General features: G+C 38.8%; 2 protein-coding genes across 13 annotated transcripts; one reads left to right on the top strand and one right to left on the bottom strand.

Annotated features, from left to right (window-relative positions):
* The first annotated feature begins 865 nt into the window (after positions 1-865).
* HPS3 (HPS3 biogenesis of lysosomal organelles complex 2 subunit 1) lies at positions 866-40,186 on the top strand. 8 transcript variants are annotated; one of them, XM_045503326.1, is made up of 18 exons: positions 1,155-1,267; positions 5,871-6,112; positions 9,412-9,903; positions 10,546-10,717; positions 10,823-10,908; positions 12,874-13,066; positions 17,357-17,438; positions 20,585-20,739; positions 22,829-22,937; positions 24,748-24,929; positions 26,030-26,210; positions 27,602-27,835; positions 28,884-29,069; positions 29,417-29,605; positions 30,815-30,922; positions 34,461-34,667; positions 35,553-35,643; positions 39,339-40,186. In XM_045503326.1, exons 3-18 carry the CDS (start codon positions 9,516-9,518, stop codon positions 39,464-39,466), a joined length of 2,691 nt encoding a protein of 896 aa, XP_045359282.1. In that variant the 5' UTR covers positions 1,155-1,267; positions 5,871-6,112; positions 9,412-9,515; the 3' UTR covers positions 39,467-40,186. The 8 variants fall into 8 exon arrangements, 4 of the variants coding, with proteins under 4 accessions (XP_045359278.1, XP_045359279.1, XP_045359280.1 ...); XM_045503322.1 differs by lacking the exon at positions 5,871-6,112 and having other exon boundaries at positions 866-1,267; XR_006718659.1 differs by lacking the exon at positions 5,871-6,112 and having other exon boundaries at positions 870-1,267; positions 35,549-35,643; positions 39,339-39,451.
* LOC123611421 (ceruloplasmin) lies at positions 27,926-98,272 on the bottom strand. Of its 5 annotated transcripts, XM_045503317.1 has the most exons (20): positions 97,893-98,272; positions 90,264-90,511; positions 88,300-88,512; positions 87,231-87,404; positions 81,500-81,754; positions 80,237-80,408; positions 76,688-76,827; positions 75,382-75,534; positions 73,675-73,886; positions 60,262-60,412; positions 58,696-58,908; positions 57,316-57,523; positions 53,101-53,240; positions 51,667-51,795; positions 48,927-49,033; positions 47,221-47,437; positions 46,190-46,329; positions 44,868-45,030; positions 33,355-33,459; positions 29,140-29,602 (listed from the first exon to the last, which is right to left on the bottom strand). In XM_045503317.1, the coding sequence occupies exons 1-19, from the start codon at positions 98,036-98,038 to the stop codon at positions 33,356-33,358; spliced, it is 3,285 nt and encodes a 1,094-aa protein (XP_045359273.1). In that variant the 5' UTR covers positions 98,039-98,272; the 3' UTR covers positions 29,140-29,602; position 33,355. The 5 variants fall into 5 exon arrangements, with proteins under 5 accessions (XP_045359277.1, XP_045359273.1, XP_045359275.1 ...); XM_045503319.1 differs by lacking the exons at positions 29,140-29,602; positions 33,355-33,459 and adding an exon at positions 41,132-41,198 and having other exon boundaries at positions 97,893-98,266; XM_045503320.1 differs by lacking the exons at positions 29,140-29,602; positions 33,355-33,459 and adding an exon at positions 41,132-43,506 and having other exon boundaries at positions 97,893-98,231.
* Positions 98,273-101,817: the final 3,545 nt, after the last annotated feature.

Here is a 101,817-nt window from a genome sequence, read left to right as displayed (position 1 = left end):
CATACATTATTTTCTGGATAAATTGTAAACAGTAATTCCAACGCTCCCTTCATCTAAATGTGTGAGTTTTTTGTTTTGTTTTGTTTTTTAAGTAGGCTCCACGCCCTGCATGGAACCCAACGTGGGACCTGAACTTACCACCCTTAGATCAAGACCCTGAGATCAAGAACCGAGCTGAGATCAAGCGCTAGACTCTTAACTGACTTAGCCACTTCAGGAGCCCCATCTAAACGTGTTTTGTTTTGTTTTTTAAATTGGGATTGCAACCACGAGCTCCACGTTGAGACATCAGGAATAGATACAGGCCAGATTATGCTATAGTTGTAGGTGCACTGGACTGAGAGCTAGTGGATTTCACCCCTCGTCCTTCCATCCTCTGGGGCTCAAACTAATCTTTTGTCAAATATCTGGAGTTTACTAGGTGACGTCCACGATTCTTCAGCAAAATTTTTTTTTCTTTTGCTAAGCACATTCTAAGTGTTGCTCCTTCCAACAAACAACTCTTCAGTATATTTAGCCCGGAGTTGAGCCGTGTGCACTGCACTTCAGTTTTCCCAGCCCTATCCTCCAGAAGCTCACAGGCTATCAGGGAGACACGAGTGATGCCCCTGAATCAGGAACAAAATGGTACAAGATCCCAGATGATCAAATGTTTAAACGTACTCAAGGGCCTAAACATCTCGCCCAGCCCAAAACAGGACTGTAAAATGACGAATGAAGGGACACAGAGGTCTCTAGGCCCGTCAACCACGCAGCGCGGAGCAGTGCCAGCACAGGGCGGCCGGGTCCAAGTCCCAGGACTAGGGGCCTGTGGGGCGCGGGTGCGCCGGGCAGAGGCGACTCCTCCCCAGCCGGGCCTTGCCCCGTAACTAGCAGCCACTTTAAGAAGGGGAGCCGCAGGCGACCCGGGTGGAGCTCACGTGACTCGGCTCTGTGCAATCGCTGGCGGAAGTGGTCCAGCTCCGGTGACCGGCACGGGGTCTCCAGGCGCCCCGCGGGGCGTGCAGGAGGGAGCCGCCCCGCCGGGCTGCCCCGCAGTGGGTCGCCAGGATGGTGCAGCTGTACAATCTGCACCCGTTCGGGTCGCAGCAGGTGGTGCCCTGCAAGTTGGAGCCGGAGCGGTTCTGCGGCGGCGGACGCGACGCGCTCTTCGTGGCGGCAGGCTGTAAGGTGGAGGCATTCGCAGTGGCGGGACAGGAATTGTGCCAGCCGAGGTGCGCCTTTTCCACGCTGGGCAGGGTGCTGTGCCTGGCCTACAGCGAGGCCGGTGAGTAATGGCGAGGCCAAGGGGTGCCTGGACCCCAGCTTGGGGCCTCCTTCCTAGAGCACCGAGCGTCCTCGGCGGCACTCTGGGTGGGGAGAGGACTTCGTGCTTCCCGGAACTTGCCGGATGGTGTTGGGGGTCCGGCGGCTGATTGCTGAAGGTGCTCTGAGCTGCGCCCTGGTAGTCCTGGCAACAGCAGGTGAGCGCCTGCTTCTAGTGGGGGGTGGGGAGGGATTGCATCTGACTGCTCCTTATCTCGCATGCTCAGGAGAAAGGCCCGTGGTTGGGTGGCTGGGTTCCACTCAGCCGAGACACTTCAAAACAAACAATAAAACTCCAAACACCCAAACTCAAAAGTATAGAAAATTTCAAACACATACCGAAGTAGGGAGAATAGTATCCTGCGCCCCAGTACTTCCAGCTTCAATAAATATGCCAACTCGTGGCCATTCCTTTTACATCTATACCTTTATCGACTTCTTGTCGGTTTTTGAAAGCTCACATTATATGCTGGGTTTTAAATCTATGTAAGTGGAACTCAGGCCATAGACCCCGCCCCCGACAAAATGGTGTAATAACACCCATTACCCTTTTCCCACCGAAATGTGAAGCAGCACCAAGAGATATATCAGGTACTGTGTGAGTATATTCTATTTTAGAAAAATTCAATATTTAAAAATAGGTAGTATTTAGATTACAGAAGGATTTATCATAGGATTCTTTTAACTGCCTAATAATCCACTTAAAGTTGGATTTCTGGTTTTCAAGAGTGGTGTAAATGTGTAAGTGGCAGTATTTATGGTGGAAAAGCCTATGGCTTAGGGGCTTACTAATAAAGTAGGGAGCATGAACTTGGAGGACTGGAGATCTCATTCTAATTTCTACTGTGTCTGTAACTGGTTGGGTGTGAGTTTATAGAAACTTTAGGGTCTCAGTCTCTGTTTAAAAAAAAAAAGTTGAATTACTAGATCAGTGATTTCCAGACATTGGGATTTTGTGGATCAGTAAAAAACTATGGGGTATCATCCATAGTATGATGTATATGACTGGTCATTTTGTCAAGTAGAGATACATATTTTTAAAAATGAAAAGCCCGACTATTAATTGCAACCATAAGAGAAAAAACAGCCTCAAACATTGGATGTCTTTGCTTTATGAGCAACTTATTGTGCTGTTATTTTTGCTTTTTGACTAGCGAAGACAACAACAGAAGCCCCCACTGATCCACAGATATTTTTGAAAGCCACTCATTAGATCTCTGTGTTCTCTATCAGCAGAAGATTCTGATTTGGGTATTTCTACTGAAATCTTTCTTTTAATCATCTTTCAATATTGGTAGTTTTCCTCATCTGGCTCCCCTTTTAAGCATGGAGGTTCTCACCTTCAAGAGCTCTACTGAGGGGCGCCTGGGTGGCGCAGTCGGTTAAGCGTCCGACTTCAGCCAGGTCACGATCTCGCGGTCCGTGAGTTCGAGCCCCGCGTCGGGCTCTGGGCTGATGGCTCAGAGCCTGGAGCCTGTTTCCGATTCTGTGTCTCCCTCTCTCTCTGCCCCTCCCCCGTTCATGCTCTGTCTCTCTCTGTCCCAAAAATAAATAAACGTTGAAAAAAAAAAATTAAAAAAAAATAAATAAATAAAAAAAAAAAGAGCTCTACTGAGTGGCAAACTCCCCAGTTTCAAGGTGTGGGGTGTGTGTGTGTGTGAGAGAGAGAGAGAGAGAGAGAGAGAAAGAGAGAAAGGGGCAGAGACAGAGACAGAGCAGACATATTTACATGATTTGACCTATTCTTCCAAATCGATGTTTATTCTAGAATTGGAAGCGGCAGACATTATGTAAACTCTGGTCTTCTTGCCTGTCAGTAGTGGTGATTCTGGGGACCATTGGATGTCACTACTTGTGCATCAGAATCACCTGGGGGAACTTGAAAAAGTGCTGATGCCTGGACCACAACCTCACAGAAACTGTCAGTTTTTGGGGGTGTGGCCCAGCACGGGGGTGGGTCTAATATTTAGCCAAGATTGAGAACCACCTAGAGCCATACTGGCTGCTGTAAGCAGTGAGTAGCATGGTAACCTGATTAATGAGGCCTTGAAAAACAAAGACGTTTTTATAATCCAGTTGGCTGTCCTGAAGAAAGTTCAGGAGTCATGTGGTATGTGCCTTAGCATGGGTCAGATAGCTCAAGGGTAACTTTCAGTCCTCAACTTGAAGACTGGGTACAACCCCTGGGTACAGCTTCTATTATTCTACACAAAGATGACTCCTCGCTATGCTGATATCCAGATAACTTGTCTTCCACTTTCCAGCTTTTTCCTTTTGGTTTCTTTCTTCCCATTCACAGTAATTTAGACATGGGAATTCCTGCTCTAAGTGCCTAGGGTCTTTCTCTGTAGCAAATCTCCCCCTGTCAAACACAGAATGAATTTTACATCAGCCATTTATATTTACTATAAGTGCTTTGCAGCTCTCTTACCCAAGTAGAAAACATTTTCATTTTTTAATCTCTAATTAGCAGGATGCTATTCTTCCTTTATAAAATTTGGGGGTGGTAGGGAGAATGTAGATAGAAATTTGAAGGACAGGGGGCCCTAACATCATTGTCAGTAATGAAAACTTAATTGAGGCTTTGTGTGTGAACTGAGGAAGAGGAGATGTGAGAACTTATTGCTCTCAAAGGAGAAAGACCTGGTAGCCAGAGTTGAGTGTTGTGTGGGAGCTCTCATGCTGGACACTTGTTTATGGGGTGTCTGAAGGTGGTTGGGCAGGGAGGACAAGACCACATGGCCCTCATTGCCTGTTCTTTAGCACAAGTGTATTAAACGAGTCTGTCTATTACATCCTTCCCAAGCCCTGCGGTCTTTTAACTTTTCTGAAGCCATAAAACATATTTTGATGCATTGTATATTATTTCTGCCTTCTGATGTCAATTTTGTCACAGGAGTGCTGCCTTTTCCTTAATCTTGTATTAGTGTTAACCAGGAAGTTTCTTATTTTTAAAAGTCAGTGACTCTTAGCTTAAGAATAAATATGAGAGAGGCGCCTGGGTGGCTTAGTCGATTAAGCGTCCGACTTCAGCTCAGGTCATGATTTCACGGTCTGTGGGCTCGAGCCACATGTTGGACTCAGTGCTGACAGCTCAGAGCCCGGAGCCTGCTTCAGATTCTGCCTCCCTTTCTCTTGCCCCTCCCGGTTTCTGCACGCGCACGCACGCTCTCAAAAATAAACATTAAAAAAAGAATAAATATGAGAACATTTTTCTAATTTACTTAACGAAGACAGAAGCTGTTGTAAAATAAGTAGAATAAAGTCCTGACCATATAATGCTTAAAAAAGTTTATAAGTCAGACAGAGGAAGACAAATCCAATATGATTTTTTATGTGTAGAATCTAAAACTAGGAAGACAACAGAAGAAAACAAAGCTAATTGGTGGGGGCAGTGGGAGAAATAGGCGAACTGTTTTCGTCTGTTTAAATAAATTAAATTGAAAAAGAGTTTAGTTTCTGTCTTTCATAAAGAGCTATTAACCTCCACAGACTCCTTTAGACTTGTATCTCTTTTTTAACATTTTGAGAAATAGCATTATTGGGGAATGAGCATCGGCTTTTGAGCTAACCAGATCCAGGTTTGAGTCCCAGTTCTATCATTTGTTGGCTGTGTTGCTTAGGCAAGTTACCTAGTTTGTCTGAGTCCCAGATTCCTGATCTATAAAGTGGAGAATGAGATAGTTTCATGAAGGTTTGTTGTGAGGATTAACTGAGAGAACTCTAAATCTCTGATCATAATGTTCATCAGGTAAACACACTTAGCAAGTTCTAATTCATTATTATAAAACAAGTTATTAAGCTGAAAACAGTATGGGCACTATCTACAGTTTGGAGATTATATATAAAAGGTATATAGACTTTATCAGTGAAATAGGTGTATGTTTATAGATGCATCAATAAAACAATTTTATTTAACTAAACAAATATTCTTGGTTTTAAAATTCATTTACTAACTTGAATATGCAAAGCACAGGCAACAAAAGAATAAAGTAAATTGGATATCACCAAATTAAAACTTTCTTGCATCTATCAAAGACAGTAGGACACTAACAACAGATTGAAAAGGCAATCCACAGAATGGAAGAAAATACTTGCAAAGCATATATCTGACAAGGGATTAATATCCAGAATATATAAAGAACTCCTATAACTTAATGACAGCAACAAAAGCCAATTCAAAAATGGGCAAATAGGCATTTCTTCAGATGCCAACAAGCGCATGAAAAGATGCTTACCATTATTATCACCAGGGAAGTGCAAATGAAACCCATAATGAGATACCACTTCACACCCATTAGGATGGCTGTTATTTAAAAAAAGAAAGAAAAGAGCAAGTGTTGATATGAATGTGGAGAAATTGGAACCCCTGTGCAATGCAGGAATATAAAATGGTAGAGCTGCTGTGGAAAACAGTGTGGTGTTCCTCAAGAAATTAAATATAGGATTACCATATGATTCAGCAATTTCACTTCTGGAAGTATAGAAACAAAGTAATTGAAAGCAGGGACTTGTCCAGATACTTGCACACCAATGTTCATAGCAGCGTTTTTTTTTTTTTTGAGAGCCAAGAAGTGGAAGCAACCCAATGTCCATCAACTGAGGAAAAGATGAACAAAATGTGGCATATGGCAGATCTATGCCTGCATGTTCATTGTAATATTATTTCTAATAGCCAAGACATGGAAACAACCTAAGTGTCCTTAAACAGATGAGTAAACATAAAATTGAATATTAATCAGCCTTAAAAGGGAAGGAAATTCTGAACCTTGTATTCTGAACACAAATGAACCTTGAAGACATTATGGTAAGTGAAATGAGCCAGACACAAAAGGACAAATATTGTGCAATTCAGTTTACATGACGTACCTGGAGTGAGCAAATTCATAGGGACAGAAGGTAGAATGGTCAGTGCCAGAGTCTGGGGGGGTGGGGAGGATGGGGAGTTATTGTTTTAGGGATAGTTTTGAGGAAGATGAAAAAGTTCTGGAGAAGGATGATGGTGATTGGTGCACAACAATGTGAATGTACTTAATACCACTGAATCGTACACCCAAAACTGGTTAAAATGGTAACGTTTACATTATGTATATTTTACCACAATAAAATAAAAAAAAAATCACTTACTGAGGGGCTTCTGGGTGGCTCAGTCAGTTAAGCATCTGATTCTTGATTTCAGCTCAGGTCAAGATCTCACGGTTTTTGGGATGGAGCCCCATGGCAGGCTCTGCACTGACAGCACAGAGCCTGCTTTAGATTCTCTCTCTCTCTCTCTCTCTCTCTCTCTCTCTCTCTTTCTGCCCCTCCCCCACATTCTCTCTAGCTCTCTGTCTCTCTCTGTCTCTCTATTTTCCTCTCAAAATAAATAAACTTAAAAAAAATAAAATCAAAAATCATGTACTGAGGAAATTCTAGGAAGATGGAGGCTACAAGGCATCTTTGGACCCAACTCCATCCAAACTGCTTCTCTGGAATAGAGTGAGCAAATTTATGAAGCCTGCAGGGTACATTTAGGTATTCTGCCAAGATACCCAAGGAATGAAAGGTGTAGGTTCCATTTTTGTGGTATCAGAGGAACTAGCATCAGGAGAAGCCTTGCCCTTCTGGAAGGTTGGCTCATTTCAGACGAGGAGGGGACCTGGCCAGCCCAGTAAGTGTCTGCAGAAAGGGGCTGCTTGCTTGCTGTGTGTCAATGGGAAGTCATTATGCTAACAACAGCGTTTCAGTTTCAGTTCATTAGAAAAGGACTTATTTACCAAATACTGTTAGTAAATAGATTCTACATTTGGAAAAACCTTGATGTTTCTCCCCCTCAAAGTTCTAAAGATTAAAAATTTAAGAAGCTGCTAAAGTAGAACATGTAAGAATATAACTACGTAATTTGGAGGACATAGGAGACTGTTTAAGCAAATTAGGAAACTCAGAGGCCAAGCAGGAAATGATACATATCTGACTACATACATATCTGACTATTTTTACTATGGTAAAAGATGCCATAAGTGAAGTCAAATGTCAAAGAATAGACTACCAAAAACAATTTGCTATTCATGAGCAACAAAAGATTAATATCACTTTTACCCGGAGAGCTGCTATTTCTTAATAAGGAAAACAAATTAAACATCCTAATAAAGTAGATAACTTGCAGAAGAGAAATTATACATGGCTGATAAACATAGGAGAAGATGGCCAGCTTTAGAAATGGTCTGGAAAATATAACTTACAATAACCTTAAGAGTCCATGTTTCCCCATCACATTGAGTCAGTACTAGTGAGGATATGGGGAAACAGGCATGTTCAAACGATGCTGCTGGCAACATGAATTCCTGTTATTTAATTGTGATAGAATCTGGCAATATCTTTTTTTTTTGAGTTGGGTTTTTTTTTAAGTTTATTTATTTTGTGTGTCTGAGAGAGAGAGAGAGAGAGAGAGAGAGCACATGCACACACAAGTGCGGGAGGGGCAGAGAGAGAGGGAGAGAGAGAATCCAAGCAGGCTCTGTGCAGTCAACACAGAGCCCAATGCGGGTCTCAAACCCACGAACTGTGAGATCATGACCTGAGCCGAAATTGAGAGGCAGATGCTTAACTGACTGAGCCACCCAGATGCCCTGAATCTGGAAACATCTTAAAATTTAAAACGTACCTGCTCTTTGGCCCAATATTCTCACTTTTTGGAATTCATGCCATTGAAACAAACCCGTAGGAAATAAATGTAGGTATAGGCCTATTTATTACAGCATGAAGTAAAGTGGCAGAACAACTGGAAAAACTTGAATGTGTATCAATAGGGCATTGTTAAATAAATTATGGCACATGTATACATCTAATATGCAGATAATTTTAATAAAAGGATGTTAGGGGCGCCTGGGTGGCGCAGTCGGTTAAGCGTCCGACTTCAGCCAGGTCACGATCTCGCCGTCCGTGAGTTCGAGCCCCGCGTCGGGCTCTGGGCTGATGGCTCAGAGCCTGGAGCCTGTTTCCGATTCTGTGTCTCCCTCTCTCTCTGCCCCTCCCCCGTTCATGCTCTGTCTCTCTCTGTCCCAAAAATAAATAAACGTTGAAAAAAAAATTTTTATAAAAAAAAATAAAAGGATGTTAGATACCCATGTATTGACCTGGAGGCCAAGATTTATTGGTAATTTTTAGAAGTAGTAGATTGTTAAATATATTCGGTGTGATTCCATTTTGGTGAAAAAGAAGAAAGACAAAACACTACTCTGTGATCTATGTGTATTTGAGAAAGCTGTGTGTGTTAACATTGGCTTCTCACAGATTGGACTGCAGGGGAGGGTTTATGCTTTTCATTTTGCATCTCTTTACCACTTTGATTTCTCACAACAGAGAATAACTACAAAATTATAATTTAAAAAATATAAAATCAACAGTTGAGGGAAAATCAATTGGATTTAAGTTTTATTCAATATGTTCAGCTTTATCCTATTTCTCAGAGTTGATATGAAAGTGTGACTTGTGAGAAGCGGGGTTCAACCTACAGGAAACATTCAGAGCTAAGATAAGGAAAACTAAAATTTCTATGCAAGCAACATGAATCACTTAAGACATAATGGGGAGAGATTTATTTCAGAACCTAAATGCCTAATGTCAGTTAAAAATATACCTAAGATCCGGGGGGCACCTGGGTGGCTCAGTTAGTTAAGCATCTGACTTTGGCTCAGGTCATGATCTCACAGTTCATGAAATTGAGCCCCGGGTTGGGCTCTGTGCTGACAGCTCAGAGCCTGGAGCCTGCTTTGGATTCTATGCCTCCCTCTCTCTCTGATTCCCCCCCCCCCCCACTCGCACTCTGTCTCTGTCTCTCAAAAATAAAACACTTAAAAACATGTTTTAAATGTATATATACATATATATGTACGTATGTATATACATGTATACATATGTATACACATGTGTGTGTATATATATATATATATATGCGTACACACACACACACACATATACCTAAGATCCTATTGATTAAGGTTTTGTTTGAGTCAATGTTTAATTCAACCATTCACATTAGAATTCACTAATAGTTCCTTTTCATGGCACAAGGTAAGTGGTTGTTTCTAATTACACATTCTAAGTATAATCTTACTTTCTTCTCAGGAGACTATTTGGCAGCAATTGAAGAGAAAAACAAAGCTACGTTTCTACGTGCATATGTGAACTGGAGAAGTAAAAGGACTGAAAACTGTCGTGTGTGTATCCGAATGGTTGGACATAAAGTGGAGGCACCCTTCAGCGACACCTTCAGAGACCAGATGTCTATTATTGAAATGCCGCTTTCTGAGGCCCCCTTGTGCATTTCCTGTTGCCCGGTGAAAGGAGACCTTCTTGTTGGTTGCACAAATAAGTTAGTCTTATTTAGTTTGAAGTATCAGATCATTAGTGAAGAATTCTCAATATTAGACTTTGAACGGTCTTTAATTATACACATAGATAATATCGTTCCTGTTGAAATTTCATTTTGTGTTGGATATGTTGCTCTCATGTCAGACTTAGAAGTCTTAATCGTGAAACTGGAGTCAGACCCTAAAACTGGAGAGAGTGTTAACTACCAGCCACTTAAGATCAACAATCCAATGAAACAGACAGAAGGTAAATGAATTTAGCTTGCTTTCTTATTTTAGGTGTAGAGAAAACCCTTCTGGTAATATCTGAAGGGCTCTAGTATATGTGTGTGTGTGTGTGTGTGTGTGTGTGTGTGTGTGTATGTATATATATATATATATATGTATATATATATATATATATATATATATATATATATATATATACCACCAAGCCACATTATTTATAGATTCAGTTATTCCTAGTACATGGGATTTTGGTTTATGATCTGGCTGCCCATATCTTCCTCCATAGCATGTCAGTGTGTTTCAGCATATACCTGTGAATAGAAATAACGGAAGAGCTGAGGAGGAGTTTCTAGCCCCAGGTCTCATACTTACAAGTTGAATGGCCTTGGGTTAGGAATACCATCTCTGAGTTTCAATTTCCTCATGTATAAGATTGGGATGATAATATCCTGTTGTACTTTATCAGTTGTGAGGAATACATGAGGAAATGTTAGGCTTCTCAAAACCATAGTGCCTTGTAAACATATGAGATGTCCGTATGTATAAATAAATAAAGTTACTGTATGTCTATTTAATTGATATGAGGATGTTGTGAAATTTAATTTTCACTCAAGTAGTACTTGGAGTTATTAAACTCTTTTCTTAAATTTTATTTTTTAAGGCATCAGTAATGAAACTTTGCAGCTTGACTCAGATGATTTTGTTATCTGTCAAAAGCCCGTGGAACTTCTTGGTGAAAAAAGTAGCCAGTCTGGAGTATCTGTTACACTGGAGTCAACTGGATTAGATGATAAAACCATAAAATATTACCACGTTCAGCACCTGCTTTATAAGTATTAGAAAGCTTTTTATTCACCAGCATTTAATATGTATTTACGTGCTTAGAAGTACACGGAAATTAGATCTCTCCTTCTTTCTCTCTTTTTTTAAACTCACAGACGTTTTGCTCCTGATATTTCATCCCTTGTCTTATCTGATGACATCAAGTTGCACTCACTTCAGCTGCTACCCATTTACCAAACAGGTAAGTATGTCAGTGCAATGGCGTAATGAGGTGAAAAGGCTCTGGGCTGGGAGGAAAGACTGCTGTGGGTATTATGTTAGGTTCTTCTACTGAGTCTCCCTGGGACCTTACACAAGTTCTTTAGCAAATAATGCTAAGGAGTGCTCCTGTGAGCACTGAAAAGGGAAGTTGTATCTGCTAGGAGAAGCCATGGAGAAGACGTGACAGACAAAAGCCGTTTCAGTTTTTGAAATGATTACTTGGCCCAAAAAGGGAAATTGGAGCCTTTTTATAGCCGGGGTTTAGCTGAGTTTTAGCTGGGTATTTGGCGGAGCTTCTTAGGATGGCTTTATGAACAAGGTGGAAAATGTGGACCGAATGGAAATTCATTCAGAGTAGTGGTTTTCAGCCTTGCTGCACATGGGGTTTGCTTGGATGCTTTTAAGAATACTGATGCCCAGGCTCCACATGCTGGAGATCGTGACTTAATTGGTCAACTATGGTACCTGGGCATCAGTAGTTTTTAAAAGCTCCCTGGAACCTAATGGGCAGCCAAGACTGAGAATTACCATTGGGTTTTGTGCTTAGTTCCGGCCTGCTTAACATCTTTAGATCTTGCCTAGAGAACAAACGATATAAATATTATTCTGATTAAACATGTTCATCTTTTAGTTTTAGAAACATGTTCTTCCTTTAGTTTTTTCTTTCTTTTAGTAAACATGTATTGATTACCTACTGTGTTGGGTATTGGGCTGAGTACTAGGGAACAGTAATGAATAGTACTAGGCAAAGTTCTTGCACTCGTGGAGCTTATTGTCTTGGGAGTGGGGGGAAGCAGATGTTAACTGAATAATCACAAAAAGGAGTGTACAGTTACACACTGAAATGAATGCTCTGTGGGAAAAGAACCCTGCCTTGAGAGCCTATAGTAAAGATATTAATCTCATCTAGGGGTCAGGGAAGGCTTCCTGAGAAAGAGGATCTGAAGAATGAATCAAGGCTGATTTGGGGATAGGGTTGGTGCAGAGGAAGAACAAAGGTGTTGTGGTAGAGGGAAAATCTTATATTTGAGGAACTGAGAGAAGCAAGGGAGGAGAGCAAGGGAGAGGGGATTGTTAGACAAAGCTGGAGACCAGACAGGGCCCATAGCCTTGCTAGAGGGTCAACTTCTCCCTTTTCCTCTCTTTTCTTTGCAGTCGATTTAGCAAGAAGTTGGATTAATACCACAGAATTTCCCATAATCTGAATTTTGCTGATTGACTCCCCACAGTGTCATTTAACATGTTCCTGTATCTCCTATATTTCCTTGTGATTTGGTAGTTAGATATAAAACTATACTGTTCAGTATGGTAGCTGTTAGCCACCTGCTGCTGTTGGGCACTGAAATGTGACTATTCTAAATTGAGATATAGTGTTAGGTGTAAAATTCATACCATATCTTGAAGACTTAGTACAGAAATATATATATATAATATCTCATTGATTTTTTGTTGACTACTCATTGAAACGGTAATATGGATATGATGGGTGAATGCAATATATTATTAAAATTTTGCCTGTTTATTTTTACTTTTTAAAATGTGATTACTAGAAAACTTTAAATTACATATGTGGCTCATGTTATATTTCTTTTGACAATGCTGGTCTAGACCTAGTCTTGATTAGATGATGATGATGGTGATGTTTATGAAGATGATGATTGGGTAGCACAAGTCATGCTGACTTCTGTTGGAAGGTACCTGGTATCTGATTGACTCTTTTTGTGATGTTAATAGCACTGATGACTATTACCTAGATCTGTTGATTTATTAGGGGTTGCAAAATGGTGATATTTTAATTCTATCACTCCCTCTTCATTTCTTACTGGCATTCCCTAAACAACTCTTTAGTTATCCACTGATAGACTTTTTTACTTAGAAAAGTGAAGATATTGATTCCCTTTATTTACTGGTTTCGTGGTATTTCTCCCCCATTTTTTTCATGCAGGTTCTCCTACTTCTGATAGAAAAAAATTGTCTCAGGAAAAAGAATTGCTGAGTCTCTTTTGTTTTTTCTCATTACCTCATGTGGGCTATCTCTACATGGTTGTCAAATCTGTTGAATTAATGTCAGTTTACCAGTATCCTGAGAAGTCTCAGCAGGCAGTGCTCACACCACAATTTTTGCATGTCATTACAAGGTATGTTACAGTGTTACTTGCTAGCCTTCGAGTCACTTACTCTTCTGTAAATTCCTGACATGCTTCCTAAATCTTTAAATGGGAATTGTGTGAAATTATATATAGCACTATAAATTAATGATGTGTCTCTGTCTTTTGATGGCCCATATCTACATTTTCAATGCCAAATATTTAGATTCTGGTTTTGCCTTTGTTTTATTTTCTTAGTTTGGCTAGGGGTCTTTGTAAGGAAGTATACAGTTCTTTCTGAGGAAATATTTTCATAGAGAATTTCGATGAAAAGTCAGTGGAGCCAGTCAGGACATCTCTAGATTTCTTTTTAGATTTCCTAATTTTTTTTCTCTGCTGTCATATTCTTTCTGTATGAGTTGAGTTATCTCATAATGGCTTAGAACTGTGAAGGAGCTAGAAAGGCTACCTGATTCTACCCTCTGATTAGTACAAATGGGGAAATAATCCAGAGGTTGGGATGGACAAGGACATTTGGCTAATTGGTAGCAGATGCCTTTTCAGTTGCCTTACCCTAATATGCTGGCATGTTCCTGAGTTCCTGAGCTGGATTCCTGGGTTCCTGAGCAGGATTTTTATCTCATTTCTTTTAATCTCAGCAGTAACTAGTGCTTTGGGTTCTATTTCCTGTTTTTTGAGCTTAGATTATGTGCAAGCCACTGCATTGGGCCCTCTGGCCAAGCAACTGTGAATAAGGTACAGCATTTGCTGTGAATAAGGTACAGCAATAGCATAAGAGAAGGCCAGAGACACATACATGGGGCACAAATACTAGGGGATTTGTGAAAAATATCTTAAGCCTTTGTGAAAGTGGTGTAGGTACTGGAAGGAGGGAAATTACTTCTGGCTGAGTCATACCGAAAGTTTTTTGTTTGAAGTGAGAGAAGCTAGTTGGAATTTGACAGATGTAGATTAGAAGAGAAAGGCATTATAGATAGAGGGAAGACTATAAACAAAGGCTACATCTAGTTTTGCGGGAGCATCCACTAATTAATTGCATAGGACAGTGATTTTTAATTATTTTTTCAACTGAGTGGTAGTATCAGTAGCCACAGGAAGTATATTCTGACAGCATAGTACTCATCTGGAGATGCTGCTACTCACCCGTATTGTGGTTGCTGCCTTCTCGTCCCGTTGTCTGGTGTAAGGAGAAATGCTGTTGTGTGTTTCCTAAGTGAACATCCTGGAGGTAGCTAGTCTCCATTTCCAACGTGTTGTGCATAGTGATGTCCTTTAACTGTGAAGAAGCTGAAATGCAGAGAAGTGTTACAAATAATGCTTGAGAGAGAGCTCAGGGGTTTAAAAATTAAGGAAATGTTTTAGGGTTTTGATCAAGAAAGTGATATAGTAAGAGCATTGTTTTAGGAAAATTAGTGATGGCTGTTATGGGGGATGGATTGAACATAGATGAATCAGCTATTGAAATGGTTCAGGCAGGATAATGAGGGGCTGTATTTGGGCAGGGCAATAGCAGTGAGAGGACAAGGAAGAATGGATAGGAGAGGCCTTGGCGAGAGAATGACAAGAGTTGGTGTCTGATAGGATGGTGGGAATGGAGAGCCATGGAAAACCCCGCCAGAGTCTGCTTTTATGAAAGAATGGAGGCTGGTGTAAGGTGGGGCAAAAGAGAAGCTTAATTTAGGCATTTGAGTTGGAGGCACTTAGGGAATATTAAGGGGAAATGTTAAGTGGGCTTTTGGACACAGGACCGAAGATTAGAAAAGAGAGGAAAATGTATGTTTTATTATCATCAAAAAAGAGCTGATTATCAAAGCAGTGAGCATGGCCCCCAAGAGTGTGTAGAAGAGAAAAGTAGTTGGAAAACTAAACTCTGGTGAAGGTCATGCTTAGAAAGTGAGAGAAGGAATAGAAGGATCTTCAAGGATGCAAAAGAACCTAGGAAACAATACCATCTTAGAAACTAAAGAAAAATTAGAGGGAGAAAGAAGAAATAAAATATTAATTTCTGTCCCAAAATATTGATACAAAAACACTATCATCTTTATCTGATTACATAGATGTAAAGTCATACTTAACCAAATTGAGCCACCCAGATGCCCCTAAATTCACATTAGGTGCCCCTAAATAGGATCCCCACACCTATTTTTAAAATCCTATATTGTTGAACTCATTTTTACATACTGCTTTATCCAATAGGTATGTATTTTAGAAATATCTTGACCCATAAGTTTGTCTTGAAAAGTTTCTTGAAGACTGGTATATTTAAAAAAAAAAGCAATAGAAATTTTTTTTTAAAAGAACCTAAGAACATGGGGTGCCTGGTAGCTCAGTCGGTTAAGCATCCGACTTTGGCTCAGGTCATGAACTTGCCATTGGTGAGTTCGAGCCTGATATCGGGCTCTGTGCTGACAGCTCAGAGCATGGAGTTTGCTGCAGATTCTGTATCTCCCTCTCTCTTCTGCTTCTTCCCGACTCATGCTCTGTCTCTCTCTCTCTCTTTCGCAAATAAATAAACATTAAAAAAAATAAAAAAAAAAAGAAACTAAAAAAAGAGGGAGAGTGCCCTGACTGATATACAGTCTCCCAACTGTGAAAATGTCAGAAATGCCTTCCATATTGAAGAAGTATTTCTTCTATTATAAGATCAATGCTAGGTTTGCTTTAGTGCTCTATTTTTTTATTTCAACACAGTTCATTTTTAATTCTCCTACTTTTTGTTTCTAAAAATTATTTCTGTGAACTCACTACAAGATGGGTTTTGTAGCAGGGCGCCTGGGTGGCTCAATTGGTTAAGCATCCAACTTCAGCTCAGGTTATGATCTCGTGGTTCATGAGTTTGAGCCCCTTTTTGGGCTCTGTGCTAACAGCTCAGAGCCTGAAGCCTGCTTTGGATTCTGTGTCTCCCTCTTTCTCTGCCCCTTCCCCACTCATGCTCTGTCTGTCTGTCTCTCTCTCAAAAATAAATAAATTTTTAAAAAAGACTATAAAATAAGGGTTTTGTAGCAGTTTCTAAGTGAACTCTTAACGGTTTTTTTTTTTTTAATTTTTTTTTTTCAACGTTTATTTATTTTTGGGACAGAGAGAGACAGAGCATGAACGGGGGAGAGGCAGAGAGAGAGGGAGACACAGAATCGGAAACAGGCTCCAGGCTCTGAGCCATCAGCCCAGAGCCCGACGCGGGGCTCGAACTCACGGACCGCGAGATCATGACCTGGCTGAAGTCGGACGCTTAACCGACTGCGCCACCCAGGCGCCCCTCTTAACGGTTTTTAATGTCAGTATTGGAGGGTTGACTTACTCACCAGTCACCAGGCATCTATTATGTGCTGACTGTGGGGTCCCTGGGTCGTTTTACTGTGCAGAAGCAGCCTGGGCTTGTGGAAAGAACTAGAGGAGTGTGAGGAGTAGGGAGAACTGGGATCTAATTTGGCTCTGTCCTTCAGAGATGTCTTGGACCAGTCATGAACCTTCCATGCCTTCATCTTTAAAACAAGCTCCTGGAGTGATTAATTCCAAAGATTCCCTCAGAGAGTCTATGATTTTCAGTTCTACCATTGGATATGTATTTGCATAATCTAAGTGTGTTGTATAGCCCAATCCAGGCTCAATTTCATCCTGAGATGAGTAGGATAGAGGTAGTAGTCAGGAAACTGGAGTTCTAATTTTGGCTTTGATAGTCATCTCTTTGTACCTTGGGCAGATCCTGGGGGCATGATTTTTTTCTGTAAAATGAGATAGTGAGCCAGATCCATGGTTCTTAACTAGGAGCGCACAGCAGAGCCACACATGGAGCTTTGTAGATATGTACATGTTTAGATTCAGCTCTTAGAGATTATGACTTCTAGATGAGAGGTGGGAACCAGTTGTATATTTTTAAAAGCACTCAACGGGGGCGCCTGGGTGGCGCAGTCGGTTAAGTGTCCGACTTCAGCCAGGTCACGATCTCGCGGTCCGTGAGTTCGAGCCCCGCGTCGGGCTCTGGGCTGATGGCGCAGAGCCTGGAGCCTGTTTCCGATTCTGTGTCTCCCTCTCTCTCTGCCCCTCCCCCGTTCATGCTCTGTCTCTCTCTGTCCCAAAAATAAATAAACGTTGAAAAAAAAAAATTTTAAAAAATAAAAAAAAATAAAAAAATAAATAAATAAAAGCACTCAACGGTATTCTGAGGTTCTTAAGAAGTAGATTAATAATCAAGTTTGATGAACACTTGAGTCTTCCCTCACCCTCACTGTTGCTCTGTTCGCCTCTGTGATATCTTCCAAAGTACGGGCATGTTGGTTATTGGCCTCTGCTTTGCTCAGTGGTGTCTCTCCTCTTCCTTAGCAACAACTTGCAGTGTTTCACAGTGCGGTGCAGTGCGGCGGCAGCTCGTGAGGAAGACCCATATGTGGATACCACCCTGAAGGTTAGAATTGGTTTATGACCACAGCAAAACCTGAAGGTCAAAAAGGAATATATAAATCTTTGCAGATTTGCTCTTGGGTCAAAGTCAGTGAACATCCGAGGTCTTAAGCTACTTTTGCACATCAAATAATAAGCATTTTGTGATTCATGGTTTAAATGGCAATTTTTGAGATTACTTTGAAAACATTTCCTCGGAATTTAGGTATAGCGCATAGTTTTTAAAGTTGGGTAAAGAACATGTATCGTATAACTTCAGAGATAGTACTTCACAACTATGGTATACTACAATTTTATTCTTCTGTAATGGAAATATTGGTGGCAGTCGTACATAGCTATTAACAAAACAGTACGGGAATCAGTGTGTTTCAGAACACAAATGCATGAAAATGACTTACTTACACTATTATCAGATATGCCTATAATGTAATTATGTAGTCTTAATCTAAGAGTTAATAGATACGCTAGATCATTAACCTCATTTTTAGTGAGAAGTAATATGCTTAGTCTCTGAAAAGGTCTTTTTAGTGAGAAGTAATATGCTTAGTCTCTGAAAAGGTCTTGACTACAAAATAAATGTAGGCAGTTTTATGATAAAATTCTACATTTTCTGTTTTTTTCCCCCAGGTTTATTGATTTATTTTTTTTTTCAACGTTTATTTATTTTTGGGACAGAGAGAGACAGAGCATGAACGGGGGAGGGGCAGAGAGAGAGGGAGACACAGAATCGGAAACAGGCTCCAGGCTCTGAGCCATCAGCCCAGAGCCTGATGCGGGGCTCGAACTCACGGAGTGTGAGATCGTGACCTGGCTGAAGTCGGACGCTCAACCGACTGCGCCACCCAGGCGCCCCTGATTTATTTTGAGAGAGAGGGAGTGGGGGAGGAGCAGAGAGAGAGAGGGAGGGAGAGGATCTCAAGCAGGCTCCATGCTGTCAGCGCAGAGCCTGAGGTGGGGCTTGATCTCATGAACCGTGAGATCATGACCTGAGCCAAGATCAAGAGTCAGACACTTAACCAACTGAGCCACCCAGGTGCCCCCAAATTCTATATTTTCTGACCTTGAATTTCTGTTGTCAGAAATATACTGATCATTTGTGTGATATCGTCACGTTCTCTTTCACCTGAGGTATAAGGTACTTGAATGGATGTTTGTTATGAAGCTACATGCTTCAGGAAACCCCCAAATTATGATGGCTTATATTTCATAAGTCAGTTTATGTCTATCTGGCACCTGGAACACCTTTTCCTGGAAAAATAAGTATTCAGTCATGATGGTTATGTTGACAAGCCAGCACTTTGTAGTGCTTAATGTGTCTGAGGTTCCCTACTCCTATCACTGTCTCCCAAATTCTGATTTGTGATAGCGTTTTATATGATCTGAGTTCTCAGTAACTCTTTCACGCCATGGCCTGCCTGTAGCTTTCTGCTGCTGACCAGGCATGCTACCTCCCTTCAGCCTCTTAAGAAACCAGAATCACAGCTTTCCCATGCCTTTCTGCCTGTGTTTAAGATACACACATAGCCTTTTTAAGAGTATATTTTAGAAGTAAAGCTTATTTCCCTAGTAAAAATGGAAAGCTGACAGATTCTTTGTCCCATTCTACTTCTCCCCACACCTTGCTTTGCTTTTTTCTTTTCTGTTTTTCGAACTTCAGAAAGACATAGGCTTACATAGGTGGTGATGCTGGAGTGAGGGGTACATAATAGATTGAGGTAGGATCAATCTGCATTTGAAATTAAATCATGTTCAAGGTCTTCTCAGAGTCTCCTAAAATGATAGGGAAGGAACAAGAAAGAGAAGGAGGGAGATAAGAAGAGGGATGGGCGGGGGCGCCTGGATGGCTCAGTTGGTTAAGCATCCGACTCTTGATTTCGGCTCAGGTCATGATGTCACAGTTCCTGAGTTTGAGCCCAGCATCTGGCTCTGTGCTGACAGCACAGAACCTGCTTGGGATTCTCTCTTTCCTTCTCTGTCTGCCCCTACCCCTCTCGACTTGCTTTCTCTTTCTCTTTCTCAAAATAAATAAATAAGTGATTTTAATAAAAAAGAAGAGAAACAGGCAGCTAGCTGGTTGGGGATGTTGCCCTTGAGGCCAGAAGGTGGCAGAGGGAAGGACAGTGATTATTGCACCCCATGGCTCCCCACTTCCTGCGACACTACCATTCTGAGATCATAGATACCACCTGAAAGAGCACACACTCTTGCTAACTCAGACTTAGGGATCTCTGGTGTCTGGGAAAGATTTCACAACCTCAGAATCTGGTCCAAAGTGTACATCTTACCTCCCTTTCCTCTGAGATTCCTGCTCCTCAGCACTAGCTAAGGCCATCTTATCTATTCTTAGGAATGAAAAAATAGATGGAGGTGTTGCCCGAATCACTTTGTACAAAAGGACAATGAAAATGAGCTCAGAATCAAAACAGTGTTAATGCAAGAGAGAGCACAGGTCTGGCAGCATCATTTTCTGAGCTCACAGAAGCAGCTCTTTTATTATCTCATCCATTCTACTTGAACTAATGCTCCCTTACAGTGACAGGAGCCTTGTGGCTCCTGGTCCAGGATTTCCTCCAGTTTACCTGACACACCAGCCTGTCATCCATTCCAGGCAATGTTCACACCTAAGGAGTTAACAGTCAGGGGCCATCTGAACATGCAAGCATTTCTCTTGTACACACCCATCCACTAAGAAACCATTTATGTTCTGTCTGTACTGTAGAGTGACGTTTTATAGTGTCTCATTTTTCCTAGAAGCCACCTTTGGGCATTTCCCCAAATCAGCCCACTGTTAGTGGGGATTTCTCCAGGTGGCAGGTTACCAGCCCACAGCTGTACTCCTGGAGCCACACGGTAGGCCACACAGGAGTTCTCACAGCTATGAGGGGCTCAGGTACACCGCTGTCTGCCTTCACTCAGCAAATACTGAGTAGCTCTTTGACAGGCACATATGGAATAGGTAGTTGGTTACATAACTTTACACAGAATCATCTCCTGCTCTGATAAGAATAGGAATTTGGATTTTTCTTTTTTTTTGGAGGGGTTGGTGAGGGGAACAGGATTTTATCAAATAAACAGACTGATTTTTGAAGATTAAAGTTGATGTACCTTTTATTCCTTGGTTAAAGTTGTGATTTTTTTTTTCTTTACTAGGCTTGCCCACCTGTCAGTATGGATGTCTGTGCTTTAAGAATACAGCTTTTCATAGGCTTGAAAGCCATCTGTCACTTTAAAAACCATATCATACTTTTGACCAAGGCAGACCCTGAGGCCATTCCAGAGAGAAGAGAACCACCCAAGAGGCTCCTGTAAGCATCCCCTCACTTCCATACATTCCTGCCAAAGTTTCTGGAGTGAATTGTTACTGGTATATTTTGTGTCCTAGTTTATCTTTTTTTAAAATCAAAACTTTGAATGATTAGATGGTTTGTCTATGGTGTTTTTTTTTCCAGAGAAAGAAAAGAAGGTTCTAATGATTTCCATACTATCCTTTATAATTGACCTTGGAATTTTAGAAGAAAATGAATTATAAAATAGTTTTAATAAAAATCTATGGTATTTTAGATAAGTTAAAGAACATGCTTTCTGGTGTAATTAATAGAAAAGACAGAGTCTAGAATGCTAATCCAAGCTACAAGGCTCTTATTACTTTTTTCTTTGACCTTTTGGTGTTTACATTTTTATCCAAATATTATTTTCTGGTATTTAAATTCAAAAGAAATTAATAACATATCTCTTACCTTAAAACTCATTCATGATGTGTAGGTATGTGCTGATCTACCTTAAAATTAAATTGCATTTTGATAACACTAATCTCTGGTTGACTCTTGGGTCTCCTGTTTTTACATTCTTTGGAATAGAATATTTAATTCCAGACTAGTTATGTTTCTGTTCAACATTATCTATTCTGTGAACTTAGCAGTAGGGATGAGGTTATTACTGTTATTTTTTGCATCTTCCCCTATGCATAATTTAACCAGGAAAGAAATTTGTCTTCAGGGAGAGAAGCAGATAGTGTACAGATGGTCCCAGACTTATGATAGTTTGACTTACAATTTTTCTGACTTTGTGATGGTATTGCATGCAATACCCACTCAGTAGAAACTGTACTTCAAATTTTGATTTTTTGGATTTTTGATTTGGATTTTTTTCTGCCTAGCAACATGTGGTGTGATATTCTTTCATGATGCTGGGCACTGGCAGCAGTTGCTCCCAGGCAGCCATGTGATCATGAGGGTGAACACCCGATACGCTTATATCCATTCTTACCTATATGACCATTCTGTTTTTGACTTTCAGTACAGTATTCAATAAATTACATGATATATTCAACACTTCATTATAAAATAGACTTTGTGTTAGATGATTGCTGTTAGATAAGTGTACTGAGCAAGTTTAAAATAGGCTAGGCTAAGCTATGATGTTCAGGAGGTTAAGTGTATTTGACTTACGATATTTTCAAGTTATGTGGGTTTATTGAGATATAGCCTCATTGTAAGTCAAGGAAGAGCTGTATTTCCACCCAAATGCCAATTTTTGTTTTTAACCTAAGTTTTTGCTTTTTCGAATTTTTTCACGTGTGCTTTGTCCCACCAACAGGAATGATCAGAGGTTGATTTGGGTAATGGGTCACTGAGAGTGTACACAGAATGGTCTGAGACTGACTGATTCTAAAAGCTTTCTGGCAAGAGGAAGAACAGCTTGTGGTCTTGCACATTTGACATTTTTAAAATATTCCATCTTTAAATCATTTTTTAAATTCTGATTTATTTGGAAGTTGATTAGGTCAGAGGTTTACATTTTAAAAAGACTGTATACTAAAGAATAAAAATTAAAAAAAATAAAATAAAAAGACTGTAGACTAAAGAAAATGCATCACATGGTGAAAGCAAGAGATAAGAGAGTGTTTGAAGCAGACCCATGGTTATGTGTCTCCGGCCTTTTCCTAGCAGCCCTGAGTATTTGGCCTATTGTTCTGTGGGAGCTTCTGCTTAGATTTGTGGCACAAGGCATGCCGGACTCATGAAGGCCATATGCAGGAGAGGTACTGGGCATAGATTTTCATAGCCAAGTCTCTCTTCCTCTTGAGGTGTCTTGCCTATTCTTTGACCTTATTGCCCATTTAAGAGTTTTTGTGGAGTAAATTAGAAGCAATTGGCTTATCAATACATGAGAGCTATAGAATATTAAATGCTGTAGGCCTATGTAGCATTGTGACCTACATATAGAACTAATGTTCTATAAAAATCAACTGTACAGCTAATCACTGAAGAAAATAGTAAATGAAAATGGTTTCATAGCTATTTCATTTTAGGTATCTCATATTTACCATTTAAAATTGCCATTTATTAATACTGTGTCTTATCTTTCAATTCTTGTCCTTTGTTTTGCTTTCAGTTCTAGGAAAGGAACCAATGTTAAGTTTAAAACACCTCCTGTAGCTGAGGCTGGGTGGAATTTATATATTGTGGATACGATCTCACCAGTACAACTGTACAAGGAAATGGTACTCCTTTCAGACTTCCAATTCTTACTTGTAGAAATTTAGAGTGGAATCCATGACCAGATATAGATTCTAATTATCACGCGTTCAGAATGCCACAGCCAACCAGCTTTCAAGTTCTGTCTGACAGTAGAGTGTGTATCTTTCTTCACCTTCTCACTTTCATGGCTCCTGACATTTGAGGAGCAGTAGAAATTCCCTTTACTAAAATAAGACTTCCTTATGCATACCCACCCTCCTAAGAGGATCGATTAACCAGTATAAACATAAATAGCCTTTGACCTTTACTTTGAACCCTAGCAGAGGACCAGGAAATGGAGCTGAAAGATACCTTACATCATTTATCCCTGTCTCACTCTTCTTTGAAATATTAGCAGATTGTCCTGGGGTCCTGCAGCATCTGCAGCATTGTCCTGTGGGTAGGAGCCCAGAGAGAGTATCTTATTCCTTTTTTTAAGAGTGACAGCTGCCTACTCATCCCTGGCAATGTTTTTAACTCTTTATTTTGAAACAATTTCAAACTTACAGAGAAGTGGCAAGGATAAGAATAGCAGAAATAAAACCCTGTATATTCCCCACACGGATTCATCCATAGTCAACATTTTACCCCTTTGCTTCTCTCTCTCTTTTTTTGTACTCTTGCACTTTCTAAACACACACACGCACACGCACACACACGCACACACACTCCACCCCCCACCATCCATTGGAAGGTAGAGTGCATGCGTCATAGCCTAATGCCCCTAAATACTTCATGGTATGTTTCCTAAGAATCAGGACATTTGTTTGTACCACCACAGTACAGTCATATGCTTTATTAAATTTACGTGACACATATTCTAATTGTGTCAGTTTGACTCCGTAATGACCTCATAACATTTCCCTTCCTCAGTACAGAGTTCAGTCTATCAGGTAGTACGTTTAGTTGTCATGTCTCTTTAGCTTCCTTTAAGCCAGAATAATTTAATAGTCTTTGTTTTTTTATGGCATAGGTATTTTTGAAAATAAATTTTTGCCCCTCTACCTTTAAAGTTTTTTTATTATTATTTCTTGATTAGATTCAGGCTATGTATTCTCATTCACATCCAGAATGAGTGGCAGGTAATGTTGTATCTTTCTCAGGGTGTTACATCAGGAGGCACATGATATCCGTGCCCTTCACTGGTGATGTTAATTTTGATTTTGCCTGATTTATCCCTGGCATTTTAATGCTGATAATTATATCAGCTTTGCCCTGTCCTTTTAATCTTGCTTAACTGAAAGTCTTAGACTTCATCTAGGTGATTTGCTTACTGGAGTCTGAAAATACTGATTGATTCAGATCAGCTAGCAATAATTTTAATCAGCCCACTGTGAGCTATAGAAATAGATGTAGAACCTAAATTTACCAACTGAAATTACAATAAAGGAAGGATACTCAGTCTGAACTGGAGAAAGATTTAAATCACAGAACTTAAAAAAAGTTAACTGTTTCACATATGTTTGTTGGCCTTATCAAACTGTGATCAAATCACTGCCAAGTTAACAGTTTTATTAGTATTACAATATTATTTGTTCCTTCTCTAATGATTAGCACTGTTTAACAGAGGAGTATTTACAGTCCTGTATGTATTAAACTGGCTCGTGGATTGTGAGGGAAAAGAACACTTCATCTAGGCCCTGTCAGAATGATAAATAACCATTCTTCAGCTTTTAGGATTTAATGTGTCCAAATGTTAACTTTACTAACAAAATCTATAGGTATTCTTAAGAACCAGGAAACTTTTAGGTGTCTTTCTGCAGTAATATCAGCTGTTGCCGTTTTTTGTTTCAGGTAGACTACAGTAATATCTACAAGACTGCAAAGACCCAGAGCTGCATCCACCTTCTTAGTGAGGCTCATCTGTTAGTGAGGGCCGCCCTGATGGATGCCAGTCAGTTGGAACCTGGAGAAAAAGCAGAGCTTTTGGAAGCATTTAAGGAAAGCTGTGGGCACCTTGGAGACTGCTATAGCAGGTCAGTGATGCCTCTTGGAAACTTGTTAAAGAAGCCATCTTGAGCTTTGGGTGTACTTACTAGTTTTTCCATCTCTGGTACTTACCTGATGAATGGGAGAAGGCATGAAGAGAGGTCATTCATTTATTCATTTATTTCACAAGCATTTGTTGAGCATACTCTGTGCCAGATACTGTGCTAAGCTTAGGGTTCCAAGATGAACATAGCTGTTTCCTGCCTTCAAGGAATTACAAATTGTTTTAAGTTTATTTATTTAAAAAAATAATAAAGAAAATAAAGTTTATTTTGAGAGAGAGAGAGAGAGAGAGAGAGAACAGCGTGTGTGGGGGAGAGGCAGAGAGAGAGGAAGAGAGAGAATCCCAAGCAGGCACAGAGCCCGATGCAGGGTTCAAACTCACGAACCATGAGTTCATGACCTGAGCCAAAATCAAGAGTTGGACACTTAACCCACTGAGCCACCTGGCACCCCTAGGAATTACAGTTTATTAGACGAACAGTGAATCTTGAGTTCACGAGTCTCCCTCTGCTTAATTTAGGAATTAAGTTTCTTTCAGGCTTTCTGGGCACAGTCATGGCCATGAAAATCCCTCAGACAGCTGTTACTACTACTTTATTGCCTGTTAGCCTTCAGAGAGAGATACTGGTTGGTCTGTGACTTTAATCTTAGTAGTCAGTGCTTTTATGATTTCAGGAAGGGACTGGGATGAATAGTGGTTTTTATTTTTGAGAATGATCTTTATAGATTTTTTGTATATGATCATTTCAAAGGCTTACTTGATGCACGGAATGAGTATGAATTAACAAAATAGACGTTTCCTGTCTATCAACACCATTATTTTAGAGCCGCATTATAAATCTTAAAATTCACTTACTGAATTCTTTTTCTATTTTTATTATGAGCATGCAGAAGGAAACTATATTAATTAGAATGATTTTGTGGAATAAACCTTAGGAACTTCTTCCAACTACTAATGGCAGTAGAAGAGTATTTTGAGATTTATGTCATCTGGAAAGCATTATCTGTTTTATTATCAAGTACGTTAGACGTCCAGGCTTAAAAATGACAGATTTGAGGGTTTTTTTGCTTCCTTCCCCTTTAGGCTTGACACCCAGTATTCCCACCTTGCCTTGCCGTACTATAAGATGTCTGGTTTGTCTATGGCTGAAGTTTTAACCCGAGCAGACTGGCCACTAGAGGATGGATCGCAGAAATATGAGAGGGGATTAATCTTTTACATTAATCATTCACTTGATGAAAACCTGGATGAAGAATTAAGTGAAGTGAATAGTTTTCTACTTAGTTATATCGAACATTCCTAACTTTTCATTTTAGCAATTTATTTTATGTTACACTGTTCAGAAGTCAAGTTCCAAATATTTTTCTTTGGTATTATATTCTTCTTTTCCTAAAAAGGTAACAAATGTGTCCTTGTCTTCATTAATAATCCTAGAATTATAGCTTGGAAAAGAGCTTATAATCACCTTCCCCTACTTTCTCATTACATAGGTGGGGGAATGTGGTGCATTGTAGTTGAGCGACCTGCCCAGTGTGACAGGGGCGTGTCTTTAGAAGAATGACACAAGCCCAGGGACTCACCCTCCTTCTCATCTGCAGCCCTTTGCACAACCTACTTTCCCCACACTCCCACATGTCTGAAGCTTCACTTAGGAAATCCTGGCCCAGTAACCTGAAGACATTATTAAGGCTTATTATTATTTTTTAATTTTTTTTCAATGTTATTATTGACTCAGAGGGAGACAGAGCATGAGTTGGGAGGGGCGGAGAGAGAGGGAGACACAGAATTTGAAGCAGGCTCCAAGCTCTGAGCTGTCAGCACAGAGCCCGACACAGGGCTCGAACCCACGAACCATGAGATCATGACCTGAGCCAAAGTTGGACACTTAACTGACTGAGCCACCCATGCAATCCCCATTAAGGCTTATTTTTAGCCCCTCATGAATTTTTAAAAAGAATTGAATACAGATATGCAAAGCTGGACATAATGATACTAAATGCTTTAAGGTTTTGAGATAAATGAAATTTTATCATATAAGTTACTTCATTAAGTATATTTTGTACTTAGCTGCAATCTTTCATAATGGACTTTTAAGCATAATTTAATCAAATATTTATTTTCTTCTTTTGACCTCTTGTTAAAATTTGAAATGCTAGCCACAACTTGGTACATATTTCCTTTTTTAAAAAATTTTTTTTAATGTTTATTTATTTTTGAGAGAGAGAGACAGAGCATGAGCAGGGGTGGGGCAGAGAGAGAGGGAGACACAGAATCTGAAGCAAGCTCCAGGCTCTGAGCTGTCAGCACAGAGCCCGAGGCGGGGCTTGAACACACAAACTGTGAGATCATGGCCTGAGCCGAAGCCGGATGCTTAACCAACTGAGCCACCCAGGCGCCCCATCTTGGTACATATTTTCGTTGCTTTTTCTTCATTATAACTGAGCAAAGAGATCACTTCAGGTCATTTCAAGTCTCCCACGTTATCACCATGCACCTTGTCTTTTTTTTAATCCAAACGTAATACTTATAATTTTATCTTATTTGGAATGTTTCTATCTTGGCTTTTTATCTCTGTTTTGTTTTGGGTTTTTTTGCTGATTTTTTTGTTCTCTATTGGCTAACTGACCTTTTATTTCTTATTCATGCTCACCAAAGGAGTTAGCAGCAAAAGTGGTTCAGATGTTCCATGTGGCTGAGCCAAAACAACTGCCCCATATTCTCTGTAGTCCTTCTATGAAGAATATTAATCCAGTAACTGCCATGAACTATCTAAGCAAGCTGGATACTTCTGGGTTCTCGTCGATCTTAGTGACATTGACTAAAGCAGCAATGGCTCTGAAAATGGGAGATCTTGACAGGCACAGAAATGAAATGAAAAGCCATCCAGAGGTATGGTTCCCTGATACAGGACCTGGTAGTCCTGAGGTGTTTAACTTTCTTCTGGCTTCTGTCTAGTTCATTTTTTTCTCAGTCATAAAGGAAAATAGACTTAATGTTAGAAAAGAAGTGACCCAAAGTGGGAATGCTTGGGCTTTGGACCTGGCAAATAAAAAAGAAATAAGAATAGTAAATGGTAGCAATGGATACCCAAAGATCTTTCAACTTTGTGTCAGCTATGTTCAAAGCACAGCACTTGGTGCTAAAGAATATACAAACTCTGCCCCGAGCTAACAGTCTGATCTAGTGTGAGGGATATGGTATGTCCAGTGACACAGAACAGAGTGATGTGTATTCTAGTACAGCAAGTGGGATGTTATCCATAAGCCTTGGGAGTCTAGTAGTAGCCCATTGCATATGTTATCTTATTTAATTCTTGCAACAATGCTCTAAGTTAGATGTTATTATTACACCTACTATACAGATGAGGGAACTAAGACAAAGAGAGGTTGAGTAAATTGTCCAAGATCACGTAGCTGGTGAGTGCTTGAGCCAGGATTTGAAGCAGGCAATATGGCTTCCGATCCTGTGCTCCTGTCCTGTTGTTGCGTTGCCTGTGGTCAGACGCGTACAGTATGACTTCATTTCTAAAACAAGAGAGCAGAAGTGCTTTTTCACTGCACAAATGACATGTTGTTTGTGATGATGAAGAGAGTGAGTCAACGTTGAGGTAACCTCTCTGCTTTGAAGAGTAGAGCTTTAGAAAGATGAATCTTCTTTCCATAATTTTGAAAAAACTTAAGGTATGTTATTTTTAAATTAGGTAGATAAATATACAGCTCTCTACAAAAATATGATATCCTGATGGTGAATTAAATATTAATAACTTCTTTAAAGGTACTTAACAACGATGCTCTTCTTAGAGTGAGAACTTTGTAGTTAAAGAAAAAATTGAGACTGAAGTATTAATAGCTTAACCATGAACCTTGAATGTACTGGCAAATATTTTCAAGATGAATGCAGTGTACATTTTGATCCTAAATCTCTTGCTTATCTGAAGATGAAGTTGGTATGTGGCTTCATCCTGGAACCTCGGCTATTGATTCAACAGAGAAGGGGACAGATCATTCCAACTGAACTTGCGGTACAGTTGAAGGATACTCAGCCCGGACTGCTTGTGGCTTCAGTTCTGGGCTTACAGAAGAACAACAAAATTGGAATTGAAGAAGCAGATTCCTTCTTTAAGGTTTGTCGCTCTGAAAATGTAATGGCTCTGGATATAGCCTGATAAAACTGGTGGCAGACGGGAAGCTGAATAAGAGACTGGGGTTCCCTTTGTTTATTGAAAAACCAGACTTACACATAACAGATTTATACAAGTACAGGTTAAAAGAACGTATGTAGAAAAATTCCATTCATGCAACCTAGAATCGGTTTTCTGTTCAAATGTCTCAATCTACTCTGCCATCGCACTAATGCTAATGATAAATTATTAAATGCCTGGCCCACGTGATAGAGTGTTATTCAGACTAGCTGTAACTTATCAATACTATATTGATCTGGGATGTGGGGGCTTTTCTCACTGTTTTCAAGGTGCTTTGTGGTAAGGAGAAAGATACGATTCCTCAGCTCTTGGTAGACCTCTGGGAAGCTCAGCTTGTGGCAGGTCTCCCAGATGTGGTTCTCCAGGAACTCTTTTTCAAGCTCACATCACAATATATCTGGAGATTATCCAAGATGCAGCCCCCTGACACCATACCATTGCGAACATCAGAGGATCTGGTGAGAGAATAATATGTTAAATTAAACTTGTACATTACACATTATAGTAGTATACCTTGTTATTTTTAATGGCTTAGAATCAAACCTAATTTATAGTACCAGATATCTTTTTTTAAGCAGGCATTAAAAATACCCTTAAAACTTGTCCATGAGTAACATTGCTTGCAGGGTTTTTTTGTAATGTTTTTTGTTTTAATTTTTATTTTTGAGAGCGGGGTGCAGGGGCAGAGAGAGAAGGAGACACAGAAACTGAAGCAAGCTCCAGGGTCTGAGCTGTCAGCACAGAGCCTAATGCAGGGCTTGAACTCACAAACCATGAGATCATGACCTGAGCAAAAGTCGCTCAACCAACTGAGCTACCCAGGTGCCCCTAACATTGCTTACATTTTAAATAATTTTATATTATAAAGAATGCCCCCTACTGCTCCAATATTACTCACTTGCAGTGGTGCCTCAGTAGATGAAGCAGAGGGGAGGGCTTCCCCCCAAACACTTCTATACTCCCTGGGGGGATAGTTACAAAGCAGAACTTGAGAAAAGACACATCTGCAGACCTCCCTGACAGGAGAGGAACTACAGAAGGCTTGCGGGAGGGAGACCTGTACTGGAGTCATTTCCTGTCAGCTGTGCACACAAGAGCTATACTGTAGGCCTTGCAGGCGCCCTAACTACTCTGCTTTACCACTTCCTGCCCCTCCCCTCCTCTTGTCCTTTTTGCCTCTCATGGATGCCATTGCTAATGTGGGTTCACCGGAAAAGTCACCAACTTCTTGAATAAGGGGGCTTTATGGGAATTGTCTGGAGAACTTATGGAAGAGCTTTTGCCTACCACGAAAAGGTAGTAGAAATAAAAATTCCACTATTACTGTTAACTTTTTTTGAGTGAAATTAGCTTAAAAGCAGTATTGCTTTTTTTGCTAGAAAGTGTTTCTTAGGAATATTTTAAAATGTAAAATATAAGGAAATATTTAGTGCATTTTTTTTTTCATTTTTGGTGCAGTTTTATTCAGTGAGAAGCAGCAAGGCTGAAGCTTTCCTAGGGGAATAAAATCTTTTAGAATAAGAGACTTTCATTCCCATTCCCAGGCAAGTGTACACCTAATTCTGTGACGTGACAGAAGATTAGCAACTGCTTGCTCTTTGTGGAATGGATGAAGAGAATCTTGTTTTGTTCTATTTTGTTTATGATAGGTTTCTTTTACATTTTAGATAAATGCCTGTAGTCATTATGGCTTAATCTATCCATGGGTTAATGTCTTAATATCATCTGATTCCTTAGCGGATAAAAGTTACACAGAAGACCTTTCTAAATTACAGGTAAATAAAAATGCCTCTTTTTTTTATTAATATGCAGATTACAACATAGTATCATATTTAAATTTGGTGAGACCTCGTGTGGCCTGTTAATCTAGAACGTATACTTTTTGGGGGACAAAAATCCATCCTTGAGTGTTGGAGGACATTCCTGCCTCTGCCTGAACCCGCTGAGAGGAGGGCTCCTGAAGGCTGGTTTTGTTGCCTGTAAAGAATGAGAGTGAGGTCACCAGGTCACCTGACTGTCTTGCCTCATTTTCAGGGTGTGCTTGGAAATACTTTGTGAAAGGAAAGCATGGCAAATGTGTAGCGGTGTTTTTATTGACGGAATTCATTTTTTTGTATAGTGTTCATTCATGTATGTTTGGCTTCTAGCCCAAGCCTCCCACTACTATCTGTCTTACAGAAAGTAGGTTAAAGTGGCCAGTTTGGCTGCTGAAACGGAGTTTTAAAAAGATAAGTATGATCAGGAAATGTAGAGCATCCTGCAGGAATTCTGACTGTGACAGTGTTTTGACTGCAAATGAGAAATAAAGTCCACCTTTGCCTTGGTGGATCAAGCTGGGCTAGATGTGGATGTGGATTAAATAAAATGTAGTTCAGTGGCCCAAGGACTGAACGTAACCCCCACGTCTGCTTTGTTTGGTCTGCCCAATGTAGTGCCAACATATAAAAACTGAAATTTCAAATGAAGAGTTCTGAGTTTCAGTCTCTTCTCGGAAAGTTCAGCAGAGCCAGTAACCCTGGGCTTCACTGCCTCTGAGACCTGAGAGTTGGAGCCAACTAGTGGCTCCCCTCCATGGTCAGTGAATGTGTTGTCCTGTCTGCCTCAATTCTCATCTCCATGTCTTCCCGGTCCAGATACAGCGTCTGGTGTCCATTTTCCTTATACCCAGCTGACTTCATGTGTTTTCCTCACCTCTTTTGGCCTCGTTAAGCTTTTGAGTTTACAGCCCCTTATTTATACTGGGAACTGGCATAAGTGTGGTTACTGTCTATAGAAACCAAAATGTCAAGTTGGGGATTGGGTCAGGGATGGAAGCACAAGAGCCCATTATTGCTTAGACTCAGCCTCTGGACAGGCCTGTGTTGTCTCCAGAGATGCAGTTCCTTACATTCATAAAAAATTGCCAGAGAAAAATCTTGCTGGTTCCTATCTCTAGTACCCTTATGTTACAGAGGCTCCTTAGGTGTTAGCCTCAGATATGCTCCTTGAACAAATATTCCTCAAGCAAGTACCATAAATGTGGTCTGTGGCAGTAGATAAGCCAGGCAGGGAGGGCCTTGCCCTCCCAGAATATATGTATTCATTGCGTATTTAAAATCACAATTGTAACAAGTGCTATTAAATCTCACCTGATAAAGCTTCAAGGCATATTTATAATCACTGCTTGAAAAAGTGTAATTGAGTGATCTTTTAAAATTTATTTTAAAGTATTTAAAAAGAATACATTCTTTCTGGGAATCTTTGCTGTTAAAGCATAGAAATGTAGTAAGCCTATACTCTTAAAAATCCTTTTCCTAATTATATCTCCTTCTAGATTATCTTGGTTATTCTTAGTCATTAAGAAAAAAATAACCATCCAGAAACAAAGAGATGTCATTTGTTTTCACCTAGAAGAATAGGAGGTTCAGAATCACCTGGAAAGCGTTTTCAGAATTGCATGATTTCTCTCTTCCCCACGTCCCCACCCTCACACACAGATTTGATAGGAGTTTCTGTCTCTTGTCCTCAATCACTGTAATAGTATATTTGTGGAAAACCTAAAATAAAAATACTCTACAAATCATCTACATGTCAAAAAGCCACTGTTTGGAATCACACAGTAACTAGTAAATGCCCTGCCTTTTGCCATAATTGTCACGGTCCCCTCCCCACTCCCCCACTTCCTTGCCAACCACCACTCCTTAGATTGTGTAGGGAGAGAAGACAGAGTCTGTGGGTCCCAGCCCTGCAGAGTTGGCTGCAGGTGAAGGATCTAGATCAGAGAAGGCAATAAATAGTACATGTGTCGGGTATGGAAAGGAATCCATTCCCAGTACGTAAAACAAGGAGCATTCTGCTGAGGAGCAGACAACATTAAGAGTATTTTAAAAAGTAGTAGTAACCTTTAGAGCAGTTTTGATTCAGTAATATATGTGTTGTCTGGTGTTTCTTATTTTTAAACTTCTTGATAAAACTAAGTAAAAGTTCATGGGTAATTAATTTTGTATCAAGCTTTGACTTTCGTTTTAACCATGGTTTGGGTTACCCCTGCCTCGCTCCTTCTTACCCTGCCCATTATCCCAATGAATCAAAAGTTGAATATAGAAATAATCTGTGTTTTCTTTCATGTTGGGAGATCCTACAAGTGGAAGATTATCATGTTTGCTATCCTTTTGTCCAGAAATTATTGAAGGTTATTATTAAACTTGCAGGAAGGAAAGAGACCAACCTTATACGCCTAGCCATTCCTTGGTAGATATTTGGAATAACATAATCACGATGACTATAAACGAATAGTTCACATTCCATATCATCTTGTATGTCAGAGAAGACGCTGTAGTAAAAAAGCATACAGAAAGAAGAAAATCAAGATATTACCATCTCATCTTTATCCAGAAGAAAGGCAAAGAGGAGATTATTTTGGTGGTAGCATCAAAAATAGTATTTACAGTTTAAATGCTTAAAAAGTAAAATACTGGCAAAGTTCTGAATACTCAAATAGTACCTACTCTATGTCTATGAACTTGTGGCAAATAGTATAGACACAAATTGTTAGGTTATTAACAATTTCTTTAGTTATCTTAAATGTTAAATTTTATTTTTGGCTATTACGTAGTGCATGTGTATTCTGGAAAATTTGGAAGATAGAGGAAAATGTGAAAAAATAAAAAGTGGGCTTTGTCATTCCATCCAGTAAGCTGATCTCTGTTTCAAATTTCAATGTTCTTCCAAAGGCATTTCTGTATGTGCATGTACCTGTGTAGATTTTACAAAACTGATCATGCTCTGAATATAATTTTGTATTGACATTTTTTACTCATCATTCTGTTATGAGCATTTTCTCATTAATTAGCCTTTGGAAATAACTTTGATGGCTATATAATATTCCATCATATGGATGTACCATAATTTTCCTTTTCCTTATTTAACCTAGATTCTAGCTGTTCAATATTATAATAATTCTTGAAATGAACATCGTTGGACATAAATCTTTGATCACAGTGTTGATTATTTCCTTAGGATAGGCTCCTCAAACATTCCCATTAGTTTTAATTTGCAGTATATCCGAAGGAGCTAAAATCATGTTAGTTTAGATATGATTACTATTAAACAGATTTTCTATTTAAACTAGAGGTGGTTTCATGATTATTTAATACTTCAGGACATTTAGACTTATAAATATTATATGCATGAACTCCAAAACTGCATTCTTTATGTTTCCTTTTTTTTTTTGGCAATAAGGCTTGGTCTTCTTTAAAAAAGAATTGTATTCTGAATGTTGTACTTTATCTTTTGGGTGCCTCATTCCATAACATTTCATTTTTCTGTTCATAGTCTCTTATATGTGGTCCTTCATTTGACATAGCTTCCATTATCCCATTCCTGGAGCCACTCTCAGAAGACACTATTGCTGGCCTCAGTGTCCATGTTCTGTGTCGTACACGTTTGAAAGAGTATGAACAGTGTATAGACACACTGTTAGAAAGATGCCCAGAGGCGATCATTCCATATGCTAATCACGAACTGAAAGAAGAGAATCGGGTATGCTTTTCAGCTTATGTCTTTGAGGCTTGATTAGTGATAATCAGATTTGATAATCTCCTTGCCTTATCTGCAAAATGGGAACAAATTATGTGAGTCCAACCTCACAGGTCTGTGTGGGTCGGAGGAGCATATATGTTTAATATGTTATATGTTTTGAGTACTGTTAGAGGCTATTAAACTGTATGGTGATTGTATGTGATCGCAGTAAAAATCTCTTGTTTGGAAATGAAGTAGGCTATTACCTGAAGATTTGGAAGACAGAAAATATTTTCTGGGCTATATATGGTCTTTACCTTCAAAATTAGAAGAGTTTTAAACTTTAGTACTCCTGCCTTCCTTCCTCCTTCCCCCCACTCCCTTTTTTTCCTCTTATTACCTAAGAGATGATAACAGGACACGTCTGTGTTTCTTCTCGAAAATAGCTAACATGTGTACAACATACATATCATTAGATTTTCAAGTTACGAACCTGATTTATGTTATAGTTTATTTATTTAAAAAATTTTTTTAATGTTTATTTATTTTGAGAGATACAGATAGAGAAAGAACAGGGGAGGGGAAGAGAGAGAGGGAGACAGGATCCCAAGCAAGCTCCACACTGTCAACACTGTCTGATGCGGGGCTCAAACCCCCAAACCATGAGATCATGACCTGAGCGGAAATCAAGAGTTGGACACTCAACTGACTAAGCCACCCAGGTGCCCATGTTATAGTTTAAACAGAAGACTGGCTGCTCATATAACTTCTGTTGTAACAAAGTTTGTCACCTTAACCAAAATTATGTATTTTTGCCCTGTGCTTTCTTGCACCATCTTATTTTTGTTGGACATCTGAATGTAAAATGCATCAAACTTAAAATTTATTCATTTTTTTCTAAGATAGACTTTGTGGTGGAAAAAACTGCTGCCTGAACTTTGTCACAGAGTAAAATGTGGGGGAGAGAAAGGTCAACTTTACCTGTCATCATTAAAAGGTAAAATGATCTTTTATGCTTAATTATAAATTTAATTGAATCTTAATTTTAATTTCTATAACTTGAAGCCTTGCTTTCTCTGTTCTTTTTTTTTCATGTGATTCTCAAATGAGGTGAAGAGTATCTTAGCAGAATCATCTTAAGAGCTTATATCAGCATGTATACGCTCCCCATCACATTTGATATTTACTTACAGCTATGGAGCTGATGCTTTTAAGTTAATCTTTTCAAACACTTAACATTGTGATAGTCACAGAAACTCACAGTCTTAGTATTTTAAAAATTTGAATATCCATTAAGACAATTACATTTTTTATTAATGATCTGAGTACTTAATTTACTTCTTGTAGGAAATTAAGATTATTATTAATTATAATTGTAAGCAAGTATTGAGGAATAACAAGGTTCTCAAGGATTTAAAAATTGAATGTCTATAAATCATGCAGTGTTTTACAGAATAGGTAGTTATTGTTTAAATTTTCATAGTTCATAGTCACTTATAAATCTTGATAGATATATGGTTATCAATTTTTCTAGTCTTATGTACTACACTACATAATTGTTGGCCTGATGACAAAGGGTATGGTTATATTGATTTCAGTGTGCATAAAAGATTAGAAACTGACACTGGGTTCTACTCCTAAAACCAAGACTACACTGTATGTTAACTAACTTGAGAATAAAAAAGTAAAAAAAAAAAAAAAAAAAAAAAAAAATGTATATATATATATATATGTATGTATGTAAATAATAAATCAAGAAAGACAGAAGAAATTGACAGTGTGGGAATTGTAGTTTTCCAGCGGACATCATTGATTTTTAAAAGTGATTTTTAAAAATCAATTATGATTTTTAAGTGTTAGGCAGAGCCCGTGGCCATTGGAGGGGGTTTTTCTGAAGAGGCCCATTTAAGTAAAGTTGTATGTTTATGACCGGGAAGATGTGGTGACTTTCATCCCACCTATCTTCCTGAGTGATTGTTGGTTTTTAGGAGGTGGAAATGTCAGACATATGATTGCCTTGTCCCACTTGGGTAACATTTATCACATAACTTTGAGTAATGATTTGTGTTTATGGATCACTTTTCAGTGCAAGCTATCCCACATCTTCATACGTCAGCAGCATCATTATCTTAGTCAAAAGACTTCATCCTTTCTTGATTTGCATTACATACTCTCTACCCCTGACTTACCCATAATCATTCCTCCAAATGTTCCATTTTTCTATATAATGCATATTTCTATAAAATACGTTAGTGTGTGTGTATGCATGTACATGTGTGGCTCATGGGACTAAGTGCTGTGTGTGATTTACCTTTAGTAGACTCTAATACCTCAAGAGCTGGTGTAGCATTTTATTCATCTTTCGTGTTGCACCCTCCTCACCAGCACTTTGCCTCTCCGTAGGAAACATTCTATACTTATTTGAAGGGAGACACCTGAATAACTTCAGGTCCATTGCCAAAGGAGGTCTTTTTGTCAGCAGCTGCAGTACGCTAGAAGAGGCCAGGACTGGAGTCTGGAGACCAGAACTGAGTTCCAGATCTGCTACTTACTGAGTGACCTGAAGCAAGCCAATTGTCTAGTATCTCGAGACTAGTGAGAAGCTCAGGACTGACTCTAGAATAAGTGTTAGGCAAAACCATAAGATGTTAACTTTGGAGATGGAGGTCAGGAATCTATACAATATGTTTAAGAGCTTGTATTTCTTCTCTCTCTAATGCAGCATTTCTCAACCTTGGCACTATTTACATTTGGACCGATAATTCTCTGGTGTATGTGTAGGTGTCCCCTATGCATTTTAGGATGTTTGGCAGCATCCGTGGCACTAAATACCAGTAGCTCTGCCCCAGTTATGATAAACAAAAATGTCTCCAGACATTTCCAAATGTCTGAGGGTGGGGGCGCAAAAATCATACTGGGTGAGAACCATTGCACTAATGCAGAGCCGTTGAAACCGGGATTAGTGATTGATTGGCTTGTTTTCAGGAAATGTTTGTTACTGTTTTTTTGGTAATGAACTGTGCTTATTAAAAATTTTACTACTGGGGCGCCTGGGTGGCGCAGTCGGTTGAGCGTCCGACTTCAGCCAGGTCACGATCTCACGGTCCGTGAGTTTGAGCCCCGCGTCGGGCTCTGGGCTGATGGCTCAGAGCCTGGAGCCTGTTTCCGATTCTGTGTCTCCCTCTCTCTCTGCCCCTCCCCCGTTCATGCTCTGTCTCTCTCTGTACCAAAAATAAATAAAAACGTTGAAAAAAAATTTTTTTTTAAATTTTACTACTGTTTAAATTATAAAATTGAAGTTGAAAAAGTCACTTAAAGTCTCATCAGCCAGAAATAACTATCTTCTGCGTCTGATGAATATTTTCTAGACACACCGGAGGACTTAAAGTACTCTACAGATTTAAGATATTGATCTTATTCTTGGAATTATAACCCGTATCAGCCCCTTATTGGTTGGCAGAAGTGGAGAATTGGGCAGTGGCAATTTTTATTGGCTTTATAACATCTAGACTCGCCCCCAACTCAGTTTTTTAAATCTAGGATACTACTTACCGGCTCCACATTTAAGCTAAACAAACCGGTTTGATAGGAAGGTGTTGATAAGTCATGTTTTTCATATGCGTTTTGCAAACTAGTTAGTAGTCATTGTTTATAAAGTTTCTACTAACATCTTAGATACACATCATTGTATTTTAATTCTCAAAGGACTCTAGAAGCTAGCAGATGATACTACTCAGTAAGTTAATTAAGGGACTTTCCTAAAGTCACAGACAGTAGGTGGAAGAGTCTGATCCCTTCCAAAGGCTGTCTGACTCCAGAGCTTGTGATCTTTCCCATCCATCACTGCTGATCCATTCATTAACTTTTTAGCAACATTGGCATGTGTAAGGGAATGATTTAGGTAAGGGATTTTGTGTAAGGGATGATTTAAGTTGCTGAATATTAGATGACTTTAGATGGATGCACATACATCTGAGCAGGAGATTTTATATTTCAGTCACTCTGCAAATAGTGTCATTGGAGGGCAGGTGAGGATGACAGGGAATGGCACTGGTGTTTATTGCTAACACTGTTCTTAAGTGTTACCCCCTTCTCTTCCCAGCAGAGGGCAGCATGTATCAAGAAGTAGAATTATAAACTTGCATAGTTCTATTTACAAAAATGTTTAGTAAATCCCTTCATAATTAAAGATGTACTCTAGAGCAAACTATTTTACAGTTTGGAAAAAAATAGTCATAAAGACAGATTTGTGCTTATTAAAACATGAAAATCTCATAATAGAGAGCAACTGATTTAGGAATATGACATCCAACAATTAATAGTATTTCCTGTCCTAGCACTCTTTGTAAGTTAGCTGCAATATAGCCCTAACATTAAAGACAGTATTCAAATGATTGTATTTTCTTTAGAGGCTAATACAAGTATACTGAAAAATAATGTAATAATCCAGCAATGAAATAGTAAATCAAAATAACATGGAACTAATATAACAAACTTGAGAGCATTCTAGAAAGAATGAAGAAGTTGTTAAAACCATAAGTAGTCTGTGGATTTAAAAAACTGATTTTGTTTTCCCTTTGTAGTTATAACATTTTGTTACCTGAACTAGCTTCTAACTGGCTGAGTGATAAGAAAATTGGATGAAAGATAGACTTTCAGTTCTAACTCAGGTATTCTGTCCTCTACCAACAGAAACGTTGTCAGTTGTTGCTGTGGAACTAGAACTAAGGGATTTCTTGAATGTCCTCCCAGAAGATGGCACTGCAGCATTTTTCTTGCCATATCTTCTTTATTGCAGTCGAAAGAAATCATTGACTTGAAGGTATCATTGAAAAAGTACCATAATGCCATAGGAGACTGACTTTTTGAAAAATTGAATGTCAGGTAAAAATGTAAATAAAGGATTTTCATATTGAACATGAACATTTATTGCAGATGCTTTCAGGCTGCTTACCTTACCAGGTACTAGTATTATTTCTTTAATTTATGACCTGAATCCATTTAATTGTCCAGAATATAAAAGCTACAAGACTTCAGAATTTCCTCGAAGAAGGCATATGTTTTTAAAGCTGGAGACTGACTTTTATTACAAGGAACAGCAAATCAGTGTGGTTGGAGACATGACAATCTTTTTCGTCCCAGAAACACAAAGAAACATTTTGTAGGTACATTTGAAAGCTGTCACTCCCAGGTGGTCCAGAATTTAATCTTGATTTTTCCAGATTTCTTTATTAGGTCACTTCATTTTTTTGTTTTGTTTTGAATAATTTTTGTTGAGAAAGATGTTAATATTTTCCCACAGTAAAAGATTTCAAACTTTACTTTTTTGTTACTTTTTAAAACTCATGCTGTGGTTTCTCTTTGAATCAAATGAAGTAGAAATTTACAAAGCTAACTTTCTTGTTGTCTGGGCATTAACATATTTTGTTGAATGCGTGTTTTTCAGCCAAAGCCTTGTTTCTATTTTTTGTTGATGTGTACTTTTGCTCTTTTAGCTAAAGTGTATGTGAAAATAAAGAAATATATCATTGTATTCACAACTGTGTCTACTTTTTAAATCTCTTATTAAAAAATTTAGAGTCCAAGTTCAGCTTATTGATAGTGTGCTTTGACTTTAGTTAAGGCTAGAAAAATGCTACTCACCCAGCATCTGCCACAACTCTGTATTGAAACTTTTCTCCTGATGTCATTGTTCATCTTTACCAGGATTTAGTTTATAGAATTGTTTCTCATTTCTGCCTTTCTCCTGTTCCAGATTACTATCCTTTTGACCATCTCTTCAAGGGTTCACAAAATCCAAATAGATTGGCATTATTTTTATTTTTTGTCTTGTTTCATTTTTAAATTTTAAAAATTTTAATTGAACTGTTTATTTTTATTTTAAAATATACTTTTTAAAATATTTAATTTTGAGACAGAGAGAAAGCACAAGCAGGGATGGGGGAGAGAGAGAGGAGACACAAAATCCAAAGCAGGCTCCATGCTTTCAGCACAGAGCCCAATGCAGGGCTCGAACTCATGAACCATGGGATCATAACCTGAGCTGAAGCCAGACACTTAACCGACTGAGCCACCCAGGCACCCCTAAAATTTAATTTTTTATTTTACTTTCTCTACACCTATGCCCTCATGTCCACTGATTCATTAGGAATGTCATCATCATATTAGAGGGATTGATGGAAAGCCAATGGTTGGAAACATTTCAATGAATCTTAACAGTGATCCTTTGAGAACCATCAAGGATAACATTTGGACATAGATTTTGGGGAGTGGGGGTGAGGAAAACAGTTTTGTAAAGTCCTTCTGATGGTTGTATGAAGGGCCTATGTAAATCAGTTATAAGTGTATTAGAGTTAGTCGGATGTCTGTTGATCTTTTCATATGAAATGCAGGAAAGCGTGTTTTCAGTCTTTTTTTTTTAATGCTCATAGCCATTCCAAAGTAAACTTTTTCTTCAGCACTTTCACGTACATAGTTACGAATCATTGTTTTTTTTCTTTTCTTTTTTTTTTCACTTATCACCAATTTATTTCTTTCAGCCAGACTTGGTCTCTATAGGAAGAAAAATTTTAAGACCATTATTAAAAACAGTACAGTAGTCCTCCCTTATCCATGGCTCCAGTGATCCATGGTCAGCTGCAGTCCAGAAGCAGAGGTTCCTCAGAAGGTAATAGCTTAACACTATGTCACAATGCCTACGTCATTCACGTCACTTCACCTCATCACAAGAATAAGAGGGATCAGTAAAGTATGTTTTGTGTGTGTGTGTGTGTGTGTGTGTGTGTGTGTGAGAGAGAGAGAGAGAGAGAGACCACATTCACATAACATTACAGTATATTATAACCGTTCTATTTTATTATTGTTGTTGTTAATCTCTTACTCTGCCTAATTTAAAAATTAGACTTTATCATAGGTATGTATGTATAGGAAAAAAATAATATATACAGAGTATAGTACTATCTGTCGTTTCAGGTGTCCCCTGGGAGGATGGATAAGGGTCGGGGAACTATTGTATTTATCATATGGTTTAAATGTATTCTAATTTTTTGATGTTAGTTATTTTAATTCTTGATTCATTTCTATTTTTCCATTTTTTTATATGTTTAAAAACACATGTCTCATTTTAGTACTGCTTTATTTAAAGAAAAATGTCTCCTCCCTGCAAGATCTTCATTAATTATAAAGGGAAAAATAATAACTTTACAATAATGAAACCTGGCAGACATCTCCTTAATCAAATGCTCAACGTTAACATAATCACTAAGAGAAAAAAATCAACATCAGGTGCGTCTTGACATGTGTACTGAGAAAAACAGTATCACTTCTGTGAGAATCCTGCCCCCCAAAAATGCATAACCTGAATCTAATCATGAGGAAACATTAGACAAACCCAAATTGAAGGATGTTCTGCAAAGTCACTGCCCTGTATTCTTTAAAAATGTCAAAGTTGTAAAAGACAAACTGCTTCAGACTAAGAAGACATGCCAGCTGAACACAATGTATGACTGGGAGTTTCTTTTTCTGTGAAGAACGTGATGAGAATAATTTGTGAAATTTGAAAAGGGTCTGTAGCATTGAATCATTTTTAACTTCCTCATTTTGAGAAGTGTATTGTGTTTATATATAATAACCTTGTTTTTAAGGAACTAGATGTATGTATGTTTACTATTGTGTGTGTGTTGGGGGGGCAGGTAGGACGGGGAGGCAAAAGCACAGGTGGCTATGTAAAATGTTAACATTTGGGGAATTTCGGTGAAGGGTACATGGGAATTTTTTGTATTGCTCTTGCAGTGTTTCTCTAAATCTGACATTATGGCCAAAAAAAGTTTTAAAAAGCTCCTTTTCATTGAACAGATTCAGATATTTTTACCAAGCAGAATATTGGATTTGGGTACTTAGTAGAAATACAGAATATATAATCCCTGCCTGTAAGTAACTAAAAGCTAAGCAAGCTTTTTTTTTCCCCACAGACTCCTCCAGAAGGTTATCTTATTGTCATAGAAGTGTCACAGTCTAAAAAAAAAAAAGTACCTTTTTTATTTGTCAGAGGAGATCTTGGTTATGCTTCTTGTGGTAGGGGAAATGAAGCACTATATTAAGTGTAATGGGATAGCCACAATTCTTTTCTAGTGTTTTTTTTTTTTCCTTGTGGAGGAAATTGCCTGTCTCCCGGCGCATAATATCGGAACGTTTTACTCTAACTTCATGTGCTCTCTTTTCTGTGTCAGGTAAGCAGAAAAATTTCCAAGATTCAGAATTCATGTAGACTTGTCCAGAGCTTTATGAAACCTTTGTTTAAAGATAATTCAGACTGGTAAACGTGGCTCTCCATTTTTTTGTTTAGAGTTCAAACTATCGTTTTTGTTCATTACTGCTTCTTCCAGGCCACGCAATACCTTATCTTTTTGTAAAAGCCAGTTTCTTTCATCTTTTCCCCACTGTGTGTTCTCTCTTCACATTTGCTCTTTGTTCTACAGTTTTCCCTATGGCTTTTAAAACAGTCTCCCCTTTCTCAAGCAAGCAATCATCTCCCTCTCCTTCCAGGCTATTTCTACAGGAGGACTTTCCAGTGCCTGGGTGTGTAGGGTTAGCCTGTAGCAACATCCTCTGCACATCAGGCATTTGCACACACAAATTTCCAGAATGCCTGCCTCAGTGTCCCCTCACTCTTGGGTGTTTTTCTCTGAACAGGACCATGCTTTTGTGTGCTGGTTTGCATGTGTGCTGATATTCTTCAAACACTATTTATAAAGTTTTCTTTCTCATCTTTGGCTCTTCACCTTCTTCAGTAGGTGGCGTCAATCCCAGTGGTTTATTTGCCTGTTCCCCTCTTTGGTGTTGTGATGCTCTCAGTACCACTCTTTGTAATAAAGGGTTTTAATAGAATAGTTTCTCATGTTATGACGTGTTTGTGTAAAACCCAGGAGCAGAAATTAAAACTTGTCGTTTGCACTAATCGTTGATCTTTCAGTAACTCTTAGCTTTTAAGAAATTTATTTCTATATTTTCTTCCATCTATATGTCCCCTTCTATGCCCATTTGGAAGAGGAAACACAAGGAGGTGTTTTCTCTACATCATTTCCCCCCATTGGATTTGCCATTGCCAATTCTAATATTTCTGAACCCAGAAGACCCAAGAAACACAAAGCCTGCAGCCACACAGTGGGAATTTCACTCTATAGAACACATTTTGTGAATATCCACTAAAGGGCTGTTCATTTTCTTGTGCTTCCTGTGCTTATGTGTATGCACATAGGAGGGAGTATTATTGCTGGGGTGGGAAAAACAGGGAATTTAGATTCAATTTTTTTTCCCTGGATCTTTGCTATGGTCTAAATGTTTGTGTCCCCCCCCCCCCCTAAATTCCTATGTTGAAAACCGAATACCCATGGTGACAGTATTACCTGGTAGGGCCTTTGGGAAGTGATTAGGCTGTGAGGGTGGAGCCCTCGTGAATGAGATTAGTGCCCTTATCAAAGAGGTCCCAAAGAGCTAGTTAATCTCTTCCACCACGTAAAGATATAATAAGAAGTCTGCAACCCAGAAAAGGACTCTCATCCAACCATGCTGTCACCCTGATCTCAGATTAACAGCGTCCAGAACCGTGAAAATAAATATACACTGTTTATAAGCTACCTAGTCCGGTATTTTGTTATAGCAGCCTGAATGGACTAAGACAATCTCGACAAACAATAATCAGTAATGCTTCTCTTCACCCTAGAAGTGCAGAAAGACATCATTTCTGCCTGATTGACTATTTGAAATTATATTGACACGGCGGAGGGGCAGGAGGGGGTAGCTTTCTTGTGTACCAGGTACTACCTAGAAAAAGAAGTTAAATGTTTTCTATTAAGAAAGGAATTAAATTTACACGTGTCTTTTGTAAGTCACAGTTAGTGTTTTGGCAAATAATATGACCACTCCCTTATATCAGTTTTAGGAATAATTAGCCTGCCTCACATTGGTGTCAGTTTGTGTTAGCTCAGAGACTACTGGTGCTATGATCAGTACCTGCTGACAGAAGATAAGCTGTATCCCATAGCATTTAGCAGTAAAAAAAAGAAAAAATTTTTTAAAAATTCCTGTTTGGAGGTAGAGGAGGATGAAATCAGGGCAGCAAATTCAAAAATGCTTCCTATTGGGGGAAGTATTTAGGCAAAGTAATGCATCTTAATTATACTGGTGATATATGACTTCTTCAATTACTAACTCAATATTCACCTTCATTTGGTAGAACCGTGTAAGTAGTTTCCATTCCAGCATGAATGTGGTCAGTCACATGGCAGTGGAGTAACCAGATTCCAGGTGTTTTTGGAAACATTTCTAGAGTTTGGAAGGTCCCAGGGAAAATGTCGAAGACATCAGACCTATAGATGCCCCTGTGCTTAATTAGAAAAATGACAAATATTATATAATGTTTATTATATGTGAGAGTTCACTCAAGTAATCTTTCATGGGCCATTTCAAGGATATTAGAAAAATGGATGAATCTGATAAAAAAAAAAAAAAAAAAAAGAATGAGACCCTGTGCATTTGACCCTGTGCATTTCTATGTCTAATACAAACAGTGAGATATGTGGTCTTTGTACTCCTGCTAAATGCCTGGGGGGATGGTCCATTTAGTGGGTGTGAAGGAAAAATGTGATGAGAGTGAACTCATCCATTAGGACCACCTGGCATCTCTTACACTTCAACTCTGGTTTGCCTTTTTATCAGAGCATTGCGTTACAAAAGGGAATTTAGCTCTGGCCTTATTTCAGTCCTAATCTCACATTTGCTGGACCTATTCTAGATTAGCTGGTCTGTGAAACTTTACGACAAGGAGGGTAATGCAGGGAGCAAAAAAAAAGGAGGCCCTTGGAGAAGCCAGAACCAGGGGAAGTTCAGGTAGAGTCTAGATTAGACACAGATACTTGGAGGGTATTTCTGTAGGGAGAGAATTGAAAGTCCAATAGGAATATATCATCTATGTAAACCAAAGTACATATAACAAAATGGCCTTTTCTGCAATGGGCTTTGTGGTAGCTTCTGACTTTTCTACATTAACTCAAAAGTAAGAAAAAGGAGCTATTGACTCCTGCTGAAATCAGCGCTAGGTGAGAAGTAGAAGTAGCATTGAGATCTGGGGACCTAATCAGTTGCATGACACCAAAATGATCTTCTCGTTCACTTCAGGCCATTTAGGATTCAGAAATTAGAATAAGTAAAGGTTATAATAAAGTCTTGTCTCCACTTTCTGATTCATCATTATATGAACATTCCTAACCTCTCTGCCAACAATTCTATTTGAATGCCTTGCCCAGGAATATGTGAGCAGAACTCCATGAAAACCCACTAAAAACTGTAAATCCAAGGAGAAGCCCAATGTGTTACAAAGGGTGGTAACAGCAATTGAAATTGCTGTGTGCCACACTCCTTGAAAATAATTTAGTTGTCTCTTGAAACCTCTAACTTTTCATTAGTCTTCCTGAGGATATATTTTCTTTATTTGTATTCAAACATTTTCCAAAAGAGCAAGAATAAAGACCGTGGATCACTCCTACCTTGTATCCGAAGCTGTGGCCGTGAAAATGTACAGAGTGCAAGTCTATTTCATTGCCCATTCCCATCAGATACCAATTGACTTCATCTCCCACATGCATTGTGAGGCCTTGTAGGTTCCCGAACATTCTTCCATTAATAGCTGAGGAAAGCACATGACTTTTTTTACCTTCCAGGATTTTTTATTCAAAACAATTTTTTTAAAGTTTATTTATTTATTTTGAAAGGGAGAATATGAGTGGGGGAAGTGCAGAGAGAGAGGGGAACTGGGGATCTGAAATGGGCTCAGTGCGCACAGCAGAAAGCCCGATGCAGGGCTTGAACTCATGGACCACGAGATCACAACCTGAGCCAAAATCAGATGTTTAACCGACTGAGCCACCCAGGTGCCCCTACCTTTTGGGATATTTTAAATCAACAATTATTTCACTGAAAATATGATTACTAGGTTAACGTATGGGATCTTTTTGAGGTAGTGGGAATTACTTCACTACAGATGGGGAAATGAATACTTAAAGGTCAGTAATGTCGCACTGCTCTTCTAGTCACTTAGTGCCAAAAGCCTTTATCCTAATTGTCAATTTAAAAGGGAATGACACTTTGGAATTGGGAGAGAAGTTAATAGATGGTTTTGCAGAGAGTCCCCTTTTTGCTTTGAACAGAATTCTACCTCACAAAGTGAGGCAGAATTGGTTTATTATAAAATGAAACAAATGATTGGGACACCTGGGTGGCTCAGTCAGTTAGGCGTCCGACTTTGGATTAGGTCATGATCTCACGGTCCCTGAGTTTGAGCCCCGCGTCCGGCTCTGGGCTGACAGCTCAGAGCCTGGAGCCTGCTTCGGATTCTGTGTCTCCCCTTCTCTCTGCCCCTCCCCCATTCATGCTCTGTCTCTGTCTCGAAAATAAATAAACGTTAAAAAAATTTTTTTATAAATAAAAAAAATAAAATGAAACAAATGAATAGTCTCCAAACTAATTTTATGTGAAAGAAAAAAAGGGAAAAAATGGGGTTTAAAACAATGTATCGTACCGTGCATCTTATTGCTTTCTATGAATTCCTCATCATCTTTGTTTACTTTCTCAGGGTGCTCAGAGTATGTTTTGATATTGTCATCTATATACCAGGATTCATTTTCATCAAAAACAAAAAACAGAAGAGAAAATTCCAGTTTCGTTATAGGATTGAACATTTTCATATAATGTGTCCGACAAACAATCAGTGGGCCAATTAATCCACTATAAAGATCCTGAAAACAAGCAAAAACTTCAGTCATCCTTGTGATGTAGGTCAGCATTTCAGAGACCTGGGACCTCAGGCATTTAGAAGGACTGATTTAAATAGTAGACGTGGACTAATGTGGTGCTGTCAGGCCAGTCACTTCCCACTTGTAGTTAAACTGGGTGAATGGTGAGTAGGCCCGGATGGGTGATGCTGAAGTAACAGAAATGTGTGCAGAGGCCAAATATTGGCTCAGCTAATGAGCAGTATGTACGTATGTATGTATGTGGCAATTTAAAAGAACCCCAAATAAACAGTGCTTGTCTGCCTATTCCATCTAGCAAGCACCGTGCCAGTATTTAAATAACCAGAGATAATCAAACAAAGCCCCTGCCGTCCAGGAGCTCAGTCAGTAGGGAAAATAGAGGATAGAAGAAATGGATCACTTGTTGTGATGGAGGTACATGAAGTGCTAATGAACATGGAGGAAGAAGACCATGATTGACTTTAGTCTATGGGAAGTTTGATTTGCCTGGGTGTCAGGAATGGCCTGTGAGGTCTGGAAGGGCCTTTGAGCTGTATCGTGTTCAGGAATTTTAGATTTTATCTCAGGGGTCACAGGTAGCCATTGAACATTGAACATAGAATGGCAATATATTTGCATTTTAGGCCAGTCATCCTAGTGGTGGAGTGAAGGAAGGATTGAAGGAGGAAGAGGCTGGAGCCTGGGAGACCACTGCAGTAGTCAAACGAATGACAAGGACATGATCTATGGAGACAGAAGGAATAGACTGAACTACATGTAGGTGGGTGAATCACCTGGGTGAGCCAGGTGGAAGAATCAGACACTTCCTGCCCAACATTCTAGCTTGAACAAATGAGTAGATTTGTAACTCATGGTAATACTTATTGCAACAGGAAACACAAGAAGAGGTGGAGAAGAATCTCAATTCCGTTTTAGAGTTGCTGTGTTTCCAGTGCCTGTGGGACATGTTGGTAATGTTCAGTAGGCTGGTGTATGGGCAGGTCTGGAACTCAGGAGAGAGATTTGGACTCGAGATTTAATTCTACGAAAGAATCTTGGAACAAGTTCTGTTTTGCAGTTGTTGAGCGGTTTGTTGGCTTTGAAATATTTAATCACATAGCCTTAATTGTGCTGGAATGACTCCTGAGATCAACATTTTTATTACCAGGCAGTAATAGAGCTCTGAAATCACGTACCTCAGTTCTTTGAGCTTAATGTGTTCTTATATCAAAAGGAAAATAAAATACTGTATTGATTAGTATTTGATTCTGCATTACCCATAACCAGCAGTCATAGTGTTGATACAGCTATAACTGTATCCTTAAAAAGAAACGAACCAAAAAATGAAACCAAAGTAAATTGTAGAGCAGCTTACTTACTTTCCTGGGACTTTAAGATGGAATTGGGTCATAGGAAAACTGTAATCTCATCTTCCTTCAACTGTGTGTCTATTTGGGGGATTCGTACAAAACACAGAGGATCAAAATTTTACCTTAACTTGATCCACCGTTGAATAGTAAGCCCATGGAATACAAGCAGAATCCTCTGTTCCAGCTCCAGATCTTTCTGGGATTTTCCATATGTACGTGTGAGTTTCACCTAAATTAATCAAATGTTAACATATCTGGTTTTTTTGGTTTTATATACACACACACACACACACACACACACACACACACACACACACACACACACATAGTAAGTCTTGAGAACGAGTGACCTAGAAACTGGAAATGTCAAGGTAAGTAGTTTTAAAAAGCAATGGCACTCAATTATTTTCAGGAATTTAGTTTAAAGACAAACTGTAAGACATAGACTTACACAGACTTACTGACATAGAAAGACTTTTAGACTTTCTTTGTCAATTATGAATTAACTAGCCATGACAAACATGTACCGCCAAGCCAGGAGGTGGCAATACCAATATCACAATTTGGGGGAACTTTGGAACAGATCTTTTTTTTAGCTTGAACTATGTTTCTGTAAAACACCATTTTCAACTCTCAAGTGATTTCCCCCAGTGTAAGACCCTTCCCCAAGACGTCTCTGTGTTTGTATCTGGACTGCCCTGAGTAATTCCCTTGGCTTCACCATGGCCTTCCTTTTCTCCTTTTTCACTATCATCCCTAGCAATTCCACAGTTTCTGGTGAGGAGCCATGAGATTTCGTGACCTCATCTCTGGTCTGTCTCATTCTGTTGTACAATACGCTGCTCTGTCACGGCTCTGTCACATACAGGACACCACCACACCTTGGACCTTGACACTTTGGAGATAGCCATTTACTCTACCCTCCCTGTTGCCAAGGTCTTTACCTTCTTCCATTTGCTCTGGGCTCTTTTCCAGTCTGATGTCTGCTTCTAGTCACCTCAGGGATTGCTGTCCCACTGCTCACCAGACCCTGACTTTCAGCTGTGGCCACCCACTGTCCACTCCATTTATACAGACCTCACCATTACATATTCATGCTGGCAGACTTTAGTTAGCCAGAGTCTGACAAGCCTTTTCTAGGGAATCAAGCTGGACAGGAGGGGTGGTCTCAAGGGATGCAGTAGACTCTTTCCGTCTTCCTCAAGTCCCACATCCTACCTGCCCCTACCTCCTCACCCTTTTTCTAAGCAGAACATTTCACTGACAATATGTCATACATTCACCACCTGAACATATTGTCTCTTCATCTATGCTCTTATTCTCATAAGCCCCAAAATAATATTTCCTCCTCTTCTCCATTCCCCAACCTGCTCTGCCACTCATGGTAGATGCCCAAAACCTTGGTACTGTCCTTGATTCCTCCTTCCCTAACCTGCCCTAATGCCCAAGCTTTCAGCAGGGGCTGTTAGCACCACCTTTAAAATAGAACCGAATATGACAACTCACCACTTCAGCTGCTTCCACCCTGGTCCAAGCCTTATTATTATTTTTTTAACCCAGATTATGGCAATAGCCCTCTAATTGCTCCTTGATTCCACCCTTTTCCTCTGTAGTCACTTACCTACACTTCAGCCACAAGAGGCCTTTACAAAGTGTTCATCAGATCATCATTCTCTGACTCAAATCTTCACATGGTTGATAGTATAAAATCTAAGGTCCTAACCTTGGCCTCTGAGGTTCCCCTTCTTCCTACTGCATCTGGCCCCTGCCCTCCCTGGATTTCATCATGTCACATTCTGTCTCCCCGTTTGCTCTGCTCTGGCCTCTGGCCTCCTTGCTGTTTCTCAGACAAACCAAGCCCTTTACCATCTCACAACCTGGGGTGCTCTTCCCCTATAAGTAAGTCCCTGTGGCTCATTACTTACCATTTAGGTATCTTCACCACTGGCGCTTCCTCAAAGAGGGGACTTCCTGACCACCCTACCTAAAATACCACCCTTGTTACTCTCTCTCATCCGCTGTAATCTTTAGCACTTTTCACAGCTTGGTATTATGTACACATTTTATTGTTTATTTTTTTTGGAAGAATGTGACACTCACAGGGAAGGGCTTTTTATCTCCATTCCCCTAAACTGACCTGAGCAACTTCATAGAGTAATTTATTTTTTCTCACTCATTTTTTTCTCACTCATTTGACATATTTGGGAACTGTTAGATTACTAAGAAATGGCACTTTCCAAGAAAGCCAACTTTACAACTAATAGAAGAAAAATATAGTTTTTAATTAAAGTAAAAACACACACGTATTTCATCTGTTCTGGTTTTACACTGTGTTAAAGTTATTGAGTTCCTAGTACATGCCAGATATGGGGCTAGAACTGAAGGCTTTAAAATGTCACATGGCAGTCTCTGCCCTTAGGATCCTGCCTTCAGATACAAGGCATGGAAGCATTCAACCACACACAAGTGTAGTAAATGCTGTCTTGGCGTGGAGGGATCATTTCTGCTGACTCAGCCTTGAGTATTTGTAGATGCCCAGTATCCTCAGATCTTTTCCTCACATTTCTCCTGTGGATCTTTCTCTTCTTCTCTCCTTCCCTCCCTCCTTCCTCCCTCCCTCCCTTCTTTCACTCCTCCCCTCCTCTCTTCCCTCCCCTCATCTCCCCTTCCCTCTCCTCTCATGTGCATGGAGACACACACACAGATATGCATCTCTGTATACTCTCTTAACCACCTCCTTCACTTTCTCAAGACACTCATTTGGAAGGAATACCTCTCTGATAACAGTCATTTGTGGAAAGCCTGTGAAGTCTACTAAAATGCATGAAATGCAACACCACCCCCCCCCCCCCCAATGAGTACCTGGTAAAGTTGGAGTAACTATAGAATCCTCTGTTTTCACCCCATGGGCATGTATTGAGTAAGGCCTTGTGGCCATGTTTTTAAAGATAATTACAACTTTGTCTCCAACATTTGCATGAAGTTGTGGACCTGGAAATAGCAAAAAAGAGTGGTTTATATGCTTGTCAGATTGGAGGTTCTAACTCAGTAATAGAAGCAAAGACCAGGTAGCTTTCTTAGCATGAAGGCCAGAGTCTGTGTCCCCCACCCCCTCCACCGTGGCTTCATACTTTACTGTTAGGTTTATATCTGGCCTCAGAGGATTCAGAATGAAAACACTAGTAATGATTGCCGCTACAGATGGAAACCAGGGATGCATCTCTCATCAAGAGTCCTACTGGGGGTTTTGGCCTGAAAGTCCCCTGCAGGACAGTGGCCTAACCCTGGTGAGCCAGCTGTGACCCTACCCTGGCCAGAAGTCATTGTGCAACACTTGCTCTCATTTCTCAGCATTTGGGCTTCCAGAACTTCCTGAGTGTGAATTGATGGCAGTACTGCATTTAGAAGGGTGAGTGGGGCTACCCCTCCAATTTCCACCCCCTCTCTAGCCAATCTTAGCTTGTCTGCTGCTTAGAGAATTTCTGTGACCCAGCAACAATGCCATTCCCGTTGGGTGTCTTATTCCAGGGGCTAAGGGTAATCAAATCCCAGGATACTCTGTTAGTATGGAAATAGAGTGGGGTTGGGAGTGATGTCCCCTGCACTTGATGATTTTCAAGAAACTTCCCAAGAGCAGTGTTGGTCAAACTCTTAGACTTTCTCTTTTAAAATGGTTCCTGAGGGGCGCCTGGGTGGCTCAGTCAGTTAAGCGTCTGACTTCAGCTCATGTCATGATCTCATGGTTCGTGGGTTCAAGCCCCACATTAAGCTCTGTGCTGACAGCTTGGATCCTGGCACCTGCTTTGGATTCTGCATCTCCCTCTCTCTCTGTTCCTCCCCTGCTCTCACTCTGTCTCTCTCTCAAAAATAAATAAAGATTTTTAAAAAATTTAAAATGGTTCCTGAAAAATGGAAGGCAACTTTTCCCATGCCTTGTGCACGGTAACACTTTTTCCTATATTTCCTGGTCTACATCTACATTTCTTTTTCTTGGAGTTACTCACTTACATGGCAATTTTAAAGCAAACAGCGATGACTTGGGAGTGGGATGAGGGGTGGAATAAGAGGGAGAAATTTTCTTTTCTCAATGTATAATAATAAATTGTTCATGAGAGAAATAAGCAATATTTTTATTATGCCATATTCTTTAGTGCGTATAGGCTCCTTGTTCTTATTGCATAAATTTTACTTTCATTTGAATACCTTTGATCTATGAACTGGGAAGTTAAACCCAGGGACATGTATTTTAATGTACATAGCACCACATCGTTACCCCACCCCTGATGATTAGAGTACCTAGAATTCCCAGGTGTTCTTCTTTAGCCTTCCTTTCCACTGGAACTCTGAACGTGCTGTCGGTGTATTGCCGATACACAACTTTCTTGTACTTTGAGCCTATGTAAAATTCTTCCTTATCTAAAAATGCATTTGAAACACTTAAACAAAACACACACACATCTGAGGTTAGTATCTGTCTTAATGAAAGTAGAAGTTGAGTTTTAAATCTTGAATATAGTTTTTATTTAAGTAATTATGCTAATTTTTAATATCACTCTCACATTCCAGCAATAAAGAATAATTTAGAAATACATAGGGGTCCACTATAAAGGAGAACTACAGACGAATTTCCCTGACGAACATGGATGCAAAAATCCTCAACAAGATACTAGCCAACCAGATCCAATGATACATTAAAAAAACGTATTCACCATGACCAAATAGGATTTATACCTGGGATTCAGGGCTGGTTCAATATCCATAAAACAATCAATGTGATACATCACATCAGTAAAAGAAAGGACAACAACCACGTGATCCTCTCAATAGATGCAGAGAAAGCATTTGACAAAATACAGCATCCTTTCTTGATAAAAACCCTCAAGAAAGTAGGGATAGAAGGGTCATACCTTGAGATCATAAAAGCCATATATGAATGACCCAGCACTAATATCTCCTTAATGGGGAAAAACTGAGCGCTTTCCCCCTAAGGTCAGGAACAAGACAGGGATGTCCACTCTCGCCACTGTTATTCAACATAGTATTGTAAGTCTTAGTCTCAGTAGTCAGACAACACATAGGAATAAAAGGCATCTAAATCGTCCAGGAGGAAGGCAAACATTCACTCTTCGCAGATAACATGATACTATATACGGAAAACCTAAAAGATTCCACCAAAAAACTGCTAGAACTGATCCATGAATTCAGCAAAGTCACAGGATATAAAATCAATGCACAACAATCAGTTGCATTCCTATATACCAATAATGAAGCAACAGAAAGAGAAATCAAGGAATCAATCCCATTTATAATTGCGCCAACAAACATAAAATACCTAGGAATAAACATAAGCGGAGAGGTGAAAAAATCTATACACTGTAAACTATAGAAAGCTTATGAAAGAAATTTAAGAAGACACACAAAAAAGGAAAGATAATCCATGCTCCTGGATTGGAAGAACAAGTATTGTTAAAATGTCAATACTACCCAAAGCAATCTACATATTCAATGCAATCCCTATCAAAATAACACCAGCATTCTTCACAGAGCTAGAACAAACAATCTTAAAATTTGTATGGAACCAGAAAAGAACCTGAATAGCCAAAGCAATCCTGAAAAAGAAAACCAAAGTGGGGAAATCACACTCCTGGCTTCAAGATGTATTACAAAGCTGTAATCAAGACAGTATGGTACTGGCACAAAAACAGACACTCAGATCAATGGAACAGAATAGAGAACCCAGAAATGGACCCACAAGCATATGGCCAACTAATCTTTGACAAAGCAGGAAAGAATATCCAATGGAATAAAGGCAATCTCTTTAGCAAATGGACAGCGACATGCAGAAAAATAAACCTGGACCACTTTCTTACACCAGACACAAAAATAAACTCAAAATGGATGAAAGACCTAAATGTAAGACAGGAAGCCATCAAATTCCTAGAGGAGAAAGCAGGCAAAAACTTCTTTGACCTTGGCTGCAGCAACTTCTTACTCAACATGTCTCCAGAGGCAAGGGAAGCCAAAGCAAAAATGCACTATTGGGACCTCATCAAAATAAAAACTTCTGCACAGCAAAGGAAACAATCAGAAAAACTAAAAGGTAACCGACGGAATAGGAGAAGATATGTGCAAATGACATATCAGAAAACAGGATAGTATCCAAAATCTATAAACTTCTCAAACTCAACACCCAAAAAAATAATCCAGCGAAGAAATGGGCAAAAGACAGGAATAAACACTTCTCCAAAAAAGACATACAGATGGCTACCAAGACCCATGAGAAAATGTTCAACATCACTTTTCATCAGGGAAATACAAATCAAAACCACAATGAGATATCACCTCACACCTGTCAGAATGGCTAACATTAACAACTCAGGCAACAACAGATGTTGGCAAGGATGCAGAGAAAGAGGATCTCTTTTTCCCTGCTAGTGGGAATGAAAACTGGGGCAGCTACTCTGGAAAACAGTATGGATGTCCCTCAAACAATTAAAAATAGAACTACCCTGCAACCAAGCAATTGCACTACTAGGTAATTTACCCAAGGGATACAGGTATGCTGTTCCGAAGGGGCACATGCACCCCAATGTTTATAGCAGAACTATTAACAATAGCCAAAGTATGGAAAGAGCCCAAATGCCATCGATGGATGAATGGATAAAGAGGAGGTGGTATACATATACAATGGAGTCTTACTCAGTGATCAAAAAGAATGAAATCTTGCCATTTGCAACCACGTGGATGGTAACTGGAGGGTATTATGCTAAGTGAAATTAGTCAGTCAGAGAAAGACAAATATCATATGAATTCACTCATATGAGGAATTTAAGATACCAAACAGATAAACATAAGGGAAGGGAAGCAATATATATAATATAAAAAGAGGGAGGGGGAAACAACATAAGAGACTCTTAAATATAGAGACCAGAGGGTTGCTGGAGGGGTTTTGGGAGGAGGGATGGCCTAAATGGGTAAGGGGCATTAAGGAAGACACTTGTTGGAATCAGCACTGGGTGTTATACATAGGGGTTGCATCACTGGAATCTACTCCTGAAATCATTGTTGCACTATATGCTAACTAACTTAGATGTAAATTAAAAAATAAAAGATTAATTAATTAAAAAAAAAAAGAAATAGATAGGGGTGGTAAAAAGGGAGTGGAGCCATCTGAGTGCTGGCCTTGACTCTTCCATTAGATAATGACCTCTAGCTAGTTATTGCCTGTTGCAGCCTCAGTTTCCTCATCCCTAAAATGAGGTATGAGATGAGATGATATCTAAGGTCTCTCTACAGTTCTAAAATTCTGCACACATATTTCATCAGTGAAGTGTTCTCTCATTACTTTTGTCTGGTTTATAAGAACTGAAGTGGCCCGGTGTTCCCAGCCACTCCCTTTATCTAACGTTTTCATTGACTCTTCATGGTTCCTTCAGCCTTTTGACTATTTTACCCCCATCACTTGAAATAACCTTTTACTCCTTTACACTGCAGTCAAACTAACCAGCTAACCTTTGCTTAGCTATAGGCTACCAGTCATTTTGTACACCCCAGATCTGAACACATGCCCATCCCGATCTCTCAAATCCTTTCCAGGAAAGGTTAGTACATGGCGTGTGAGGTGATAGAGGGAAAAGTGGTTAGAAAAGTCTAAAAGAAGTGTCAAGTGATACTGTTTTAAATGTAGTTTCTGAAGCTCTAATAATGATCATTTACTTACATTTATTCACAATGAACATACTTTTTACATCCATCATGTACATGTTATTGGCGGTTTTGAACCATATTTTCCCTATAAATTCTTGGAGGACAGAGATCATGTCTACTATACTGCCCTCAAGAATTTAAAATATTCTTAAAATAGTTTTAATAATGTAAAATAACTGGGGCACCTAGGTGGCTCAGTCAGTTAAGCGTCTGACTTCGGCTTAGGTCATAATCTCCATGGTTTGTGAGTTCGAGCCCACGTTGGGCTCTGTGCTCCAGCTCAGAGCCTAGAGCCTGCTTCGGATTCTGTCTCATTCTCTCTCTGCCTCTCCCCCACTTATGCTCTGTCTGTCTCTCAAAAATAAATGAATGTAAAAAAAATCTTTTAAAGAATGTAAAATAATTGATTACTAGAGTGATAAGGAAATCTTTGAAGGAAAGATGAGATACGCAGCAAATGTCTGATAAGGAAAATAGTATTTTAGCTTTGAATTTAGGCATTGATTTTTGTTTAAGTTTGAAAGTCAATAGCAAGATATAGGCACATGAATATAAAAAGACAATCCAACAGAAAAGAAAGTGAGATGAATGACTATAAAGAATCAAATAAGGTGGAGATTTTCCTGTGATAAAATTGCAAGAACAGAAATTAATGAGGAAAGGATCAGGGGAAGCATTTTGTTACTGCTCTGTTGTTATTTAATGCAACTATTTGTTTTTCTACAATTGAGTGTAATTCTTAATTCTCTGAAAGAGAAAACTAAAAAAAAAGAAAAACTTAGGAATCAAAATCTGGAGAATTACTTTTGTTCTTGTAAGTGATGCAGCTCCTTTTCCCACTCCCTGCTTGGGGAATAATCCCACTCCACCTCCACTGCCGCGATGTAGTAGGTCCGCTGTCCCTGGGAGGACCTTGGGTTCTCAGCCTGTTGCCTGCACGTGTTCACAGTGTATTTTTGCTTCATGCCTCCCGTATAGTGATCGGTTGTTAAGCACTCAACGTCAAATATCCCTGAAATGGTATATAAGAGAGCATGTCACTCCTTTGTTCAGCACCTCTATGGCTCCTCAGCTCACCCAGAATCAACGCCAAAGTCCTCAATGTGGCCTCAGTTAGATGATCACATCACCTACCACTCACTCTGCTCTAGTCACAGAGGCCTCTTTGCTATTCTTAGAACAAGTCAAGTATGTGCCTGCCTCAGGGCCTTTGTACTTGTACAAAGTGTACTTTGTACACTCCTCCCCCAATTATCCACACAGTCCATGTTCTCAATTCATTCAAGCTTACCTTTAATTGTCAGAAAATGTTTACTCACCTTCCCCCATCAGTCAGCCCCTTTTTCTGCCCTATTTGCTCAAACCACTTAGTTTTATATACATATGTGTGTATATGTGTGTGTGTGTGTATGTGTATATATATGTTTGTGTGTGTGTATGTGTGTGTATGTGTGTGTATACACACACATACACACACATATAAAATCGATTGTTGTCTGTCTCCCTGCATTAGAATTTCCACTTCACAAGAACAGACACTTATACATCTTTTCTTCACTGTTGTATTTATACTTGTCTAATGAATAAAGAAAGAGGTGACATTGGACTTGTCTTATGTTATAATGGCATATAATGAACCAAATAAAGCCTGAAGCAAGTTAGTGTGTTTCACACTTTGGTTAAAGTGCTTTCTTTTTGTTTTTGTTTGTTTTGCTCATTCATAACCAGACCTGCAGGTATCTCTGAATTCGCATGGCTATAGTTCTAGTACAGGACACTCAATTGCAAACAACCAACAAGCCAACACGACATGTAGGCTACAGAGAGATGACAAAAAGTTTAACTGCAGAGCTGTTATGGAAGTCATTCCCTTTTTAGTCTGATTTTTCAGCCATCTTTAAAAGGATCATAACTTAAAAAGAGACATCTCGAGGATTCTACTGTGTGGAAGTGGGAGAAACCACAGTCTACTCTTCATTTGTCACACCCCCACCCTCAACAAGCAGGAAATGGACCTGTCTGGCCCATACTTAGCTAATAGTGGCCCAGACATGCTCTTCAAGGGAAGGAAGGGAACTTGGGAGGGTTAGAGAAGGAATGAGTTCATCACCCAACATAGGGTTGAAAACCAAAATGACTGACATGAATCGATTCCAGACTTGTCTTGACTTTAAAGAAATTCACCTTGAGCATCAGGCTGCATGAAGAGTGTAAGACTTGTTTGAGGGAAGAGATTTCCTGTGTCTCTTCTTTCTCCTTTTGACAGATATGTGTTTCCTGTAAAGTAAATCCCGTGTACATCAGCCTCATTTCCAGCGCTGAATAAGTACCACACGACTGACTCTCCTTTGCACATACTGAGACCAGGCTGATTCCCATACATGAATCCATTCATGGCTGTAAAATTTGGGAAATAATATTTGGAAAGTAGTTTATCTGATGTCCCACTACACGGTGATCTCCCAGATTTTCCAGAGCGAACTCTGTTTATTTAATTTTTGAAAGACCCATTCATGCCTGCCCACCTCTTTGTGTGTCTGGAGTGTCTCTAAGACTTCTTGTTAGATGCAGCACTCCCAGAGTAGTCCCTGGCTGGAAGGAGAAGAGCTGAACACAGAGTCCTTGAAGTTTTGCACTGCTCTTCCCCACTAACTACTTCTTAGTCCTCTCAAGAGTCATATGTGTGAGCTCTCAAATGTACGAATAATTACAGCTGTTCCTGGGCACCGTAGACTGAGAATGTTGTTGCTGCTCTAGGATGGAAAAGTCTCTGATTCATCTTGAATAACAGGGGAGAGTTTTCTCTCACTGCTATTACTAATAGATGTGAGAATCTCACTGCTAGAAATGCAGGAGGTTTTCTCTCACTGCTATTACTAATAAATGATACTCTCAACTCCTCCAAAATGTAAAATTGCAAACTCAAAAGGAATATCTTAATGAGTATAGATAGTACTGACTCAAAAAAAAAAAAAAAACCCACCAGTATCAGTTTGTAATGCAACTTTACATTTGTTTCTTCTGTCTACAGTGATTTTCACCTGTAGTCTGTTAGCAGTGTGGGCATTCTGAATAATTAACTCACTATCTAAACCTCTAGAATTACACTGGGAGCTAAAAAGAAAATCTGATGCTAGGTTTCAATTAAATAAAAATTTCTGGAGGTTGCCCTGAGCATTAAAAAAAAAAAATGGTTTTAACAATTTTGAAAAACTCCCAGGGAACTCTAATTTATAGTCATTGGTAAGAATCATTAAAGTTCATTTTCAAGAGAGGTTGTATCTTTCTTCATATTGAATAATAAAATGAGGCTGTCATTATGAAGCCACAGATGAGAAAAGCATCTAACCCAGTAGTTCTCAAGTTTAAGCAAATATCATAATGATGGAGAGGGTTTGTTAAATAGATTGGTGGCCCCACCCATAAAGTTTCTGTCAGTAGGTAGGAGTTGGGGCCCAAGAATTTGCATTTCTAACACGTCCGTGGGTGATGCTGAAGCTGCTGATCCAAGGGCTATATTTTAAGAACCATGCATCTAATTGATATATTTTGCAGGTTTCATTATTCTAAATTAAGCAAAATGAGGAATAACTGACTGATAACTTAAATATCAATATTACCCTCAGAGTTGTATATAATCATTTATTTAAAATTAACCAATGGGCAAAGCTATTAGCATTTTGGTTTAATTAAAAGCACTACATGGGCAGTACTGAAATAACTTAATATTGATGGATGATGTATACTTACAGTGCATCTTATTAGATTCCTGAAAGTCTTCATCTTCCTTATTTACCAGGTGAGGTGCAGTTGTAAACATTCTAATATTATCATCTAGGAGTAAACTTTCATTCTCATCAAACACTGTGGGAAATAAATAGAACTCCTTGTCTACATCTTTCTGTAAATTGAAACAAGAACAAGGAAGTGAAAATAGGATAAGCGAAGCAGAAAGACTTGCATGTACACAATACTATTTGTACACAAATTCACTCAAGGAAGGATAAGAAGTTTCCATTCTTCTTTGTAGATGGGGCTCATGAAAGACTCCAGCTGACCACCAGAATTTTCATCAGCATCTATGCAGATTTTTGGTTCAACATGATGTAAGCCTCTCTGTGTGCATAAAAGTTCTGACTCTTCCTGCCCATACCAAGTAAACACACCAAAACCAATTATTAAAATAGGGGGAATATGAGCCTGTGCCAGAAATTAGGGAAGTGACATCCGCATACATGAAAACTTGGAGAATTTCTGTAAGGCAGAGCAGGGGAAGCAGGTAGAGGGAGGAACTGTCTGAAGTGAAGAAACACAGTGCCAAATGAGCTGGAACAGGAATTCACACAATCTCAGTCATCTGGACAAACATTCTCACTTCCTTTCCCCTTGTCCCTGGTGGAAAATAAGCAAGCAGAAATGCTATCTGGTCTATGAAATGTCCCAGTAGTTAAGAAGAAGGCAATTAGTCTAAGAAATCAAAACATATGAGCCCCTGAAAACAGGATACTCCCTCAAATAAGAGAAACTTTAGAGATTATTGCATGTCTTTTTTCTGAGATAGTTTTTTTTTTTCAGATAAAAAAACATGATTATAAAATTTTTAAAATCCAACTAAAGCAGAGACCTGAAGGTTAGATCCTACAGAAAACTGAATCAATGATGGAGATAATGTTAAGAAAGCTCCCATGAATCAGAACAAAAAGATTCAAAGGTATACACAGTAATGATTTCAGAAAGAGAGACATTATAAAGGGGAAAAACATAATGATAATAATAAACAATAGTAGGAATGTTTACCACCATAAAAAGAAAAGACTAGAATATTCAGATTCAAAGTCTTCACTGAAAACAAGGCAAAAGCAGTTATAGAGATCTGTGCTTTAAAATATTCTGGCAAAATTTTTGAATTTCAGGCATAGACAATTTCTACAGTAATTCATTTTAAAAGTGTTATCACAAACACTGGACGTCTCTAGTACAATAAATGTCAGAAGAAGATGGAGTAGCATTTATATTTTTGAGGGAAAAAGATTATGATATGAAAGTTCTATATTTGGCAAAGAACAACAAAAATACATTCTTGAGTCTTGGTTGAGCAACCAATCCTTGATTTTGCCTAGGATTATGATCCCAGGGTCCTGGGATCTAGCTCTGCGATGGGCTCCATGCTGAGCATGGAGCCTGCTTGAGATTTCTCTCTCTCTCTCTCTCTCTCTCTCTGCCTCTCCCCTGCTCTTTCTTACTAAAACAAAATTTAAAAAAATATTAAAAACACATTCTCAGATATGTAGGGATTCCAGATGAGGACTTCTATGATCACTTGAATTCTGATCTACAGAAAAAACTTCAGGGGCACCTGGGGGGCTTAGTTGGTTAGGTGTCTGACTTCAGCTCAGGTCACGATCTCATGGTTCAGGTGCTGACAGCTAAGAGCCTGGAGCCTGCTTCAGATTCTGTGTCTCCCTCTGTCTCTGCCCCTTTCCTGCTTGTGCTTTCTCTCTCTCTGTCTCTCAAAAATAAGTAAACATTTAAAAAAAAGAAAAAGAAAAAGAAAAAACTTCAGTGAGAAGTTTACAGGTCATGTTTTCTGGTCATGATGAAACAAAACTAAAAAATACTAATAAAAGGACAAAAAGTTAACAAAATTAAAAAGATCATATTTGATCCAAATTACTCTTAGATAAAAGAGGAAGAAAAATGAATTACTAAATATTTAGCAAGCAATGTCCATGAGAACAAGGCATAATGTATGGAATATAAATAAATATGCAAACTGAAAGTCTGAAATGCTTTTTAAGTAAAACCAAATAAAAATAAATGTTTATGAATATCTGAAAATTTTAGAGAAATAAAATGGGAAAAGAAAATAGGAATTAATAAAGGCAAAAGCAGAACTGTTTAATAAATTAGAGCACAAATTAAAATGGTTAAACCTAAAAATGTATTCTTTGAAAAGACTAATAAAACACACAAACCTCTGGCAAGTCTAATAAAAAAATTGGGAGACAACCCAAATATACCACATTAGTAATGAGAAGGGACTATAACCATATATACAGGGAAGGAAAAAAGATCATTATGTACAATAAATGTGATAAGTTGATTTAGAACAAGGTAACTGAATGGAACAATATCCGTGGGTCAAATAAAAATGTGATTAAAACATAAACAAACAAACAAAAAAACAAAAAAGAAAATCCTAACTACTTCTTTTTAAAAGTCACATACTCGAAAAAATTTTACAGGAAATTTCTTTCAAATCTAAGGATCAGGTAATTCCTATTTATTTAAACAGTTGCAAAATACTAAAAACATGGAAATATTCCCAATTTATTTAATTAAGATAGTATAAACATGATATAATAACTAAAAAAGCAAACAAAATGCAAAATAATGTCACTTATCATTTAGGAGAGAAATTGAAAATAAATTCCTACCAATTTACTACAGAAATATACTGAAAAAAAAATTTAAAAACCACAGTGCTCAATAATGTTTCTCCCAAGAAATGCAAGACTGGTTCAATATTAGGAAATCTTTGATGTAGTTGGTCAGGCTTATAGGTCAAAGGAGAAAAGATACATAATAATTTCAAAGAAATCTAAAAAAATTTTTAATAAAATTTGTTATTTTTACCCTAGCTATTCCCTCTGCTTTCCCTCAGATCCTTGCAAATCTATCTCCTTGAAATTTAGATCTCCTACCTCAAATATTACATCCACCTTATCTAAACTCGGATTCCTGTTCACTATCACATTACCCTAAATAGAAATTCCATGTTCATGGATAGGAAGACTCAACACTGCCAAGTTGCCAGTTCTTTCCAATTTGATCTATAGAGTCAATGCAATTCCAATAAAAATACCAGAAAATTATTTGTAGGTATCAACAAAGTGATTCTAAAGTTTATATGGAGAGGCAAAAGACCCAAAATAGCCAACACAATATTGAAGAATAAGACTGAAAGACTGACATTGTCCAACTTCAAAAATGTCTACAATACTATAGCAATCAAGATAGTGTGGCACTGGGGCACGTGGGTGGTTCAGTTGGTTAAGTGTCTGACTCTTGATTTTGGCTCAGGTCATGATCTCATGGTTCATGAGATCAAGCCTCAAATCAAGCCCCATGTTGAGCCTCACTTTATGCTATGCACTGACAGTGTAGATCTTGCTTGGGATTTCTCTCTCCTTCTCTCTCTTCCCCTCCCTGGCTTGCATATGCTCTCTCTCTCCCAAAACAAATAAATAAACATTTAAAAAAAAAAAAAAAGACAGTGTGGCAATTGGCAAAAGAATAGAACAATAAATCAGACTAGAAGTAAACTCACAGTCAACTGATCTTTGACAAAAGAGCAAAGGCAATACAAACAAAGATAGTCTTTGGAACAAATGGTGATATAACAACTGGACATCTACATGCTACAAAATAAACCTAGACACAGATCTTATGCTCTTCACAAAAATGAACTCAAAATGGATCACAGACCTAAATATAAAAGGCAAAATCATAAAGCTCCTAGATAATAGCATGAGAGAAAATCTAGATGACCTTGGTTGTAACTTTTTAGATACAACACCAAAGGCACAATCTATAAAAGAAAAAATTGATAAACTGGACTTCATTAAAATTATAATTTATGCTCTATAGAAGATAATTTCAATAGAATCAAGAAAACAAGCCACAGAGTGGGAGATAATATTTGCAAAAGACACATCTGATAAAGAACTGTTATGCAAAATATCAAGGAACTTTTAAAATTTCAATATTAAGAAAACAAACAACCCAATTAACCAATAGGCAAAACACCTTAACAGACACCTCACCAAAGAAGATACACAGATGGAAAATAAGCATATGAAAAGATCCTCTACTTCATATATCATTAAGGAAATGCAAATTAAAATAACAATGGGATATCACCACACACCTATCAGAATGACCAAAATCTGGAACATTGGCAACACCAAATACTGGCAAATACGTGAAACAACAGGAACTTCCATTCATTTCCACCAGGAACACAAAATGGGATAGCCATTTTGGAAGACATTTGGTGATCTCTTATAAAACTAAATACACTTTTACCATATGATCCAGCAATTAGGCTCCTTGATATTTACCCAAAGGGGCTGAAAACTTACGTCTACACAAAAACGTGCACGTGAGTATTTATGGCATCTTTGTGCAAAATTGCCAAAACTTGGAAGTAACCAAGATGTTCTTCAGTAGGTGAATGGATAAATAATCTGTGGTACATCCACACAGTGGAATATTATTTAGCACTAAAAAGAAATGAGCTATTAAGCCATGAAAAGACTTGGAGGAAACTAAAATGTCTTTTACCAAGTGAAAGAGGTCAATCTGAAAAACCATATACTGTATGATTCCAACTAAATAACATTCTGGAAAAAGGTAAAACTATAAAGACATTAAAAAGAACAGTGGTTACCAGGGGTTGGGATTGGCAGTAAGGGATAAATAGGTAGAACACATGGTTTTTAGGGCAGTGAAAATAGTCTACATGATATTGTAATGGTGGATACTTGTCATTATCCATTTGTCTACCAAGAGTGAACCCTAAACACCAAGAGTGAACCCTAAAGTAAACCCTAAAGTAAACTATGGACTTTGGATGATAACAATGTGTCAGTGTAGGTTCATCAATTGTAACACATGCACCACTCTGTTGGAAATGTTGGTATTGGAGGAGGGTGTGGGGGATGGGTAGGGATTATGTGGGAAATCTCTGCACTATTATTACTTTATTTTATTTTATTTTATTTTATTTTATTTTAGAGAGAGAGAGAGAGAGAGAGTGTGTGTGTGTGTGTGTGAGAGCAGGGAAGAGAGGCAGAGGGAGAGAGAGAGAAAATCTTAAGTAGGCTGGGATCATGACCTGTGCCAAAATCAAGAGTCAGACCCTCAACTGACTGAGCCAACCAGATGCCCTTCTGTACTTTATTCTTAATTTTGCTATTAACCTTAAAGTGTTCTAAAAATTGGTTTTAAAAGCAAGATGGCAGAATAACATGGACGTTCTTTTTGGGTCTCTCACCCCTGAAATGCAGCCAGATCAACACTAAACCATCCTGCACACCTAGAAAACTGATTTGAGGATTAACACAACAATATGCACAACCAGAACCACAGAACTCAGCAGGTATGCAGTGCAGAGAGGTGAACTGGGGGAGAAAGAAGCTGCAGAGGGCAGGGAGCTGTTTTTGCTTGCAAAGAAAGGACAGATGGGGGGAGAATACAAGAAAAGCAACCCCCCTCCAAAAACAGCTGGAGAGAAAGTGGAAAAGTGAAAACATCTGCAGGGACTGAACTAAAAAGGGAGAAAGGAGAAAGCAGAGGGTTTAAATTCCATTAAGACTCTATACACAAGGGGAGTGCAGAGTCTGAAACTCTGAAGCTTGATTCCTGGTGGATCTCTGGTGGGAAGGGCAAATCTCCAGAAGCATAGAGTAAGGTCTTTGGGGTCCTCAGGGCACATGGGGGGGAGGGGTGGTTCCGTTGCTGGGAGGACATTTGGTAGAGGCTGTGTGACCTCCTCACAGGCAAAGGGCTCAGAGTACCCCTGAGAACAACCACATCCACTGGTGTTGGACCAAGATGTTAAGGGGGAAGTCTGGCACCAGATGTGTGTTGTGATTTTCCATATCTGAAATACTGCTGCTACAAGACTGCAGAAATGTTTTCTGGGGTGGGCTGGTACCTAGCCACAGTCTCTGGGCATCAGCAGCAGCAAGGTCTTGGGAACATTCCTGGGTGTGGGCAGGCATCCAGCCACTGCTCAGTGAGACCCTCCCCCAGAGGGTCTGAGCGGGTCAAAGCCACAGTCCCTCAGAAGTGAGGGGTTGGGAAACACAGCCCCAAATGATATAAAACTCAGGAGGGAGTTGCTGCCTGGCAGCAGATTGACCTGGTCACAGGTAAGTGTAGTAGCAGGGAGTAGATGGAAGCAGAAGACAAAGGAGGGATGCTTGACTGCAAGTCAGTGAGAGCACAAAGTTCTGATACTAGAGACTGGGTACATGGGTGACACCATTTTCACTGCTCCTGCACATGTGTATACATGCCTACACTAACCACAACAATCCACCCCAGTAAGCTAAGCAGCGCCATCTAGTGGAAAATGGAGCCATTACATTAAACCCCACCCAACTGGGCCAACAGCTCTCTTGACAAACACAAGTCTCTCCACCTGCTTAGAGTATGAAGTGTTTCCTGGCTTGACTTCTATGGGAAACCAGATGTAATTCAAATTGTATTTCATTCTGCTCACTGGTCCTTTTATTCAATAATTTTTTTTCTTTTTCTTTTCTTATTCTTGAATACAGAAGGAAAAAATTTTTTATTTTCCATTTTTATTAAAATTTGTTTAATTTTTTTCTACTATATTTTTTACTTTTTGTAAATTTTTAAAATTCAATTTACTTTCAACATTTCATTTTATTCTATTTTATTGTATTCATTTTTCAAATTTTCAAATGTTCTCCTTTTTCCTTTTTTTCTTCTTTCCTTTTTTTCCCTCTAATCTATCAAGCTTCTTTCAACAACCAGATCAAAATGCACATAGGATGTAGCATAATTTATTTGATTTGTGTTGTTTTTAATTTTTAATTTTAGTATTTTTAACTTTATTAATTCATTTTCTTCCTTCACAATGAGGAAATGAAGGAATTCACCCCAAAATAAACAACAGGAAGAAATGACAGCCAGGGACTTAACCAACACAGATACAAGAAAGATGTCTGAACCAGAATTTAGAATCATGATAATAAGAATACTAGCTGGGGTTGAAAATAGACTAGAATCCCTTTCTGAAGAGATAAAAGAAGTAAAAGCTAGTCAGGATGAAATAAAAAATGCTATAACTGACCTGCAATCTCAAATGGATGCTACAGTGGCAAAAATTGATGAAGCAGGGCAGGGAATCAGTGATAACAGGGGACAAACTTATGGAGAATAATGAAGCAGAAAAAAAGATGGAGACTAAGGCAAAAGAGCACAAAATAATAATTAGAGAACTCAGTGACTCATTAAAAAGAAATAACATCACAATCACAGGGGTACCAGAAGATGAAGAGAGACAAAAAGGGGTAGAAATTTCATGTGAGCAAATCATAGCAGAAAACTTTCCTAACCTGGGGAAAGACAAAGACATCAAAATCCAGGAAGCACAGAGGACTTCCATAAGATACAACAAAAACGACAATCAGCAGGCATATCATAGTCAAATTCACAAAAGACTCAGGCAAGGAAAGAATGATGAAAGCAGCAAGGGAAAAAAAGTCCTTAACCTACAAGGGAAGGCAGATCAGGTTTGCAGCAGACCTATCCACAGAAACTTGGCAGGCCAGAAAGGAATGGCAGGATATATTCAATGTACTGAACCAGAAAAATATGCAGCCAAGAATTCTTTCTCCAGCAAGGCTGTCATTCCAAACAGAAGGAGAGATTAAAAGTTTCCCAGACAAATAAAACTTAAAGGAGTTCATGACCACTAAACCAGCCTTGCAAGAAATTATAAGGGGGACTCTGAGGGGACAAAAGACAAAACAAAACAAAAACAAAACAAAACAACCCCCCCCCCAAAAACCCAAAAAATCTGAAAAGACCGAAAGCAACAAAGACTAAAAAAGACCAGAGAACACCACCAGAAACTCCAACTCTACAAGAAACATAATGGCAATAAACTCCTATCTTTCAGTACTCACTCTAAATGTCAATGATCTAAATGCTCCAGTCAAAAGACATAGGGTAACAGAATGGATAAGAAAACAAGATCCATCTATATGCTGTTTACAAGAGACCCATTTTAGACCTAAAGTCACCTTCAGATTGAAAATAAGGGGATGGAAAACCATCTATCATGCTAATGGTCAACAAAAGAAAGCTGGAGTAGCCATATTTTATCAGACAATCTAGACTTTAAAATAAAGACTGTAACAAGAGATGAAGAAGGGCATTATATCATAGTTAAGGGGTCTATCCACCAAGAAGACCTAAAAATTGTAAACATTTATGCTCCAAATGTGGTACACCCAAATACATAAATCAATTAATCACAAACATGAAGAAACTCATTGATAATAATACCATAATAGTAGGGGACTTCAACATCCCATGTACAACATTGAACAGACCATCTAAACAGAAAATCAACAAGGAAACAATGGCTTTGAATGACACACTGGACCAGATGGACTTAACAGATATATTCAGAACATTTCATCCTAAAGCAGCAGAATACACATTCTTCTCCAGTGCACATGGAACGTTCTCCAGAATAGATCACATACTGGGACACAAATCAGCCCTCAACAAGTACAAAAAGATCACGATCATACCGTGCATATTTTCAGACCACAATGCTATGAAACTCGAAATCAACTACAAGAAAAAATTTGGAAAGGTAACAAATAGTTGGAGACTAAGGAACATGCTACTAAAGAATGAATGGGCTAACCAAGAAGTTAAAGAGGAACTAAAAAGTACATGGAAGCCAATGAAAATGATAACACCACAGCCCAAACCTCTGAGATGCAGCAAAGGCAGTCATAAGAGGGAAGTATATAGCAACCCAGGGCTTCCTAAAGAAGGAAGAAAGTTCTCAGATATACAACCTAACCTTACACCTTAAAGAGCTGGAAAAAGAACAGAAAATAAAGCCCCAAACCAGAAGAAGGCAGGAAATAATAAAGATTAGAGCAGAAATCAATGCTATCGAAACCAAAAATACAGAACAGATCAATGAAATCAGGAGCTGGTTCTTAGAAAGAATTAAAAAAATTGACAAACTCCTACCCAGTTTGATCAAAAAGAAAAAGGAAAGGACCCAAATAAATAAAATCAAGAATGAGAGAGGAGAAATCACAACCAACACTGTAGAAATACATACAATAATAAGAGAATATTATGAACAATTATGTGCCAATAAAATGGGCAATCTGGAATAAATGAACAAATTCCTAGAAACATATAAACTTCCAAAACTGAAACAGGAAAAAATAGAACATTTGAATAAACCCATAACCAGGAAAGAAATTTAATTAGTAATCAAAAATCTCACAAAAAACAAGAGTCCAGGGCCAGATGGCTTTCCAGGGGAATCCCAGCAAGCCATTTAAAGAAGACTTAACACCTATTCTTTTGAAGCTGTTCCAAAAAACAGAAATGGAAGGAAAACTTCCAAACTCTTTCTATGAAGCCAGCATTACCTTGATTCCAAAACCAGACAAAGACCCCACTAAAAAGGAGAACTACACGTCACAAAAACAGACACTCAGATCAATGGAACAGCATAGAGAACCCAGAAAAGGATCCACAAACGTAAGGCTAACTAATTTTTGACAAAGCAGGAAAGAATATCTAATGGAATAAAGACAGTCTCTTTAGCAAATGGTGTTGGGAAAACTGGACAATGACATGCAGAAAAATAAACCTGGACCACTTTCTTACACCAGACACAAAAATAAACTCAAAATAGATGAAAGACCTAAAGGTAAGACAGGAAGCCATCAAAATCCTCAAAGAGAAAGCAAACAAACACCTCTCTGATCTTGGCTGCAGCAACTTCTTACTCAACATGTCTCCAGCGGCAAGGGAAACAAAAGCAAAAATTAACTACTGGGACCTCATGAAAATAAAAAGCTTCTGCACAGAAAAGGAAACAATCAGCAAAACTAAAAGGCAACCAACAGAATGGGAGAATATATGTGCAAATGACATATCAGAAAACAGGTTAGTATCTAAAATCTGTAAAGAACTTCTCAAACTCAACACCCAAAAACAAATAATCCAGTGAAGAAATGGGCAAAAGATATGAATAGACACTTCTCCAAAGAAGACATCCAGATGGCTACCAGACCCATGAAAAAATGTTCAACATCACTCTTCGTCAGGGAAATACAAATCAAAACCACAATGAGATACCACCTCACACCTAATGTCAGAATGGCTAACATTAACAACTCAGGCAACAACAGATGTTGGCGAGGATGCAGAGAAAGAGGATCTCTTTTGCGCTGCTGGTGGGAATGCAAACTGGGTCAGCCACTCTGGAAAACAGTATGGATGTTCCTCAAAAAATTAAAACTAGAACTACCCTATGACCCAGCAATTGCACTACTAGGTATTTACCCAAGGGATACAGGTATGCTGTTTTGAAAGGGCACACACACCCCAATGTTTATAGCAGCACTATCAACAATAGCTAAAGTATGGAAAGAGCCCAAATGTCCATCAATGTATATATGTATGTGTGTGTGTGTATAGATAGATAGATAGATACAGTGGAGTATTACTCAGCAATCAAAAAGAATGAAATCTTGCCATTTGCAACTACGTGGATGGAACCAGAGGGTATTATGCTAAGCGAAATTAGTCAGAGAAAAACAAATATCGTATGACTTCACTCATATGAGGACTTTAAGACACAGAACAGATGAACACAAGGGAAGGCAAGCAAAAATAATATAAAAACATGGAAGGGGACAAAACATAAAAGACTCTTAAATACAGAGAACAGAGGGTTACTGGAAGGGTTGTAGAAGGTGGGATAGGCTAAATGGGTAAGGGAAATTAAGGAATCTAGTCCTGAAATCATTGTTGCACTATATGCTAACTAACTTGGATGTAAATTACACAATAAATATATTTTAAAAAAAGAAAAAAATGTTCTAAAAAATCAAGCTGACAAAAGAATAATGGAAAACAAATGGTTTCCATTATGGTTTATTAACCATAAGGTAAAAACCATAAAGTTAAAACCATAAAGCTAAAAAATAAGAGGTAAGAGAATAGATGAGAAGGGAGAAAGGATAGGCTAGACTTTGTTGAATATGCATCTTTTTGTAGATCTGATGTTGGAACCAGGTGATTATGTTACATAATTAGAAAATAATATTGTAATTATTATTCCTAAAAGACAATTCCTAAAAGAAATAGAAGTAAAATAAATTAAATAAACCTGTGTATCTGGTGAGTGGCAAAACTATGCAGAGAAGAACTATTCCAAGCAACTTTAACTCTGTAATTTGACTGAACATTTCCAGTGGGATCTATTCGAAGGACAAAAAAGGGCAGCAAACAAATCTTAAATTGTTTTCAGTAATTATATTGTTGGTTCTGGTATTGTAACTGTGATTCTGAGGCTGTGGTAGGTATATTGTATGATGAATTGAGTGAATATTTATCTTGTTATCATTGAGAACTAAGATTTTTCGGTACAGCTAAAGGGAGAGATACACATGTAAGATTAATAAGGTTAAGTGAAAAAAAAACACACACACAAAAAGAATCTTTAGACCTGAATTTGAATAAAACGTATCAGTATAAACTCATGATGAATTTTATCTTAAACTTTCCCCCCAGTTCTGCCCATTGAAAAGGCCTTTAGAAACAATGATTAGGCCAATAGAAATTAGCACCCATAAGTGTTCAGATTATGGTTCAAAAAATAATTTCTTACCCAAAGAACTACGGCTTTTTGGGAGAAATGGCTGATCCCAGGTCTGGCTCAGAAAATGTGCAATATGAACCTTAAATAGCCTTTTATACTAGAAATCAAGGAAGCTGCAAAGACTATGAAGTTCATGTAAAAATCAAGGAGTCAGCCTGAACAAATCCCCTCAGGGGCAAAAAACAGGATACTTTGGGCATCAGTAGGGATAATGGCAATGAATTCAAACACACCAAATATACTTAAATATGTGAGTTCACAATAGTACTCAAAAAGAAAAGAGGGGCACCTGGGGTGGCTCAGTTGTTTAAGTGTCTTGACTTCAGCTCAGGTCATGACGTCATGGTTCATGAGTTCTAGCCCTGCATCAGGCTCTATGCTGACCACTCAGGCCTGGAGCCTGCTTCAGATTCTGTGTCTACCTCTCTCTGTGCCCCTCCCCTGCTCATGCGCTATCTCTCTCTCTCTCTCTCTCTCTCTCTCTCTCTCAAATAAGGATCAAAAACATTTTTTTTTAAAAGAAAAGAAATTATGAAGAATCTTTGAAGTATGCTAGTGGAGAACTATTACTTTGAAAACTTGTAAATAAAGGGAAAGAATCAAACATTGGTCATTCCTTGCTTATATGATATGAACCTCAGGCTAACCAAACAATCCATTAAGGGAAGTTCCCACTTATGGAGGTATACTGGCTAATAAATAAAGAAGAATGGTGGGTGGGTGGCACCCACCATAGAATAGTAAAATAGAATTTTACTATTGTGCAGCCCCTGTTGGCTTATGAATCTAGGAAATGGTTGTCAGTAGCTGACAATATTCCCAACTGAGAGACAATTATATATTATATACCCCTGATGGAAGTACACAGTAGCACACTTGGAAGTTGTATTGGAAAAAAAAATCTAACCTGAATCTGATCAAGCCTGTTGACCTAGCCACTGATTTATATGAAATTGAGAGAAAGAGAAACAAACATGCTATAGGAATACAATCAGTAAAATCTAGGCATGAGAAACTGCCGTAAGATAAATACCCTTGCAACAGAAAAAATGCAAGGAAATAATCTTGAGAAACATAACAACTGATTGCAATGTGTGTAATTATGTGGGTACTGATTCAGACAACAAAATTGAAATAATTAAGAGGCAACTGGGGAAATATAAATACATTGATTGGAAATTTGATAAAATTTGATAAAAAATTGATAATACTAAGAGATTACTACGATGATGATTTTAAGGTATGACAATTATATTGAAGGCATTTTTAAGAGCGTACTTATCTTTTAAAGGTTCATAGTAAAATACTTAGTTGAGAGATAAAAATATGATGGAGGTATATTTCTATTTACTGGTCAAATGGCCATTTCCTTCTTTCTAAAAAATGTTTTAAGCAATATTTTCTTCAGTGAATGTTGAGTGACCTGTTACCATTTTTTTAATTTGTGTGTTGAAGTCTAAATATACATTAAAAGACCTTGGATTCCAAAGAAAGTTTGTTTCCAGCTCTTCTTGAAATAATCATGTTAGCCAGAGAAACTCCGCATAGTACAGCTGTCATGAGCCTGAGAAAAATTTATACTGAACATCATATGTAAAATCCTTACTGCCTCAAAACCCAGAATTTTTCCTGTAATAATGATAGTTCAAAGGGATTGGGAAATCATTTTTATTTTCCCTGATTGGACTTACCTGTCTCCCATTTTCATGTAAACTTCCTTTCCTGCATATTTTCATTGGCCCAATAAGCCCAGTGAATATATCTTTAGTGGGATCCACAGCAGAGTAATACATCTTAGATAGACAGACAGGGTCTTTGTAAGTGGGTCCCACTTCTTTGGGCACAGTCCATTCATAGGTAAATGTTTGTTGAGGTGCCACATGGGAGCCTGAAGGAGGCACACCTGTGAGAAGTGTCACAACGGAGAGGTTAAGTATGCTTTCTAATGTGGTCATTTGAGCCACAAAGTAGACTGCGTTTAGTCTAAGACAACCCACTTCTCAGTCCCTTATTATGAATTAGAATGAAATCCTCCTTTAATGGAGTTCCACTTGTGCTCCTGTGCCAGGTCATGGATGGGTGTGATTTCCTTCAGGGAGCCTCCTCTTAACCAGTCTGCGATTGGTGCCTCTACGGTCTGAATGTTTGTGTCCTCCCAGAATTCACATATTGCAACCCTAACACCCCATGTGATAGTGTTAGAAGGTGGTACCTTTGGAGGGTGATCAAGGTAATCCTAAATGGGATTAGTGCCCTTATAATAGAGATCCCACATAGCTCCCTAATCCCTGCCACCTTGTGAAAATACAATGAGAAGTCTGAGACCCAGAAAAGGGTCTTCATCCAACCATGCTGGCTCCCTGATCTTGGATTTTCAGCATCCCGAAATGTGAAAGATAAATTTCTGTTGTTTATAAGCCTTTCAGTCTGTGGTATTTAGTTATAGCAGCCTGAAGAGACTAGGAGAGCCCCTGAGAATGTCCCCAGCACACTTAATGTTAGATTGTGGGTATTTTCCTGCCCCCACTCCAGCGCTCAATGGAACTTAACCTTCCTGAAAGGCAAGCATTGTCTCTATATTTCTATTGGCTAGAGCAACACCTGAAAATAGGAGGTAACCCATACATTTTCTATTGAATGATACTGAACTGAAAATAATTTCAGAACTGAAAGGAAACTGCAGATGATCCGGTTCAAATCTCCTGATTGTATACTTGGGGAAAGTGAGGCCAGAAAGACTTCATAACTTGCCCGCAGTCATACTGCAAGTGGTGACAAAGGCACTAGTCTTCTTCGGCCAGCCCTGACATATAAAGATACCAAAATATGTGCATAAAATGGAATATTTTGTGTTATTAAAATGATATCAACATGCTTATGATGCTAAAGAAACAAGTTCAGTACAAAATTACAATGATAAGTATATTTATATAACTGTGATCTCAACCACATTTAAAATATATAGGTACCCAGATGAAAGAGTAGAGGAACTATACAAGAATATAATACGGTTGTCTGTAGAACTATAGATAATATTGTTGGCTATATCTTTTTATATTTTTCAAATATTCAAGTATTCATCTAATCTTATAATTGCAAGAACATTTTCAAATTTAAAAATCACCCAAGGAGTACTTCAGAAATGTATAACTGATGTAATCCTAATTAGTTACTAACAGCACTGTTAAAAATCATCCAATTAAGGCAGAACAAAATTCCATAAACCAATTGGAAATGGAAGGAGAAGAGGTTAACTTGCTTCCTGCCATGATGCCTAAAAATGATACATGAGCAGTTTCCTTGGAAGATCCTGCCTTCAGTTTTTGCAGGACAGTTTTCCCTGGTGATCAGCACAGTGGGTTATTAAATATTGTTTGGTTACAGAATGTTGTACTCACTTCCACTTGAGGGGTTGTGATGTGAGGCATAGTACGAGCCCTCGTTGTCCTTACTGACTCTCACCCCAATGGGCTCAATACTGAGGTGATATGTTCCTTTGTTATGGAAAGTGACTCTGATCGTGTCTCCCACCTCTGCCCAAATGACAGGACCTAGGGACAAAGAGAACATTATTACCCTCCCTTGGTATATAACATACAGAGTACATAAAACAGTTGTTTTCTTTGGCTTATCCTTTGGCAGAAACCACTGGAAGCAACATTTTATTTGTGGGAAATGGAAAACCTAGTTTTTTAAAACTCCATTATCAATTTGACATGGCAAGGCTCGAAAGAGATGAGAAGGGTTTTTTGATTCGACTTTAGGTTAAGAAAATCTGTTACTGTTTTTATCCACGTCAGTTCACCGGCTTTATACATCTACAAGAAACTATTCAGTGTGTATCTATACTCTTTTCATCTTCGTCTTCAGTTGGCCAGATGGGTGACATTTGTCCCAAGAGTCAGGGGTGTTCTATAAACCTTGATCACCCTAAGAGGGGAAGTTAAATTGTCTTGGATGTGAAGAGTAACACTTTTGTGGATTTTTCTTCACCAAAATTAATATTATTACCAAATATAGAATAAAAACATAGATACATAGTGCATATTTTATGTAATATATAAGATGATATTGAGAGCTTCCCATGTGCCTTTCTGAGTTTTTATGTGTATTAACTCCTTTAATCTTTACAACACTTTTATGAGGTAAGGACTGTTATCATTATTACTGTTTCCATTTTACAGAAAGAAGGCAGAGCAAGCTGAGTACTTTCAAAGGTCACATGGTTAATAGGTGAGGAGTGAGGATAGTCTGAATCTAGACTTTGTGTGCTCACCCATTATATTCTGCCTGAAAGCCTGAGCAAGAACAGGTCTCTGGGCTGTGGACAAGGCTCTATGACAGAGGCAGCCTCTTTCATTAATAGCCTGGATTTTATTTCTAAGGAAGTGTACCTTCAGCTAAGAACAGAGGCTAACAGCTTTGTTGTCAATTTAAACCAAGTCATAAATACACAATTCTCCTTACCTCTTGAAGAAAAAAAATCATTATTTGAAGCTAGCATAGTTTTTAATGATGAAGATTTACTATTGGTAATTTACATTGGAAAATTAATTAGCTGCTACATTTAATAGTTGAATGACTTTCCACAACTCTAGTTTATACATAGAAATCATACTGCAGTTCTTGAAGTTTCTATTCTTTCTGAGGTTGGGTAGCCCAGGAGAAGAGTATAATAGTCATCGATACTCTGCATGGACTCACCCAGGATGCCAAGATGTTCCTCTTCAGGGCCCCTCTTCTTTTGATTTGTGAAGGAGGCATCTGTGTACTCACGATAAACCAGCTTTTTATAAGATCCTCCAATTCTTGTAGGACCTTGTTCAAAAAATACCTCTGAAGCACTGCCAAGAGAAAAAGGGTTTAACAATGGAGTTGAAAACAAAACAGAAAGCAGGTATTCATATAGGATACTAACTGAAGAGAAAAATGATGACCTCCCTTGGTATATAACATACAGAGTACATAAGACAGTTGTTTTCTTTGGCTTATCCTTTGGCAGAAACCACTGGAAGCAACATTTTATTTGTGGGAAATGGAAAACCTAGTTTTTTAAAACTCCATTATCAATTTGACATGGCAAGGCTCGAAAGAGATGAGAAGGGTTTTTTGATTCGACTTTAGGTTAAGAAAATCTGTTACTGTTTTTATCCACGTCACTTCCATTATTTATCAAATATCTAAAAAGAAGCAGATAGTACTAGGCACTTCGCAGAAGGATGTTCAACGAAAGAGTGGAGACTCAGTGTAGAGGTTTCACTTTTTCAAGTGAAGGGAAACAATTTTAAGATGGCTCGCGTCAACCCCTGATAGTTATTAGCTATTCTACGATAGTATCTTTTTAACAAATTATAAAAGGTTTAAAAATACAATAGCTAGCTTATTGCATATGAGCACCCGCCAGGTACTTAGGAGCTTTCATTTATTATTTGAAACTCCCATAATAAGGTGGCAAAGTTGGCATTATTCTCCCCAGTTTACAAATGGAGAAATTATATCTCAGAGAGGTGTTCGACGTGCCAAAGTCATCCCATTCATCTCTTCTTCCATTTAACAAATGTAGAGGACACATGCTTTTTGCCAGGAACCTTGGTATGTGCTGATGGTATAACCGTAAGCAAGCTGGACCCATCTCTGTCCACATGGACTTGACAGAGAAGACAGACTATGAGCCAATCAATGTAATAACATTGATATTAATATCAATATTATTGATTAATTGCATGTGCAATTAACATGCAATAAGCACAGGGTGTTATGGAGCAGTTTGGGGGAAGTGGTAGGAAGAGGCTCCAAAGGCTTTCCAAAGAAAATGATTTTTAAAAACTATCTAGAAGAGAAATAGAGTTAAAAAGATGAAGTATAGGGGCACCTGGGTGGCTCAGTCTGTTAAGCAACTGACTTGCCTCAGGTCAGGATCTTGCAGTTCAGTTCGAGCCCTGCTGTGCTGACAGCTCAGAGCCTGGAGCCTGCTTCAGATTCTGTGTCTCCCTCTCTCTCTCTGCGCCCCCCTTCTCTCTCTCTTTTCTCAAAAATAATAAATAAACATTTGAAAAAAAGATGAAGTATAGGTGGGGGGGGGGGATGAGGTGGGTGTTTACAAAGAGGAAATAGCCTATGGGAAGACTCAGAGGAAAGAGTGAATATGTCATGTTTTACAAAATATGACAGGAGCACAGTGTGCAGGGCAGGGCAAAAGAGAGAGAATGGGAGAGAAGAGAGAGAATGAGGCTTGGAAAGATGGGGGGTGGACAGCAGGACCTTGCTAAAATTTCAGTACTCCATCCCAAAGCAGTGGGAAAGCTTTGAAATATGTAAACATTTAGGATTAGTGTTTTAAAAGGATCCTTCAGGTGAGGAAAAAACAGACACTTTTTGGAGATGTTTAGGATATAGTGAGATAGTACTTGATGAGGAGAGGAGGAGGGAGTGGGGAAGTGTGGAGTCAATGACGGTACTCAGGTTTGGGGCTTCACTGATGGATGGATAATGATAGTATTCACAGAGAGGAGGAAATTCAGGTATATGGAGAAAACAATGGTTCAGATGTGGACATGCTGATTTGGAGGGACCTCACCTAAGCAGGGTGTTTTTAAGCAATTAAAAATGTAAATCTGCAATTTACAAGAGCCTTCTGAGCTGGTGATACAGCTTTGGAGTCATTGCCCCTGGATGTCAGTGTAGATTGGGACTTAAATTTCTGCTTCAGGAATCAGAGACCTGGGTAGAGCCAGGCCCAGCTATTGACCTGTCATGCATCATTGAGTAAGTTACTTAACCTTTCCAAGCAGATAGGTGGCAAAGAAGGCATCTCTTAGGAGGTGATATTTGAGCAGAGACTTGAAACAGGGATGTGGCATAATTTCATCAACACTTTTGAAAGATCACTTTGGGTGCTTTATGGTGAATGGACAGTAGGAAAGGAAGACTGAGCAGGGAAGAATGGCTGGGAGGCTGTGGAACTCACTAGACATATACAGGAGTAGCTGCTGTACCCCAGGGGACGCTATTAAGAAAGTGAAAAGAAAACCTAATGAATGGGAGAAAACGTTTGCAAACAATGTATCTGATAAGAGATTAATATCCAGAATATATAAAGAAGTCATATAGTTTAACAACCACCACTACCAACAAAAACAAAGAACCCAACTCAACAACAGGAAAAGGACTTGAACAGACTTCTCCAAACACCAACAAGAACATGAAAAGATACTCAACATCACTAGTCATCAGGAAAATGCAAATCAAAATCACAATAAGATAGAGCTCCACACCCAAGAAGATGTCTATTATTTTACAAATGGAAAATAAATATTGGTAAGTAGGTAGAGAAATTGGAACCCTTGTACATTACTGGTAAGAATGTAAAATGGTACAGCCACTGTGGAAAACAGTATGGCTCTTCCTCAAAAAATTAAAAATAGGATTGTCATAGGATTGAGCAATTCCATTCCTAAGTATGTACACAAAACAACTGAAAGCAGGGATGTAAACAATACTTGTATTGTCAACATTAATAGTTGCATTATTCACAATAGCCAAAAAGTAGAAGCAACCCAAATGTTCATCAACAGATTGATGGATAAATAAAATGTGGTATATGCATACAGTGGAATATTATTCAGCCTTAAAGAGGAATGAGATTTTCATAGATGTTACAACATGGATGAGCCTTAAAAACATGCTAAGTGGAATAAGCCAGACAAAAAGGGACAAATATTGTTATTCCACTTGTAGTAAGTGCCTAGAAGAGGCAAATTCATGGAGACAGAAAGTAGAAGTTATCAGGGATTAGAGAGCTACTGTTTAATGGATACAGACTTTCTATTTAGAAAAATGAGAGTTCTGGAAACAGATAGTGTTGGTTGTACAACACTGTGAATGTACTTAATGCTGCTGGATTGCACAATGTTGTATTTTCATGAAAGAAAAGTAAATAAATTAATTAGTCTAATTATATTCAGTATTTTCTGAGGATTTTGTCGACTACCTGATAATTTTTTTATATCCATTTTTTTCGCGGACTCAAAAGTCATATTTCTCAAACTTGGACTCATACCAAACACCTTAGTAAATATTTAGCAGTCTAGTTACTCAGTTTCAGATACCAATTAAAATGTTAATTGCTGAATCAGTTTTTTATTCTTTCTTTCTTTCTTTCTTTCTTTCTTTCTTTCTTTCTTTCTTCTTTCTTTCTTTCTTTCTTTTCTTAGGGAGGCATACTTTGAAATAATAGTCCTTCTTCTGAATTACCTTCCAGGTGCTGTTAAATTTTCTTGGGTGAAGGTGTCTATTCCAGAGGGTGCGTAGTTCCAGATGATTTCCTCAGCAGCGATGTAGTAATGCCTGACATGTTTCCCAAGGATACTGTCCTCTGATGAAGGCTTGTTACAGTCTTGTACCTGGAAAAAGGCCTGCAGACCAGCTGAAAATCACATGGAAGGAGACATTGGTTAATGGAGCCAATGTTTCTCCCTCCTATTGCCTTGTAAACACCGCTGATGAAATGACAGATGGGAACTGAAGAAATAGACAGCTAGAAACAATATTAAAAATGATAGTAAACAGTTGTAAATAAATTACTGATGGAAAATTTGAGCAGTAAAGCTTCTCCTTATGGCACAGAGAAGAGATATTAAGCACTAGTATTTTTCAAAAAATATTGTACCAATCTTTGTGGGGTTTCACTTGGGATGTCTTTTGATGAGAAACAAAAAAGGACACATTAAAAGACAAGTAATAAAGAGAGACTTTGCCATATTTTAAGGGACGGGGTGGAGTGGAGGAGGGGGAATAGAATGAGCATATATTATTACTGTTCTTGGACAAAACAAAATGGTTATGTACCTGCTGTGCTGGGTCTTCTGAGACCAAGGTGACATTTAATAGTGAGATTATATTTGAAGGTCAGAGTAACATGCCAAAAGACCCAGATTTAAGCTAGTTTCTTCAGGAGATCAATATTACAAACTAGTATTTTTCAAGAACAAGGAATGTTCTTATGTTGAAGAGATAAAGGAAGTATTTAGCAAGTTAAACAAAGGAGTAGCTGGACTCAAAGAACAAAGTTGGTTGTGTTTGATAGAACCAAATTAAAACAAACAAACACTTTTCAGCACGGTATATAAATCTTCTGGTGTTTACAATATTGTGTATTTTACAAAGCGAAGAAGTTGTATATACTTCTCAGTGTATACCTATACTTTTAGGACAGAAGAGTAATTCAGGGCCAGTTATGCTTTTTCTCAAATTAATATATTTTCATATTTCATTATTTTGTAAAATTCTAGTCTTTCAGTTTTTTTTATTATATTATGATGCATACCATCATAAGAATAAAATTAAATTACCAGTTCAAAGCTTAGATTATTCTAAAGATATTTAACTTTTAGATTCTTTTTAAAAAATTTTTATTTACTTTTAGATTCTGATTCCCAGTTATCACCCCATTAGTAGTGTAACAGATACATGACTCTTTTTTTGGCCGAAAGCTCATTTCAGGTAAAGATGCCTTACCTTTCAGGTGGTTTAGATTCTGACAGCTAAGCATCCATTCTCCAGGACTCTGGGCCACCATAAAAGCTTCAAAGAGGGTAGCAGGAAAGAGATTGACTGTATCAATACGGTAGCCCTTATTAGTCAACACTTGGCCGTGGAAGAAAGCTGAGTGCACATCAATTTCATTACCCATGCCAAAAAGATACCATTTTACTTTGTCTTCTGCACACATGGAGAGTCCTGGGAGACTTCCAAAAGTATATCCATTCACAGCTGTAAGTCAAGATCAGAGATTGTGATTAAAAACATTGGTGCCTGGGATGGTAATAGTTATCTCTACAGAAATAGATATCAATTTGGATTGGAAAATACCTGGCACATGTACTGCTATTCCTTCCTCCGTACCTGCATCAGACATTGCTAATCAATCATAGCACTCTTATTTTGGACCTGAATTCAGTCTCAGGATTTTTTTTTTTTTTTAATTTTTTTTTTCAACGTTTATTTATTTTTGGGACAGGGAGAGACAGAGCATGAACGGGGGAGGGGCAGAGAGAGAGGGAGACACAGAATCGGAAACAGGCTCCAGGCTCTGAGCCATCAGCCCAGAGCCCGATGCGGGGCTCGAACTCCCGGACCGCGAGATCGTGACCTGGCTGAAGTCGGACGCTTAACCGACTGCGCCACCCAGGCGCCCCCAGTCTCAGGATTTTTGTCAACACATTAGCAGATGAACACAACAATGAAGATGAAACCTATTTTTTCTCTGTTATAAGCTATACACGTTAGCTGTGTAGCTGTGTATTAGTATGTATATATGGGTATTTGTAAATATAATGTATGCATATATATGTGCATATATACAAAATGTACACACATAGAGTAAATTTTAGAAAGACTGAATGTTATTTCACAATCAATCACATATCATGTTGATAGTGGTAATATTAATTTCGATCTTTTCTTTTTGCATGTTAGGACTTTGCTGATTTTCTACAGTGAACATGAATTCCTTGTGTCATAAGAACACAAGGAAACCTTTTTTTTTTTTAGAGATTATAAGTCAAAATTGGAAGAGATGTGACGGCAAAAAGAAGAAATCCAGGGGAAGGATAGTAAGGACCAGTACAAGAGCCACAAAGACCTAAAAATTCGAAGGCAGAATGGCCCAAGACCCTTTAAAGAAACCTAGGGGGACTTTAATACTCCACTTACAACAGTGGAAAGATCATCCAGACACAGCATCAATAAAGAAACAAGGGCCCTGACGGATACATTGGATCAGATGGACTTGACAGATATATTTAGAACTCTGCATCCCAAAGCAAAAGAATATACTTTCTTCTCAAGTGCACATGGAACATTCTCCAAGATAGATCACATAATGGGTCACAAAACAGCCCTTCATAAGTATACAATAATTGAGATCATACCATGCACACTTTCAGACCACAATGCTATGAAGCTTGAAATCAACCACAGGAAAAAGTCTGGAAAACCTCCAAAAGCATGGAGGTTAAAGAACACCCTACTAAAGAAGAGTGGGTCAACCAGACAATTAGAGAAGAAATTTAAAAATATATGGAAACAAACGAAAATGAAAATACAACAATCCAAACGCTTTGGGACGCAGCGAAGGCAGTCCTGAGAGGAAAATACATTGCAATCCAGGCCTATCTCAAGAAACAAGAAAAATCTCAAATACAAAATCTAACAGCACACCTGAAGGAAATAGAAGCAGAACAGCAAAGACACCCCAAACCCAGAAGAGAAATAATAAAGATCAGAGCAGAAACAAACAATATAGAATCTAAAAAGCTGTAGAGCAGAGCAATGAAACCAAGAGTTGGTTTTTTGAAAAAATAAACAAAATTGATAAACCTCTAGCCAGGCTTCTCAAAAAGAAAAGGGAGATGACCCAAACAAATAAAATCATGAATGAAAATGGAATTATTACAATCAATCCCTCAGAAATACAAGCAATTGTCAGGGAATAACATTAAAAATTATATGCCAACAAACTGGACAACCTGGAAGAAATGGACAAATTCCTAAGCACCCACACACTTCCAAAACTCAAACAGGAAGAAATAGAAAATTTGAACAGACCCATAACCAGCAAAGAAATTGAATCAGTTATCAAAAATCTCCCAACAAATAAGAGTCCAGGACCAGATGGTTTCCCAGGGGAATTCTACCAGACATTTAAATCAGAGATAATACCTATCCTTCTCCAGCTGTTCCAAAAATAGAAAGAGAAGGAAAACTTCCGGACTCATCCTATGAAGCCAGCATTACTTTGATTCCCAAACCAGACAGAGACCCAGCAGAAAAAGAGAACTACAGACCAATATCCCTGATGAATATGGATGCAAAAATTCTCAATAAGATACTAGCAAATTGAATTCAACAACATATAAAAAGAATTATTCACCATGATCTAGAGGGATTCATTCCTGGGCTGCCGGGTTGGTTTAATATTCGCAAATCCATCAATGTGATACATCACATTAATAAAAGAAAAGATAAGAACCATATGATCCTGTCAATCGATGCAGAAAAAGCATTTGACAAAATTCAGCGTTCTTTCTTAATAAAAACCCTTGAGAAAGTCGGGATAGAAGGAACATACTTAAACATCATAAAAGCCATTTATGAAAAGCCCACAGCTAATATCATCCTCAATGGGGAAAAACTGAGAGCTTTCCCCCTGAGATCAGGAACACGACAGGGATGCCCACTCTCACCGCTGTTGTGTAACATAGTGTTGGAAGTGCTAGCATCAGCAATCAGACAAAAAAAGGAAATCAAAGGCATCAAAATTGGCAAAGATGAAGTCAAGCTTTCACTTTTTGCATGATATTCCATGTAGATGACATGGAAAACCCAATAGACTCCACCAAAAGTCTGCTAGAACTGATACATGAATTCAGCAAAGTCGCAGGATATAAAATCAATGTGCAGAAATCAGTTGCATTCTTATACACTAATAACAGAGCAACAGAAAGATAAATAAAGAAACTGATCCCATTCACAACTGCACCAAGAAGCATAAAATACCTAGCAATAAACCTAACCAAAGATGTAAAAGATCTGTATGCTGAAAACTATAGAAAGCTTATGAAGGAAACTGAAGAAGATACAAAGAAATAGAACAACATTCCGTGCTCATGGGTTGTAAGAATAAATATTGTTGAAATGTCAATACTACCCAAAGCTATCTACACATTCAATGCAATCCCAATCAAAATTGCACCAGCATTCTTCTTGAAGCTAGAACAAGCAACCTAAAATTCATACAGAACCACAAAAGGCCCCAAATAGCCAAAGTAATTTTGAAGAAGACCAAATCAGGAGGCATCACAATCCCAGACTTTAGCCTCTACTACAAAGCTGTAATCATCAAGACAGCATGGTATTGGCACAAAAACAGACACATAGACCAATGGAATAGAGACTCCAGAATTGGACCCACAAAAGTATGGCCAACTAGTCTTTGACAAAGCAGGAAAGAATATCCAGTGGAAAAAGACAGTCTCTTTAACAAATGGTGCTGGGAGAACTGGACAGCAACATGCAGAAGACCATTCACCATTCACAAAAATAAACTCAAAATGGATAAAGGACCTGAATGTGAGACAGAAAACCATCAAAACCCTAGAGGATAAAGCAGGAAAAAACCTCTCTGACATCAGCCGCAGCAATTTCTTACTTGACACATCCCCAAAGGCAAGGCAATTAAAAGCAAAAGTGAACTATTGGGACCTCATGAAGATAAAAAGCTTCTGCACAGCAAAGGAAACAATCAACAAAACTAAAAGGCAACCAACGGAATGGGAAAAGATGCAAATGACATATTGGACAAAGGGCTAGTATCCAAAATCTATGAACAACTCACCAAACTCCATACCCAAAAAAACAAATAATCCAGTGAAGAAATGGACAGAAGACATGAATAGATACTTCTCTAAAGAAGACATCCAGATGGCCAACAGGCACATGAAAAGATGCTCAATGTCACTCCTCATCAGGGAAATACAAACCAAAACCACACTCAGCTATCACCTCACGCCGGTCAGAGTGGCTAAAATGAACAAATCAGGAGACTATAGATGCTGGAGAGAATGTGGAGAAACGGGAACCCTCTTGCACTGTTGGTGGGAATGCAGACTGGTGCAGCCACTCTGGAAAACAGTGTGGAGGTTCCTCAAAAAATTAAGAATAGATCTACCCTATGACCCAACAATAGCACTTCTAGGAATTTACCCAAGGGATACAGGAGTGCTGATGCATAGGACCACTTGTACCCCAATGTTTATAGCAGCACTCTCAACAATAGCCAAATTATAGAAAGAGCCTAAATGTCCATCAACTGATGAATGGATAAAGAAATTGTGGTTTGTATATACAATGGAATACTACATGGCAATGAGAAAGAATGAAATATGGCCTTTTGTAGCAACGTGGATGGAACTGGAGAGTGTGATGCTAAGTGAAATAAGCCATACAGAGAAAGACAGATACCATATGTTTTCACTCTTATGTTGATACTGAGAAACTTAACAGAAGACCATGGGGGAGGGGAAGGGGGAAAAAAAGTTACAGAGAGGGAAGGAGGCAAACCATTAGAGATTCTTAAAAACTGAGAATAAACTGAGGGTTGATGGGGGGTAGGAGGGAGGGGAAAGTGGGTGATGGGCATTGAGGAGGGCACCTGTTGGGATGAGCATTGGGTGTTATATGGAAACCAATTTGACAATAAGTTTCATATAAAAAAAATAAAAATAAAATAAAGAAACCTAGGATCACTATTCAAACTGGGTGGTCCTAGAGATAAGATAGAAATTGGTTCTGGGAAACACCATGAATGTATGTGATACAACAGAGGTACGACCAGACCTATCCAGACTAGACCTTGAGTATCTTTTTCTAACATCTATTTTGTTAGTGCATAACAAAGGCAGGATTGAAGTATAGAAAGAGGACCTTCCAGCCAGAAATAAACAAAAGTTGGTGGGGTCGGGGAATCTGTACTTTGTTAATTAGTTTGTTTTTCTGCTTTGGTAGTTATTTTTGTATTCTCGGTTTCTGAGTAAAGGTAATTTTGAAGAAGCTGAATACAAACAAACAAAAAGCCATACTTATTGGTCTAGTTGATGTTAAGAGATTTAATTTCTTATGCAAATTCTGAGTGATAGACAACCTTACTAAGCTCATTATTTTGAGTCTGAGAATTAAGGAGGAGCCTAGGCAGTAAAGAAAGCATTTCTAGAAGAAATAAAGTGAATTAAAAGATAGAAAAAGAATGATGCAGAGGGACAATGTATATATAAAAGAAATACCTTTTAGAACTGTAGTTTGAGCTATTTTAAGTATAGTTCAATGCTTTATGATATAAAGATAATTTTCAGCATTTAGTTTAATAATTTTAGGCAGCCTCAAATAAATATTAGAATGAGTTTGGAGAATAAACAAACATATAAATAAATATAACATACGTATACATTAAACCAAAATTGATGATGTTTTCTCCTTATTAGTTTGGGAACAATTTGGTGTATCCAGTTTTACCTGGCACAGAGTTTTGATTTGATCTGTTTAGCTAAATATGAAGTTGCAGGTTTAATAAACTTTCTTATCAGGGCCAGAGATTAGAAACATACTACTTATTCATGTGAAGGAATAGATCTAGCAGACTTAATGGATCAAGAAAAATAAGATTAAGTTAACATGCTTTCTGTAATCTTACAATACATCCTGTTACTCTCTTGGAAATCTTCGTTATCTTCCTCAACTTTCTCTGGTTCAGAGCAGTAGGTTTTAATGTTGTCATATAGGTACCAGCTGAGATTTTCATCCACCACAGAAAACATCAGCACAAATTCTTGGTCAATATTTTTTTCTTTTTCTTGATCCAGAGAATCTGAAGTGAAAATTACTATTTTAGTAGAAGTTACTCTTTAGCATGTATTTTTAGCAGGTGATTTATAGCTTTAAAATTTTACTTTTCTAATACACTCCCAATGTGGATTTGTCACTTCTGTTTTACAGATGGAAACACCAGGAAACTTTATGTTCAGTATCCTGAGCTTATAGATACTCATATATCTGGATGCCCATTGACCACGTAACTATTCAATGCTTTTTTGGCAAATGAGAAGGTTGGAATTCAAAGTTGTGTGTATATCTTCTGGTGCATACATCCACAAACTAAGACAATAAGTCTTTGAAGGTAACTCATTATTGTTCAAGTGAGAATTAGCTTTCAAGCTCTTTTTTTTTTTTTTTTTTTAAGTAGACTTCATGCCTAGTGTGGAGCCCAATGTGTGGCTTGAACTCATGACTGTGAGATCAAGACCTGAGCTGATGCTTAACTGACTGAGACACTCAGACGCCCCTGGATTTCAAGCTCTTGAGCTGCATTGTCTTCTTCATGATGCTGGAAATAGTTACTGTGATATTATATTTACCAACGCAATGCAGATAACTACAGATCTAACACCATGGAGTGCCACTAAGGGAGTCACTTCTGGTAAAGTCACACATCTCTTCAACACCACTGTTGGAAACTGGATACAGCAAACCTATCTTCCAGGAGAGCATGTTTCTTGCAGCGTAGTAATGGGTGTGAATACTTGTTCCATTTATTTCTTCTTCTTCTCCTACCCTGTTGTTTTCCCCTTTTTATCTAGATTCACTCCTTCTCAACCTTACCTACTCAGTCATAACACAGAAGATTTGACTTCTATGTTAAAAAACAAACTCCTCTGTCTCTTGCCTGTTGGTCATACACTGTGAGCAACAATGAAAAAATTTACCTTTTTTACAGAATATTAAAGGTCCGATGAGTCCTGAGGCGATATCTTTTGGAGCATCAATGTGGGAATGGTAAATCCTGGTCACACAATTGCTATCTTCTTCACCAGGACTTTGCTCTTGGGTGGCGTTCATTACATATGTGTACTGCTCACCAGGATGCACTTTGTCATCTGCTTTGTGAAAATCTGTGGTGTTATCAGGATAGATGGCCCCTAAGAAGCAATATGCAGTGAAGTTACAAAGTGAATGTATTTAAACTTAAAAGAGAGAATAGATGATCCATTAATTTATTTGGCAAACGTGTATTCAACTTGTAGTATGTGCCCCTTTGGGAACGTAGTGATGTCCTATATGAACACACAAGCGTGAGAAGCTAATGACTAGGGGGTCTGGAAGCTTCACCAAAAATTTGGTTGTTATTTTTTAACTTACTGAATACTTACTGAATCTTAAGGGAGTAGTAATAGAGCATAGTGACTTCTGGTTTGCAGTGTAAAGAACCACTTTTGCTCTGGGGACATGGTATGGAAGTATGAACAAAATGGCTACTCTCTCTTATCATTTGAGACATCTTATAGGATGTCAAATTTCCGCCCATGAACTAACTATGGATTTTTAAAAATTCTGTAGTTTTACTTTTGGAAATTTCCAAAAATACGTAAAAGTTGAGGAAATAATATGATGAACTTCCATTTACCCATCAACCAAGCTTTAATAATGATAAACTCAAGACCAATCCTGTTTCATCTACACCCCCACCCACTCTTAACTCCATCACCATCGAATTAATTGTCAAGCAAATCCCAGGCATCATATCATTTCACTAATAAATACTTGAATATATACCTCTAAAGGATAAGAACTGTTTTTTCCTCTAACATGAAGACAATATAACTACCATGCCTTAAAAATGATTAATACCCTACTATGCCATGAATTTGTAAAAAAGAAATAAGATGGCAGTCAGCCTCTACGCTATGAATGTAACTGTTTGTTTCAGAAAAACAAATAAAAATATATGGTCAAAACATTCACCTTCTAAAGCAAAGCCTCTGTGAAAAAAGAAAACTAATAATTTTAAAGCTCTAACTTTATCTTAATTTCCAAACTTAATCCTTATAATTTCAATTAACATGGTCTCCACATTTTTGCTTATGATAATGCCTGACATTCATTGAGCTATTACCATGTACATCATTGTCCCTATTTTACATATGAGGAAACTGAAGCGCAGAGAATTTAAGTAACTTAGCTGAGATCATTATTCAGCCAGTGAAAGACAAGGCTGCACTTGAAGCTTTGTCTATTACTTTCAAAGTCCTCGCTCTTATCCATAACAAAACCCCACCTTTTTTATCATTATCATCAACAAGTACTAAAAATGATATCACAGACACCAAACCTATTCTTTGTTCTTCCTGTACCATATTTAAGGTTTCTAAGTCCTACATTCAACTGACCTTTCTGTTAATTGTATCTCAGATGCGACTCTGGGGTCATCCAGCCATGTGTACCATTTGACTGATGCAAGAGACTACTCAGACTGCCTTAGGTAGGACAGAGTTAATCCAGAGTTAGGATGGTACGTGACAATGACCACAGTATGGTCACATGTAGGAACTTTAGAGTTAAGACAACCCCTATCTTGAGTCCTGTTTCTTCCCTCTGGATGTTTGCCTTTTCTAGGCCTTCATGCACATTGCCTAGTCCTCTCATTCTCTTTGGCTGGCGAGTTGCCAGACACTGGTAGGGAAGTCCCAGCTCTCGCTGCCTCTCACTGTATAGTCTACCCAAGAGTTCTTTCACACACGCAAGTGCAACCAAGGGAAACACAGCATAGTAACACACTTACACATCTTCTCCAGGAGGGGAGGCCATAATCTTAGATGTAAAAAAAAAAAAAAAAAAGGGCTCCTACTGAAAATTACGAGGAAATTCCAGCTAGAATATGAGCTGAACTTACCCTCATGTTCCTTATGGTAAGTTACTCCATGTGGATGGAAAGTGTAGGGCCTAGAGGCAAAGTTTTTTAGGTGAACATAAACTTTATCTCCAGTTTCAGCTTTGATAACAGGGCCTAAAAACCCCAGCCAGACAGGTTTTTCTATAATTGTGCTAAAAGTTCTGTCTGTGTACTGAACATAAAGGGCCTTCTTATACAACCTTCCAATTCTATCTGGGCCATTTTGAAGATAGATATCTGAATGTTCCCTGCAAAAGAAAAGAAGACAACTCTATCAGAAGCCATCATTTCTGGGGATAACATTATAACATCTCATGTAATTAAAGAGAAATTAATGACCATATCACATCAAATGTTTGCCTGTTATTGTAGGGGTGCTTCCAAAAATGAAGAGGTGAGCTGACACTTACCCTCCTATTTTAAGTATGTGAGGCGTCCCGCATCAGGTGTGATAGCAGCGAATCATGTGTGAAGCCACCATTAAAATATGGTGTATCTCACCAGACTATTTTTCTACAGGATTTTTATGTTACAATACAGAAACATTATGAAGTCGAATACAAAGTGAAAGCAAAATGTTAGGGTAAAGCAGTTAAGACCTTACTCACCTATTACTCTTTCAGCTACTGGAAGAAAATGAGTTTATAAGCAGTGAGTCCGGATATTTGAGACTTCAGAGTGTGTATATATTTTGTTTTCCTAAATACATAAAATTAATGATGCTATACTAATCCTACATTTTTTATTTCCTTTAGCAGCACTAAATCAAGATCGGAATTGATGTGTGCAGTGTACGTGGGTTTTAAAATTACCTTTGGATGCAAATTACCCTTATGTTCTTTTAACCCTTGGCTACCGAAAATGTTTGACTAGTGAATGTTTATATTCTGCTTTGTGGCTGATTAATAGTTGCTCGAAACTTTTCTAAAAATGTTAGCAAAGTAAATTGTAGTGCGGGGTGGGGGTGGGGGGAAAAAGGAAGAAAAGAAAAGGGAAGAAAGAAAGTGGGTTTGGTGATCACACTTTTAAAGTGATTCTTAGGCTGTCCTTAACAGAAGGCTCTAAGTAGCTCATTGGGATCTGTTGGTGAGTAACACCATCTACCCATTTAGGAGGACTCACCGAAAACCTGGACTTTGGCAAGCCCCTCCACAAATGGGATCTCCTCCGATAGAATAAAAACTGCTAACACTCAGGCTGATGATCTGGGGGTTGTGCTTCTTCGTGTGAGTGTGTGTGCTGCGGACTTTCACCTCAGGGATCTTTGATGCCTCACCATTTCTTCTTAATTCCTGTGGAGCCGGCAGATCTGACTGAAGAATAAACTTTGTGTCCTCAGCTGTAAGCTCCTCAGAAAGAGTGAGAAATACTTCTTTTCTTCAAGACGAGAGGAGGGCTTGTCTGGAAGCTCTGGACTTCCCTTGCTGCAAAGTTTAAAGGCCCAGTTTTTCAAAACTCTAGAGCTGTAGCCCAATATTTCCTAAGTTTGGATGTGCGTAGGAATCTACCGAGGCCCTTGAGGAAATGCAAGCTCCTGAGCCCCAGCCCCATTTATTCTGATTGCTTGCCTCTGGGGCAGGGCCCAGACGTTCATAGTTTCTAACAAACACCCAGCTGTGTTCTATTGCAGGCAGGCCGCTCTGGGCTCATGGGTAACCTGAGGGGGAGGCTCCGAAGTGAAGGAAAAGAAAGCTGCCTAATCCCAGAGGCAGTGGGATTTCTTGGGACTGTGAGACAGAAGGGTGGCAGATTCTGTTTCCAGGCCATACCCTGGTGGCGGCCAGACCTCTGTTGGTATAGTTGCATGAGGACATCCGATTAAGCCTGAGTGCCGGAGGCAGTGGTGGTCCTGGAGGCTGAGTTTGAGTGGCAGCAGGTGTTGGAAACAGCAGAGCACCACGCACTGGACTGACCAGAGGACATCGACCATGAGGATCTCATCGTTGGCACCACATACCAAGGACCCCACTTTTCCTGGATTGTGTGAACTCCAGGATTCCAGATTGTTCACCGAAAAATGAACCCTTTTGATGGGAAGGGGGCCAAGCTGGAAGTTAGAAAAACAAAGAAGAGGCATCCTTTGTTTTATTTCTCTCAGCTGGTTCCATTTTCTAATTGTTGTGGTTTCCATTTTGTTAGAATGAAATAGAAAAATGGATTCAGGAAGGCTCAGAGAGACTTCAAGGGCATCCAAATGCACGGGAAAACAGGACAGGGGTGTGAATTCTTCCTCTAAAACTGCAGCATTCGTATTAACAGAAATGGTCTTAACAAGTGGATGTTTTAACAACAACAAAATTCTGAGGCACTGAAGACCATTGAGATTGAAAGCAGATTCCTGCAGTACTCAGTGCTGCAAGGAGGTTAGCAAGAATACAGTGTTAGTCTGGCATATGGCTGTAGCAAAGCTCACAGCGCAAAGACAGAATTCCTCTCTAGTCACCAGACGACCCTGGCCCGCTCAGTCTTATGCAGGCCCATTCACTTCTGAGGGTAACTTTTCTCCAGCATCTCTTATTGCTAGGAGATGAGTCCTGGTGATATTTTTTTTATTTAAATTTGTTTTAATGTTTATTTTTGAGAGAGAGGGAGAGAGACAGAATGTGAGTGGGGCAGGGGCAGAGAGAGACAGAGCGAGACACAGACCCTGAAGCAGGCTCCAGGCTCTGAGCTGTCAGCACAGAGTCTGACGCAGGGTGAGAGGCCACAAACCGTGAGATCATGACCTGAGCCAAAGTTAGATGCTTAACTGACTGAGCCACCCAGGTGCCCCTCCTGGTGATATTTAAATAGAGATTCTAATCTTTGTTCTAAAATGCCCTGTTGAGGGGTGGCTGGGTGGCTCAGTCGGTTAAGTGTCCGACTTCAGCTCAGGTCACAATCTCGCGGTCCGCGAGTTCGAGCCCCGCGAGTTTGAGCCCCGCGTCGGGCTCTGTGCTGACAGCTCAGAGCCTGGAGCCTGTTTCAGATTCTGTATCTCCCTCTCTCTGACCCTCCCCTGTTCATGCTCTGTCTCTCCCTGTCTCAAAAATAAATAAAACGTTAAAAAAAATTAAAAAAAAAATAAACGTTAAAAAAAAATAAAATGCCCTGTTGATACACATTTTACATAGGTCAAAGTTTTAAAATAGCCCTAAAATTCTTTTTTATTGAATTTTTAAAAGTGTATTTATTTATTTTTGAGAGAGAGAGAGAGAGAGAGCGTGTACAAGTGGGGGAGGAACAGAGAGAGGGAGAGAGAGAGAATTCCAAGCAGACACTGCACTGTAAGTGCAGAGCCTAAGGTGGGGTTGAACTCATGAACTGTGAGATCATGACCTGAGCCGAAGTCAGAGGTTCAACCAAATAAGCCTCCCAGGCGCCCAGCCCTCAAATTCTTAAGGCTTCATTCAATACAGTGTGTGTTGATACTTTCTGAACATGACTCTGAAACATTTGGGAGTATGTCACGTCCTGTTCCAATAAAATTCAGTGGGCTTTGCCAGAATGCCTTCACTGCACATTTCTCCCATATTAATCACCTCCTGAAACAGGACAAGCATTGCCCAATCTTCAGGGTTCACTCTTTGTACACAGAGATTTGGGGGAGGCAAGAATTGCTTTTAAAGTAGTTGATCTAAAGTTATATCCAGAGTTTTTAACATTTGGAATTGCTTTTATATACACAGCAGTATGCAAAATATGTTTCCCATCTTGTTTTTGTTTTTTTTTTAAACAAAATGAACTCTTGACCAAATTGGGAAATATTTCACATCATGTGATACTTTGGGGGAGGTCTATTTGATTATGTGCTGTCTACAAAGGAACATCAAAGGATCATCAGGAGGTGTCTATTTAATTTCAAGGGCACAGGGGCACCTGGGTGACTCAGTCAGTTGAGCGTCAGACTTCAGCTCAGGTCATTAGCTCACAGTTTGTGAGTTCAAGCCCCACATCAGGCTCACTGCTCTCAGCGCAGAACCCCTCTGTCCTCCTTGCTCTCTGCCCCTCCCCCACTTGCGCTCTCCGTCTCTCAAAATAAACATTAATTTCAAGAACATAGTGTGGGGACTAGGGTCAGTTACTGGAAGTTTGCAGTAAGTTTCCCAGTTATTCAGTCAAAAGAATCTGTTATAGTTGTTCTTTGAATCAAGCAAATAATTCACGTTAATTGTAGATCTTTCTGTTGACAATTGTAACATGCTCTTTTCTATTCATTACAAAGATATTGTCTCCCTCTCAGTAATCATATCCCACCTTTTTATCCCCCCATCTTCTAGAATCCTATAGCCAACTCTTACAATTTCTGGCAGATTCAGACTCAGAAGTGAGTTTTTAATGGTAGTGGAATTAAAAAAAATTTTATACTGACTCAGTAAGATGATAATAAAGTTACATCTTCCCATAAATTCAGAATGTACTTGAATGGTCTTGGCTTATGTTTAGACGTGATTACTGAAATGTAGGTAATGGGAAAAGTTTCTGGATTCTTGTCTTCATCGGTTGAGACACAGGACATTAGTTTTCCATTGCCAAATAACAAATTGTCACATGGTAGCTTAAAAGAACACCCACTGATTGTTTCACAGCTCAGTGGGTCAGAAGTCTGGCATGGCATGACTATCTTCTCCGCTCAGGTTATCACAAGGCTGACATCAAGGTGTTGGCTGGTCTGAGCACTCATCTGGAGGAGCTGGAGAAATCTGCTTCCAAGCTCATTCAGGTTATTTGCAGAATTCAGTTCACTGTGATAGTAGGATTGAAATCCCCACTTCCTGGCCAGCTGTAAGCCAAGGACCTCACCCGCCTCCTCAGGGCCACCTGTATTCCTTCTCAAGTGGCGTCTTCTATCTTCAAGTTAGCAGCAGTTTGTTGAATCACCTCAAATCTCTTTTCTTCTTTCTCTTCTTCTTCTAGAGAATTCTTTGGTTTAGATTAGGCCCACCCAGATCATCTCCCTATTTTAAAGTCAACTGCACCACTGAATATAACACAGATCACAGAGTATTCGCTCACCATACGGACAGGTTCTGGAGGTTTAGGGCCACCTCTAACATGGTGGATTAGGAGATGGGGCCTTTGGGATGCACTTAGGTCATAAACATAGAACCCTCATACATGGGATTAGGGCCTTATATAACATGCTCCAGAGAGATTTGTAGCTTCTTCTACCATGTGAGGACACAGTGAATAGGCTACTATAACCAGGACTAACCAGGAAGAGAGCTCTTACTAGAACATGGCCACGCTGGTACCTTGACTTTGAATTTCTCAGCCTCTAAAACTGCAAAATACATTTCTGTATTCTTCTGTGGTATTTTGCTATAGCAGCCCGAAGAAACTAAAACCGCTGGACATGCTGGTAATCAGACACAAAGAAGAGAGAAACAAGTTGCTACCTAAACTCATCTATACAAAAAGTTTAGCATAGTGTTGGCGAAATTGCTGAATCTGTGTTCAACAGTCACAGTTAGATGTAATTGAAAAAAAAAAAAAAAAAAAAAGATCACAGACAGAGTGAGCAGCGCCATCTAGAGTCCAAAGATTCTAAGCTGTCCTTGAAGCCACGGATGATCAAACCAATGTTGCAAAACCTCCCTAAACACATACAAGACACAAGAATATTTAAAACCAAAGGAATCCTCTGACCCCCACCTCCCCTCCCCATTCTTTTTTAAAAAAATTTTTTTATGTTTATTTATTTTTGAGAGAGAAAGACAGAGAGCGCGACCACAAGTAGGGGAGGGGCAGAGAGAGAGACACAGAATGTGAAGCCGGCTCCACGTTCTGTACTATCAGCACAGAGCCCGTCACGAGGCTCGAACTCACACAGAACCCCAACTCACAAACTGTGAGATCATGACCGAGCGGAAGCCGGATGCTTAACCGACTGAACCACCGAGGCGTCCCTCCCGGCCCTGTTCTTAATAAATTCCCTCTCTCTTCTGTCTTCTCTAGCTTCTGGTATTACAGACCCTCAGTGAAGCATGCTTGGAGCAATGTCTTGTACTTCGCTTATGGTCAGTAAAGCTGATTTGATTTTTAATCATGAGTAATAGCAGAAGAATGGTGGATGGAGGCTTGGAGTAAAGCAGACTTTTTTTTTTTTTTTTTTTAATGTGTCTTGTTTCCCTATAGAAACCATGTATAATTTACATTGTATTTAATCAGGGAAAATCTTGCATTCATACAAAATAATTTGCTGAAGTCATGAAAATAGGTCCTATTCCTAAGAAGAGAATACTACCTCAAAACCAGGTTTAAAAAAAAATTATTGTAGGATGTATTAGTTTTGTTTACAATCAGTTATTTTTAGGTCAGAAACTTTGCTTACTGTATATCACTAAATTAATAATTTAACAGATATTACTAGCAGCTATGTATTAATTTTTTACTGTGAAAAATGTCAAACATACATAAAATGAGTGAGAATAGCATATACCCATCAATAGAACCAACACTTATGAAGATTGGGATACTTGTTTAGCTATTTTTAAAGATATAATCTTAGCAGCTGATTGTCATTGGGTTCATTTATGCTTTATCAGCATTAAAATGCATTTTAAAAAATTTTGTAATGTTTTTATTTATTTTTCAGAGAGAGAGAGAGAGAGAGAGAGAGACAGAGCATGAGCTGGGGAGGGGCAGAGAGAGAGGGAGACACAGAATCTGAAGCAGGTTCCAGGCTCTGAGCTGTCAGTACAGAGCCCGATGCAGGGCTGGAACTCGTGAACGGCGAGATCACGACCTGGGCTGAAGTTGAATGCTCAACTGACTGATCCACCTAGGCAACCCTAAAATGCATTTTTAAAAGTAGTAAACATGGGGTTTAGTGATAAATGTTTAATTGGCATTATTAAGACTGATGACCTCAGTATGAACTTCATTATAAAAACATCAAGAGCTATACTTGTGCTTTTCTATATTGTATGGTGACTATTGCTTGAAATAAGAGGGCTTACACCTGAAACACGAAAACATTTAAGTTACACAGAGGTTTTTCTGGCGGGGGGGGCATCACACTAGCTAGCTCACATATTTTGTGCATGTCTGATGTACCTCGCACTGTACTAAGAGCTTTACGTGCACCCACTCTTCAAAGAACCCGATAAGGTAGTTTTGTGATCTCCATTTTCCAGATTAGCATGCTAACGCTGAGAGAGAGAAACTTAATTAACTGCGAGTCAACTAACAAGTCTTAAGCACAGTCATGGTTATTAAAATTGTATTTGATTTCTATAAATGATGTTTTAAAGGATTAAAAATCATTTTAGTCTTACCTGCTAATAATCAATAAGTGGTATAATCAATATAACATTTTGTACTGTTGTTATTTAAATTAAAGTACTTCTGCACAAACAGACAGGAAGACTGAACCCTGATGAAAGATGCAATATCGACCGGAGGAGGTAATAAGCCCACACAGATCCCCCAGGACCAAGGGGAAATCAGTCGAGCAGCCTTCCCACCCCACCCCCTACCAAAACGTGCCCAGGAATTTAGAGGAGTTTTATTAGTTTCCCGGATTTCAAGTCCACATTTTGCAGTTTCCATATACAACAAATTAATAAAACATTTTATCTTCTTCCCTTTATTTTTTAATTAGTAACTTATAAATTTGGTCTGTACACAATAAAAATAGTGACTTACCTGTCAACTGAAATTAGTCTCTTTTCCCCATTGTCAGGCGCATAGTTCCAAGTTGTTTCGATAATCCCAATGTAGTAATGTTTCTCTTTCGCCCAGGCTGAGTTACTATATAAAAGTAGAAAAAGACCCAGCAGCAAAATCTTCATTTTTTTATTTTCCCTCGTGCAGCCTGAGAAGCAACAAAGTGAAATCAGAAGCAGGCAATTTTATAAATAAGGCTTTCTTCCTTTATTTGCTTGATTGACACATCTTCAGGTTGCACAAAAGTAAATTGTTTCGTAAAAGCAAATAACGTTTCCCACTTCGGCTCAGTTCTCGTAAGCCCAGAGGGAAAAAAAAAGGTTTCTGTTGCCAGGCTTCTCTGATTACAAATAAAAAAGCCAACAGTTATTGTTGGAGCCACTAGAGTGTGCATAACTCTGCTTTCCTCCATTTGTTGTGTAAATTCCAGGAGGGCAAAAATCATCTCTAAATGCTCCCTTTGTTCCTCGAACAATATGCCACAGTACAGCGCTCTGCTCGCAGTGAACTGTTAATAAATCATGAGGAAATTAGGCAAAATGGTTTAAAATGTGTCACTCTTTACTTTTGAAATGGCTAACAATACTTGATTGCAACTTGATGATATGAAGTACGATATTTAGCATGCCAAATTTAAGTATCCCACAATAAGAATCTTATTGTGAAGGATTTATCTATTTTGTATGCTCTTTAACACATCTGCATAGAAAGTTTGCCAAATTATTCTGCATTACTATATGCAAAATAACTAGCAGAGCATAACAGGGGGTGATAATTCTGTTTTATCATTAAAGAAAGCAGACATAAGTAGATCTGTTTTCTTTTTTTTTTTTTTTTCTTTTTTTTTTTCAACGTTTATTTATTTTTGGGACAGAGAGAGAGACAGAGCATGAATGGGGGAGGTGCAGAGAGAGAGGGAGACACAGAATCGGAAACAGGCTCCAGGCTCTGAGCCATCAGCCCAGAGCCCGACGCGGGGCTCGAACTCACGGACCGCGAGATCGTGACCTGGCTGAAGTCGGACGCCCAACCGAATGCGCCACCCAGGCGCCCCAAGTAGATCTGTTTTCAAAGGCAAAGGTTGGTCTTAGTAAATAGGGGTTTATTACCCTAAGTGAATACAAGTTTATTAACAGAAAATCCTGGTTGTAACACTGCACATTTTGTGTTAATATAATCCTTCAATGCATTTTATGTATTTGTCCCAAGTTATTTATAGAAATAGATTGGCATAGGAGAAAGAACCCTGATGTTTGCATAATTCATTAATTTAATAAGTATTAGTGAGTGAGCCCACTGTGTGCCAGACCCTGTTCCAAGTGCTGCAGATACAGCAGTGAATAAAGCAGACATGAAACCCTACCTTCATCAGCTTATGTTCTGCTTGCAAGAGACTGGTAATGTACAAATGAAGAGAGAACACAGCTAGTATTAGCAACAAATGCTATGGAAAAAAAAATCAGAGAAGGACAATAGTAAGTACCAGGGAAGACAGCAGGATGAAGATCAAAATCTGATGGCACCACATCATATCAGGCAAGAAACTTAACCTCAGTTTCCTCACCTGTAAAACCTCAGTCTGGGAGGACTATTGTCCGAATGGTAATTGAAATGATCTACTAAGTTAAGGCATAGAGATACTTCTCCCACCAGCTTATAATAATCTTAAGTAATTGCCCTGATACAGAAAACTGAGTTCCAATGCTCGGTATGTGCCAAGACCACCTTCTAGAGCCACCTTTAACTATTGTGCCCTCATGTCCACTGAGAGGAACACTGGCCAAAATCTGTGCCTTGCAAAATGCTGTTCCTTTTAAACATTGGTGTCCAGAGGGGCTCCTATTCCCAAATGTTCTACTTGGAGGGGACATCATTTAGCAGTTCATACTCCCAAAGGGAGAATGGCACAAAGCCACTGTATGAGCCAATAGCTTTCTGAGCATTTCCTTCTTTCTCATTCTCTACTCCATGCTCAAACTCAGCCCTGAGAGATGGGAGGATGGTGATCAGATCACAGCAATAATCCCTGAAGTCACTTTTTTCAGTAAGTCTACCCCATTCCCACCAAGTTAATTAATTAATTAACACACACACACACACACACACACACACGCAGCTCAGGTAGTACTATGGAGGGTTCCAGAATGTATACTTCTAGCACCACTTATATTGGTGGTGAAATGAAATGGTTAAACAGTAACACTCCTGACCAGTGGGAGTAAATATTTTATGTTGCAATGCAGAGAGGGTCAGGAAGTCCACATTTCTGTCCTGTTTTGTGACAGTTACCCTTCCCATAAAGCTGCCGAGTGGCAGGAAGTAGGGAGAATGCGCTGAGCCTCAGGACTGTCTAAATAAGCACTGTGGGCTAATAAGCAACCAGCCATTGACAGGGTCATTTAACACCGCAAATCTTACAGTGATTCCAGAGCTGGTACTCAAAAGTGAACTTTGAATAATGCTGCAATTGAGAATTTCTGCACTCCAGAAATGTGTCACAGCAGCACAAACTGGGGTGACACAAGAAGAGCAGAGGGCCCACCAGGAGAGGCTTAGCTGACTTGGAGCATTGCAAGAAAGAAGAGAAGAATCTAGACAGGACCAAGTAGCTTATCCACTTGGCTGTGTCTGTCAGAAGGTTGTTATCTCAGAACCCTGGGGTATATCTTTGTAGTTTGTTATAAATAATCACTGCATACTTAGAGTTACATCGCACAAATTTTAATCATTTTCCACAATTTCTTTCTTCTTTCTTTCTTTCTTTCTTTCTTTCTTTCTTTCTTTCTTTCCTTCTTTCTTTGTTGTTGCCTGAAAGATTTCTGGATTGGGTGAGTCTTATGTGCATTTAGCAGTTAAGGTCCTGGGGCTGATAATGGCTAAAATCAAGGAAGCTTTTGTTTTATTTCTGTTCTGTTAAGATTTCCTGCTTATACCCCCCAGATTCTTTTTGGTTGATCCATGAAGCTTTTAACATGATAAATCAGAATTATTGAGAAACAAACTGCCAAGGACAGTCTTTCACTCTGTGACAGCAGGAAACACTCACTATAAAATAGCAGTCTGTTCATGACCAGTCAGACCACCATGATGTTATCTTTTTACAGGAAATTGTGCAACTCTGGAATGTTATCGGCGAGTGGGGTCACACGAAGAACTCTGATAACAAGCCCCCTGACTTGAACTAGTATAGCACCGGCTTGGCTGATCTTCTCCTCTACTGCTCAGTTCATGACTATTTAGGGAGTGTCACATAGATGGGGCTCTGGTTGCTCCATCCCCTTTGGCTGCCCATTAGTGGGTCAAGGTTAGGCTCATCACCTTCTGGCAGGTAGAGGGGTCACAGGCGGGGGAAGAGAAAGCCTAGATTCTAATCCCACAAAAGCCTTGCTGGTGTCGATGTGTACATTACAATGGAGGAGATTTGTTTTTTAATGGCATTATATTTTAACGGCCATTCTTGTTTTCTTACTACCATGAACAATGTAGAAATCAAAGCATATGATTTATTAGCGATGGAAGAGAACCAAAATAGTAGAATCACTTTGTAATTATTTTTTTAATGTTTATTTACCTGCGAGAGCGAGAGCAAGAGAGAGAGAGTGCACGAGAGTGGGACAGAAAGAGAGAGAGGGAGACACAGAATCTGAAGCAGGCTCCAAGCTCTGAGCTGTCAGCACAGAGCCTGATGTGGGGCTCCAACTCACATACCACAAGATCATGACCTGAGCCGAAGTCCAAGGCTTAACTGACTGAACCACTCAGGCTCCTCTAGAATTACTTTTATAAAAGATTAAAGAATAACTTATTCACAAGGCTTAATTACATGCAACTTCAAATATGTGACTTTCTTCCTCTCTTGCCATGTTGACCCCATTCCCTCTTGCTTCTATTCCATGCAGGGGTA

Source organism: Leopardus geoffroyi, chromosome C2 (genome assembly GCF_018350155.1).
Source record: "Leopardus geoffroyi isolate Oge1 chromosome C2, O.geoffroyi_Oge1_pat1.0, whole genome shotgun sequence".
NCBI classification, from domain to species: domain Eukaryota; kingdom Metazoa; phylum Chordata; class Mammalia; order Carnivora; family Felidae; genus Leopardus; species Leopardus geoffroyi.
Note: the sequence above shows the minus strand (reverse complement) of the source record. Positions and strands in the feature narration are given on the sequence as shown.

Bases quoted from the DNA above. Each gene is read 5' to 3' on its own strand.
- LOC123611421 (XM_045503317.1), bottom strand. From the start codon at position 98,038: ATGAAGATTTTGCTGCTGGGTCTTTTTCTACTTTTATATAGTAACTCA. The intron at 58,909-60,261 runs GTAAGTATACAT...CAAATTTTACAG, and splicing joins GGAATCTAATAAGATGCACT to CCATGAATGGATTCATGTAT. The intron at 49,034-51,666 runs GTACTCATTGGG...TGATTAATTTAG, and splicing joins AGTTACTCCAACTTTACCAG to GTGAAACTCACACGTACATA.
- HPS3 (XM_045503322.1), top strand. From the start codon at position 1,051: ATGGTGCAGCTGTACAATCTGCACCCGTTCGGGTCGCAGCAGGTGGTG. The intron at 10,718-10,822 runs GTATTAGAAAGC...TTAAACTCACAG, and splicing joins GTTCAGCACCTGCTTTATAA to ACGTTTTGCTCCTGATATTT. The intron at 29,606-30,814 runs GTGAGAGAATAA...TTTACATTTTAG, and splicing joins TGCGAACATCAGAGGATCTG to ATAAATGCCTGTAGTCATTA.